Source organism: Phascolarctos cinereus, unplaced genomic scaffold, assembly GCF_003287225.1.
Source record: "Phascolarctos cinereus isolate Bilbo 61053 unplaced genomic scaffold, phaCin_HiC Scaffold_726;HRSCAF=1367, whole genome shotgun sequence".
Taxonomy (NCBI): domain Eukaryota; kingdom Metazoa; phylum Chordata; class Mammalia; order Diprotodontia; family Phascolarctidae; genus Phascolarctos; species Phascolarctos cinereus.
Genome location: NW_027556098.1, coordinates 405,406,008 through 405,549,165, shown reverse-complemented (window position 1 = coordinate 405,549,165; position 143,158 = coordinate 405,406,008). Strand labels below are relative to the sequence as shown.

General features: G+C 46.4%; 3 protein-coding genes and 1 long non-coding RNA gene across 6 annotated transcripts; 3 read left to right on the top strand and 1 right to left on the bottom strand.

Moving 5' to 3' along the window:
* The first annotated feature begins 46,099 nt into the window (after positions 1–46,099).
* Positions 46,100–76,320, top strand: TTLL10 (tubulin tyrosine ligase like 10). Of its 2 annotated transcripts, XM_020976643.1 has the most exons (12): positions 46,100–46,230; positions 50,733–50,784; positions 55,072–55,237; positions 55,713–55,831; positions 57,631–57,760; positions 58,476–58,561; positions 58,808–58,979; positions 60,336–60,507; positions 63,807–63,947; positions 67,237–67,353; positions 73,149–73,242; positions 75,485–76,320. In XM_020976643.1, exons 2-12 carry the CDS (start codon positions 50,733–50,735, stop codon positions 76,117–76,119), a joined length of 1,884 nt encoding a protein of 627 aa, XP_020832302.1. In that variant the 5' UTR covers positions 46,100–46,230; the 3' UTR covers positions 76,120–76,320. The 2 variants fall into 2 exon arrangements, with proteins under 2 accessions (XP_020832302.1, XP_020832306.1); XM_020976647.1 differs by lacking the exon at positions 50,733–50,784.
* Positions 76,321–81,301: 4,981 nt separating this feature from the next.
* LOC110201106 (putative pleckstrin homology domain-containing family N member 1) lies at positions 81,302–105,751 on the top strand. Of its 2 annotated transcripts, none has more exons than XM_020976635.2 (12): positions 81,302–81,506; positions 89,680–89,752; positions 89,929–89,988; positions 94,169–94,315; positions 95,878–95,964; positions 96,909–96,978; positions 98,039–98,175; positions 102,780–102,926; positions 103,371–103,457; positions 104,350–104,425; positions 104,543–104,619; positions 105,288–105,751. In XM_020976635.2, exons 1-12 carry the CDS (start codon positions 81,364–81,366, stop codon positions 105,354–105,356), a joined length of 1,173 nt encoding a protein of 390 aa, XP_020832294.1. In that variant the 5' UTR covers positions 81,302–81,363; the 3' UTR covers positions 105,357–105,751. The 2 variants fall into 2 exon arrangements, with proteins under 2 accessions (XP_020832294.1, XP_020832285.1); XM_020976626.2 differs by having other exon boundaries at positions 95,875–95,964.
* Positions 105,752–106,475: 724 nt separating this feature from the next.
* LOC144454245 (uncharacterized) lies at positions 106,476–108,483 on the top strand. Its single transcript, XR_013482572.1, has 2 exons — positions 106,476–106,834; positions 107,142–108,483. It is a non-coding gene; the product is annotated as an uncharacterized LOC144454245 (long non-coding RNA).
* A 19,216-nt stretch (positions 108,484–127,699) lies between these two features.
* TNFRSF18 (TNF receptor superfamily member 18) lies at positions 127,700–140,983 on the bottom strand. Its single transcript, XM_020976597.2, has 6 exons — positions 140,754–140,983; positions 139,028–139,156; positions 133,100–133,187; positions 132,217–132,302; positions 131,081–131,212; positions 127,700–130,751 (listed from the first exon to the last, which is right to left on the bottom strand). Exons 1-6 carry the CDS (start codon positions 140,938–140,940, stop codon positions 130,630–130,632), a joined length of 744 nt encoding a protein of 247 aa, XP_020832256.1. The 5' UTR covers positions 140,941–140,983; the 3' UTR covers positions 127,700–130,629.
* Between the last annotated feature and the right edge of the window lie 2,175 nt (positions 140,984–143,158).

The window sequence follows — 143,158 nt, the reverse complement described above, 5'->3', positions numbered from 1 at the left end:
GAAGCGCAGTTTACAAATATAGCTAAGATCTACAACTTTAATTTTTCTAATTTTTTGCTAAGAAAATTAAGAGGTGGTGTGATATAATAGATGATTTTCAGGACTCAGAAATTGAAAAGACCTGATTTCAAATCCTGATTCTTGTGTTTACTAGCTCTGTGACCTTGGGCAAGCACTGCATCTCTCCAAACTTCAGTTTCTTCATCTGTGAAATGGGCACAATAATACCAGTAGCAAACATCTCAGGGTTATTGTGAGGCTGCACTAAGAGAACACATGAAGATACTTTGTAAACCTTAAAGTGCTACATAAATGTCAATATCTGTGGTTATTAAGTTACAGAACTATTCCTATCTATGATAATTTAGGAAATAGACTATACATTGTGTATCCTTCCCTCCCACCCCCAGTAGAATGAAAACTCCTTGAGGACAAGGTCAGTTTCTTTTTTGTCTTTGCATATTCAGCACCTAGCCTAGAGCCTAACACATTTTGGGGGTGACAGATGGGGATATGGTTTATGATTTCGTTAGTGTAGACCCTATGTTGCTGGGGAACTCCCAGTGTGTAAACTCTCTCCACAGTTACAATCAGCAGTCTGTCTCGGAGAAGTATTTTGAGGGCTGAGAGACAAAGTGATTTGCTTATGGTCACACAATCAAGAGTCAATTAATTTCATAGGGTCATAGATTCAGAGCTGGAAGACATCCTGGACATCATCCTCAGATCTTATCGGACAGATTAAGTCCCAGACAAATACAATTACTTGTCCGAGGTCACACAGTTAATAAGGGACAGAGCTGGGTTTTGAACTTAGATGGTGGACTTTTAAACCATTGTCCTTCACGCTGCTTTTGTCTTCCATAATTCAACAATTATTTATTTCTAAAGCCCCAGCTTGTTGCCAGGAGCCATACTAGGCTCTTCAAGGGGCTTACATTCTATTGTATCTTGGAGGCAGGTTTTTTTAAATTTATTTTGATTTATCAACAATCACTTCCATATGCTTTTGAGCTTAGAATTTTTCTCTTCTTCCCCACCAGCCTCCCTAAGGCAGTGCACAATCTGATATAGGCTATACATTTACATGGCTATTAACCGTATTTTCACATTAGTGATGTTTTAAGTAAGAATTAGAACCATTAGGAGGAAGCATCAGAAAGAGGAAACAAAACTCAACGGAAGAGAAAAAAATAGCAAATAGTCTGCTTCGATCTGGATTCAAATCCCATAGCTCTTTCTTTGGATGTGGATAGCATTTTCCATCACGAAGTCTTTGGAGATGTCTTAGATCCTTGTATTGCTGGGAAGGGTTAAGTTTATCAATATTAGTCATCGCACAATGTAGCTGTTACTGCGTACAATATTCTCTTGGTTCTGCTCACTTCACTCAGCATTAGTTCATATAAGTCTTTCCAGGTTGTTCTGAAGTCAGCCTGGTCATCATTTCTCATAGTACAATAGTATTCCATTACCTTCATATACCACAACTTGCTCAGCCATTCCCCCATTGATGGGCATCCTCTCAATTTCCAATTCTTTGCCACCACAAAAAGAGCTGCTACAAATATTTTTGTACATGTGGGTCCTTTTCCCATTTGTATGATTTCTTTGGGATATAGCCCTAGAAGTGCTATTGCTGGGTCAAAGGGTATGAACATTTTTATAGTCCTTCGGGTATAGTTCCAAATTGCTCCTGGAGGCAGGTTTTGAACCCAAGTCTTCCTGGCTCTGACATGCCTTCCACTATACCTCACTGCCTTGCTCCCTACACATCAGGGGTCTTAAATAAATGCCTGTGAAAATGAATTGAGTGAGGCAGCTCTGAAGAGGGGTCTAGGTCTAGGAATGGGGCATGGAGTTCCTGCCACAAGCCAAGGTCATCCAATGGCCCCCTCCCTCTATAAGTCTGTGCCTGACTTCTCCCCAGAGAAGCACTCAGGGGCTATGGGTCTCCTGGCTCAGCCTGGCAGGGCCTGGGAGAGGCTGTGCAAACATCCCGGCTCCTGAAGTCTGTTTGTACACCCAACGGTCAACCCGACTCAGTCATTTCTGGGGCAAGTCCATCTATTTCCCATTGTCTGGGGCTGCCAGGGAGAGAGGAACCTTTGTGTTCCTTTAAACAGAAGACAAACAGACTCAAAACTCAATCGATCCTTGGGCTGGAGGCCAGGGAGGGCCCTGTGGGCGCTGGGGCAAGTTCGGGCCTTTGTGCTGTCCAGCAGCAGCTCTGTGGTTGCTAAGAGAATTTCCTGCTTTTGTGAGAACTCATCTACCTAACTCTTCCCTACACTTACCTCATCCCTGCCTCACCCTAGACCTGCCCAGCTACAGGCAACATCACCCCATTTTATAGAGGAAGAAACTGAGGCTTAAAAAGGCAAGGTCTTAACCAGCACAGGGCAATGGGGACTCTGCCCCAGGGTCCCCCAGTTTTGAAGGTAGTGATAGCATTTGCAGTCGCTTAGTAGCAGAGAAACAGTTATCAGCCCATCCAGCCCTTCTGATCAATCACTGAGCTCAAATTCAGATAGAACTGGACCCCTGCTGCTGTGAATTGACTTAGGAAACCACAAATTAACATTATCTATGTTGTATTGTATTTTTATTTATTTTGCTGAACATTTCCCACTTACATTTGAATTGGTTCAGTCCTACTTGGGAGGTTGTGAGTTCCATGCACCTGTTGGGGGACATAACAAACAGCTACGTATCAGTACACAGAATTCAGATAGAAATGGTACTGAAAGTCATTCTCATGCAATAAACCTTTCATATGTATTTTAATATATTTACATTTAACTATATAACATATTTTATATTTAATATTTATGTAACATATTTTATATTTAATTATTATTTTTGCTACTGTTCTACCAGTCTCTCTTTTTTTTTTTTTGGCCAATGAGGTTTGGGTAGAAAGGATCCCGGGACAAGTCAACATCTTGCAATGTTTCTTTTAATAGTAATCCTTTAAGGTTTACAAAACATTTTATAAGTATTATCTCAAGTTGGTCCTTACAACAACCCCGGGAGGTAAGAGCTATTTTTATCTCCATTTTACAAATGAGGAAACTGAGACAGACAGAGCGTAAGTGACTTGGGAACTTGTTAAACTCAGAATATTCTCAGATAGCAAGAATACTGAGAACTTGCTGAACAGTATCTGAGACCAGATTCAAACTCAAGTCTTCCTGACTCCAAGCCCAGCACCCTATCTGCATCATCAACTATTCTATGATCCTCCCTCCTAGTTGGAGAAGAGATATTTCCAAGGCAGCACTGTCTTAGAATCTAAGGAAGACCTGAATTTGAATCCACTGAGCCACCTACCTGCCTTGTATTGCACAGGTACAGAAAATAATGGCTGATTTAAGTAAAAATACGAGGAAGTCAGTGCATTCTCTGTAGACACACTAAAAATATCCTTGGTATGACTCCAGTCACAAATGGTACCATGGGGATGTCATGAATATTCTCTGTGATTTCAACCTCCTCCACTAGGTCTCTGTGTTTTGAAAGCTTTTTGTTCCATAGAGCTTGGAGATTCTGAGTATTGGGGATAACAACACCAATTGAAAACATCGCATCCAAAAGAATTCTATCTGATGCCTGTGGGCAGCAGCTGGATCTCTGACTGAGCTCCAATGCTAGTAATTTTTTTGCCTGAGATCTCTGGGATGGTTTAAAGTGTATATGGGAGGGGCATCTAGGTGGCACAGTGGATAGAGTACCGGCCCTGAAGTCAGTAGAACTTGAGTTCAAGGCTGGCCTCAGACACTTGACACTAGCTGTGTGACCCTGGGCAAGTCACTTAACCCTATTGCCTCCCACCTCTCCCCAAAAAAGGCATCAGTAAAGTGTATATGGGATTTGTGGTTATTCTTATATTATTATAAAGAAGTTATAATGTGGTTAAAGAAACTGTCCCTGTTCTCAAGAAATTTTCATTCTACTGGGGGTGGGAGGGAGGGAGGGATCTACAATGCATAACAAGCTTCTGACTTTTCATTCTAGCCTTCAGGTCAGGGCTTGTGTTATTATTTTTCTTTGTTTGTTTTTGGGTTTTTTTGGCAATCAGAGTTAAGTGACTTGCCCAGGGTCACACAGCTAGCGTCAAGTGTTTGGTCTGAGGCCAGATTTGAACTCAGTTCCTCCTGACTTCAGGGCCAGTGCTCTATCCACTGCACCCCCTTGCTGCCCTTTGTTTTTTATTTTTTTTTTAAAGTATTATTTTTTGTTGTGGTGGTAGTGATGGTGGTTGTATGGTGGTTCCTAGCCCACTGTCCTTTCTCCCTACTCAGGCTTAACCCAGTTCTCTACAAGTCAGTCAGTCTCTCCTTCCCTTCCATCCCCTCGGGCCAGGAGAAGGAAGGCCATGGGGAAACCAAAGGGGCTACCCTGGAGTTGCCAAGGTCAGCTGAATCATTCTCTGAGCCAGAGGTAGCAGATTCCATCCTTAAGGTCTCTCATGGCCATGATTGGGGGTAGAGGCCTGCCCTGCTGGCTTCATCTAGAGAGGGAAGGAACCCAAGAAACCTCAAAGACCAGTTCTTCTGGTTTGGGTTAGGAGTGTCACAAGGTCCCACTCTTCTGGGAGCCCCCCGGTCTCTCTCCCCCTCATCAGGATCCTAGAGAAACCAGTCTGGGCCTTGGCAGAAGGAAGGGGACATCCCAGCTCCCTTCTGGAAGGGGCCTCCTCCTGAGGCAGTTCTATGGGAGCAGAGCCTTAGGGAGGGAGCTATCCCTGAAGTTTTTAATGTGGCAAAGGTGAAAGAGGTCTGGTTTGGAGGCAGGAGAGCTGGGGTCCCGTCCAGCTTTGTCACTGGCTCTTTGTACTTCCTCTTATCTGAGCCTCCAATTCATCTGTATCTATGTTATATTTACTTGGAGGGGGAGGGGATGTTCTCCTCCTGTAGAATATTAGCTCTTTGAGGACAAGAACTTTCTTTCTTTGGTCTTTGTATTTTCAGAGCCTGGAATGGTCTCTCCGTGCCCACCCCAGCACAGAGCTGGGATGTCCCCAACTCCTGGCCAGGGATCAGACTGACTGGAGAGAAGGCAGGGGAAGGGAGAAGAGAATGGGCTCCTGGGGGCTCCAGGAAGAGGAAGACTGTTTATTTTGAAGATACTTATGTTTGCCCATAGGGCAGCTAGGTGGTGCAGTGAATAGAGCACTAGGCCTGGAGTCAGAATAGAACTGTGTTCAAATCCAGCCTCAGACACTTACTAGCTGTGTGACCCTGGGCAAGTCACTCCACTCTATTGGCCCCAATTTCTCCATCTGTAAAATGAGCTGGACAAGGCAATGGCAAACCACTCCAGTGTCTCTGGCAGGAAAACCCCAAATGGGGTCACAGAGAGTTGTAACTCAAATGACTGAACAACAAAAATGTTTGTCCCCATTGTCTCCTCCTACCATATGTGAATTCCTTCAGAGCGAGGATAGTTTCATTTTTTGTCTACCCATACCCCCAAAGTGCCTGGCACACAACAAGTGCCTAATAAATGCTTATCAGTGCATTGCAAGACTCCTACCTGAAGCCAGAAAACTCTAGAACCTGGCACTTAATAAATTCTTATTGAATTAAATGGAAAGGAATTACTAGAGCTGGGGAAAGACCACTAGCTCTGGAGTCAGAGGCCCTGGGTTTGAATTCCACCTCTGTCACTTATTACCTGTGACCTTGGGTCAGTCACTTGGGCTCTATTGGCCTTCATTTTCTCATCTCTCAGATGAAGAGGTTGGACTCAGCAGCCTCCAAAGCCCCTCCCTGATGGACATCTGTGATCCCGGGGACCTCATGACCTTGGACAAGGCACTTGTCCTCTGGGCTTCAGTCTTTTCCTCTATAAAATGAAGAATTGGGCTCTCTCTCTCTCTCTGTCCCCTCCCAACCCCATCTCTCTCTCTCTGTCCTTGTCTCTCTCAGTCTCTCTGTCTCTGCTCTCCTCTTTCTGTGTCTCTCCTCTCTCTCTCTCTTTCTTTTTTTGATATAAATTTATTTATATTTAGTTTTCAACATTTACTTCCACAAGATTTTGAGCTCCAAATTTTCACCCCGTCTCGCCCCTCCACCAACCCCAAGATGGCATGCACTCTGAATACTCCTTCCCCTAGTCTTCCCTGTCTTCTGTCTCTCCCCCCCTTCTCTTATCCCCTTCCCCTTCTATTTTCCTGTAGGGCAGGATACACTTCTGTACCCCATTTCCTGTATTTCTTATTTCCTGGTTGCATGTGAAAGCTTTTTTTTAAACATGTGTTTTAAAACTTTGGGTTCCAAATTTTCTCCCTTCCTCCCTCCCCACCCACCCTCATTGAAAAGGCAAGCAACTCAATATAGGTTATACATGTGCAGTTATGCAAAACACTTCCATAGTAGACATGTTGTGAAAAACTAACTCTATTTCCCTTAATCCTATCCTGCCCTCCCCATTTATTCTATTCTTTCTTTTGACCCTGTCCTTCCTCAGAAGTATTTGCTTCTGATTACCCTCTTTCCCAATCTGCCCTCCTCTCTATCATCCCCCTTCTCTCTTGTCCCCTTCTTCCCCTATTTTCCTGTAGGGTAAGACAGATTTCCATACCCAATTGAATGTGTATGTTATTCCCTCCTTAAGCCAAATCCTATGAGAATAAGATTCACTCATTCCCTCTCACCTTCCCCTTTCCCCTCCACTGTAAGAGCCTTTTCTTTTCTGTTTTTTTTTGTGAGATAGTTTACCCTGTTCTACCTCTCCCTTTCTTCTTCTCCTCGTATAATCTCTCATCCCTTGATTTTATTCTCTAGATATGACTTTTAATCTTCAATTCACCTGTGCCCTCTATCTATCTATCTATCTATCTATCTATCTATCTATCTATCTATCTATCTATCTACATACATACATATAATTTTCCCCCCCTCCAACTACCCTAATACTGACAAAGGTCTCATGAGTTAAAAGTATCATCTTTCCATGCAGGAATATAAACAGTTCAACCGTAATAGGTCTCTTATGATTTCTCTTTCCTGTTTACCTCTTCATGTTCCACTTGAGTCCTGTATTTGAAAGTCAAATTTTCTATTCAGCTCTGGTCTTTTCATCAGGAATGCTCAAAAGTCCTCTATTTCACTGAATGACCACTTTTCCCCTGAAGGATTATACTCAGTTTTGCTGGGTAGGTGATTCTTGGTTGTAATTCTATCTCCTTTGCCCTCTGGAATATTGTATTCCATGCCCTGCAGTCCCTTATTGTAGAAGCTGCTAAATCTTGTGTTATCCTGATTGTACTTGAAACACAATCAGGATAATACAAGTCTTGGGCTGGAAATGTGCTTCACTCTGTCTTTTGGTGGGTTCTGCTGCTTTAGAATTTGTTTAGAGCCATTTTTTATAGGTATTTGGAGGGGTTTGGGGGAGAGCTCAAGCAAGTCACTGCTTTCACTCTGCCATCTTGGCTCCGCCTCCTCTCTTTCTCTCTTTCTCTCTCCCCACCCCATCTCTCTCTCTGTTTTTGTCTCTCCCAGTCTGTCTCTGTCTCTCCTCCCTCTGTGTTTCTTCCTCTCTGTTCCTCTCTGTCTCTCTCTGTCTCCGCCTCTTTCTCCTCTCTTCTCTCTATGTCCCTCTCTTTCTTTCTCTCTCACACACATACATATATATACAAGAAGATAGAGAATACAGACGATGCTCACATAGCCACCTCCCCTGCATGCCAGGGTTCAAGAGCCTGACTGGTCACTAGGGCAAAGTGGACACAAGAGGCCAGGCTCCTCTTGTTTGACTCATCTTGAACAATTTCCAAGGGCTAGGGAGACAGAGCTAGGAACCAGTGGCCATCTGAGGACACTGTGTGGGGCTGGGTATGTTCCAGGGAGGTGAATACACTCTGTCTAACCCTAAGCCCTGGCATGGGGCCTCGGGCCTAGGTCCCTGATAACAGTGTCTGTGGTGCTTAGGGTAGGGGTACGTGTGTAGTTATAGACGGAGCCTGAGACCATAGGGTAGTCTCCATAAAGAGAAAAGCTAGGAATGTCCCTTGGTATCCCTGCCCCAGCATTTGTGCTCATTTTGACTCAGCAAGGCCTGGGAGGCAGCTGGGCTTGGATGGATCCACCCGACCCATTAGTGAGAACAGAGGCAGCACTGACCATCCACACCCAGGCAGCCTGGGCCAGGGCCAGGGTCAGAGGCCCAGACAAGGCTGAGGAGGAAACTTTGTGCAACTGTCCACTCACCAGGGCTGGGGTCGATATGGTCATCTGACCCCAGGCACAGCCTCCCCTCCGTCCTGTTGTTATCATGTCTCCTCTCCTGCTGCCCCTCAACTTTTCATCCTTCCTTCCTTCCTTCCTTCCTTCCTTCCTTCCTTCCTTCCTTCCTTCCTTCCTTCCTCCTCCTCCTTCTTCCTTCTTCTATCTGTCTTCTCTCTCTCTCTCTCTCTCTCTCTCTCCCTCTCTCTCTCTCTCTCTCTCTCTCTCTCTCTCTCTCTCTCTCTCTCTCTCTTTCTCTCTCTCTTTTGTTTTTGCTTTTTGGTGAGGCAATCAGGGTTAAGTGACTTGCCCAAGGTCACACAGCTAGTAAGTGTCAGGTGTCTGAATCTGAATTTGAACTCAGGTCCTCCTGACTCCAAGGCCAGAGCTCTATCCACTGTGCCACCTAACTGCCCTTCTTCTTCTTCTTCTTCTTCTTCTTCTTCTTCTTCTTCTTCTTCTTCTTCTTCTTCTTCTTCTTCTTCTTCTTCTTCTTCTTCTTCTTCTTCTTCTTCTTCTCTCCTCCTCCTCCTCCTTTTCCTCCTCCTTTTCCTTCTTCTTCTCCTCTCTCTTTTTTCTCTCTCTTTCTCTTCTCTTCTCCTCTCTTCCCTATGAACCCCTATCACACACACAGTTGGGGAACAGTTCCCATTTTTCCTAGGCTTGCTTCTTCTTGCCTGAGCAGAGACTTGGAAGTATTACTCTGGGCAAGTCACTTAACCCTGTTTGCCTCAGTTTTTTCATCTGTAAAATGAGCTGGAGAAGGAAATGGCAAACCACTCCAGAATCTTTGCCAAGAAAACCCCAAATAGGGTCACACAGAGTCAGATGTGACTGAAACAACTGAACAACGGCTGTTTCTCACTTCCATTGCCTTGCCTGAGCACAGATTTGGGGATATCACATCTCTTAATGCCTTCTTTCATGATCACCAAAATCCTCCCTCTCCCCATGCTTGGGCCACAGGTCAGAGCAGAGAGCATAGCCCAGGTCTATCAATCAATAAGAGGCAGCTAGGTGGTGCAGCAGATGGGAACTTGAAGGAATTTGAATCCTAAATCAGACTAGCTACTGACTAGTTTACTACCCGTGTCATTCCAGACAAGTCAGTTATTGCCTCAGTTTCTTTATTTGTAAAAAAGAGTGGAAGGGCCCCCAAGGTCCCTTCCAGCTTTAAACCTGTGATCCTAAAGGCTGACGTTTCTAGGACATTTTAAGATTTGCAAAGTGCTTCACACACATTCTGAGGCTCACAATTACCCTGTAACGTGGATACTGTGGGATTTATCACCCCCATTTTATAGATGAGAAAAGTGAAGGTCAAAGAGTTGAGACAATTTCTGTGTGGTATGCTGGAAAGGGCCTTAGAGTGGGGAAGTCAGAGGGCTCAGCTTAGGGCCATAGATTTAGAGCGGGAATGGACCTCAGAGGCCCTTCCAAAGCCTTACTTTACAGATGGGGAAGCTGGGGCCAGAGAAGTTATGAGGCTCATCCAAAGTCACACAGACCCCAAGGTCACACAGCTAATAAACACCAGAGAAGGGGTATGAATGCAGGTCTTCCTGATTCCAAGTCCAGGGTTCTACCCACTAGGCCTCTCATTTGGGTCCATGATCTATGTTTATAGTAAGTACTTTCCTGAAATCATCAGCACCACCATCACTGTCCTCCCAAGGACTCTACCATATAAGTAGGTGACTCCTTTGACACCCCATCTTCCCAGCTCTGAACCTTGATGACTTTCATCCGTACTCCAGCATCAGTCACCCACTGGCATGCTTGGGGTCCTCTCCATCCATCAAGGCAGCTCCCCCTCTCTCCCACCTTCCTGCAGCCACAGGCCCAGGGCCTTTTCTCTCTCCTTCCTCACACCTCCCAGATTGGCTCTCTGCCCTTCCCCCACCTCTAGCGTCCAACCCATCAGTCCCCCTTGGTAAACATTTGATTCCTTGCCCAGGACGCCATGGTCAGCTACCTCCTGGCTCCCTTTACTTCTGCCTCCCCCAGCCCCTTGGGCTCCTGCCAGGCTTCTCCTGGAGATAACCCAACCTCCTGTTCTGAGGGTGCTGACGTTCTCACTCAGTGTAGCCCATTTTTCAAAGCTGTGACTTTGAGGGACTGGTTTTTTTTTTTGGTGGGGGTGCCTTTCTTTATGCCCTCAGTGCTTAGCACTGTTCCTGGAGTTAATAAGTGCTTATCAGAGTGATTTTCTGAATTCTCACTCTGTCATCTAATGAATTAGCTATATCTCCAAACTCTGTCACCTTCAGATTCATCGAGCATGGCCTCTATGCTGGACTGGGATTCAGGAAGACCTGAGTTCAAATCCTGTCACAGACAATCACTAACTACATGACCCTGGGCAAGTCACTTCACCCTGTTTGCCTCAGTTTCCTCATCTGTAAAATGAGCTGGAGAAGGAAATGGCAAACTGCTCTAGTGTCTCTGCCAAGAAAACCCCAAATGGGGTCACAAAGAGTGAGACAACTGGGGGAAAAAAGACTGCACAACAATCCCATCAGAAGGAGAGGGCAGAGGGTAATTCCAAGGTGTGAATACCAGGGCTCAAAGGAGCTTCCAGGATGAAGAGTTTAGTGGAGTGCAGTAGAGAAATTTCTCTTCTCCACCTCAGTTTCTTCACCTGTGAACAGGGACAGCAATAACACTTATTTCAGTGTTTCTATGAAGAGTGAATGAGATAATATATGGAGAACACTTTGCAGACATGAGAGCTTTTTTGGAAAGTTGGGATATTTGCTCCCCATCCCGTTCCTGTGATGCCTCTCCAGCCTCGAGAGATAGTGTCCCCAAAGTCTTAGGGCAGTTTGCAGATGTAAGCTATTAAAACTTCAAACTGCCCTAAGACTTCTGGGGACATCATGTGTTTCCAAGGTAACTGAGCCCAGTCAGAGCTGCAGGAAATAGCCCATCCAGGCTTGGGTTCATTCTCTTCAGTTATCTTCCGTTGCCACTCCCTGCCAATCACTTTGGTTTCTCTCCTTCCCAGTCCAAAGGCCATTCATCTTGGAAGAGAAAACAGAAGCACATAATTGTCTATTCTCATCAGCCTGCCCACTCCCCAAGCAGCAGTTTCAACCCTCATTATCTCGGGAGGCCACAGATCTGGGTTCAAATCCTGCCTCTGACATTATGTAGAACCTTGGACAGGTCACTTGGAAGTCAGGTGGCACCTTCCTTAGAGTGAGGATCCTCTGATTTTCTTGTTCCTTTTTTTGCTGTCCTTAGCATTCCCCATTCACCCTCCCCTTACTCATTCTAGATGCTAATGCTCCTTTTTCTGTTTCAATTAAATTTTTTTTTCAATGAGCAAAAATCTATTTCCCTCCCAGTTTAAAAAAAAGGGGGAGGGCGAATAGTGTTAACAGAATAACACCAGCTAACATTTATATAGCACGTGCTACGTGCCAGGCACTGTGCCAAGCTCTTCACAAATACCATCTCATTGATCCTCACAACAACCCTGGGAGATAGGTGCTACTATTTTCCTTATTTTACAGATGAGGAAACTGAGGCAGGCAGATGGTAAGTGACTTGCTCAGGGTCACACAGGTAGTAAATGCCTGAGGGAGGACTTGAACTCAGGTCTTGCTGACTCAAGGTCCAAGTGATCTCTCTCTGCTTGAGCCACCTAGCATCTAGCATCTGATTCAGGCTAGAACCAGATCTCTTCACAGACTCTTCAAATTCTATGGAAACAAACACCTATCTAGGCACAACATATTCAGTAGTCTCAATCCCTGGCAGGTTCCTCTCCACCCTTTACCCTAACCCTGACTTTCATTGCTATAAACTCAACCTGAATCTCTTTCCTGCAATCCAAGTCTTCCTGGGACTTGAGCATAGCTTGATACCTTTGGACAGTTTTGCTCTAGAAAGCAGTCTTCTCCATCTGCAAACACCCTCCCTTCCCCCTTTGCCCCCCCACCTTCCTCTCCATGATCCCTGCTTCTCCCTAGAACAAATTTCTGCCCCTTGCATGGCAAAGTCAACCATTGTATCATGGGTCATATTTTCCCCTGAATAATGTCACCAGTTAGGAGTTCCTGGCTATGAACATCAGATAAATCATTGAAACAGCCAATAGTGGACCACAAAAGCCAAGATAAAACAATGATTCTCCTCTATGATAATTTTAAACAGTGAAATTATGCTCCAAGTCCCATAAAGCAAATGTACTTTATACGCTGGTTATACAAGGGGACCAGTGTACCATAAAGTGTGTACAGAAAAAAAAACACAGCCCCATTGTGTTACAAATTTGACCAAAAACTAATAGTCTTAACTGTGGTCAAGCCTTCATTAAACAGTCAATAAACAGTAACTACTTTCATTTGGAAGGGCTTTCTTAGAAATCATTTCAATGGCTCTTAAGGAAGTGACCCAAGGGAGATGGGGCCAAGGACACCTTTCTCCCTCAGACATTTTCCTTGTAAGGAGCAGAGAGGTACTCCAAATCATCCTGCTGGCCTTTGAGCTATGTGCATGAATTTGCAATTGCGTAGTAACTATTGGTTATTGATGATGGTCAAGTCAAGTCGACAAGCATTTATTAGGCACCTACTGTGTGCCAGGCACCATGCTAAACTCTGGATGTAAAAAAAGCCTCTCCACCCAAAAAACCCCACTGTCCCTGTCCTCAAGGAACTTACAATCTAATGGGGGGAGACAAGATGCAACTGACTTGATTTAGACTGAATAATTTAGAGGGAGTCTCACAGGAAAGGCATTAAGAGTAAGGAGGACTGAGAAAGGCTTTTTGCAGGTGGGACTTTAGCTGAGATTGAGAGGAACCCAAGAGGTGGAGGTTAGGAGGGTGAACCTCTTGAGGGCAAGAACTGTCTTTTCCTCTTTTGTATTCTGGACATTTAGCATAATGCCTGACAGAGCCTACTGGTCTTCGAAGGTCCAACAATATTGCCTGGTACACAGTAGATGCTAACATAAATGTTGATTGATTAACTAATTGAAAAGGATTTTCCAAAGGCAGGGGCAACCAGATTTCCCAGAATCCCTCATAATCTCATAAGGGACCTCAGAGTCCATCAACCTATAACATTGCCAAGAATCGCCTCTATGTTGGACCCAGCAAAGGGTCATCCATCCTTCCCTTGAAGTCTTCCAGAGACCATTGCACTTTGGGGACAGGGCTAGTTGTCAGGGAGTTTTCCCTAACATCCAGCCTGAATGGGCCCCTCTGTTCCCCCCTACCCAGTACGCTGAAAAGAAATCAAATTCCTTCTCCACATGACAGTCCTTCAGACAGCTATCATGGCCCCTGAATCTTCTCTTCTCCAGGACAAACATTCCCAGCTCCTTCTAACGGTCTTAGTTTGACCTGGTCTTTTACTTCCCTCCCTGGCTACCATCCTGTGGAAGCCCTCCTTTGTCAATGCCCTTCTTAACTGAATCCAACACTCCAGATTCAATCTGAGTACAGTACTGTTCACCCCTTATTCCTGAACACCGCCCCTCTCGGAATGCATTCAAACCACATTCAGATTTCATAGCTGCCCTATTAGGCTTTTGCTTCCCCCTGTGCTTGCAGTCCACTGAAACCTCCAGCTCCTTTTCTAATGAGTAGCTATACAACTACCCCTCCCCACCCTGTCTTATCTACTGACAAAAAGTTGGACTCCTGGTCTTTCCTCACCTGCATCATTCCCTTTCAATTTGTCTGTTTCCGTCAACAATCGCTATTCTCCAGGTGCTACACCTTGGTATCTGGAGGCCCCTAGGTGCAGAGATGCTATTTTATCTAAGCTCTGAATCTCTCCAGAGTGCAGAGCATGGATTCTGTAAAGTCAGTCACCAGTGACTCCTTCCATGCCTCCCCCGAAGGAGTCCCCAAGTCTGTCTGGTTCATCCTTATTTGTCCTTTTCCTTCCATCCCCACAGCCCTTTCCCCTCCCACAGCCTCCAAGCTCTCATTACTGTGTTCCCAGGCTATGACAATAACCTCCCCCTCTCCTGTAGACCACCCAGCAAAGGGTCCTTGGTAAAAATTTCTTAAAACTCAGCCTTCATTGCCTCCCTCCCTCCCCACCCCTACCACAACCTCAGAGGCTTGCTGTAGGAGCCTGGGGGGTTGGGGAGTACCTGGGGGCGGGGCTGCTTGTGTCTAGAGTCACACATTAATTTCCTTTGCCCCTACTGTGTGCATTGGTCTGGGTGGGGCTCAGGAGGAGATATTAGGGAGACTCTCTGTCCTCCCAGCCTCAAGCCAGCAGCTGGTGCTTAAGTGGATAGAGGTCCAGGCCTGGAGTCAGGAAGACCCAAATTCAAATACTGTCTCAGGCTCTAAGGAGCTGTGTGAGTTATTCAACCTCTGTTTGCCTCAGTTTCCTGGAAAATACGGATAATAACGGCACTGACCTCTCAGCGTTGTTGTGAGGATCAAATGCTTAGCACTGTGCCTGGCACATAGTAGGAGCTTAATAAATGCTTATTCCCTTCCACCTATCCCCTCCCCCAGCCAAGCAGAGGAGAAAAGTCATGGGAAAATACAGGAATCATCACATAAGCCTGAATCTGATAAAAGCTATGAGAAACCTCAAACAGGTGCACGCATGCACACACACATGCACACACATATACACACACACACACACACACACAGAGCCTATGCTGCCCAACTCTTTGTGTGGGCTCACACATCTTCACTGTGTGTGTTTGTGTCCTAAGAAATTGTGTGCCCTGATCTGGGAGACTGTATGTCAGAGGGGAGGGGTGCCTGTGAGTGATGGGGGTGGGATGGTAGGGAGAGTATCTGGGTGATTGTGCCATATGGTTGGTGTGTAGCCATACAGCTCTGGGATCTGTGTAGATATAGATACAATCAAAGGGATTGTGTGTGTGTGTGTGGGGGGGCTATCATGTATGTGAAGTGATTGTGTAAAGGGGAAAGAGTGTATGAGGCTGATTATAAAGGGGAGGTTATTGGGGGAAGGGTAATTGTGTATGTAAGCCAGAGCTCCAGGGTGATTGTGTAAAGAGCTATTGTGTGTGTGTGTATTCAAGGGTGTCTATAGCTGAGAGATTGCCTGTGAGAGTGGGGTCATTGTATGCATGTGTAGGGATGGTATTTGTGTATATGGGTGAAAGTGGACAGGGCGAATGCTGATCTTTGGGGGTTTCTAGGGAATTGGGATAGGGGTGTGCACCTGAGTACAATCATCCTGATAAACTTCTGAGGAAGTTCCTGCTGGAGTGAGGCCATCAGAGGGCCAGAAGCCCAGTGGATGCTGCCTCCACATTGTAGATGGACTTGGCTCCCCTTTGGAATTTCAGGATCGGAGTGGGAAGGCCATTGGGTCCAACCTCAACATTTTACAGATGAGGAGACTGAGGCACAGAAAGGCTAAATGATTTGCCTAGGGTTACATTGCTAAGTGTCTAAGGCAGGATTTAAACCCAGGTCTTTCTGATTTCAAGTCTAGTAGCCTATCAGAGACTAAGGGTCTCTTAACTTGAGGCCTAGGAACTTAAAAAAAAGTTTTTTGCTAACTATTTTGTGTGTGTGTGTGTGTGTGTGTGTGTGGTTTTTTTTGGAGGCAATTGAGGTTAAGTGACTCGAGCAAGGTCACACAACTAGGAAGTGTCTAAGGCTGGATTTGAACTCAGGTCTGCCTGACTCCAGGACCCATGCTCTATCCACCACAGCGCCACCTAGCCAACTCTTGATAACTATATTTCAATATAACTGGTTTCCCTTGTAATCCTCAGTATTTTATTCTAGGCATTTAAAAATCTGAGAAGGGGTTCATAGGTTTCACCAGATTGCCAAGAAGTCCACAATCCCCCAAAAGGGTAAGGTACTCTGGCCTAGGTGGTGGGTCTCTCCCCCCCCCCACTCCCCATAGCCAGGGGTTCCTCTGATTTTGACAGGGTGAGTGGGAGAGGCCAAGAGTCGGGACTGTGTGCCCCTGGATCTCCAGCTGTTCCTGGCCCCGTATCCTGAGCTCAGGGCCCTCTCTTACCTCTGCTGAACCAGGGAAGGGGACAAGGCCCCTAGGCAGGGAATAGGCTCCCAGCTAAGCTTCCTCAGGCCAAGCCAACTTCCCTAGAGCTGTGAGGCCACAGGCTGGACAATGAGGTCAGCTCCAGAGCCCACCAGATCTTCTCGGATCTTTTCCTGGAAGCTTCCTCCCTGGGAGGGGCTGGCAACCAGATGGCTTTGAACCTTCTCAGCCTCCACCCACGCCTCTGGGTTCCAGACCAGCAGACCTGGTCAGCCTAGCCCTGCTCCCAGCCTCCATCCCCCAGCTGCTTGGCCAAGCCCGCGTGCATCTATCTGCCCAGCTCAACCTCCATGGCAAAGCTGATGGGCACTGGCAGCTGGGTGAGCCATCTCTTTGGGGGATGGAGGAAGGTGACTCAGAGCGTCCCTGGGGTGGGGGGTCCCAGGGAGCACAGCTCTGTCTGCCCATCTCCTGGGCCTCCCTGGAACTCGGGGAGCCCATTATAAGGGCAGCGTGTCAGCCCCCGCCCGTTGCCAAGCTCTCTCAGGTTCTGCCTGCCAGTCCCAGGGGCCCAGCTGCCAGGAAACGGGGTGATCCCTCCCCTCCCCCAGCCCAACCAGGTGACTCCCCCTCCCTCCCCTCCACTCCCCCTTCCATCTCCTGAGGCTACTCTCCCTTTGTGGGTTGTTTTGTTCCTTTCAAACCATCCCAGCCAGAAACTTGAGTCGGGGTAGGCCCCCAGGGAACTGCAGCCACTCTCTCCCTCTCCCTTTTTCCCTTTCCCTCTCTCCCTGGCTCCCTTGAGGTCTCCGCCTTTGTCTCTATTTATCCTTTTGCTTCTCTCCCAGGGTTTTCTGTCCTCAGTCTTCATTTCTCCCCATTTGTCCCTCTCTGGGCCATTGCAGTATGTCTGTCCAGCTACCCATCCACCTGTCTGTTCCTCCGTCTGTTTCTGTCTCAGTCTTTCCTGGGCTTTCTATCTATATCTCTTCGTCTTTGTCCCTTTTCCTCTTTTTTTCTTTCTCTTCTCTCTGCTCCTTTCTGTTTCTTTTCACCTCTTTTTTCCTCAGAGATCATTTTCTTTTCATTTTTGCTTCTTTGTCCCTATCACTTTGTGTGTCTGTGTAAATCTCTCTCCTTGGTCCCCCCTCCTCCTAAGAGCAGCCCTTGTGGGGTTTTTTTGGGGGGAGGGAGGGCAGGGGGTGTTGTTCCCCTACCGGAAAGGGCTGTGTATCAATCTGGGACTTAGTCCATTTCTGGCAAATGAATACGTATGAAACAACTCTCTCTCTCTCTCTCTCCTCTCTCTCTCTCTCTCTCTCTCTAAATCACTAACCACCTGCTGAAGACTTCAGCTCTTTTGAGGTACAGGGTACAAAAGGGTAGCATAAAGATTCCCAGAGACCCAGGCCCACTGGAACACAGTTTGGGGGGGGGCAGGGAAGGGTAGGTGGAAATATTCTTTTGTATTCTTGACTCACCTGTGGGGACAAGGAAGTGGGGAGTCAAAACTTGGGGCCAATTGGGAATGGGGCAAGGTGGGGGTGAGTTAAGGAGGAAGAAAGGGAGGAGCCTAGCTAGGGGGAGTCCAGCTCAGAGCCAGGCAGAGCTGGGTCAGATCGCCCACAGGGTGGGGCAGGAATTGTCTCAGGTAGTTTTGTTCCCAGAGAGGACAGTATGTTACCCCTTTCCTCCCAGGAAGCTGGTGCCAGCGTTGCTGAGTGGACCCAGCGCCCACAGGGCAGATGCACAGGCCCTGTGGAGGAGTGGAGATTTGAGGCAGGTATGGGCCAAGCAGACCAGAGTCCAGACAGGTCAGTCCCTTCCTCCAGCCTCTGAATAGAGCCACAGGAGATACTTGGTGGTCTTCTTGAGCCCCTGACAAGGGATTTCTGCTGGAGCCCTTCAGGGGCAGGGATGGGTCCAGGGCCACTGCCCTCCTCCCGGCTCACACCACCTCTGCTGTCCTGTAGTGATTTCAAGTTCTCACAGCATGAGAAAGGACAGTAACAAGTGGGGACCTGTCTAGGTTCTTTCTCCTAGTTTCTCTGCTATCTTCCTAACCTGGCATCGAGTCCTCCCAACCTAGTGACACATGATTGTTTTCTGGAATGACTCTTTCCATAGAAGATAAGAAAGTCCAATCCTGGAATTTTACAGTGAAGGAAGCTGGGACCCAGAAGGCTTCCATAACTCACCCACGCTGACTCAGCTCATAAACAGGATCAGAGATAGATACAGAGCTAGAAGGAACTTCAGAGTCCATAGTCCAACCCCTTCATTTTGAAGTAAACCAAGGCCCAGGAAAGCTGATTTGTCCAAGGTCAAACAGTAAGCAAGCACCAGAGACAGGATTTGAACTCAGGTCCTCTGATCCTAATTCCAGATTCCCTTACCAGTACAGGTTGGACTAGATATGCCCTTCCTGCTCTGAGACTCTACGATCTTGGAGGTCCAAAGGAAGGCAGAAGGCCAGGCTCTTCTGTTCTTGACCCCCTCCGCGACCCCCCAGGAGTCCAGCATCCCGCTTTGGGGCTGTACCGTGACCTTGAGTCACTCTCCGGTGGATGGAGGAGGGGGTTGATGTCAGAGAAGCCTCAGGCTCCTCTCCAGGGGTCTGCAGTGAGGATGGGCCATTGTCCCTAGAGACACAAAGGCAGAGCTTGCTCCCGGGACCAGGTGGAGCCTCTGGTCCCTGGAAAGAGAACCTGGACCTCAGTTTCCTAAGTGCCATGGGAGCCTGGAGTCTAACTCAGAGCTCACAGCCTGGTCTTTCCATCTGTCTAACTTCCCTAGCAACAAGAATGTCTTCAAACCCAGACCCTGAAGACCCCTCCCCCTTTTCTCAGCTGCGGGGTGTGGGGCTGGCTCTGAAAGTTCTTCTTCCTCAGGAAACGGAATCATCCCCACAGCTGGGTTGTGAGGACCTTGGTGACCACCTAGGTCTTTCACATAAGCGAGAATTTGAGGCTGATTCTCAGGAACAGGTAGCTGAGATGGCCGGTCTGAGAGAGTCAGCTGGAGCTTGGGCTGCCACCTGCTGGGCTGGGCTGGGATAGCACTTGAAGAAATGTCCTGAGCCTCAGGAGAGGCGTGGGGAGGGAGGGTAGCCCCAGCCTTCAACAGGCCTGGACCTGCCCTTCCAAAGCTTTTCCCGTGCCTTTTCTCTTTGGGGTCTCTCAGCAAGGCAGGGATCGTTATTGGCACTTTAGAGAAGATGCTAAAGTTGAAGGAAGCCACGGGGACAGAGAGACTGGGGCCCTGGGCTCTTGAGACTCAGTCCTATGGGAGAGACATGGAGTCAGAATCTAGTGCCTTCCTGTTTGGGTTGGAGTACAAGAATGGGCTTGGCCATCGTGGTGGGCAGAGTGGCCCAGTGAGAACTGCCACAAAGACTTGGATCCAAATCCCTCGAGGATGTTTTGCTATCCTTTCCGACCCTCAATTTTTCCATCAGTAGTATGGGTTCGATAACCTCTAAATCAATGATCTTACAATACTATCAGGAATAACTAGGACAAGGTGATCAGCACATTGTCCTAGGGTGCAAAAATTTAGAGGTTGCAACCAGCATCAACTCAGGGTTCACTTCCTTGCCCCTCCCCAACAACTGCCAGTTCTCCAATAGTAGAGAGACCTCAAGGTGTCCCAAGACATGCCTTCTCACCGCCACTACTCCCAGACTGTATCCCAGGTAAGTTAGTCAGTCAATAAGAATTGAGAGCCTGCTATGTGTCAGGTGGGCAGCTAGGTGGCACCATAGTGCATAGAATGCTGGGTTTGGAATCAGAGCCACTTTCATGAGTTCGAATCCAGCCTCAGACACTTACTACTTGTGTGATCCTAGGCAAGTCACTTTACCCTGTTTGCCTCAGTTTCCTCATCTGTAAAATGAACTGAAGAAGGAAATGGCACACCACTCCAGTATCTTTGTTGAGAAAACCCCAAATGGGGTCACAAAGAGTCAAACATGACTGAAACATTCAACAGCAAATGTGCCAAGGTGCTCTGATAAGCTGGGGATATGAAGAAAGGCAAAAGACAGTCCCTGCCTTCCAGGAGCTCCCAATCTAGTGGTGATTAATTAGCTCCCTTCCAGGCCCAGTCCTGCCCTTCCCCACCCTGATCAAGGCCCAGCTCACCCTTCTCTGCTCCTGGCACAAAAATGCCTGCTCAGAACTGTGGGATCTCTGCCCCTCATTTGTTCACTCCCATTAAAGGTTAAGGTAGCCGCTTCCCGGATAGGTAACTGAGGCATTTATACCAAGACCTTGGGGGCTCCGCCTGAATCAGCTGCAAAGCGGTGAGGCCCAGGCTTGCCTGGCTGCAGGAGCTGAGAGGCTTCAGGATTCTCCCCAGGCTTCTCTGCCAGTGAGCCAGATGGACTCTCATTAATTCACCAAACATTAATCAAGCCCCCGTTTGGGCGAGCAGCCCACACAGCCCACTACTTTGGCTGCATTCTTTGCTTTTCTGCCTTCTAGTCTAACAGGGGAGAGGGGGAGAGGTAGGATAAATATAATGCATGTTAGAATGACCAGTACATAGAGTAATATAAAGTATAGTGAGATCAGATTGGGGGTCATGAAAAAAGCCCAGGGGGTTAGAGGAGTCTTGGTTTCAAATCCCTACCTCCTCTACTTACTAGATGTATAGATCCCTGGCAAGTCACTTTTTAACCTCCCTACACCTCAGTCTCTTTATCTGTTAAATGGAAACAATAATAGTGCCTACCTCACAGGCTTCTTGTAATACTCAAATGAGAAAAAAGGGTTTGCTAGCTTGAAGCTCTCTAGAAATGTCAGCTTTGATATTATTATTATTGCACTGGGGGAGAGGGTTTCCTCCCCTGGGAGCTCTCTGTATCAATGAAATCCCAGGTCCTGTCTCTCTCCATACTCCCTACTGTGCTAGACAAAAATGAAGAGTCTGTCCCCTCAAGGGGCTTACATTCTGATGAGCAGAACTCAATGGAGAAGTGCATTCTGGGCACAGGAACCACAGGATATAAACTTTGAGTGATCTAGCTTGTCTGAGGCTCAGGGTAAGTGAGGAAGTAGCTCAAGGGCTAAAGCTGAAAAGTGAAGTTGGGTCTTTGAATGCCAGGACCAGGAGTTTAGCCATTTTTCTCTAGACAATGGATCTAAGGTCGTTGAAAGAGACCTTAAAGATCAACTAAGTCCATCTGTCTTGCTTTACAGATGAGGAAACTGAGGCCTGGATGGGCTAAATAACTTGCCTTAAGTCACACAGGAACTAAGTGTCAGGGCCAGGAGATGAAGACAGGTCTCCTGAGTTGAAATCCACTTTCCACTGTATTAAGGCTTTTAGAATTGGGAGTAACGTTTCTAGATCTGAACTTTAGGAAAAATTCAACCGGCAGCTATGTGCAGCATGGATCGGAGGAGAGGGAGGATGGAACCTTAGAAGGCTGGATGGGTGATGAGAGGCTACAGAGGGATTAGAGAGAAGGGCTCAGATGTGCCGGAAATTGGGAGGTCAGATTAGCTGGGCTTGGTGACTCATCGGATGAGGTAGATGGGGGGAGGAGATGACTCATGGGTTTCAGGTCTGGGTGACTGGGAGGATGGTAGGGCCACAGAGACATCAGGATGAGTATCAAGGCGGAAAGAGAGGGAAGGGGAAGGGAATAGGCATTTATTAAATTCCAAATGATGCTTAGAAGGCAGGTGCTGTTACTATCCCCATTTTACAGTTGAGGAAACTGAGAGAGAACTTAAATGACTTGTCCAGGGTCATAGAGCTAGGAAGTATCTGAGGCTTGGATTTGAACTCAGATCTTCCTAACTCTGAGCTCTACCCACTGAACCACCCTGCTGCTTCTAGTTAGAGGAAAGATGATCAATTCTGTTTCAGAAACACTGAACTTGAAGTAAGTGCCATTGACCCACCAGCCCTCAGTGACCCTTCCAGTGTCCAGCAATGCAGTGGGAAAGATGCTGGCAAGCCCAAGTGCCATCATAGCCATGGGGCCTATTCTCACAGCCAGGCAACTGGGAGAACTTGGCCCAACAACACAGTCACAACCTACTCTTCCAGACTCTCCTGTAGCAGCCAACCAGACTTCCTCCAAAGCCCTCAGGTCCCCCTAGTCTTGGGTTCAGGTCCTAGAAGCCATTCAAATTCATGTTGTTTCTCCTATTAAAACGTAAGCTCCCTGAGGGCAGGGATTTCTTCTTCTTCTTCTTCTTTGCTTTTTTTCTTCATCTCCCCAGTACAAAGCACATAGCGTGTGCTTAATAAATGCTGTTGTCGGATCCAGAATTGGAGGGAGGGATTTTAATCCAAATCCAATGGCATCATTTTACAGATGAGGAAACTGAAGCCCAGAGGGGTTAAGTGATTTGCTTCAAGCCACACCGCTACCACATGGCAGATGCGGGCCTCGAGTTCAGATCCTGTGACTCCAACATCAGCCCCCTTTTCTATTCCACCATGCTCTCCCCACCCCCATCACGTGCTTCCTGTAACTTCCATTTCTGTGGAATGTAAACCTCCTCCTCTCCTTGCAAGGATTAGCTCAAATGCTACTTCCCATAGGGAGACTCTCCCAATTCCCTAATTGTCACAGCCCTATCCCCAATTACTTCTCATTTATTTTGCATTCATATTTCCAGCTAGCATTAGAATTGGGGGCAGGGACTGCTCGATTTTTATCTTTGGGTCCTCAGTACCCATTGTAATGCCTGGTATTCAGTAAATGCTTAATGAATGCTGGTCAAATTATAAATAGGGGATCCCCAGGGGCATAGTGAGACACCTTGGTTCAAATCCTAAATTTTGCCTCTGACATTACCTGACAGGCCTTGGTCAAATGAAAAGGCTTCTGCTTCCTCCTCTGTAAATTGGAGATAATCATACCCCATGCCTAGAACACACTCTCTCCTTACTTCTGTTTCTCAGAATCCTTGTCTTTCTGCAAAGATCAGCTCCATGAAGACTTTCCTGAGCCCCCTAACTTTTCCTGCTTTCTCCTTCCTCTTTCCTTCTACAGCACCTGATCTCTGCCAACTCCCCAGCAGACTAGATATTCCAGAGAGAAGGAACCATTTTAGTCTTCATGTTCCCAGGATCCCACAACAGTGCTTTGCAATTCGCATCAATGCACATTTATTAAGGTCCTACAATGTGCCAGGAACAATGCCAGCACACACTAGTAGGCACTTGACAAGCATTTGTCGAACTGACTGGATTCCCACTCCCATGGAGAGCCCAGATTCCAGAAAGAAGAAAAGATGTGGCCCCAGGCCCCATAGAAAGCAATCACAGAACCACAGACTTAGAGCTAGAGGGGCCTTAGAAGCTATTCATCCCAACATCCTCATTTTACATATGAGAAAACTGAGGTACAGGTTAAGTAACTTACGCAGGGTCACCCAGCTAGTAAGTGTTTGGAGTGGGATTTAAACTATATCATGTCCCTTAGGGAATTTGCCAGGTCACACAGGTATGGAGGGGCCCCCCAAGTCCCTCACCACAGAGAGCAATAGATAAGGGCCCAGATTCCATGGAGAGGCATGGACATGTCTCCCAGGCCTTTGCTGTGGAGTTGGGGACTCTCCAGCCCATGCTGACACTGTCTCCAGAAGCCATGATTAGCATTCAGGTTACTTAGCACTGTGGCTGCCCCAGTCTCACAGCTCCCACCTGACCTTTCTCTGATGTCTGGCCCACAAGGCGGGGGAAGGGGGATGAGAAAGCCGGATTCTGAGTCTGAGGCAGCTCTGACTTCAAAAGCTCTGACTGATGTTGAGACACACAATTCAGCTGTCACTGCCCAACCAACAGAGATGATAAATAAAGATCTGAAAAATCCACTGAAGTTCATTCCGAAATCCCTGGGCCTTGTAACAGCACAGGTCCCAACCAAGAGCCTTTCAAAGCTGAATTGAGAGACAGAGATTTGATCTGTTATTTTCAAAGATGATTGAGAGTGTTAGGAGAGGGGGCTATAGAAGGCTAGGCAATGGTGGATGAGAGGATGGGAGTAGGAGGGGTATAGAGGGATTAGAGAATGGGAGAATGGTATGATAGGGGAATAGAAGAATGGATATATATATAGGAATATAGAATGATGAAGGATGAAGGGAATGGATAAAGTAAGATGGAAAGATGGAAGAATAGGGAGATAAGTGGATAGGGGTATAGGAAAGTGAGGGACAAAGAAGATAAGCAATGGAGGATGGGAGGACGGTGAGCTAGAGGAATAGGAGGCGGAAGGATGGGAAGATGGAAGAGTAAGGGAATGGGTAGATGGTACTACAGAAAGATGAGGAATGAAGGGGATGGCAAAAGGATGGATGGAAGGATGAGAGAATGGGAGGATGAGTGAATAGAAAGATGTATATATGGGAGTATGGGAGAATGATGAAGATAGAAAATAAGAGATGGGGTGGGGATTGAGGGATGGGGAATAAGCAGATAAAAATGGAAGAGGAAGGGAAAATGGAGACCAGAAGATGAGTGAATGAGACAATGCATGAATGATTGCATGAATGGATACCTTCATTAAGCACTCACTACATGTCAAGCACCATGCTAAGTGCTGGGGATACAGATACCAAGGTACAAAACCCTCTGCCCTCAGGGAGGTTTATATTCTAAAATTATACTCTATTCTAGATATTCTGTTCTATAATATCCTGTTATATTCTAATAAGAGAGCTGTACATACAGGGGACTAGTGACCAGTCCAGGGAGTTCTTGTCTGGGAAGTCACAAGATGGTGCATGGAGCAAGGGCAGTTAATGGCCATGTTCTTCCCAAAGACAATGGTGTTGATCTAGTTACAGTTCTCAGGCAAAAGATGGAAAGGGTGGCAGGGATAGGAAGTGCTTTCTATGTGTATCAGGAACTGTATTAAGTGCTGAGCACACGAAGAAAAGGCAAAAAAGCCTTATGTTCTAACTGGGGTAAATCAAAGATATCAAACACAGCTCACAACACTCCTGAGGCTGCCTCAATTAGATTAAAATGTAATTAGTGGAACCAATATAATAAAAATGACAATGCTACCTAAATTAATCTAGTTATTTAGTGCCATACCAATCAAACTGTCAAAAATTATTTTATAGAGCTAGAAAAAATAATAACAAAATCCATCTGGGAAAACAAAAGCTTAAGGTTATCAAGGGAATCGGCTCAAAAATAGGTGAAAAAAGGTAGTCTAGCTATATCAGATCTCAAGCAATTATCAAAACAATCTGGTACTGGCTAAGAAATAGAGTGGTGGATCAGTGGAATAGATTAGGTACAAATTACATTATAGTAAATGACCATAGTAATGTAGTATATGATAAACCCAAAGATCCAAGCTTTTGGAACAAAAAGTCATTATTTGACAAAAACTGTTGGGAAAACTGGAAAATGGTATGGCAGAAACTAGGCATAGACCAACATCTCACACCATATACCAAGATAAGGTCAAAATGGGTACATGATTTAAAGGATGATGCCATAAGCAAATTAAGAGAGCATGGAATAGTTTATCTGTCAGATTTGTGGATAAGGAAGAATTTAGGACCAAAGAAGATATATAGAGCATTACAAAATTTAAAATAGATAATTTTGCTTATATAAAATTAAAAGTTTTGGCACAGACAAAACCCAAGCAAACAAAATTATAAGGAAAGCAGAAAATTGGGGGGAAATTTTTGCAATAAGTGTCTCTGGTAAAGGCTTCATTTCTCAAATATATAGAGGACTGAGTCAAATTGATAAAAATACATACAGGTCATTCCCCAACTGATAAATGGTTCAAGGCAGTTTTCAGATGAAGAAATCAAAGCTAATTATTGTCACATGGAAAAATGCTCTGAATCACTATGATCAGAGAAATACAAATTAAAACAATTCTGAAGTACCTCACATCCATCAGAGTGACTAATATGACAAAAAAAAGAGAAAATGTTGGATATTGGATGGGATATGGGAAAACTGGGACACTAATGCACTGTTGGTGGAGTTGTGAACTGATTCAACCATTGTGGAGAGCAATGCGGAAGTATGCCCAAAGGGCTATAAAACTGTGCATACCCTTTAATTCTGCAGTACCACTGCTAGGTCCATATCCCAAAGACATCCAAAAAAGAAGAAAAGGTCCTATTTATATGAAAATATTTGTGGCACCTCTTTTTGTGGTGGCTAAGAATTGGAAATCAAAAGAATGCCCATCAATTGGAGAATGGCTAAACCAGCTGTGGTATATGATTGTAATGGAATATGATTGCACTATAAGAAATGACAAGCAAGATGATTTCAGAAAACCTGGAAAGACTTACATGAACTGATGCATAGTGAAGTGAACAGAACCAGGAGAATGTTGTACATAGTAAGAGCAATATTGTTCAACAAGAAACTGTGAATGACTTAGCTCTTCTCAGCAATACAATGATCCAAGACAATCCCAAGGGACTAATGATGAGGCATGCTATCCACCTCCAGAGGAAGAACTGATATTGGCTGAATTCAGACTGAAGTGTGCTATTTTCACTTTCTTTCATTTTTTTCTTTTAATTGAATCTTGTACAAAATGACTAATATGGAAATGTTTACATAATTGCACAGGTATAACCTACATCTGATTGTTTACTGTCTAGGGGAAGGAGGAGGGACAGAATTTGAAACTCAAAACTTTAAATAAAAATGTTTTAAAAATTTAAAAATATATAATTGGGGAATTAAATGTTTCTCAATTACATATATGCAAAAAATTTTAACATTTTTTTTTAAATTTTGAGTTCCAAATTCTCTTCTTCCCTTTTTCCCCTGGCCCGTCCTTGAGAAGACAAGAAATATAATGTATACATGTGTAGTCATGCAAAACATTTCCACGTTAGCCATGTTGTGAAAGAAAACACAGACCAAAAAAACCCCCAAGAATAATGAAATAAAAAAGTATGTTTCAATCTGCATTCAGACTCCATCAGTTCTCCCTCTGGAGGTGGATGGCATTTTTCATCATGAGTCCTTTGAAATTGTCTTGGATTATTGTTTCGCTGAGAAGAGCTAAGTCATTCATGGCTAGCTGATCACCATACACTATTGTTATTGCTGTGTACAATGATCTCCTGATTCTGCTCACTTCACTATGCATCAGTTCATATAAATCTTCAATTGGGAAATACTTAACAAATTAAAATACAAAAAAATTAAATGCCAAAACTAAGTAAATATGTGGCCTCTAGGGATCCTTATGTATGAGTCAATGGTTCCTCTTTTCTATTTGAGTTTGACACCACTGAGGTAGACAACACCTTGGGAGAGCTGGGTGCAAGGCTGTACACAGTGGGATGTAGTGGAGGTGACTGAGAGATAGGCATGAGAAGGCAAAAAACTTGGTTTTGAATGTTGGGGACTGGGTGGGAAGGGGAACATGAAGATGCTGCTGGTGAATGGGTTGCATGGTATGGAGAGAGCCTGGAAGTGGTGGATGGAATAGAGGGAGAATGATGAATGGAGGGTAGAGGAGAGAAGATGAAGGATTGAGGGTGCTAGGAAAAGATAAGCAGATGAGAGGATAGAAGGAATAACAATCCCTTAATAACATGTAAACAAACAATTTTAACACTCATTTTTTAAAAATTTGAATTACAAGTTCTCTCCCTCCCTTCCTTCCCTTCCCCCTCCTTGAGAAGGCAAGCAGTTTGATATGGATGATACATGTGCAGTCACGCAAAACATTTTCACATTAGCCATGTTTTGAAAGAAAACACAGACCCAAAAAACCCAAGAATAATAAAGAACATAAAAACATATGATTCAATCTGCATTCAGGCTCAGTCATGTTAGCATTTCTATAGCCCTTTAAGGTTTGCCAAGTCCTTTTCTCTTTTGATGCTCACAATAATACTGGGAGGTAGGAGCTGCATCCCCATTTTACAGATGAACAAACTGAGATTAAGTGATTTGCCCAGAGTGACACAGTGTCTGAGGGAGGATTGTATGAGTGTTTCCCTCAGTGTCTGAGGGAGGATTCCAACTCGGGTCTTCCTGACTCCAGGTTGCACTGCATCACCCAGATTCCCAGGGATGAGGGATTAGGGATAGGAGAAATTAGATTGAGAGGGGCTAGTTAGAAGTTGCTGAATGGGAAGATGAGAAGAAGGCAAATGGAGGACTAGAGATTAAGGGCTGGGGAGATGGCAAATGGGGTGAGGGAGCGCCATTTATAGGGAAGTTATACCTTAATTGTTAGCTTCACACTTCTCAAACGATTGATCAACAAGCATCTATTAAGCACCTACTGCATGTCAGGCCCCGGGAACATAAAAACAAACAAACAAATACAATAATCCCTCCTCTTAAGGAGTTTACATTTTATATCTAGGTCAATTCAATCAATAAGCATTCATTAAGCACTCCACTCTATCCCAAGCCCTGTGTTAAACTGAAGAATTCCAAGAAAAACAAAAACCAGTTCCTGTCTTCAAGGAGATTACCTTTTAATGGTGGAGACACCATGTCCATAATTAGGCACCTATGAGATGCCTACAGAGTAGACAGGAAGTCATCTGAGAGGGAGGCTGGGAAAGACCTCCTGCAGAAGATGGTGCTGCACATGAGCCTTGCCTAGCTCAGGTTCCATCCAAGAGCCTTTCAAAGCTGAGTTCAGAGACAGAGGTCTGATTTACTATTCTCTTTCTTTCTTTTTTTTTTCTTCTTGGTGAGGCAATCAGAGTTAAGTGACTTGCCCAGGGTCACACAGCTAGTAAGTGTCAGGTGTCTGAATCTGAATTTGAACTCAGGTCCTCCTGACTCCAAGGCCAGAGCTCTATCCACTGTGCCATTTAGCTGCTCTCTGATTTACTATTTTCAAAAACAATTGAGGGTGAGGGCTTTAGATGGATGGGGGATGGGGAATAGAAAGATGGGATAATGGGAGGTGGGAGAGTATGGAGGGGCAGTAAAAGGAGTGTATGGGAAGATGGGTCAATAAGAGAGTGAAGATGAGGATGAAGGGGATGGGGGATGGGAGATGAGTGGATGGGAAGATGAGGGGTATAGTAAGATGGGATTGGGGGGCAGCTAGATGACTCAGTGGATAGAACACTAGCCCTGGAGTCAGGAGGACCTGAGTTCAAATCTGGCTTCAGACACTTACTAGCTGTGTGACCCTGGACAAGTCACTTAACCCCAATTGCCTCAAAAAAAAAAGATGAGATGGAAGAATATGGAATTAGAAGGACATGTAGACAGGGATATAGCAAGATTAGGGATAAAGGGGTACCTCCTGGGGGAATCTGTTGATTCTGATTGTTAGGAGATTTTCCTTATATCCAGCTAAAATCTGCCTCTCTGTAAGTCCCCCTACTCCCTAGAGCTAATGCTTCTAGCACAGGACAGTCCTTCAAAGGGTAACCCTGGTACTGTCCACACAGCCATAGCATCTTTCCTCCAGACCAAACACCCCCACGTTCCTCTGGCCAACGATGTCACCACATAGTCCCCCAGCCCCCCCCAGCCCCCTTCCTTCAGAACACTCTCCAGCTTGTCATTGTCATCCCTACAAAATGGTCCCTGGAACTGAACCCAGAACTCCAGATGGAGGTTCCACCCTTTCTCTTGGCAGCTACGTCGACTGCTGATTCACATTGAGCTGGCAGTCCACCAGAACCCCAAACCTTTCATTCATTGCCTCCATTGCTTCTCCCTGAACACATGTGATGGTCATTCTCCCAATCACGTACCATCCTTCTCTCCCAGGGTGGACAACATCTGTCTAGAGCCCACGCTGGTCTGGGCTTTCCATGGCAACAGTGGCTAAGTCTTTGAGGTACTCTGAGCTATGGGCATCCGGGGAGGGTGGCGGGCTTCAGTGAATCCAGGGCTTATGGGAGGCAGAGCAGGAAGAGAAGACAAAAGGACTTCCCATCTGCTGGTCAGTCATGGGTGTGGTGCCCTGTACAATATTTTTAAAAATCTGTTTTAAAAAGGCGATTCCATGAAAAGAGGTTTCAAATATCAAAGGGGGAGGGGAATGCCGTCAGTTGTAGAGTTTGGGTGCCTTTAAAAGTGCCCCAGAGCCAGGGTTCTGGGTCCTCACACACACCATCATACACACCCACACACTTTCCCACATGCCTGTAGATGCTAACCATGACACCGAGCATCTAGGCCCCCCCTCCCCTGCCACCCACATCTGGCCACCGTGGGAGTGTTTGGCCCCACTGCAGCAGTCAATGGAGACTAGTGCTGTTGCTAGGCTACCACACGCTGTTTTCTCTCAACCTTGCTAGGCAAGCACAGGGAGCCCGTTTTGTGGCTGCCGGAGGATTCAGGATCCCAATTTCAGCCCTAGTGAAGACACCTGTCTCAGGGAAGCCAGCTCACCAGGGAGCAGCCGGTGCCTTTTGACTCTGGGACAGGAGGGTCAGGTCTCTCCCTGCCCAACAGCCTTTAGTGAGCCAGCTTCCAGCTGAAGGAACCGGGGTGGAAATGGGTGTCGGCCCATGCTGAATTGCTTCCCACTTTGATATTAGAGCCCCCCAGAGAAGGTTAGCTGTCCCCCAAGCTCTGACCCAGCTCCCCATTCTATCTAGCCAGTGGAAGGAGGCTTTCCCAGAAGGAGTGGGGAGTGGTGAAGAGGTTAGAAAGGGAAGAACTGGGTGGTCCTGGAGGAACCAGGATGCTGAGACACTGAGGTGAGATCTTAAGGCAGGGAGACTGAGGCAGAATCCTGACAAGCCCTCGTGTCTTCCATCTGACAAATAAGCTTGTTGAGGATTCTGAGCCTCTGTTTGCTGTTCAGAAAAGAATGTTCTCTCAGTGGTCGGAGGCTCTGAAAATAGAAGGGACCTTTGTGACTGTCTGGGTCAACTCCCTCATTTTACGGAAGATAAAACTGAGTGAGGAGTCTTGCCCAGGGTTATATAATTAGTGAAATAGATTTGAGGGGTTGTGTGTGTGTGTGTGTTTATATTTTTGGACGGAACCTGTGGATATCCCTGCAGCTCCTGGGAGGTGGTGAGGACTTTCTCTTCCAGGGTAGGTCACCACCTTCTATGCACCTGATAGCTTTAGATACCTGCCTAGGGGTGCCAAGAGGGTATGTGACTAGCTGCAGGGTCACACAGCCTTCAGGTCAGAAGCTGGGCTTGAAACTGAGGTCTTCCTGAGTTCAGGGCCAGCCCTTGAATTTGAGAAATAGGGACAATCCGGATGGAAGGCATTGTGTCCCAAGGAGCTGCACTTTGGGCAGGCTACATCAGAAGGGCTAGGTCTAGTTTGGGGGTGATGTATTAGCAGCCATATTCAGGATCACAACCTTGGACAGAGGGAGGCCAACCAGGATGGTGAGAGGGCTAGACACTGTGTAAAAAAACAAAAAGACACTGGAGACGACGGAACGAGGGAGTGCAGGAGGTGGGGAGCATGACAGAGATCCATAAGCAGTGGATAAGTTGACATGGGCACCATGTCATAGACTTGGGCTTCTCAGCCCTACGAAGGCTTGGCTTCAGATTCCCCTTTGTTCTCTCTGTCCCTATGGATGCAACAGGGATGAATGACTAGAAATTACAGAGGATTAGGGCCCAGCTTGATTTAAGGAAGACCTCACTTACCCGCAGAACTGTCTCAGGAGGTCAGAAGGAACCCGTAGCTCTTCCCATCCCCAGAGGTGTCCAGGGAGAGCACTAGATCCTGGCCAATCCGGGCGTATCTGTGCAGGGGATGTCTGCACTGGCTGGGAGGTCAGAACCAACAGGATGACCTCTTAAGGTCCCTTTCACCTCTGAGGTCCCATGACTTCAGAATAGATTGTATTAATCACCAAAGACCATCGAAGTACAAGCCATCTTTCCTGGAAACGTGGGCTACTCGGAAGGAAACGAGACGTTTTGTTCATCTCATGAAGCCTGAGAAGTGGACGTCCTGCTCCCTTCCACAGCCCAGCAGGCCATTATGACCTCCCTCCCCAGAAGCTGGCCTGCCCCTCCCCAAGGGGCAGGCTCTGTGCTGCAGGTCACTGCTGTTCTTCCTTTGCTTCCATCCCAGAAAAAAGCTCCCCCTGTGGGGAGCCCACCAGCCCTGGACTGGTGGGATTTCCAGGCCCCAGCAGGCCTGCGTGTGCCTCCCCTCCCTGGCCCCAAATTCACTAGCAGTTCAGAACCACAAGAGCATTTGCAAATTCTCGCCTCAGTAGTCAGGCTCTGGTCCCCTCCTCAGGATAGACCAGCAGGCAGGACCGACCACTTGAGTGGCCCACCCCGCTCTCTGAAGGCCCTAGCTGGGGAGAAAGGGGACCGTCCCTGCCTACCCCTTGATACTCTTCCCCCTCTCCCTGGGCTGCGGAGGTTCTCCAGAAATTCCCCAGCACCGGCCGGGGATGTCCCGATCCAGGAGTACCCTGCTCTGTCTTTGCTCCAAATCCAGCCTTGTCGACTGACCAGGGTCCCCAGACCTTCCAAATGTTCCTCACCTCCTCGTAGCTCTCCCAACACTAAATCGCAATTTTCCACTTCGGGAACGACATCTCAGGTGGGTCTTGTTTGGAACCGAACCCAGTGCCCTCTCAGAGACCAGGGTCCCAGCTTTCTCCAAATCTCAGCTGCCTCTGCAGGTTACCCCTTGCCTTTGGCCCAGGGGCTGGCCCCATAGCCCAGCCAGCCAATCGGCTTCCACTGCCTGGCTGGGGGGTGGGGGTGGGGTGTTTGTGAGGGGTTGGGGGCCTAGCCCCAGGCTCAACAGCCTCTGCGTCTGTCAGTCTCTTCTTCAACCCCAAGCATGCTGCTTGTCATAGCTCTCACCCCTTCACCAGTTTCTCTTTCCTCCCCTACCACTAGATCCCCATCATACCTGATTCTGTCCCATGTTGCCTCACCTGCCAGGTCCAGGTCCAGGTCCAGGTCCAGGTCCAGGTCCAGGTCCAGGTCCAGGTCCAGGCCAGGTCAGGTGGCCCCAGTCTGGGAGCAGGGCTCCTCTTTTGAGCTGGAGCAATGTGTGGTCTAGACATGCAGCAGCGACTGATTCTTAGGAACCCAAACTCGACCTTCATCTATTTCACTTGCATTGGAGGATCCTGGACCTTCCTCTGCCCAAGTCCCCAGGGTGAGACAGGTCTGCAAAGCCTCAGGCCTGAAGGACTTGGCTCCCAAATGCTTTCTTTCTTACCTGGGTGACTTTGGTTTCCTCATCTGTAAAATGAGGGACTCTGAGGTCCCTTTTACCTCTGTATCTATAATTCTAGAAACCTTTTAGGCCTCAGTTTCCTTACCTGTAAAATGAAGGGGTGGGACTGAAAGGTCTCTGAGGTTCTTTCTAGCCCTCTATGAGCTATGATCCAGGATTTGCTTCCTGGCTTGGAAGACCCCTGGTCTTTACCTACCCAGCCTGGGGCATCCCAATGTCACTGTGAATCCACCAGAAGAATACTCCCAGTCACATTAACAGCCGGCTGCGGAGTTTCTGCCCCACTTGGTAGATTCTCCCATTTGATGCTTGTGGCTTAGCAGAGCTGGGGCTGGAGCCTGGGACACCCCCTCCAAGCATCTGTTGGATTTCTTCTCTCTTCTCTCTCCAGGCTCTGCCCAGCCTCCATGGGAATCAGCCCAAGATCTTCCCTGGTGAGATCGCATTGTCCTTCCCAGCCCCTCGGCACTGGGGTTACTTTTCAGACAACACCAGTGGTCCCTCAGGAACAGGCCGTTGGCCCAGCAGGATGCAGCTAAGACATGAAGAAGTGGTCCTTCCTCCCTCGAGCAACTCATTGGCAGAGATGAACTGCCCATCAAGGACTCCGCTCTGGCCACCTGTCCTCGGTGAGGCAGGAGACATTGTAAAGAGCATGGCCTGGAGTGGAAAGGGGCCCTTTATAGAAAGTATGCCCTTCCAGTGGGAACCAGAAGAGAGTGTCCCTCATGTGGACAACTTGAACATGACTAAAAGTGACATCCAGGCCTCTGGACCGAAGAAAGGAGGCAACGCTCTGGCCAAACCCAGCCAAATTCACTTTGGCAAGGCTCGACCCAGTGGACCTGGGGGTGGAAGTGGCAGTAATACTGCAAAGCTTTCTCTATCAGAGGTCCAAGGGATTGCCATCAAGCCTCAAACCATCAGCAAGGTGGTCCTGGCCACTGTCAAGAGATCCCGATCCCGGGCCAGCAAAGTCACATCTCAAGGACGATCCAAGCAGCTGGGAATAAGGGTGGGGCCCAGCTCTCAAGACACAGGTGAATCTCCCAGTCCAAACCCAAGGGCAAAACCCCCACCCAGCTCCAGGACGGCTAGGGACAGGCTGGGCTCTGAGTATGGTTGGAAGTGTGGAGGGGGCACATTTAGTATTCAAGAAATTCAGAGAGGGGCTGATCTCTTCTATCGCTACCTTCCATTCTCCTATATTAGTAATAATAACCATAACTAGCATTTACATAGCACTTTAAGGTTTGCAAACCACTTTTCCAACATCTCCTTTTATTGTCACAGTAACCATGAGAGGTAGATGCTGTTATTATCCCCATTTTGCAGATGAGAAAACTGAGGCACAGAGAGATTAAATGACTTGCCCCGGAGTCATAAAGCTAGGAAGTATACAAGGCTGGATTTGAACACAGGACTCCCTGACTTCAAATCTGGCATCTTGGCCCCTGATGCCTATTCCCCAGATCAGAGGTGTGGCATTTGGGGACCATATTCTGAGAGAACCCTCATGTTCAAGGTTTGCCTGGTGAGGAGTGGGTGGTGGGCTCAGATGGTTGAGCTCCCTGTACTAGCCTCAGGAATTTCTTCCCAGCTGGTTTCTGGGATGAGAGAGGCAGCTGAGCTGGTCCCAAGACCAAAGCAAGGCCCTACTTCCCTGTTCAGCATCCCGCCCTGCCCATCTATCAGGAAGTCAGGGCTCACCATGTACTCCAGCTGCCTCAAACCAAATCTCGCTAGTGTGACCTTTCCACTCACCCTGCCCCCCTCCCAACCCCCTGGCCTTCTCTTCAGCTCTGTCCCCTTGTCCTCATAAAAAAATTTTTTTTTAAAGCCCTTCCCCTTATTATAACTGACCTCAAACAGCAGGAAAGCATACCTCCTTGACTGTGTTACATCACTCTAAGCTGTGAGTAATTGTTTTACTCCTAGTAGAAAGATCCTAGGATTTTGGAGCTCAAAGGGATCTTTGAGAATATCTAAGAGTCAACTTGATAGAGCAGTGCCCCTGGACAGGAAGACAAGAGTTCAAACCTAGTCTTAGCCACATCCTAGCTGTGAGAGTCCTGGGCAAGTCAATTAAACTTGGTCTTTCTCAGTTTCCTCAGCTAAAAAATGAGAATAATAACAGCACCTACCTCTTAGGGTTACCGTGAGGATAAAATGAGACGTTTGTGAGGCACTTAGCACAGAGCTTGGCATACAGTAGGTGCTTAATAAATGCTTATTTCTCTCTAAGATAAGGAAACTGAAACACAGAAGTGGAATGAGTTGCCCGTGATCACACAGGGGGTAAATTTCTGAGTCAGGATCCAAATTCAGGTTTTTGTGTCTAAATAATAGTTTCGTGACACCACTGCTTAGCCCTCTGGAGAGTATCTGAAGGCAGCTGGTTTGGGAGGGGGCTGGGGCAGAGCAAGGCTGGGCTGATCATGGAGCCAGGACTCTTGAGCAGCCATCAGGCCCCTGTCAACCTCCCACCCCAGAAACCGTCTCCCCTTTCAGCATTGATCTGCCCTCCTCCTCCCTGCCTCGCAAACAGGGGACACACTAAGGGTACAAATAGCGTGGAACTGGGTGTAAATGTGCGAGACTGGATACAAGGGGTTGTGTGTGGAGACATGGGAAACTGAGGCCACACAGCCCTGAGTAAACATGGGTGGTAGGAGGTTGTGAGAGACCAGTGGGAACATGTCTGTGTGACCCTGGGTGATTAGGTGAGGAAGTTGTGGGGGTAATTTGTGATACTTTTCAAAAATTCAATCTAGCAAGCATTTATTAAGCACCTACTATGTGTCAGACCCAGAGGATACAGAGACAATTGGGTAACAGTCCTTGCCAGGGAGGACCTTACATTCTTGGGGGAGGTGAGGAGAAGGGTCAGAATGACTCATGAATAGATAAGTATCTGATGAGAGTAACAAGATGGCAGAGGGGAGACCCAGGTCCTGCCTGTGGCAACCATTGGCTGAGTGACCTTGGATAAGTCACTTAAACCTCTGAGGACTCTAGGCAGCTCATTAGACTAGAGAGCAAAACGAACCATGTGTTTGTGAGCATGCATGTCTGTGTACACGCATGTGAGTATCTTGTGTACACACACATGCATAGGTGTGTTGGGTACGTATTGCATGAATATAGTGTTTATATGTATCTACATACATGTGTATACATGCATGTGTAAGTACATGGTGTGCACACTGCATATGGGTGTATATATGCAATGCAGGTCTATGCATAGATGTGTATGTTTGTGTGTATGCTTGCATTTATATGCATGTTTGTATTTGTACATGTGTGCAGATGTGTATGTCTATGTGCACGTGTATTTGTATGTGTATAGGGATACAAGGTGCATATTTTAAATGTGCATAAGGATGTATATGTATATGCATGTGTATATGGTACATATTTATGTGTGTATGAGTCTACAGCCCATCTATGTGTATAGCCTATTTTATAAGCATACATGTACATATGCATAATGCATGGTATGTATACACACACAGTATATGTGCGTGCATATACGGACACATGTGTGACATGCATATAAACATGTGCAATATATCACATGCATATGCACAGTGTATCATGTGGTATTGTACGTACATGTATATTATGTGTGCATTGTACACACGTGCATACTAATAGGTATACACGTATACATGTGCATAAGCGTTTGTATGTGTATAGCTGTATTGTGGAATATATCTAGAGTTGTATGTTGTGTGCATATATGTATATGCTTGTGCAGACCTGAGTGCACGTATATGTACGTGTGTGCATCACGTGTGTGCGCACATGTATGAGCACATCTGCGTATATGGGCACACACACGTATGCACATGTATATGTAGGTGCAGTGTATGTGCACACACACAGACCTGTGTGTACATGCATGCTGCAACATGCATGTACATTGTGTTGTGCATGTTTGCATACACGTGTGCATGTGCACATGCATATTCTTGTCTTGTACATGCATGCATATGTGCATTGTGTATTCATGTATAGTTACTGTATATATGTGATTGTTATAAAACACAGAACATATACACATACATATATGCACATGCAGCTGCATATTTGTATACTGTATGCGCATGTATTTATGCAAGCAAATATGTTGCAATGAACACTCATGTGATACATGCATGTAGTTTTATGTAATACAAGCATCACTGCATATGTGAACTGCTTACATGCATGTCCATATGTGTTACGAGTGTGCATGTATAAGTGAGTACTATATAAATGTGTATGTGGTGTGTGCATTTGTACTATGCAATACATATGTGCCTATAAGTGCACATACTATATACATATATATGTATGTATGTATACACACACACCCTATACAAATACACACACGCACATACACACATGCACATGTGAGATTTTAGAAGGGACCCCTAAAGGGATCAGCAATGGCTTCTTGTAGGAGGTGAGGCACAGACTGAGCCCCTTGGCTTCCGCGGGAGCTCTGAGCGGTAGGTCAAACCAGCCAAGTCACAGGCCTGTACTAGGTTATTCCTCTGTGCACACCAAGACAAAACCCAAATGGTCCCTCCCCTCGAGGAGCTTCCATTCTATCAGGGAGCTGGAAGGGAGATACTCTGAGAGGCAGGGGCGAGGAGGGAGGGCATTTCAGGCCAAGAGCAGTACTCAGAGGAGGATGTGGATGGGGGTGGAAGATGGAACCTTGGGTTTGGCCATGGGGCGCCCAAGAAGGACACCCAGGAAGGACACCCGTGGAAATATGAGCAGAAAGCTGGCCTGGGGCCGCTTGGCGCAGGGCCTCAGAGGCTGAGCTGAAGAGGCCGTGCTGATGGCTGGCGATGGGGAGCCAATGACGTTCCCTGAGCCTCAGAGCCTGCCAGGCACAAGGTCGTGTGGAGGGCTGTGCTGTGATACTGCGTGCATTGTGAGGAAGCGATGTATTTGTGACTGTGGGTCAGTAAGGACAGCTGGAGCGTCTGACACGCAGGGTGGGCTCTGTAGGCACGAGCAGCCCTGGGCCTTCCTAGAGAGATCCTAGGATCCTAGAAGCGTAGACTTGGGCCCAGAAGAGGCCTCTGAGACCATCAAGTCCCCCACCCTATTTTACACATGAGGAAACTGAAGCCCAGAGAAGTTACATGATTTGCCTAGAGTCACACAGCAAGTAAGAATGTGAGGTGGAATTTGAACCAGGTCTTCTTAACTCCAAGTCCGATGCCCTATGCTACAGAAGGAAGGTCACATCTCTACTCATGTCGGTGAGCAGCCTCCAAGCTGCACATGTGCAGATGGGGAGAAATGGGTATTTTGTCTTCTGTGCTTTTTAGTGGCCAAAAATCTTCTCATCCATTTATTTAGTGTAGCAGAGCCAGAGTGTATACCCAGGTCCAAGGAACGTACCCTCCACCCATCCCCAAGACATCAACGCAGTCACTGAGGTCAATCCCATTTGACCACGTGCTTGGCCTTTGTCCGGCCTTGTCCTGCTCCTGGGCTCAGTTCTGCTTTTCCCTGTGCTTGGCCCTCCTCCGTCCCAGCCCTCTGAGCTGGCTTGGCTCAGTCTGACCTCTTCCCCACCCCCACCAAGAACAGCCAGCCAGCCACCATACTGTCTTGGGTACAAGCTGTGCTAAATCAGAGTTTCACCCCCTCTCTTCTCCAGTGCCTCACCACAGCCTGGAGTCGACCCTGAGTCCCCCAGGCTATACCAGCACAAAAGACCATTCTGGGCCTGGCCTGCCTTGAGCCAGTCCAGTGATTCAGGATCAGGATTACATCGAAATGAGATACTCGTAGCCAAAGGAACCCTAATGGGCACCACGTGGCAAGGGAAGGAGACCCAGCAATAATACAACATTGGTCCAGTGAGTAGCTCTCCTGGGTCTGCATTTATTGTGGTGCTGGGTGCCAAGGAGCGGTTCTCCTTCTCACACACTGAGTGACCTTCTACTCAGGTAGTCAAGAAGCTGTGTCAGTGGTCTGAGCCTTAGTGAGCCTTAGGCCTCCGAACCAACCGGGTCTCAAAGATGGTTTCCTTGTCTTTTAGGGAGAAAACTAGACTCGTCTGCATAGTGGAGACTTTGACAGATGTTGCTCCTGTCAGGAAGGGCCAACTACTACACTGGAGAGGCTTAGTACAAGCCCAGTGAGGGTGTGTGTGTGTGTGTGTGTGTGTGTGTGTGTGTGTGTGTGTTATAGGAGGCCCCACCGATGGAACTAACACCAGAAGGGGGTTGGACACCGGCCAAATGGGTCAATGGACCTTTGTTCCTTAAGTCTGTATTTTATTTTTTAACTTAATTTTTATTTTCAGTTGTAAATCCTCTCCCTCCCTCTGCCACTTCCCCCATGTCTATATTTATTTTTTAATTTAAAGGCATTTTACATGGACCTGGGCATATACTCTGGTTTTTATTTTTAGTCTCAAATTCTCTCCCTCTACTCCTTTCCCCACCTATTGAGAGGCAAGAAATATGATATCCATTATACACATACAGTTGTGCAAAACATGTGTATGCATTGGTCATGTTCCAAATAGATATGCACACACACATAAATATATGTATATAGGCATATATACACGTGCATATGCACATATACATACATGTAAATATAGGTAGGCACATACAAACCCACACATATGCATACATATAAACACACACGTGTACACATATGTGCATGCAAATAGACATGTATACATAAATATGAGCGCATACATGTAAATCCACACATACCTGTATACACACATGTATACATACACACATGCATATGCATACATATAGGTGTATGCATATATGCATATAAACACATGTGTGCATAGACATCCACATAGATCTATATACATATATATAAAACACACGTATAGATGTGTATATATATACATATGTATACACACATATATACATATATGTATGTGTGTGAGAGAGAGAGACAGAGAGAGAGAAAATATACTTCAATCTTCATGGACTCTGAGTCCATCAGTTCTCCATCTAGAGGTAGATGGCATTTTGCATTACGGGTCCTTTGGAGTTTTTATGGACCACTGAACTTACCAGAGTGACCAAGTCTTTCAGGGTTGGCCACAGAATTTGCTAGAGTTTGGAAAGGACCTCACTGGCCATCTAACAAAGAAATCTAAGGAATCCCCACTATGTCATACCTAATACATAGCGGCCCAGGCTCTGCTAGAAGACCTACAGGGAGGGGGAGCCCACTTCCCCCTCCCACTCCACTTTGGGACATTGATGATCATTGTCAGGAAGTTTTTGGTTTTGTTTTTTAAATAAATTTGCCTTATTTGTACCTTTCACCCATTTCTCCTAGTTCTCCCTGAGGCCAGGTAGAATGAGGCTAAACCACCTTCTGGGTAACATTCCTTCAGATACTTGAAGACAATTGTCATGAACCCCCTCCTCCCACCCCATGGCTTCTCTTTTCCAGGTTAAACATTCCCAGGTCCTTTAATGATGCCTCATCTGGCATAGATTCAAGATCCATGCCTTGCTCTCCTCTGGACACTCCCTAGAATATCAGTTACCTTTTTAAACTTCTCACTTGCAGGTTATTCTATGAGTAAAAAATATTGAGCTTTATCATGGATTTGGATAACAAGTACGTATAAGGGCCACACAGCCGACTAGGAGAGAATGTGTAGGTGATGGACGTTTAGCGTTTACTGATAACATACCACTATTTAATTATGCCACCAGAGTTACACGAGTCTGGCAAAGGTAACAGGCCAATGTTTTGCTGTTTACAGAAGCAAGCCTGAGGAGAAGAAAGGGATTTAGGGCACGAAGGGAAACCTAACAGAATTCGGAATGTGAAGACAAGGGCATAATCTGACATTTTCAAGTCAAATGTGATAATTGTTCATTCGTGATTGACAAAAGTAGAAATTAGCTCACATAGAGATAAAGAAAATGTCAGTGGAGGGGGTGGAATCTGTCAAAAGTTGGTTAAAAAGGCTTTATCCTCACCTCCTTCCCACTCAGTTCTGGGGAACATATCTTACCTGGAACCAAGCCTACCTGCCTCACTTCTTTGCCACCAGTTTCAAACCACTCGTTCCAACCTCTCCCCACCCCCATCTTTCTTTATAGGTTATCTTCTCCTACTAGAATGTAAACTCCTTGGGGGCAGGAACTTGGGCTTGTTTGCTTATATTCATATCCCCGGAATTCAATATGGTACCTTATACATACTAAGTGCTTAATAAATACTGTCTATCTATCTACTTATCTGTCTTATTTGTCCATTTATCTATTGGGACATCCATCCAACTCTCTGTTCATCCATCTATCTGTCTGCCTGACCATCAATTCACCCATCTGAGTGTCTACCAATCATCTATCTGTCTATCTATCTGTCTGTCTGTCTATCTGCCTTTCTATCTGTCTGTCTGTCTATCTATCTATCTATCTATCTATCTATCTATCTATCTATCTTTTGACATAATCTGTCTCTGTCCATTTCTCTCTCTCTAGCTATCCATTTGCCTCTCCAACAGTCTGTCCATTTGTTCTTTCATTTCTCTATCTCTCTATCCATTCATTTGTATCTATCTATCTATCTATCTATCTATCTATCTATCTATCTGTCTGTCTGTCTGTCTGTCTGTCTGTCTCTGTCTATCTATCTATCTATCTATCTATCTATCTATCTATCTATCTATCTTTTGACATAATCTGTCTCTGTCCATGTCTCTCTCTCTATCCATCCATTTGCCTCTCCATTGTTCTGTCCATTTGGCCTTCCATCTCTCTGTTCATTTTTACATCCATTTCTCTATTCTTTTGCTTTTCCATCTCTCTGTCCATCTCTCTATCCATCTGTCTATCTATCTATCTATCTATCTATCTATCTATCTATCTATCTATCTATCTATCTATCTATCTATCTACCTGTCTGTCTGTCTATCTCTCTGTCTCTCTAGCTAGCTAGCTAGCTATCCTTCCATCTGTCTGTCTATCTGCCCCTCTGTCCATCTATCTATTATCTAGCTAGCTGTCTGTCTTTCTAGGGTTCCTGGTGAGAAACTCCCATTACTAATGCTCATTAGTAAATAACTAGAAACTTATAGTTGGTGGCAGCTGGTGGTGCAGTGAATAGAATGCTAGATATGGAGTCCTGAAGACCTGAGTTCAAATTCAACTTTAGGCACTTCCTAGCTGTATGAAGTTAGGCAGGTCACTTGGCCTCTATTTACATCTGTTTCCACAACTGCAAAATCGGGATGATAATAGCACCTGAGACCTCCCAGGTTTGTTGTGAGGAGCAAATGGGATAAATTTGTGATAGCACTTAGCGCAGTGCCTGGCCCGCAGTAGGTACTATACCAATGATGGCTATTATAGTCTTTGAGAGTTTCCTAGGATACAAAAGGCTAATTGACTTGCTCAAGGTGTATGTCGGAGAAACGACTCAAAGTCAGCTCTTCCTGGCTCCTGGGACAACTCTCTCTCCTCACTAGTCACATACTGGGCCCTTACCAAATGCTTTTGGATTGGATTGGACCAGCAGATGTGGGAAGAGAGGGAGTGGCATTCCATGAAAAGCAGTAATCATAATAGCTCACATTTATAGGGCATTTTCTAATAAGACAGCATTTTAAATGTTTAATTAAGTGAAGTTATGAAGGTGGGGTGAGTGGAGTGAGCAGGTCTGGCTGTCGAAGATGATGAGTGAAGGAAGGAGGGATTGGAAAGGGAGATGAGAAGGTAGATTGGAGATAGATTGTAGGGGGTCTCAAATTTTGGGAGCTGGCTCTTTATGCTATAGATCAGGGGTGGGGAAGCTGTGGACTTGAGGCTACGTATGGCCCTCTAGGTCCTCAAGTGTGGCCCTTTGACTGAATCCAAACTTGTTCCCTACCCCTGCTATAGACAGTATATAGGAGCCAGGGAAATTTGGGGCAGGGTTGGAGAATGAGGAGATCAGAGCTGTTCATTGTTCATTCCATGTGCACAGGATGGATTAGGGAGGGGAGACACGAAGGCAAGGAAAACTTAATTATGAAGAGGCTCGTTATGTGATAATCCAGGGGAGAGGTGAGGAAGGTCTGGACTAGGATGGCGGCTATACGAGTAGAACGTTAGAACCTCAGAGCTGGAAAAGATGGTGGAGGTCAGCCAGCCTAACCCTCCCATCTCCTGAAGGAATCCCCTTCTACAGCACGCCTGATGGGGCCCATCCCTACTTCTGCTTGAACACTTTCAGTGATAAGAATCTCATCACTACCTCCTGAGACAGCCCTTCTCACTTATGGATGGCTCTAATTTTTGGAAACTTTTTCCATCCAATGAGCCAAAATCTGCCTCCCTGGACCAATGAGACATACCACAAAGGAAGAATCCTCAGGACTTGGTGAGTGATCATCTCTTCCCAATTGCTATATGTCAATTTAGCAGGACATCTTCTTCCTCATCATAGGCAGCTAGGAGACCCAGTGGATTCAGTCACTTACAAGATGTGTGACCCTGGGAAATCACTTAACCTCTGTTTGCCTCAGTTTCCTCAACTGTAAAATAGGGATAATAATAGTACCTACCTCCCAGGGTTGTTGTGCAGATGAGTTAACATATGCAAAGCAGTTTGCAAGCCTTAAAGCACCATATAAATGTTAGCTGCTATTAACATTATTATTATCATCACAGCTCTCAAAATATAGAGGCCAGGTGGACAAAATCAAGTCATGTGGGAATAGGAGGAAGGCCATGTTGTCCTCATCATCCTGTCTCCTCCTGGAGTTTTTTCCAGAGGTGCTTCCAAAGCCTACAGAAGATGGGGTCAGTATTTTTATTCAGTTACAAAAGCCATTTTATCTATCTGAGATATTAGTCTGAAGAACATGAAATATAAAATTCAAGTGGATTACTATATGTAATTTAATATAGCTAATCATTCAATCTAGTATAACAAAATACAAGTAATAATTTAATATCTAATATAGAAATCCTAGCTGGTTAGTGACTTTTTCCCACAAACAGTTTCTATCTGAAACCCATAAAATGAGAATGAAATAATAATCATAATTACTACTAATCCATAAAAGTTTGAGAATAGTTTGAATAGATATCACCATCCCAAACACACCCAGTCTCCAAACTAGGTGGAAGAAAAAGGCTTTCAAAATATAGAGGCTTAGCAGAAGAGCTAAGCTCTTCAAATTGAACAGGACTAACCTCAGTAACAAGGCCCTTCCCCAGCTCTGCAGGACATGGGAGGCAAGGGTCTGCCTTTCTGGGGGCTGCCTCATCTCTGCCCTCCTTATATACCAAGGGCTCTGGCTCAGCAGACCCCCAGGCCTAGCTCTGAGAGCCCTGAGGTGGGGGAGGGGAGGCGATGGATGGCCAGGGCCCATCCTTTTGACACAGCAGGGAAAAGCTTAGCAAGAAATCAACCACCTATCAACCTCTTGGCAGCCCCTTCTATGGGTGGATGAGGGAACCATTTGCCTCAGTGGCAAGAAGACAGAGCCTAGGATGTGTGTGGGGATGCCCTTACTTCCAAATCCAGCACAGAGGGACAAAGATGCCCTCCTCCCTGCCTCAGAATGGTTCTTGACCTTATTTATCTCTTGCCTCAATGGCAATCATCTGCCCCAATCTAGGAAGAAAAGCCATAAAGAGTGGGGGAGGGGGATCTGTTTGGCAGATAGCACTCTCTTTCCCTTCCTCCACTCACATAACCCTGTAGCTCTCACAGAGGCCATCCCACATCATCTTTCTCATGGTGCTATGTATGGCCCTGGTACCTCCTGGGGAATGAGGGGAGGAGGGGGCCAACCCAGCCTGGAGCCCTTGGCCTCACCACTCCCACCCCAGACAATTTGCAGCTTTTCTTTTGTGATCAAAGTCCTTGTTGTTCAAAGAAAAAATCACATGGGAACAAGAGGAGATGAAAATCATCCCTGTTGTCCCATCTTCTAGTGGTTGAACCAATGATGCTTCCATCAGCATCTGGAGAGGATGGATTGCCTTTTGTTCAGCTCCAAAAAGCAGTGCTCTTATCCACCTGCACTTAACATAGTGCCTGGCACGTGGTAGATGCTTAATAAATGTCTACTGACTGTGCAATCATCCACAGAAAACAGGAAACAATAATAGCAGGAGAGCACAAATATTTATTAAGCACCAACTGTTTATAGTTGAACTCCAAAGAAAAAGATGAGAACAAGATGTGTAGGAAGCAATCGTCCTTGTCATCGTTATGGTTATTGTCCTAGATCCTAAGGTTTACAAAACGCTGTATACATTATCTTATTTGAGCCTCACACAACCCTGTGAGGTAGGTGCTATTATCTTTTTACAGATGAGGAAACTGAGGCAAAGAGAATTAAAGTGACTTGCTCAGGGTCACATAGCCAGTAAATGTCTGAGGCCAGATTTGAATAGTGGTTTCTTGGGATGGTGCCTCTTTCCGGAGATGTGCCATATGAAATGATTGCCAGGCTTCTTGCTCTAGGATTCCCAATGGTAATGGTGCTTTTCCCAGACTCCAGGTGGAAGGCAAAGGGCATTTAATAGGAGATAAAGGCTAAGAGAATAAGGGATTTTATGGAGCTGGGGTCTTGGAGAGATTATACAACTCTAAAGAGGGGAGCCCTTTAATCCTTCCCCATCTCCCTACCTCACCCCCCCCCAACACACACACACTTGACAATAGGCTGGCCAAGTAGTCATAAATGACATCATTATGGACATTGTGACTAGGCCCCTCCCCCTGCCTGCAGTGGGAGGGGAAGAGGGCAGAGGCCAAGGACCAGCAAGGAAAGAATGTTCGCTGAAAGCATAGGTCTCACACTGTAATTGACCACCATCCTCATCCACTCATGGCCTCAGAAAAAAAAATCCCCGAAGGTAAGGTCAGTAGTACCAGAAAGGACAAGGGGACTCTTGGAGATGAAAGCAGATGAGTCGGACACCCTGGCTTTGGCCAGAAGGTGCCACAGTCCCAGGGTTTTCAAAAGTCTTCCCCAGGGGGAGAAAGGTCACAGTAATCAGAACAAGAACAGGGAGGTTGGGGGGTAACCTGGGTCCTTCTGGCTAAGGGCATTGACCCCTCCTCCCACCCTTACTTTCACACTCTTGAACCTCCATCCACCTCCATATAAAAACTATTCCAGCCATAGTGAGAGGCAGTATAGGGGGCAAAGGAAGACCTGGGTTCTAATTCCACCTCTGATAGAAAGTAGCTACATGTGGCCACAGGCAAATTTTTAAAAAGAGCTCAGTCTTAGGCATTTCTCTAAGACTAAGTTATAAATAGGTTGGGATCCATGCTTATACCCCTAGATGACCATCACCCATGACATTGATTTTTGATCCAGCCATAAGTTGGGTGATGTAGGAAAGAACACCTGGGTCCTGGAGTCAGAAAGAACTGAGGTCAAGGCCCGACACTGATACTTACTTAAGATGGGGCAAATCACTGAACTACCTACTCTGACCATCAGTTTACTCTTCTGTAAAATGGACATAATCACATTTGTACTTGCTATCCCGGGGCATTATTGCATAGAAAACCCCATTAGAAGTGTTCAAACACTACAGAAATGTGAAAACTTATTATTATGTCCTGAAGTCATGTCATTAATTAGTTTTGACTCCTGCCTCTGACACTATCTGTGTGACCTTGGATAACTCCCTTCCCTTGGGATGCCATTTCCTCAACTGTAACAGGGAAGGGGTCTGCTTCTGGAGACCCTTTCAGCTTCAGAACCTGTGTCTTAGGGGCTAAGTTATCTTTGTGAGACACTGTTAGGCAGCCAAAATTCAGACTTGTAGAAGCTTCTTTATTTCTTTATTCAGAAGACAGGGTATCATTTTCCCAGAGACATAGGATGGCCATAGCAAATAAAGAGCTGGTCACAGGAAGACACATAAAGGCTGTGTGACCCTGGGCAAAATCATTTAGGCTTTCATTGTCCCCACCCCCTTCTCCTCTTCCAATCCTAGTTTGCATTGGCAGAAGGAATTTCCTCAACGGTAATTTACTGCACAAATGAAGTGACAAATCCAGGTGCCACTCTCTATCCTTTCCCCCCCCAAAATCGTCTTCACAGAGAACTAGGTGGCCCAGTGAATAGAGTTTTGTACTTGAAGTCAGGAAGACTTGAGCCTTGGTTTCCTCATCCGTAAAATTGGGATAATAATATCACCTACCTCCCAGCGTTATTGTGAGGGCTAAATGAGCTAAGAGATATGTCAGGTATTTGCAAACCTTAAAGTGTCATATAAATGCTAGTTATTATCATTATTACTGTTGTTGTTGTAATGCCAGTTTGTCCATGCTCAGGGCTCTTCCCAGGTGCAGGATTCTTAAGATCAGAAGAGAGCGAAGCCTTGGAGTCCATGATAGACCTAGGATCATGGGAGCGAAGGGGCCCAATCTCACGTGATCACACACCTGTCCCCTAGAGAAGATAGAGTTGAGCATTATCACCCACTCTCTAATCAACCAGGGCAAAGGATGCATGGCTCACCCATGAGCATGATGGTGGGTGAACATTGGTTACCCTGTTTGATTGACTAGAACTGTCCTGGGTCTGCCTAGCAATCATATTTTGATTAGCTTGAGCATTAAATGCTTCTAGGTAGGCAGCTCTTTCCACTGTCCACCTATCAAAAAAATCAGAAGGGCAGGGAAAATTGTGTGTGTGTGTGTGTGTGTGTGTGTGTGTGTGTGTGTGTTGTGAGACACAGAGACAGAAAGAGAGAATATGTGTGTTTGTGAGAGAGAGAGAGAGAGAGAGAGAGACAGAGAGAGAGACAGAGAGACAGAGACAGAGACAGAGAGAGAGAGAGAGAGAGAGAGAGAGAGACAGAGAGACAGAGACAGAGACAGAGACAGAGAGAGAGAGAGAGAGAGAGACAGAGACAGAGACAGAGAGACAGAGACAGAGAGAGAGAGAGAGAGAGAAAGGGAGGCTATAGCTTGGTTTTTAAGGTGCTGTTATATAATGGTTACTGAGAAACAGCATTCATTAGGGCTCTCTCATGGGGATAGGGTGCTGAAGTAAAGGCTTCCAAATTACAGCCCCTGACATGGTGATGCTAAGCAGGGCTAAGGATTGAAAGGGTCAGAATGGTGTACCAGTACTGGGGTCAGTGATGGAGATATCACTGTGATAAATCTAGGATCCAGGAATGAGGATGGTCCCATTATGGGTGTGTGGGGAGGGTTGTAGATAATTATAAGGCTGAAGTCAGGGGAATGAAGGTGAGCTCATGCCTGAGTGGATAAAGCACTGGACCTGGAGTCAAGAAAACCTGAGAGTTAAAACCCCTGTCTTAGAGATTTACTAGCTGTGTGACCGTGGACAAGTCACTTAACCTCTAGGTCTGCCTCAGTTTTCCCCATCTATAAAATGGATATGATAAGAACAGCACCTACCTCCAAAGGTGATTGTGAGGAACAAATGAGATCATATTTATAGAGCACTTGCAAACCTTTAATTGCTATATACATTCTAGTTATAACTCCATTATAATTCAAGAAGGTCAGAGGAAAGGACACTAAGGATATATATATATATATATATATATATATATATAATATATAATATATATATATATATATCCCTTATAATGCTTGTGTCAGAGATAGGGATAACCCTCTTAAGGCAACACCAGGAGTGAAAGTAACCAATGCTAGAGGATTAGCAGTGAACTTTATTATAATACCGAAAATAAAAATAAAGGACTCTGAGCCTGGGATCAGTGGATGGGGGTGGAATCACGCCATTATTATACTGAGGTTGAGTGAGGAGAATTACCTGAGTTTAGAGGCCCGCATTGTCATTAGAGGATAGGAAATCAGGTCTGAGAATTGCAAAGAAGCTACGAGTTTCTCTACGGCCTAGGGAGCTATCATGGGGGCCCTTCCTAACGGGGCTTGAGGGCTCTTCGTTTTAACAGAAATATTAAATCTATAAATTATAAATTTTAATGCATGTAGATATAATAACATTTACTTCTTTGTACCGTGGCCCGGGGTGGGAGAAATCACATCCCTCAACACAGTCCTGAGAAGGACCGGTTCTTTTTCTTGTTATGAATTTTGTTCAGTTTTCCTGAGCCCCGTGTTGAAGCCATCATAGTCATCCCTCCCCCAAGACCTCTTTAGACCTGTGCAGTTAAACTGCTGATTAGGCGTTTACTATGTGCCAGGCACTTATGCCATGCTGGAGGAGGTGTGTAACAAAGAAAAGCAAAAAGAGTCCCTTCCCTCAAGAAGCATATATGCTAGGAGGAGAAATAACATGGAAATAAGTAGATCCATAGAAGATAAATACAGAGTAGAGGGAAGGTTATTTCAGGAAGGAGAATCACACTAACAGTGCTAGGGAGATAAGGGGAAAGAAAGAATGCATGCACTAGGTGTCCAAGTCAGAGCTATTCCCAGCAAAAAGGACCCTACACAGAGAGGAAGTCGCATGAAGCATCTGGCCACCTGTAGTAAGCCCCAGTCACATTCCGGCCATATCTTTAAGGAGCAGCAGAATATTCTCTGTGCTATGCAGAGATGGGGGTTAGGGATGGCAGTCGCTTGACCATCACAATGCTAGGGATGGAAATAGAGCCCTGTCCTGACACTGGGGTCAGGGTATTATATTATAATGTCAGGGATGGTGTCTAGGATAATTTCTTTATAACACTGGGGGTGAGCAGGGGGGGATGGGGTGGACATCATTATCTCTGGTGTACTCTTTGTGGATTAGGAGATGTGGACAGCCCCATTATGATGCAAATTGGATCGGGGGATAAGGGGATGGGGTAATTGGGGAGTTTGGCAGTAGGGGGAACTGGTCTTTAACAGTTGAATGACACTCAGGAAGTGCATTCAGGAGGGCAATGAATTCTTCAGTAGGTCTGAGGGAATGTCAAGATCCAGAATGCAAAGGAGAGGGAGAGAGAAAGAAGGGTGACTTAGTATGAGAGGAGAAGGAAGCCTGGGGATTTGCATCTGTCCCTAGAGAAGGGAGGGATTCCTGTCTTGTCCTAGGGAGTGTTGGAAGGGCAAATAGACCAGATAGACCCTGGGGCCTGTGCTTCAGAAAGGCGTGGAGAGCAGCATGGAAATCCTCTCATTAGATTTGTGCTGGGGGTGGCAGGAAGGCCATTATCCTGTCTGAAAAGTGCCAATGCTGGCGAAAATGATGAGCAAGCCCAGCCATATGCAGCCCTATATCTGGGTGGCACATGTCTGAGTCTCCTGATGAGAAAAAAAGAAGACAGTTGGGGATTAGGGTGGGGGTCGGGGGAGGGAAAGAGGGATAACTTTAGCAAGTGTATTCAGATCATAGGATTTAGAGCTGAAAGGTACCTTAGAGATCGAGTCCAACCCCTTCACTGTACAGATGAGGAAACTGAGACCCAGAATACTGACCTCAGCACAGTGGAAAAGAAATGGTAAGTAGTAGAACCCTGGGTGGCATAATGGGTGGTGAAGACCTGAGTTCAGATCCTACCTCAGACACTTACTAGCTATGTAACCATGGGCAAGTTACATCATCTCTCTCAACCTCAGTTTCCTCATCTATAAAATGGGGATAATAATTGCACCTTCTTCACAGGGTTGTTATAAGAATCCAACAAGATAATATTTGTAAAAGTGCTTAAAGCATTATCTATAAATCCAAGCTCTTGTTATTTTAATTATTCTCAGACTCCAAACCCTGGCCTCATTCCAGTGCTCTGTGCTCACCTAAGGGCAGGTGTGAAATTGGTGGCAATTGTATCACTGTCAATGATCAGGCTAGTGACACTGAGCCCTAAAAGAACATTGCTGACTGGGCCCTACAACCAGGGCCAGACATGGAAGACCCTGGTAAGAAAGGGCTGGTAGGACTTCCTTCCATCTGACTGGTCACCCCCACCATAGGAGACTAGGCTATTGGCAGGCTCAGGGCTCCAACTACTAATGCTACTCTCTGTCCTGACCAAGGGGATCAGGCCATTGAGCAGAAAGAATCACAAACCTCTGAGTTAGACTGGACCTCCAGAAGACATTCCTGACAATTGCATCCCTGAATGAGAATTCCATCTACAGCATCTTGGACAAGTGGTCCTCTAGGCTCTGAATGAAGGAAAACACATCATCTCCCATTCTTCTTTGGGAGCTCGCAACTCTTAGCTATTGTTAGGAAAAATTTTCCCAATAGCCATCTGAATCAGTAGGTAACTACCTCTAGTTCCTAGCTCTGTTCTCTTGAGGCCAAGAGGAAAACAAGCAATCTCTATTCTCCATGACAGGTCATCAGCTGTTTGGACTCAGCCATGATATGTCCCTCCACTAAATCTTTTCTTCTAGATTCTTTGACTCTTCCTCAGATGGCATGGTCTTCAGTCTTCCTCCCACCCACCCTATCCTAAACACACACATAAAACATACCATGTTGGTCTCCACCTTTACTGTTCTTCCTAAAATATGTTCCCAGAACAGGACACAATACTCTGACCTGGTCAGAGGGCACAAGGACTGTTGAGAATCTTCTTGATTTTAAGGAAGCATTAATATCTCTAGCATTAGCCCAGAATAGCATAATTTTGGGGGATTTGCATGTCACACTCATTTCAGTGAGACTCCTATGCAAATATCTTTTTCATGAAAAACTTGTCTAGCTATGCCCCATCAAGTCCTAAAGTATAGAACTTCATGCTTACACACCAATTAAATTTTCCCTAACTTGATTCAGTCCATTTCTAGCCTGTTGATGGATCTGGGAGGAATCCTGAATGTCACTTAAAGGGTTAACTATTCACCCACACTTTGTAATATCTGTAAACAGAACAAACACCTTCATCCAAGATTGACAAAAATATTAACCAGCTCAGGACCAAGGACAGATCCCAGGGCCACTACCCTAGAAATCTCCCTGGAAGTCGACACATACTTTGTTTCTGATCATTCAACCAGAAAGAACACTAGCATCTGAGTCAGGGGCCTGAATTCAAATCCTACCTTTGTTATTTAGTATCTTGAGTAAGCAACCCCAGAGAGTGACCTCAGGCAGTCATTTCCCTTCTCTGGCCTTGTCTCCTCACCTGCAAAATAAGTCTAGATGGCCTCTGACCAAGGTCCTTTCCAGCTCTTTATCTACGTACCAATACATAGCTATGAACCAATGACCTCTCATTTTGACATCTAGCTTGCCATGAGAATAGTATAAGACAGACCAAAGGTTTGATTAAACTTGGGCATGCTGTCCCTACTGTTCTACCTCCATCCAAAAAAACAGGAAATGAATTTAGTCTCGTATGACTTGTTGGAGCCATGCTGGTTTGGAGTGGTTACTTCTTCCCTGTCTAAATGCTTAAAATCCATCCCTTTGATAACAGGTTCTGAAATTTTGAGAGGAATTATTTGACCTTACCTATAGCCAGCAGAATCTCCATTCTCTTTCCTTTAAAAAAAATCAGGAGAAAATTATCCTTCTGTAGTCCCTCAACACTTCTCCCATTTTCCATGATTTTCCATCAGCCAATCACACCTATTTGTAAAATACTTAGCACAAGTGCCTGGCACATAGTGTGTGCTTAATAAATACTTCTTCCTTTTCCTTTCCCTTCCCTCTTTTAGTTCCCTAGGATGTAGTTTGTTTGGGGCAGATAACTTGAACTCAGTAAGAGCCGAACTTACTCACTCTGGTCATCTTTTTTATCTTGGGTTTCAACTACTTGTTAACTTTGGGCTTATTTTGTTTCTTCTTCCCATGCCAAAGATCATTCATCTTCACCAAGAAAACTGAAATTCTCCTTCCTCTCTCTCTCTCATCCTTTATCATCACCTCACTTGTCTCTTTTTTTACTCTCCTTTTGCCCCCGAAGTAGCTAAAGAAATCCTCATTAGCCATCCTTAGCATTCGTCCCTCCCTAACTTTAACTCATTCCCAGTTTTAGTTATCCTGACACTCTTCTTGAAGGATTGTATTATTCTTTTGAATTTAGCCTCTTATTTTTGTTTTCATTTATCTTCATTAAAATCTGACTTATCCAATGAGTTCCCTATGTACCCACATCTGTCTGTGTAGATAGCTTCCCCTTCTCTTATCAGCTTGATCAATAAACATTGCTAGGCATTGTATATCAGAAGCATTTTTCTTGATGCCTCCAGAATTTCATTCTCAAGAGTTTCCCCTGCAGAAATTCAGATTGTTGGAATCCTATTATTTCTCTTAATCTTTTGAACTCCACTCTTCCGAAATCTAGGGTGCCCATCAAACCATACCACACTTTCTTCTACTTCTTTATTATGAACTCTATTATAAAGTTGTCCCTTCCTATCCACCCACTCCCCCCCCCACCAAGGTGCCCATCTTTTCTACTTCAGCAATCAAAGTTCCTTCTTGATGGTCGGATGTTTCAGGTTCAGAATTGCATTTCCCCCATCACTATACCTTTTACAGAATAAAATTATCCATTATGACCAGTCAAGAATTTGTCAGCTGCCCACGTGGTATCCCAGAAGATCATCTCTCATCCTTTAATAACCATCAGCTCTCCAGAACCTAAGCTGAAAATTCTGGTTCTATCTGTTATATATGGCTTCTGCTCTCCTCTTTTCCTGAAGGCTCCCACTGCCTCATGCCTAAAGTCCAAATCTGTTATCCTGACATTCAAGGCCCTCTATAAGCTTACTCCCTGCTCCCCTGATGCTCTTCCTCCTAAACCCTCTGTCTTCCCACTGTCTTCCCCACAGGCCAGGCTCACTCTAATCTTTAACCTTGCCCCTGCTCTACCCTCTGCTTGGAATTCTCCCTCCATACCTCTCAGGTGGTATGCAATGTTTCCAGATGCTGTTTCAGCATACTTTCTAATATCCTTGCCTCTGATCTCCAGAGATCTTGGATTGCTCCATGTATCCAAATCTCATCACCTACCTTTCCCCAGGACTGTTAGTGTGATGAGCACTTAGTTAAAAGCAGGACTTCCTTTTTTTTTTCTTTTTCTTTTTCTTTTTTCTTTTTGGTGTCCTGGACCCCCTGGGCAATCTAGTGAAGCCCACAGACCCCTTCTCACAATTATGTTTCTAAGGGCATAAATAGAATAATACATGGGATACAAAGGACCCAAATTACACTGAAATACAATTATGAATAAATATATATTTGTTAAGTTCATGCACTCCTGTTTAAGGACTCCTGCCCTGGAGTGTATATGAGTCCCTAAGTTCTGGAGGAACCCTCAAATCTCAGACTCCAAGGGTGCCTCAGAAACCATAAAGCCTGACCGCTACCCAAAGCATGAGTCAATGTCCACAATGCCTCACCCCCAGTAAGTGGCCAGCCATCTTCTCCCTCCAGGGAGTGTGATATGGGGAAAACAGCTCTAGATTTGGAATCAAAAGACCTGAGTTTGAATTCTAGCCTAGCCACTGCATGATGTTGGCAAGGTCTCTTTTTCTGTCTGTGCCTCAGTTCCCTCATGAGGAAAATGGGGGATTTGTTCTAGACAAGTTACCATGAGATCTCTTGCAGCTCTCAAGTCTTATGACCCTGTGCTTAGTATAGAGGAAAGAGTACAGGTTCTCATGTCCAAGGGTTTGGGATCAAATCTCAAAGGGCAGGGGTTCGAGTCATCCCTGAATGGATGTTGGCTCCTTGTTCCTCTCTGAACCCAGATCAGTCTGACTCCTCCACAGAGGGAGAGGAAAATCCCTGGGGTGACATTTCTTGGGGCTGGGTCATGTTTTTGCAGGTGCCCCTGCCCACCCAGAAACACAGGCTGTGACCAAAACTGAAGCCCCAGGGATTCAAGCCAACCACAGCAGCCCCCCAGAAGAGCCCAACCAGGGAGAGAAGAAGTTCCTGCCTCCCACACAGGGTCCCTTTTTCTACATCGGGGGGACCAATGGGGCCGTGCTGTAAGCAATCTCCTTGGAAGAAGGGAGATGGGGAGGGGGGGAACCAGGTGCCACTGCAGGCCTCTAGGGGAGGAGGGACTGATGCCTTAATTGGCTTCCCTGAGCCAGAGTCTGGGCACTAGGGTGATGTTGACAACCCTAAAATTGTGGCACATGTCCCAGGATACCCACCCCTACTCACTTTTTCCTGCCCTCTCCCCACAACTGCCAGGTCTGGCTTGGCATCCTCCCTCCTCAGCTGCCCAAGTGCTGGACCACAGGGTACTTGGCTCACATTTTAACTAAAAACGGGAGGAAAAGTTGTTGGCTCAGGGCCACCTTTTCCTCCTCCCATCCCCCCTTACCCCTAGGTTTAGGGCCAGCTGCAAGGCCTCGGGTGTCAGTCAGCCTTCCCAGGAGCTCCTCAGGGGAATCTGAGGCCCCAGAGCCAATTAAGGCATCGTTAACAGTCCAGTGAATCTTGTTATCCTGGCAGGATCAGTTCCTACTGCCTGAGCAAAGGCTGGCAGAGAATCCATGACAACCGTCGGGAGGATTACAAGCTGAAATGGTGCGAGACCAAGCGCAGGGACACCTATTACTCCTTTCGAGAAGGTGCAGCCCAGAGAAAAGGGGGGCCAGCAGGCCGGGGGCAGGGGTGTGGGGCAAGGGCTTTCCAGACTGGGTGCTTGGGTCCAGCCAGTCCAGATAACCAGCATCTGAAATGAATGCCCAACACATAGGAGTCATTTGGCTGGCCAAACATGCTGGGACTCTGGCTCAGGAGCCCAGAATTTCAGAGCCTGAAGTGACTTCCATAATTCTCCAGCATAAGCTCCTAGGGAAAAGAATCCCCCCTATACCTTCCCAGCCAAGTAGCTGAAAAGGACTCCAGTGAGGGGAGGGGGAGCCCCTTCCATTTCAGGGCAGCTCTCTCTGTTCTGAAGTTTTTAAGGACATCCAATCTAAATTAGCTTCTTTCTAGTTTGACCCATTAGTGCTGGTTGGGTCCTCTGGGGCCAGGCAGGATAAAGCTAATCCATTTTCCCCAAGAAAGCCCACCAGAAGGTTCCTTGGTGATTGCTGCCCTTAGACATACCACTTTCCATAGTTGCTGCCCCATCTAGAAACATTGGAGGTCCCCATCCCAACCAATGTCTTATGTCATAGAATGGCCAGGCCATCCTTCAGGTCCAGAGAGAGACTGGGATGGCTAGAACATCAGACCAAGCCATACCTGATGAAGCAAATATTAATCCCTGGCCCCTCTGGCATCTTTTGCTCACCTTGAAAGGTACAAGGGAGCAATTCAGTCCGTCCGTAGACTGTCCCCTGCCCATTGTCACTGCGACAGCTTTCTCCAAGGGGCAGCATCACCAGAACAATGGGAAGTAGGCATAAGTGACCCCATCTTGTGTCCTTTTCATGACCCTTGAATATGGGTGTCAGAGGTCTATTCCCTTCCCCACTCAAGAGAGTCTATGAACTCAGTAATGGTCAGGAAATGCCAAGTACTTTCCTCCTGAGCTGCCCCCACTCCCACTCCTTAGATTGGGCAGCTTGGGGCTCCTAATGTCCCTACCTTTTCTGTATATTCTTCCCCCTCCCCAACAGAGTGTAAGGTCCTTGAGGGCAGGGTCCATTTCATTTCTGATGTAACCCTAGCACCTAGCACAGGAGCAGCCTTGTATAATAAGTGGTATTGAGTCAATTCCTTAACTGGTGTTAATTCACCTGGGCATAATGAAGAGAGTCCTGGAGCCCTGAAGCTTACAGGCTATGAATGGGATCCAGGCATCAGGGCTGAGACTAGAAGCTGTGTCAGACTGTATATCAGCAAGGTGCCTTTGGGGACTAGATAGCAATTGTCTCTGGGCATCAAGATGTACCAATCAATCAATTGCCAAGTATTTATTAATCAAGTACCCTATGCCAGGAAATGTTTTAAGCACTGAAGATACAGAGATAAAAATGAAGCCATTTCTGCCCCCTAGGAGCTTACATTCTATTGGTAGTGTGAGGGTCATATCTTGGCACTCTACCAACCATCAGTGATTAGATGCTGTGTGCCAGGCTAACGCACTGGCAACAAAGATGAAACAGTCCCTGCCCTGAAGGAACTTACATTCTGTGGGATGTACAAACCATCATTCTTTGGAAAAGCCCTCTTCCCTCCTCCCTCTTCTCTCCTTTCCTCACTTCCTTCCCATCCATCTGTTTCTATTCACCAATCCTTCCATCTCTCCTTCTGTCCCCCTGTCTATGCATCCATCTTCTTTGCTCCTATCCACTTTCCAACCCTCTCATCCCAGAAACATGTATTTAATGTCCTACGCTATAGAATGGAATCCCCTTAAAGGCAAGTACCCATCTCCCCACTGCGCATCTCCTCATCGCAGTGTTTTGTGACACAGGCGAACAACTCCTCTACCAGATCCCTAACAACAAGCTTTTGACAACTAAGATCGGCCTCCTGAATGCCCTGCGAGAATATACCAGAGTCATGAACAAAATCAGCAGGTCACCAACTGCAGCACACATCAAGTAAGGCTTCCCATGCCCCCCACGCCCAAGCTCTGCCTGTACAGGCAGAAGCCATCTATTCCCCAAGCCAGCATCCTCCCATAAAGAGAAAGATCAGCAATTTAGACTTGGAAAGGACCTTGGGGATTCACCAGTCCAAATTCCCACTCCCATTTTAGAAAGGACAAGCCTGAGGCCCAGATCACACAGGAAGTGACAGGGCCAGGCTGTGAACCCAGGGGCTCTGACTGCAAAACCAATGGTGATGGCTTTGATTGACAATACTCCACAGGCTTTACTTGAGTGTCCTGGTCTCCACTGAGGGGAAGGGTGGCAAGCAAGCCCTAGATTTGTTTCACAAAGTAGAGGCAGCCAGGTGGTACAGTAGATAGAGCACCAGCCCTGGAGTCAGGAGGACATGTGTTCAAATCCAGTCTCACTAGCTGTGTGACCCTGGGCAAGTCACTTAACCCAGTTTGCCTCACCAAAAAAAAAAAAAGAAAGGCACTCAGTAAATGTTTCTGTGCTAGATGGAAGTTAGGGAAGGAGTGAAGGAAGGAAAGGAAGGAGGAAGAGAGGGAAGGAGGGAGGGAGGACGAAAGGGTGGATAGAAGAAGAGGTAAATGGAAAGAGATAAGATCTGGAAGGAAAGAGGGCTGGTATGAATGATTCAAGAAGGTGACTCCCTCCTTTTCCCCTCCTGTCCCTTTGTCCTTCATGCTTAACTCTCCCACAGGGTTCTGAAAATGGAAGACTTTTTTCCAGAGACCTATCGTCTAGATTTGAAAGAAGAACGGGAAAGCTTCATTACTGTGTTCCATGGTAAGCTGTCAGTCCCATTCTATGATGTGGGGGCAGAAGGGAGGGGAGCCAGGCACCTGCAGGAGCTTCCCTCCTGCCATGAGGTCTGTTAGCTCGAAGATCAGAGCATAACTGAAGGCCTAGGCCAGATCACCCCCGCCCCCTTCCAGGGCCATGTCAATGCCAGAGAGTGGCATGAGTGACATGGCAGAGTTAATGCTACCACCTACCCCTCTCCCCAACCCTTACCACTCTCTGTGCCTGCAGATGAAGAAATCTGGATCTGTAAGCCCACTGCTTCCAACCAGGGAAAAGGCATTTTCCTGATCAGGACCCAAGAGGAAGTAATTTCTCTCCAGGCCAAGATGCAGAGCATTGCGGATGATCCCACATACAAGAAGATACCTTTTAAAGCTCCCCAGGCACGAGTTATACAGAGGTGGGTGGGATCAGCTGTAGGTACTTGGGTATGGGGGAGGGCACCGGGACCTTTCTGTGTGGTTCAGAGGAAAGACCCTGCTCTGGAGTCTGAGGAGAACTGGGACTAAACCCTTCCCTCTGTTGTGTGCCACCTGTATGACCTTGGGCAGATCACTTCCTTCTCTGGCCTTCACTTTCCTACTTGGTGAAATAAGCGGTTGGATTAGAGGGCCACTGGGGTCCCTTCCAACTCTAAGCCTGGGAGCACTTTATACCCTGTATATTTATTCAATGGACTCTCTATTAGGAGTGGCTATGACATCCACCATTAATTCTGGACCCATGATGAAATAAGGGTAGCCCTCACTTCCAGCCTTGAGTAATGGTCCCATCCTTTGGACACCGCTGACCAAACATGAGAAGAGGCAAAAGGTTTAGAGCTGGAAAGGGCTCCCAAGGACATCGCATACAATCCCTTACTTTGCAGATTAATAAACTAAGGCCCAGGGAGTTCAAATGACCTGCCAACTTGGGGTCATAAACCATCCTGATGCTCATGGTAAGTAGGATCTGAACCCAGATCCCTCTGACTCCAAATGCAGTGTTCCACACTGCCTCTCCCAATACAGAAGAATTCTCATGAGGGAGAGAATGCTAACAACTTGGGGCAGGGGTGGGGGAGAGGAAGGAGGAGGAGGATTGAGGAAGGCTTCCTGTAGGAGATAGCACATGGACTGAACCTTGAAAGAAAGCTGATAATTCTAAAAGGTGGGAGAATTCCAAGCATAAAGGGGAACAGCCTGTATAAAGACAAAGAGTTTGTCTTGGAGGATGAAATGTCAGGTCTAGGGAACTTTGAGGTACAAACAGGAGAAGATCACACAGATAGTAAGCAGAAGATCCAGTAGTCTAGGAGAGAGTCTAGTAGAGAGAAGGGGATGGAAGAGGAAGAGGTTATGGATGTGGAATCAATGAGATTTGACAACTGATTGTATATATTGGAAGGAGGAAGGAAACAAGTGTGTTAAGTGTTTTACAAATACTATCTCATTATATCAATCTCATAATATTATTATCCCCACTTTACAGTTGTAGAAACTGAGACAGAGCAAGGTTAAGGACTTGACCAGTGTTGTATAGTTAGGAAGTATGTGAGGCTGTATTTGAACTCAGGTGTTCCTGATTACAGTCCCAGCGCTCTCTCCCGTGGTGACCTCTACAAGCTGTAGGTGAGAATGAGAGAAGAGTTAAGGATAATTCTAGGGGTTACATCTTGGTTGACCAGGCATCTTCAGTAAGAAAGAGAGAAGTTTGGAGAAGGGATTGAGAGAATTTTGGGGGGAAATGTAGTCAGCCTGACTCTACTTCCCCAAAGGTATATCCACAACCCACTGCTCCTGGATGGGAAGAAGTTTGATGTGCGATCCTACCTGCTTATTGCCTGCGCCATGCCTTACATGGTCTTCTTTGGTCATGGTTATGCACGGCTGACTCTGAGCCTTTACGACCCCAAGACCAAGGACCTCGCAGGACATTTGACTAATCAGGTATGGGGAGAGGTCTCTGGGGTATAATGGGGAGGGGCAAAGCATGGCGTTCCCTTCTCCTATAGCCATAGTGTAGTCCCATAGTCCCATAGACTAAAAGGTGATCTTTTTAAAAATTAATTAATTTTGGCTTATCAACAATCATTTCCATAAGCTTTTGAGTTTTAAATTTTTCTCCACCTCCCTCCCCAAGAAGACAGGCAATCTGATATAGACTATACATATACATTCCTATTAAACACATTTTCGCATTAGTCATGTTGTAAGGAAGAATTAGAACCAATAGGAGGAACCACAAGAAAGAGGAAACAAAACAAAACAGAAGGAAAAAAAGAGCAAATAGTATGCTTTGATCTGCATTCAAACTCCATAGTTCTTTCTTGGAATGTGGAGAGCATTTTCCATCGTGAGACTAACAGGTCTGACCATATCATACACACTCACACACACACACACTCAGTAAACTCCAGTGGCTCATATCTTCCTTAGGATCCAAGAGAAGAGCCTCTATTTAGCTTTTAAAGCCCTTCACAGCTTGGCCTTCCCAGTCTTCTTACACTTGCTTCCTTTCACGCACTCTCCATCTCCCAGCACCTTTGCACCAGCTGAACCTCATGCCTGCAATGCTCCCTCCTCACCCTTGCCCCCTTCCCTCTGTTACCCTCTCTATCTCCTCTCCATCTCCATCCTCTTTCCCTTCCTCTTCCTCCTAATCTCCAGATGATGTCCATTTCTGCAGGCCCAATTTCTTGGCATAGCCCAGGAAGGTCCCTGTTGGGACTTGGGCAGGCGAGGTAGGTGGCCCTCCTCCAAACTTCCCCTATTTCTGTGGAGGGCACCATCATTCTTTTTTTTTTCTTTTGGTTAGGCAGTGGGGTTAAGTGACTTGCCCAGGGTCACACAGGTAGTAAGTGTTATGTGTCTGAGGCTGGATTGAACTCAGGTCCTCCTGAATCCAAGGCCAGTGCTCTATGCACTGCACCACTTGGCTGCCCCAAGGGCGCCATCATCCTATCAGTCGCCCAGGTTCACCTCCTTGGATTCATCCTTGAATCTTCCATCTCCCTCCCCCCATATCTGATTGGCTGGGAATTCTCATTGATTCTACATCCTTCATGTCTCTCCTATCCATCACCTTCTCTCCACTCATTTCACCAGCATCCCATTTCAGACCCTCATCATGTGTTGCCTGAACTATTGCTATAACCTCCTAATTAATCTCATTTCCAAGTCTCTCCCCTTCTCTCAGTAAGTCATCCTTCACTCATTACTAAGACAGTCTTCTTAAAGACCAGGTCACTCCTCTGCTCAAGGATCTTCAATGATTCTCTATTGCCTCTAGGATAAAATACAAACTCTTCAACCTGACATTTAAGATCCCCCAAAATCTGATTTGTCTACCCTTCCAGACATATTAATACCTTTCACAAACTCTTTTTTTTTGAGAGGTGGACCTATTCTTTTTTTTTTATTATTTAATTTTAATTTATCAACAATCACTTCCATAAGCTTTTGGGCTTTAAATTTTTCTCCCCCTCCCTCCCCACCACTCTCCCCAAAACAGCATACAATCTGATATAGGCTATACATATACATTCCTATTAAGCATGTTTTCACATTAGTGATGTTGTAAGGAAGAATTAGAACCAATAGGAGGAACCACAAGAAAGAGAAAACAAAACAAAACAGAAAAAAAAATAGCAAATAGTATGTTTCGATCTGCATTCAAACTCCATAGTTCTTTCTTGGGATGTGGATAGCATTTTCCATCATGTGGCCTTTGGAGATGTCTTAAATCCTTCCATTGCACAACGTGGCTGTTACTGTGTATAACATTCTCCTGGTTTTGCTCATTTCACTCAGCATCAGTCCATACAAGTCTTTCCAGGTTTTTCTGAACCTATCCCCCTCATTATTTCTTACAGCACAATAGTATCCCATTACATTCATATACCACAACTTGTTCAGCCATTCCCCAGTTGATGGGCATCCCTTCAATTTCCAATTCTTTGCCTCCACAGAAAGAGCTGCTATAGCTATTTTTGTACATGCCTTTCACAAACTCTTAAAAGCCATCCAAACTGGCCTATTTCTTAATCCCTCTCACTGGGAGGCTGTCCCCCAAACCTGGAATGTCCTCCCTTCTCACCTCATCCTCTTAGAATTCCTAGTTTCCTTCAAAGCTCAGCTCATGTGTAAACCTTACTTAATGCCCTTAAGCATAAGTATACAAGTACTTATATAAGCATTCTTTTCCTCCTCTTAAGAAAAAAAAGACATGTTTCTTACATGTCCTCTGGTTGCATATAAGTTCGCTGGGGGCAATGAACTTATTGTTTTCACTCTGTATCTCTAGCCTCTAATATAATGCTTGACCCACAGTACATGTGTAAAAATATTTGTTGGATTAGATTGGGGGTAGGGGTCAGGGAAAGGGGTTGAAGGAGTCTTTTGAATTTGTGGGGAAGGGGCTCTAGTTAGGGTCAGCCAGTCAAATCAATCCTAAAATTACTTGTAGATACCTTCAGTCCATAAACCTGAAGGTGTCTTCCCTATATCTGCCCCTTAACACATGAAAAAGCAAAACAAAACAAAAGCCCTCTAGCCTGGTCAGGGAAGGTCTGTCAGAGGGATTTTTACAGTTATGGGTGAGGGAGTAGCTAGCCACCAGTGGTTGTTGGGGAGTTCCACATCAGGGAAGCATCTGTAATAGTGGGGAGGGTCTGCAGGAGAGTTGTCTGCGTTTATGGAAGGTTCTGTGAGACAGGTATGGGACTTCTTCAATTAATCCACACAATTAATTCAAATAATAATTAATTGCCAAGTGAGAGGCAAGTTGGTATATTTATTAAAGAGCTGGCCTTGAAGCCAGATAGATCTGGGTTCAAGTCCCACTTCTGGCACATATTGACCATGTGACCCTGGGCAAGTCACTTAACCTGTCAATTCACTAAGACCTTCTGTTGCAGAGAAGGTGCAGACCTGCTCTGGTAGAAGGAGTTTTCTCATCTGGAAATTTAGTGAAGTTGTAGATCTAGCCCTATCCTTTTGTGCTAGGAGCTAAGGAACAAAAATGGTTCCTGCCCTCTGGGAGCTTATAGTCTTCCCAGGAAGAAAATATATACCTTTAGAAATATACACATGAAATGAATGCAAAATAAATAGAAGGTAATTGGCAAGGAGGGGTCTGTGGCTTGAAGGATGCCTGTTGCTACTTCAAGGGCTGAGGGTGACTTCTGTGGCTAGGAAGCCTGGTGGAGATTCCCAGGGCCATATTTGTCTCTCTTTCTTTCTCCTAGTTCATGCAAAAGAAAAGTCCCCTGTATGTGCTACTGAAGGAAGAGACTGTGTGGAGCATGGACCGTCTCAACAAACACATCAATGAAAAGTTCCGCAGAGCAAAAGGGCTCCCCAAGGACTGGGTGCTCACCACCTTCACTGTAAGGCCCTCCTGTTTCCTGCTGCCAGGCTTGGAGGGGGCCCCCTTCTTTGGGGAAGGAGAGGAATTAGTGGGTTTGGGTCACCAAGGAGAGCAGGAGACACTCAGGTCAGGAAGAACCGGTCCTCAGGAGGATGGCGCCATGGCTTGGGAAATGAGGACAGGACAAGGCAGTGTGGGGCAGTGGACAGGGAACTACATAGGGAGTCAAAGGACCTGGGTTCAAATCCTCCTCTCTGATGATTGCTATCTATGAACCCTTGAGCAAGCCACTTAACTCCCTTAGGTCTCATTTCCTCAACTCTAAAATGATGGGGGTTGGACTAGATCACCTCTAAGACCCCTTCCAACTCTAGACTGATGATCCTGGGCCTCCCTGGGCCTCAGTTTCCTCATCTGTAAATGGAGTGTTAGACGTAATGGCCATTAAGCCTCTGAGGCTGTGAGTCTATGACTTTAGTTCATGCGGTGTATGGCCAGATGTCTGAACTTACGTGTTTCTGCCTGTCTGCTTGTCTGTGAATATGTCCATGTCCTGGCATGACTATACCACCTGGGGGTGTGCCTAAGAATCAAGCAGCAGGTGCACTCTGGAGAGGTCTTTGCTAATTAGGGTCTAGATCTTTGGGCATGTAGTCCTCTCACTGGAGGGGTCCAAGTGGGAGGGGAGGAGCCCAGTGCAGGTCCTGAACTGGCAAATGGGACCATTTGCAAGTCTACATAGGGAAAGGTCCCTCTGCAACCCACATCTCTCCATTCCTCTTGGAATTTTCCTAGTCCTGATGTGTCCTTAGGGAAAACCTGGTTTTCCCCAGTGTTTCTTGAGTGGAATGGCAGCCTCTTGGGGACAGCAAGGAAAAGAGGAGTATGGTGGGAGTACTTGGAAGCATCTTGGCTCCTCTCTTTAGGGAATCACCCTCTCATCTTGCAGAGCCCCTAGAAGAGGAGGAAAGGCGAGGTAAGGGGTCTGACTGGCATGGCAGCCACCCAGTTAGGAGAGTAGAGGAAGCCATGTTGGACTGTCATTCTTGATTCTTTGTTCTCTCTATCATCTCATCCCCCATATTCAACCAATGGTCAGGTCCAGGCATTTCTGCTTTGGAACATCTCTTGTATATACCCCCCTTCTCTCCTCTGACTCTACCCCTACCTGGTGCAGAACCTTAGCACCTCACACCTGGAGTATTGCTACAGCTGTTGGGGGATCTGCTCACCTCAAGTCTCTCTCCACTCTAATCCATGCTCTAGTCAGCTGTCAAATGGATCTTCCTAAAGCACTGATCTGACCACATCACATTCAGTAAACTTCAGTGTTTTCTCTATTACCTCCAGGATCAACTATAAAATCCATTTGGTTTTTAAACCCATCATAAGCCAATCTCCTCCTACTTTTCGGTCTTCTTACACCTTAATCCTCCATGTACTCTACAATCCAGCCAAACAGTCCACTAAGGAGGCAGTTCCATGAACAAGATGCTCTGCCTCCTGACTCTGGCTATTTTCCCTGACTGTTCCCCACATCTGAGGTGCTCTCCCTCCTTGTCTCTACCTCCTAGTTTCTCTTGACTTCCTCCAAGTCTTAGCTATGGCCTCATCTGGAAGAAGGTTTCCCCAATCCTCTGTAACGCCAGGGCCTTCTATTGATTATCTCCATTTTATCCCGTCTATACCCTGTCTGGACTTAGTCATTTGCATGCTGTGTCTCCCCTGTAAGACTGAACTCCTTGAAGGCAGGGGATTGCTTTTGCTTTATTATTTTGTATCCCAAGCACTTAGCAGTGTCTGGCAACATAGTAAGTGCTTAATAAATACTAGTTGGCTAGCTCATCCTTTAAAGTGAGAGTTATGCCCCCTTCCCCTCTTTCCCCACAGCACACAGGATAAGTAAAGGAGGGGGTGAGGAAAATAAGAGTGATGAGTCCAGGACCTTGTGTCTCCATAGGTTTTCAGGAAAGGGGACGGAGGGAGAAGAAAGAGAGGAAGAAGTATCATAATCATAGGTGACACAAAATTGAGGGGGAGATTCAGGACACTAGAGGACAGTAAGGGTCCAAAAAGTATCTCTATAGGCTAGAAGAAGGGAGCAAATCAGATCAGACAGAACGTGGCATAGAAATAAATGTAAAGTTCTCCACACTGGTTCAAAAAATCAATGTCCTAAGCACAGGATATGGATGTGTGACTTCAGAGAACTGATTACTTAACATGTCATAGAGGTAAATGTAAAGTTCTCCATGCTGGTTCAAAAAATCAATGTCCCAAGCACAGGATATGGATGTGTGACTAGAGAACTGATTATCTGAAAAAGTACTAGGGGTTTTAGTGGATTGAAAACTCCACATGACTCAATAGTATGACATTTGACTTTGAAAAAAAATTAAAGCAATCAGGCTATGTTAGGAGAAGAAAGCTGTCTACAAAAAAAAAAAAGAGTTAATTGTCCTGACACTGTCTGCCATGCTCAGACCACATGTGGAGTATTATGTTTCATTCCAAGCCCTACATTTAAAAAATATGTTGATAAGCAGCAGCATCCAGAGAAGGATGACCAGAGTCAATGAGGGGACTGGGAAGATTCATGGCCAGGAGAAGAGAGGATTCATTGGGAGAGATGTCAGCTGTTTTCAGACTGAAGGCAGGGTGGTTACATCCAAGAGGGCTCAGTTTGTTCTATGTGGCCCCACAGGCCAGAACTCAGAATGATGGGGGGTAGTAGTCACTAGGAAGCTCTAGTTTTGGTGTGAGGGGAAACTTCTTAGTTTCAAAAGCTGTCCCAAACTGCCTCCTCTCTGACATTCTTCAAGCAAAGATCTGATAAGCATCTAGCACAGCTGCAGAGTTTTTGAGCTGGAGTCAACAGAGAACATTTATTAAAAGGGCTTACTATGTGCCAGGTGCTGCAGCAAGTGCTAGGGCTTTAAAGACAAAAGTGAAATCAGTCCCTGCCATCAAGGGGCTTACATTCTCCTGGGAGAAACTGGAAAGGACCTTAGAGGTAATCTAGCCTAATGGCATCCCACCCCCTTCATTTTACAGATGAGAAAACTGAGGGCGTTTTGTCCAGTACATTGTAGGCCACACTGGACAGTCCCTTCATCCAGGGATTCTGAGAGGTAGAGAAGAGAGTGGGCAGTAGGAGGAGGGGAGGTAGTCAGAGAGGGCTGTGGGTCTTGGGCCCTTGGCCCAGAGGGGTAGGCAGAGGCACGGCTGTGAGGCTCTGACTTTGAGCAGGGTTGTGGCCAGGATGTCCTGACTCTGCCCATGTCTCCCCATCCCCTCCTCTCGCTCAGAAACGGATGCAACAGATTATGCTCCAGTGCTTCCTAGCAGTGAAGGCCAAGTTGGAGTGTAAACTAGGCTACTTCGATCTTATTGGCTGTGACTTCCTTATCGATGAAAACTTCAAGGTGGGTTTTCCCCCAAGGGGTCCCTGGGTCTTAGCCTCCCATAACGCCTTGGGGAGAGGGAGGAGGGAAGGAGAGGAGATTCCTGGGACTGTGGGGGGGGGTAGGAAGGCAGGAGGGAGGGAGGAAATGAGGGAGGGGAGGGAAGGAATGAGGAAGGAAGAGAAGGAGGAAAGTGGGAGGGAAGTAAGGAAGGAAAGAAAAGAAGCAAGAAGGAAAGAAAGAAGTAAGGAAGGGATGGAAGGAGGGAAGGAGGAAGGAAGAAAGCAAGGATGGAAGAGGAGGAAAGTTGGAGGGAAAGAAGGAAAGAAGCAAGGAAGGAGAGAAAGAAAGAAGGAAGGAAAGGATGCAGGGAAGGAGGGAAGAAGGAAGGATGGAAGGAAAGAAAGAAGGAAAAGAAGAAAGGATGGAAAGAAAGAAGGAAGGAAGAGGTGGAGGGAGGGAGGGAAGAAGGAAGGAAGGAAAAAAGGAAGAAGGAAGGAAAGAAGGAATGAGGGAGGAAGAGGAGGAAGGTGAGAGGTAAGGAAGGAAATAAGTAAGGAAAGAAAAGAAGGAATGAAGGAAAGAAAGAAAAAAGAAAGGAAGGACCCAAGAGAAGCACAAGGAAACCAGAAGATGGAAAATGGCAGTGGTTAGGGGCACCTTGGAACCCTGAGCAATCATCTAAGGTTCCCCTCCTTAGAAGCTTAACCTAGAGCAGCCTGGTGCTTCCTGACCTTTCCAAACACCACTTCTAATATAGGATCACGGATATAAAGCAAGAAAGGACACTTAGGGGTCCCCCAGTGCAGCACCATCATCTCACAGAGGCAGAAACAGGCCCACAGGAGGGAAGTAACTAGCCCACAGTCACACAGTTACTGACTAGTAGAGTCAGGATTTGAACCCAGGTCCCTGACTCCAAATGCAATACTCTTTCCACTTCATTTCTCTTTCTTCCTTGTCTCCTCCCTCCCCCATCCTCTCCAGTGTCTCCTGGGATGTGGGTGGGTGGGATTCCACCGCGGCATGGTGGTTCGTTAGCCTAGGAGAACATAGTCTGGTCAGGACAGAGAATCAGATGGACTTAGAGTCAGGAATATAGTCAAGAAGGGCTTGGATTCAAATTCTCCCCACCCCACACACGCTTAACCAGCTGAATTACTTTGGGCAAATCACTTAACCTGCCTCCATTTTGTCTCTAAAATGGGAATAATAATAACACGTCTCCCACAGGGGTGTTGTGAGGATTGAATGAGAAGGTATAAGCAGAATTTTTGCCAAACCTTAAAAGTTCTAGATAAGTGGCAGGCTTTATTATTATTATTAATAATAATTATTATCATTACAAAGGGAAAGGCCTTTCATTGAAAGCCAAATTGTAGTGGGGAGGGCAGGATGCAGAGAGGGCTGACTCCACCCCCCCCAGAGCCAGGCCCTCTCTTTCCCCCAGACAGGATGCTCCCCACGGGGAGCTTCAGAGATGAGGGGTAGGACCAAGGGGCAGCAGTCAGTCCCAGGGCTGGCTGGGGAGAGACTTTGAGCCGGCTGGCACAATACCCTGCTTTGTTGAGGCAGTGAGGGGCTGGCCGGGCTCAGGTTTCCCAGTCCATTGTGTCTGGGGTATGAGCCCACCAACCCCTCCCTCCCCTCTCTCCCTGCTACGCCTCTGGCTGGGGGAAGGAGACGATCCAGTGTCAGATATGGGGACCAGTGCAGGGGGGCTCATGAGGGTCTTAGTGAGCCTAGCAGGGGCCCTGCACCGTCTTGGGAGTTGGCTTGGCTTTCAGAACACGCCTTTCCTCTTGGCCTCCTCTAGGTTTCTTGAGAAGTCCTGTTCCCCAGCTTACTGGACCTGGGAAAGTACAGGAGAGAGGGAACCCTGCACTCAGTGGCTCTGCTTCCTTATTGACCAGTCAATCACTTCCCCGGCCTGAGCCTCAGTTTCCTGATCTGTAAAATGAAGGGGGTGGACTCAATGACCTCTAAGGTCCCTTCTAGATCTAACTGGGATTCTGTGACTGTATCTGCCCTCTCCCTTTCTCACTCCTCCCACCCTGGCTATCCTTGGAGGGGGGCTCCTAATAGGACCAGAAGCTCATAGATTGATCCCTGCAAGAGCCTTTATAGTCCTGTCCAGCCCTCTCATTCTACAGAACCTAGGATCATAGGTTTCCAGCTGGAAGTGAGCGAGTTCAGAGGCCATTCTATCTCTCCCATTTTACAGATGAGCAAACTGAGGTCCAAAGAGAGGTGATTTGCCCAGGGCCATACACAAAAGCAGAGAATAAGTGGCAGAAGGGAAGGGTAGATCTTTTCAGGCCGGCTATGTATTCCTTTAGGCTGGAGAGGATGCTGTGTAGGTAAGGTTTGTAAAAGTCTATCAGAGGCTGGAACTCTTTCTTTCTCCAAAGTTCATTCATTCCTTCAACAAGCATTTGTTAAACATCTATAATGTAACAGGAGCTGTGCTAGGCACTGTGTCTGTAAAAATAAAAAACAGAAAACAATCCCTGCCCTCAAGGACCCTGCATTTTAATTGGAGAAATGGAATGGGACAAATATACCCAAATAAGTCAAAACAAACTATGAAATTCTGTAGCTGCTGGCAAGCCAGTGGGAATCGTCCATGAGGTTGGGGTGCCCTCTGCTGGTGTCTGTGTGGTAAGACTGGATAGGAAGGAGGTCCTGGCTTGCAGCTGCACTGCAGCCTGGAGCGGGGCTCAGGACTGCTCCCCAGCTGGCCTTTGAATTTGCCTGCTATCATTCCTCCTTGGCTTGGAAAGGAGCACTGCACGTTTAGAGCACGTCCAGCTTCCCTGGTCACTTCTGACATTGGCCACTAGCAATTCTCAGAACTGGCATAAGTCACACTGGGTTAGAAAGAGTTCTGGAGCGAGGAGAGCGGAGAGGAGAATTCTAGCCTATTCCTGCCACAGACTTAGGAGTTCGAGGACATAAGTTTGGTTCCTGCTTTGGACACTTATCTACCTGTGTGGCTATGGACCTCAGTTTCCCTAACTATGAAATCAGAAGTTTGGATTAAATAACTCCTCTAGCCCTAGAGCTAGTCTAGAATTTATGATTGCCCTGTGTGATCTTCAGCAAGTCATTTTCCTCTCTTGGGCCTCAGTTTCCTCATCTGAAGTCTTGGAAGTTTCTCTTAGACCTCTCCTCACTCTGACAGTCTTTGTTTCATGTGGCACAGGTTCCAGATTTCTCAGAGCCTTGAGCCTGATCCACCCCACCCGAAGCCTCACTGGATGCTAGAGGTCAGGGCTGACTGGATATTCAGCTGCACTTTCTTCACTTGTGAAGTGAAGAGGTCAGACTAAATGATTTTCAAAACTCCCAGCCCAGGGGAGTTAGGTGTTTAGTCTGACCCACCCACCTCAGCCCCAAAGGGGAAAGATGACAGCTGCATTATTGAAAAATCAATATATCTAGGGTCAGATTGAACTAGGTCCAAATATTGACTTTGCCAATTGCTACTCTGTGAGTCTCAGTTTCCTTATCTGTAAAATCAAAAGGTTGAATTTTGGAAAACAGTTTGGAATCAGGCTAAGACAATGAGTAAAACGTCCATACTCTGACTCCAAAGAGGTCAGTGACGAGAAAGATTCCAGGTACACACACCAAAATATTTCTAACAGCGCTTTACGCAGCAGCAAAGACCTGGAAACAAGGTAGATGCCCATCGAATGGGGGATGGCTAAAAAGATGATGGCACATGAAAGTGATGGAGTATAACTGTGCTGTAAGAAATGAGGGATATGAGGAATCCAGAGCCGTGTGGGAAGAGCTCTAGAAACTGATAGTAAAGTAGGCAGAGCCAGAAAAATAGCAGACACAATGACAACCACATACAAGAAAAGAACAGAAACTCAATTGATATGGAAGGAGGTGAAAAAGTATGAGCTCTAGGAGCAGCTAGGTGGCGCTGCAGTGCATAAAGAATTGGGCTCAGAATGAGGAAGACCCATCTTCCTGACTTCAAATCTGGCTGCAGACACTTACTAGTTGTGTGACCCTGGGCAAATCATTTCACCCTGTTTGCCTCAGTTTCCTCATCTGTCAAATGAGCTGGAGAAGGAAATGGCAAACCATGCCAGTATCTTTGCTAAGAAAACCCCAAATGGGGTCAGGAAGAGTCAGACACAACTGAAAATGACTGAATAACAGCAAAGCCTTACCCTAAAGAAGAGTTATAAGAATGCCTACTCCCTCCCTTATTAGCAAGGGTGGGGGACTGCAGGTATGGAAAACGATGCATGATATCAGACTTGGTTGGTGTATTGGTTGGTTTTGCTGGATTCTTGGCAATTTTTAAAAATTATTATAAGAGATGGCTCTCTGGCAGGAAGAGAGAAGACAATCTCCCATATATTGCACAATAAAGATGATAAGAAAACAAAAGATCTCAAAGATTTTTTTTTTAAAGAAAAGCAAATGGTGGGCGTGGACTAGATAGCCTCAAAGGTCTCTTCTAGCTCTGAGTCTACGATCTTAGAGTTTGCAAAGTATTTTATAAATGATCTAATTTAATCCTCACAAGGAACCTGTAAGGCAAGGGCTATGTGTGCATGTGTATATACGCATACAACACATAATGCATATACACGCACACACATGCATGCACATGTGGGTATATAGTGTGACTATATACATGTGTGCACATATGTGTGCATAACATATAACACATACATATATATAGAATACATCGTTGTTCAGTCATTTCAGTTGTGTCTGACTCTTGGCGACCCCATTTAGGGTTTTCTTGGCAAAGATGCTGCAGTGGTTTGCTGCCATCTTCTCCAGCTCATTTGACAGATGAGGAAATTGAGGCAAACAGGGTAAAGTGGCTTGCCCAAAATCACACAGCTAATAAGTGTCTGAGGCCAGATTTGAACTCAGGAAGATGAAGCTTCCTGACTCCAGGCCTGGTACTCTATCCATTGCATCCCCTAGCTGCTGGAATATGTAGTCTAAGTGTGCAATAGGTATATGCATGTATACATATGCACAACACATACACACACACACACACACTATATATATAATATACACACACACATACACATACATATATACATATACATACATACATGTGTGTGTGTGTGTATATATATGAAGTATGCCCATTTTACAGATTTAAGTCTAAAGGAAATGACTTGTTCATGGTCACTTAGTCATTTTTTTATTTGTATCTGACTCTTCATGATCCCACTTGGGATTTTCTTGGCAAAGATACTGGAGTGGTTTGCCATTTCCTTCTCTAGCTCATTTTACAGAGGAGGAAACAGGCAAACCAGGGTTAAGTGACTTGCCCAGGGTCACACAGCTAGTAATTGTCTGAGGCCAGATTTGAACTCAGGAAGATGTCTTCCTGACTTCCGGCCAGCATTCTATCCACTGTACCTCCTAGCTGCCCATAAATATACATATATGTACACAAATATGTGTATGTGCTTATATATGAATATGAAATGAGATATACCCATTTCACAGATGTGAGGGAAGTGAAGTGATTTGCCCATGATCACATAGTAAGTATTTGAGGAGGGATTTGAGCCCAGGTCTTCCTGACTCCATGTCCATTTTTTTATTCACTATGGAATACTATGTTCAGATAATAGCCCAAAGGGGCTCTAGAGGAAGGTGACAGAATCTAGACTCCCAGTTTCAAACCCTAGGGTTAGAGTAGAGTTGGAAGTGAGGGACCTTAGTGTTCTTGAACTTCCTGCCTCTATATATCCCAGCCTGCCCTTAAGCTATTTTCAGGAGCTGTGTACACAAAAATATTCTTTTTTTTTTTCCAGGTATGGCTGCTGGAAATGAACTCCAACCCTGCCCTACATACCAATTGTGAGGTCCTTAAGGACGTTGTACCCAAAGTGGTCCATGAGACTTTGGGTAAGGAATGTCGCAGTCTAGAGATACTCAACCATCCTCAGGCCTAGCCATGAGATATTCTAGCTATGTTAGCCTTAAGTGCTTTCTGCATATCTTAGCTGAGCCCCCTTCTTACACCTTAGCTCTGAGCCCCCTCCAAAGGCCTTAACTCTGAGCCCCCTCTCCATACTTTAGCTCCAACTCCTGAAATTCCTCTGCCCATTATAGCTCCTACCTCCCTTGGCTCACCCTTCTCAGGCTTGGAACCCCTACTTTAAATCCAACCAAGGTCTTATCTCTACAAACCTTATCTCTGAGTCTTGAACTGCTCTCCCTAGGTAATCCATAAGCCCTGTCCGCCCACCCAAACCCCAGCCTTGGGTGCTGCCTTCCCTACCTAAGCCTTGAGCTTCTGACCATCTTTGCCCCCAGTTTTGATCCACTCTCTCTACCTTGATCTCAGAGCCTCTCTGTCTACCTAAGCCCTGAGTTCCCCTCTGCCCCCAAAAAACGTGAGCTCCCATCAACTCATCTTAGTACTCAGTCTTGTACTATTTCCCCCTAAGCCCCCAGCCCTGACCACCTCTGCTTATACCTTAGACCTTAGTCCCACTGTCCTCTATTTTGTTCAGATCCCGTATAGAACACTGTGTTCAGTTCAGGACCCTCAAGCCCAGCTCTGATCACCTCTGGACTGTCTTAACTCTGAGCCCCCACTCCCTTCTTGCCCTTATGAGTCCTGAGATTCTCTGCCCATCTGAATCCTCAGTTCTAGGCATCCTCTGAACATTAGCCCCAAACACTGAGTCCCTTAGCTCATCTTAGCCCCAGCCTTGAGCCCCAGTTTGTCCATCTTAGCTCCAAAGTCTGATCTACTCTCCCTCATGAACCCTAGTTCTGAGACTATGTGTCTATCTTGGCCACAAACCCTGAACCCCCTTAATCATCTTAGCTCTAGCCCTAAGCCTTCAGCCTTGAAGCCTTCTCCCCTACCTCCTTAGCCTTGAGCTGCATTTTCCTAAACCCCCAGCCTTGAGTTCCTCTGTTCCCCTCAGCCCTTAATCCTGGTCAGATCCTGCCCTGCTCTGATCAGACCTAAACCAGAATGCTGTGCTCAATTGGGGAGGGCCCTGAGACACTGGAGAGAGAGAGAGACTCAAGGAAGGCAAAGTCCATGCCGTATGAGAATAGGTCAAGGAACTGGACGTGTGCAGGCTAGAGAAGAGAAGGCTCTGCCAGCGATCTAATGGGTGCCTTCAAGGGATCAGGCTTGTTAGAACTAGGAAGGAAGAGGAGATGTTGTAAAGAGGCAGATTTAGGTTTGAAGCAAAAAAAAAACCACCAAAAACCTTTCTGACAATGAGAGCTGTCCGGAAATGGAAGGCAGAGCCTCAGGAGGACAGACCAGTTATTACAGAGGCAATGGAGAGGGTGATTTTCAGGAGCGGCTGCTGAGGTCCCTTTCAATGCTAAGTCTCTGGGATTCTGGGATGGCCTGCCTCCCTCCTAACCCTCAAGTCCCTCTGACCCTCTGCTCCTCTTTGTTCCAAGCTCAGAGCTGTTCCAGCCTTATAAGGCTCCAACCTGACTTTGGAGCCCCTATCTCCCACCTGAGCTCTCAGACCAGCAGAAATCAGTAAGGGCCTCAGGCTTCCACCTCTAGTAAATCCCCCAAACAGTTTAAGGTGGACTGTGCTCACAACAGGAAAATTGAACACACACTCACTTTAGGTTCACTCACTTCCTGCTTGGAGTTCCCCTCTTTCCCATTGCAGTTTCCAGGCTATGAGTATTTGGGAACCCTAGGCCCAAGTGCAACGGTTTGAAATTTTCTATCTCAGAGCCCAGATGTACAGCCCAGAGGCCCTCCATCTCAGATGTGCAGGCCTGTGGCCCTCCAGCCCAAATTCCTAATCTTCAGGCCTATGGGAATCTCTGTCCCAGAAGTGAAAGCCTGTGGCCCTCTGTCCCAAGGCCCAGATGTGCAGGCCTGTGGTCCTCCATCCCAGATGTGCAGGCCTGTGGCCCTCTGTCCCAGACTCCAAATCTGCAGGTCTGTGGCCTTCTGTCCCAAGGCCCAGATGTGCAGGCCTGCGGCCCTCTGTCCTAGATGTGCAGGCCTGTGGCCCTCTGTCCTGGATGTGCAGGCCTGCGGCCCTCTGTCCCGGATGTGCAGGCCTGCGGCCCTCTGAACCTGGGGCTCAGTGTAGAAGCTGGCAGACCCCTATCTGAGAGGTCCAAGCTGCCACATCTCCCGTTGCAGACCTTGCTCTGGAGACCTTCCACAAGAGCCTCCGAACAGAAAAGATGCTTCCTCTTCTGAGCCAGCGCAATTTTGTGCTTCTGCACAGCGGCGAGGATGAGCTATGGCCCCGGTCCATCCGCTTAAGAAGCCCTATACGGCCTCTGAGGCTGAGCTGTGAGCCGTCCTACCAGGCTGTGAACCTGCTGTCGTCGGCCGCAGGCTCCAGCCCAACCAAGGCTGCCGACAGGTCCTCGAAGAAGCTGGAGCCCCCCAGGGCCTCTCAGAAGCCCATGGGCCTGCTGGGGCCCCCAGGGCCCATCCACCCCAAGTCTACCTTGCATTTCCTCAACCCAAGCTCCACGGTGAAGGGCCAGCCCCAGGCCCCGAGCCAAGAGTACCTCCAGACCCAGGCCCCCCACAGCACCTTATCTGAGGAGCCTGAGGTGTGTCCCCACCCCCCAAGTCACATGCTTACCCTCCTCCAGCCGCTACCCTCAAACTCCTCCGACTTTTGGTTCCAGGGAGCTCTCGAGATGGAGCCACCCGTAATGGCTAGCAATGACCTCTTCTTGCCTCTCTATCCGTCCCGGATGCTGTCTCTGAGCTTCCCGTCAGAGCCCATTCCCCCCCTTCAGTACCCCCAGCCCTTCTGAGGCCCAAGACACCACCCTGGATTCCTTCCTGGGCCCCCCAGAGTACGAACGCAAGGATGTGGGCTACCGGGGTTCATAGCCCCGCTTGGGGGTGTTGGCATGTACAGAGTGATTCCATAAAGGCCCAGATACCCACCTCTGTGATGTATGTATCTCACCCTTTTCTAGGCTGACCAATTTATAAAAATTACTTTGCTATAAACCCACTAATCATTGACTCTCCTGCCCCACTCCCCACCCATGGCCCACCCCACCACACCTTCCCTATACCAGTTCCCCCAACCAGTGGCGGCTCTGGGCCAGACAGAGCAGGAGTGGGACTTGAGGCAGTTTGGGGGGCTATGAGGTATGGGGGGACATAAAGGGATAAAAGTGGGGAGTGAGACTGGGATTCAGCCAAGGGGGGCTCAGGGATGGAGCCATGGGATGGGCTCAGAAGGTGGGACAAGAATGAGGACAAAGATGCATTGAATTGTGGGGCTGGGGGAGTGAGAGGAGCAGGGGTATATTTGGGATCCAGGCTGGGGGAGCCAGTGAATTTGAGCTTTGGCATCAGAGGTGGTAGGGTGGGGTCAACAGTATTTGGAGCTCTGGGGTGGGAGGCAGGCATATATTGAGATGCAAAACTGGTTGAGGGGGAGAAGAGAGGAGGCCTCTGCTCCAGAATTCATCATGGGGCGGGCAGAGAAGAGATTTGGGGTGGAGAGATAGGGTGTGTGCCCATGCCTTTGGCCGATGGGGTCAGGAGCGCAGGAAGGTGGTCAGACACTTTGGGAGGTACTAGGATAGAAGCATGGGTGGGTGGAGGGGGTAGGCCAAGGTTGGGCCAGATGGGTGCAGATACTCAGGCCTGGGGCTGGAATCATGGGTAGCATGCAGTAGTCCTCACTCGGACGGAGGATTAGGGGCATGCCAAGGCCAGGGGGCTCCTGGGGGAGGTCAGCATGCCTAGGACAGGAGGAGTTCTGGGTCGGGCCCTTTGCTGAGCAGCATCCGCATCCTTATTGAAGGTCCATTTACACATTTAACACACACTGAGAGCCTACTGTGTGCCAGGCTCTGTGTTAGATGCTAGGGACAAAAAAACATCTTTACCCTAGAGTTTATACTCTCTTAGGAATAAGCAATTAGTCCATGAAAACAAAGTAACTTGGGGAGAGGAGAAGGCTAAGTTCCAGACAAGCCAGGCACTGTACAAAGACACAACAGTCCCTGCCCTCAAGGGGCTTAAACTCAACTTGGGCAGCAAAGGACATGGCAAGGTCTGGCTTATTCACAAAATAGGGATAAAGACTAGACTTGTAGTTTCATCAAATTAGGAAGGGGAAAAAAGTTTTAAGCACCTACTGTGTGCCAGGCACTGTGCTAAGCACTTTACAATTATTTGATTCTTGCAACAATGCTGAGAGGGAGGTGCTATTATTGCCATTTTTACAGATAAGGAAACTGAGGTTAAGTGACTTGAAGAGTCAGGACATGGGCCCAGGTCTTCCTGGGTCTGAGGCCAGCTGTTTTGGCTGTTTTGCCAAAATATTTGAAGTAAATTCAAAGGTTTGGGTGCATATGTGCGGGTGGTGAAAGAGGCATGGGCAATTGTGGGCAGAGTCTCCAGGGACAACTGTCAATGCGCTTCTACAATTTTGGGGTGAGGGACGGGGCAGGAAGGGCCTTGGGGGCCCCTGAGCTACATTTTGAAAGAAGCTGGGGGGTCCAAGGGAGGAGGAAATGGGGAGGGCGTTTCCAGTATGGGGAGATGCGTATGCTTTCCTATGGAGGTCAGAGAAGGAAGAATGCTCAAACTGGCCAGAATGTAGTGTGTGAGGAGAATCCATGCATAATAACAGGAGAAGATGGCACTTTCTGTGCTGGTTGGCCCCTAGAATCCTCCTCAGCTCCCCCCAGTACTGAGACAGATGCCTTTCCCCCAGCCCCTGGTTCCCTCCACTCCACCAACCACCCAGCGGTGTTCTCCCAACGTGCTTGGGTCGCACAGTAGGAGACAGGACTACCCTGTCCCATCTCATTCTAGGCTGAGCCAAAATACCAGGTGATTCAGGACCCAAAAAGCCCTGAAGAATTGGTTCTCTGGTGGGAAGGTTTCTGAGAAGGAAAGAGGGAAAGGTGTAAGTGCTTACTTGTGTGACCTTGGACAAGTGCTGAAATTCTCAGGGCCTCTGTTCATCTATAAAAGGGGGTTGGATGGATGATGACATTTCTGTGACCCTTCCAGCTCCAAATCTATATGGCTAAGATCCATCTCTTCCAGAAGGTGGGGGTCAGGGCACAGTTACCTGGGATATTGTCATGACATAAATGATTATCAATTACCAATGATTTGGGGAGATCCAGAGTTCCCCTTTTTTTCTGTAGTCATCTCAAAGTTCAGTCTCTTGAAGGACATTGAATTAACTCTCCTCAAGCTTGGTCAGATCCCACCCAACCTTTCTAGGAATCTCTAGTTTCCACTCAATCCCACTTGGATGGAGATGATCCTTTTGTCTGGATTGCCCAAGGCTGGGGGTGGTCTGAGTAGAGGGATAGTCTCTCTGGCCAATAGAGACACGATGTCACTCTCAGCCTCTCATTGGAGTGAGCTCGTTTCTCTTTGTAAAGTCCACTTCTCATTAATTGTTAAGCAATCTGAGCTGATTGCCATCTGCAGGAGCACCTCTCATCTAAGGGCATGTAAACCTCAAGAAATGGCCATGATTCCTCTTTGATCATCGAGAGCCTAATGAGCCTTTTTTGTCCATCATTTGCTAGCCATCATTGCTAAAACTGATTATGATTTACTCAAAAACTTTGTGTCTTCAAATTATTTTTATTCACCACAGTCAGCTCCAAGCATGACCTTGGGCCATACCCCAACTCCACCTGAAAAATCTCCTGATCTTAGAAGAAACCTGGAGGCAGATGGGAGAGAAAAGATTCCTCGTTATCCCAATCCCTCACCTGAGCATAGCTTCTTAAAAACAAAACTATAATAGTAATAATAATAATAATAAACTCACTGTCAGTTCCTAGTGAGTCCCCCTCCAACAGAACCCTGTCTTGTAACAAATTAGCTCAGTCAGAGAAAACAAAGTAATATGAATTGGCCAGATCTGAAAACGTGCCCCTCATTCTACACCTATAGTCAAGTTTGACTCCCAGCCCCATCATGCTGCTGACACTGCTCTGTCCAAAGTTACCAGTGATCTCATAATCTCCCAATCCGATGGCCTCCATCCTTCAGTCTGCACCCTTTTGGCTGTTTGGAGCCTTGAGCACCCGCATCATTTCTGGACATTCTTTCCTCTCCAGGTTTTCATGATGAGGTTCTCTGCAGGTCTGACCACTTCAGCACCCCCACCCCAATAAGCTCCAGCAGCTCCTTCTTAGCTTCAGAATTAAATATAAAATCCTTAGTTTGGCTTTCAAAAGCCCTTTATAACCTGACCGCTTCCTATCTTTCCAGTCTTACACTCTATTCCCCCCTACACACCTTGTTGCTGTTCAATTGTTTTCAATCTTTCCTTATTTTTCTTGACTTCATTTAGGATTTTCTTGGCAGAGATACTAGAGTGGTTTGCCCTTTCCTTCTACAGATTATTTGACAGATGAGGAAACTGAGGCAAACAGGGCAAAGTGACTTGCCCATGATCACAGAGCTAGTAAGTGTCTGAAGCCATATTTGAACTCATGAAGATTAGTCTTTTTGACTCCAAGCTCATGGTGCCACCTAGCTGCCCTTTGAGTCATAATCACACATCTTCAACTCCCTTATGGACATCCCAAACTGATGTCCCATAGGCATCTCATGTCCAAAGCAGAATTCATTACCCCTCCCCTCCTTCAGCCCTCCCCCACTTCCCAACTTTCTTGAGAGTCCCAGTCATGCAGGCTTGAGACCTCAGCATCATCCTGGCCTCCTCACTCTCACTCACCCTACATATTCAGTCTGGTGTTAATTCTCTCATTTTTACCTTCACAATATGTCTCATATATGCCTCCTCCTCCCAGTCCATACAGTCATCACCCTTTGTACCTGCCCACATCACCTCTGACCAATCCCATCACAGCCTGATCCCCTTCTACCTTTCTAATCTACTTCCACTTTATTCCATCTACATACTCTTCAATCCAATGACACTGGTCGCATGCCGTTCCTCACATACACCACTCTATCCCTCTCCTGACTCTGTCTGTCCTCCATGTCAGGAGGCTCTTCCCCCTCCTCATCTCCAGCTCCCGTCTTCAAGTCCCAGCTAAAATGCTACCTTCTTTCCTAATCACCTTTATTTCTAGTGCCTTCCCTCGGTTGGTTATCTCCAATTTACCTGGTGTGTATCTTGTATGCACATGGTTATTTGTATGTTGTACCCCCCCCATTAGACCGTGAGCATCTTGAGGGTAATGACTATCTTTTGCCTTTCTTTGTATTCTCAGGACTCAGCACAATGTTTGACACATAGTAGGCACTTCATAAATGCCTGTTCACTGACTGGCCTCTAGTCTGCTAAGAAGCAGGAGACATAGTTCCTCATGCATTCTCCAGAGTCGCCCTTGGATACTGTGTCTGGCTCTGTGTGTTGTTTTCATTTGTAATACTCAGATGTAGCCTTCTCCTGATCCTGCTTAACTCACTTTGCATCAGTTCATACAAGAGTTCCCAGTCTTCTTGGAATTCTTCCAATGGATCACGTCTTAGAGCTAAGTATCATCTCACTGCAGTCAGACACCACTATTTGCCCAGCTGTTCCCCAACTGTTGGGCACTCTCTTTCTAGAGCTTTGCTACCAAAAAAAAAAAGAGTCTTATTCTCAATATCACTAGGCTCATAGGAGCATAGATAGGCCATCTAGACCAATCACTCCATTTTGCATATGTGAAAACTGAGGCCCAGAGGGATGAAGTGATTTGCCCAAAGTCTCATAGTCAGTAGGTGACATTGGGATCTCTCCCTCTGACTTTGCCCTTCCTGGGGTATATGACCATTGATTCCAGCTCTGCTCTCTTCTGGGCCAAGTAGATGAAGTCTGATGGCCCCAGGCATATGCCTCAGGTGACTGTGCCTGAAGGAGTCTGGCAGAGATGGGCTAGCCTGGGCCCTACAGTGATGGGGGGAAGGGGGAGGAGAGGGTCCCACACTAAGAGGAAATGCAGTCTTTCATTCTGTGGGTTTCACTTGCTCTGGCCTCTGAGCTCTGACTTCCTCTTGTCTGCACTTTCTCATGCACTCCTGACCCAGTGACAAGGTTTCCCATGCACCAGGGGGCCAGGGTCCCTGGGAATCCCCGGCCTCCAGGGCAGAAGATGGGTTGCTGCAGCCTGACAGCACGGGGTGGTAAGGCTCCCTCAGGGGGAGGCCAAGAGGAGATGGAGCTGCTGAGATGTGGCAGCATCAGGTAGGTGAGCCTTCCTCACCCCTCTCAACCCCTCCTGCAGGTCCCAGGTCTCTGCAGTCCTCAGCGCCCTAGGCAGGGGAATGCAGGCTGTCTTCTTGCACCAGGCTCAAATCTGGAGCTGTCTAGCATTGCTGAGACACGTGGCCAGAGGGTCCCCAGGATAGCTCCAGATTGGGGGCAGGGTGATATTCTCTCTGCTAAATCCTCCCCTCCCCCCACCCAGAGCAGGTTCCTGGCTAGGGTTCATGCTTAGGGAGAGACCCTGGAGGACCCTGAAGGCTCAGAGACTTTCTGAGGGTCAAGAGACTGAGAAAGTTCTGGAGGCTAGATGGGTTTGGTAGGCAGGGCCTCTGTCTCTCTCTGATTAGAAGCCCACATTACAGGCTCTTTTCACAACCCCCTCTTTCATTTAGTCAGAACTGAGCAAGCTGACTCATTTTCCTCCTTAGGGCCTTAGGCCTCCCCTGCCCCCAGCCATCCCCCAGGCTTTCCATAGGCTAGTGAGGAAAGAGAGAGGGACAAGAATGGAGAGGGGATTGTCCTACCTGGGACAAATTCATCTGAAGGAGAGGTGATCCAGGAGGGAGGGCAGAGTGGGAAGGGGGAGGCACTAAGGTATGACCTCTGCTGCCCTTGGGCCAGGTGCATCAGAGACAGAAGTTTAAGGAGTGGAAGAAGTCAAGGAATTTGGAGGCCATGCTGTCTGCGGGAGAAAGTCTGGAGTGGAACTGAGTGGGGAGAAAGGAGAGTGACCTGGAGGTCCCTGAAATGAATGTTCAAGGAGCGGAGGGAGGGGCTGAAAGGGGCAACGGATGTCTACTCCTCCCGCTGGCCTATCTTGTCAGGAAAGACAGCAGCCAGCCTTGGAGAAGGGGCTGAGAGGTGTGGGTTCTTCTGGAGAAAATTGGGTTTCAATGAGCACATGGTAGGACAAGTTCTGAAACTAAGAGGGAGAGATCTAGGATTGTGGGTTTAGAGCCAGAAGGGATCCCAGAGGTCATCTACTCCAACCCCATCCCCATTTTAGAGATTAAGAAACTGAGGCACAGATAGAGGCAGTGACTAGCCCCAAATCACACACATAGTGTGTGGCAAAGCTGGGATTCAAACCCATGTCCTCTAACCCTGGATCCTTCAATCTTTCCACTGTGCTAGAATGGAAGGGTATAGTGGAAAGGGAAGGAAAAAACTGGAACTGACTCCACCATGGGTGGGGTGGGGGCTGATAGCTAATGGCCAACAATGAGCTGTCTTCAATGCTGTTCTCCCCACCCCATCCCAAGTTGATCCTGCACTGATCATGCACTTCTTGGCATGGCTCCCCAGGTTAGGCACATGGTAGGGATGAGGGAAGGAGCAGGACAGTATGCCCTGTCTCAGTGGGAAGGTACCCCATTAGAGAGACCTGGCCTTGAGTAGGTAGGAGCCCAGGGGTGGGCAGAAGAATAGGCTGCACCTAGGAATCACCAAGAAATTATACCCCCTTGGAAGTTAGTACGGGGTACATAATCTTCATTGCTGCATATTGGTTCCGTCTCTGGACAGGAGTCACCAGCCTTGAGTGACACCAGAGCTCTAGAGGACCTGGGATCAGAGCTGATCCTCAGGTGCAGGTTAAAAAGTGATGAAAGGGAGGAGGGGGAAAGATTCATGGAATCCCTGGAACTCAGAGCTGGAGAGAACAGCAGGGACCTAGTTCAACCCTCCAGCTGAACAAGACTCTCCCACTATAACATTCCCAACAAATCCAGTCAATGGGGAGCTCACTACCTCTCTAGCTGGCAGCCCATTCCATCTTTTGACATCTCTAGTTAGGGATTTTTCCCTGAGGGTAACACTGAATTTGAGGCTCTCCAGATTCCGCCCATTGTTTCTATATCAGCTCTCTGGGGCCAAGCAGAACAAGATTAATCCTTCTTCTCCAAGACCACTTCTCAAATACTTGAAGATCCACTCTCATGTTCCCCAGAGTCTTCTCTCCAGGATAACCACCCTCACCTCCTGCTACCCTCACAGTGCTTTCACCTGATTCCCGAAGCCTCCAGTTCTGGTCCCATTCAGGTGACCCCTCCCTGTCTCTCATTCTGTCTCCCTCTGCCTTTCTATGACTCTGGTTCTCTTGGTTTCTCTGCCTCTCTCTGTTTCTGTCTCTATATATCTCTCTGTCTTTCCCTTTGTGTTTCTTTCTTCTTTCTCTATCTTCCTCTCTGTCTGTTTCTGTTTCTGTTTCTCATTCTCTGTATCTGTCACACACATATAGTCCCTATCTCTCTCTCTCTCTCTCTCTCTCTCTCTCTCTCTCTCTCTCTCTCTCTCTCTCTCTCTCTCTCTCACACACACACACACACACACACACACACACACTCTTCCTAGGTCAGAGGGCAGATTTGGTTTTCCAGGACTCCTGTGTTAGAACTAAGAGGGTTTGATACTAGTGAAAATGGCGAAGGAAGGCCTTCTGGAAGATATGGGAGCTTCTTATTGAAGGCATAATTGGGTGTGGCTAAGAGGCTTCCTATGTGATTGTCTTTGAGGGGATGAAAAAGACTTAAGGTGAGGGGCATGGAAACATCAGGAACAGAGCCTCTTGGACATCTCAAACTGGTTATCCTATAATTAACATCTTAAACTCAATGTGTCCAAAACTGAACTCATTATCTTCACACACCCCACAACCCCAACTCTCCTCTCTTCCTAATTTTCCTATTACCATTAAGGGCACCACCATCCTCTCAGTCATCCAAGATGGAAACCTAGATGTCATTCTTGGCTTTTCACACTCTCATCCCCCTTATCCAATCTGTTGTCAATGCCTGTCAATTTTACCTTTGTAGCATCTCTCTCCCATATATCCCCTTCTCTCCTCTGACAGTGCCACCATCTTGGTGCAGGTCCCCATGACCTCACTCTATTAGAATAGTCAGCTGTTTGATTCCCCTGCCTCAAGCCTTTCCCCACTCAATCCATTCTCCACTCAATTGTCAAATGGATCTGCCTAAATCACAGGTCTGACCATGTCATCCCTAACCCCTCCAATTCAATAAATTCCAATGGTTCTTTATTACTTCTGGAATCAAATACAAAATCCTCTATTTGGCCTTCATAACTTGGCCCCTTCCTACCTTCCTGTCTTCTTACACCTAACTCCCTTTCACATACTCTACAATCCTGTCAAACTGGCCTCCTTGCCCTTCTCCCTCAAGAAGCTCCATTTCTTGACTCCCTCTCTGAATTTTCCTGAGCTGCCCCCCATACCCAGAATTTTCTCCCTTCTCATGTCTATCTCCTGGCTTCCTTCAAGATCCAGCTAAAATTCTGCCTTTTACACAAAGCTCCACCCAATCTCCCTTCATTTTAGTACCTTCTCTTTGGGATTATCTCCTATCCTGTATATATCTTGTCTGTATATGGTTGTTTGCATATTGTCTCCCCGACTAGACTGTGAGTTTCTTGAAAGCAGGGACTGTTTTTTCTGCCTTTCTTTGTATCTGTAGCATTTAACACAGTATCTGGTCCATAGTGGGAGCTTAGTAGATGCCTATTGACTGATTGTTGGGAGACAAATGGGTGGGGAGGGTTGTTGGGAAAGGAGGGGTGACAGGGTTGTCCAACAAGAGGGAATCCTGGGTTTGTCAGTCAAAAAACATTTACTATGCACCTACTATGTGCCAGGCACCATGATAAGCTCTGGGAATATAAAGGCAAAAGGTAGTCCCTGCCCTCAAGGAACTTACAGTCTAATGAGAGAGGCAACATGTAAACAACCATGTACAGACAAGATATATATGGAATAAATCAGAGAAAATCAGCAGAGGGAAGGCACTAGCATTCGGAAGAGTAGGGTAAAATTTCTGGCAGAAGATGGAACTTTAGCTGAGACTTGAAGGAAGCCAGGAAGCAGAGATGTGGAGGGAGAATGTTCCAGGCATGGAGGACAGCCAGGGAAAATGCCTGGATTTGGGAGATGGAATGTCATGTTTGAGGAGCAGCCAGGAAGCCAGCACCAATGGATCAAAGAGTACATGGAGGGATGTAAGGTGTAAGAAGACTGAAAAGATAAGAAAGAACCAGGCTATGAAGGGCTTTAAAAGCCAAACAGAGAAGTGTAATTTAATCCTGGAGGCAATCGGGAGTCACTGGAGTTAATTAAAGGGGGAAGGGGAGGTACATAGTCAGATCTGTGATTTAAGAAGTTTGATAGCCCAGTGCGGGATATACCAAAACAGGCAGAGACTTAGGGAAGAGAAACCAAGGAACAGGCTATTGTAATAGTCAAGGAGGTGATGAGTGTCTGCACCAAAGTGGTAGCTGTGTCAAAGGAGCAAAGGAGGTGTGTAGGAGAGATATTAAGAAGGCAGAAATGATTAGCTATGGGGATTGACAGAGAGTGAAGAGTTGAGGATAACACCTAGGTTGTTAATCTGAGTGCCTGAGAGAATGATGGTACCCTTAACAGTAATAAAGAAATTATAAAGAGGAGAGGATTTGGGGAGAAAGATTCTGAGTTCAGTTTTGGACATGTTAAGCTTAAGATGTCTAATAGGAGTTAGAGATGCAAGCCTGGAGAGCAGAAAAATGGTTAGGGCTGGATAAATACATCTGAGAATCATCAGCAAGGTGATGAATTTAAGGGAACTGATGGAATCACCTACCAAAATAGTGTAGAAGGAGAAGAGAAGAGGGTCCAGGAGAGAGTCCTAGGGAATACTCAGGGTTAGTGTGTGTGACCTGGATGAAGATCCAGCTAAGTAGACTGAAAAGGATGGGTAAAAGAGAACCAGGTGAGAGTGGTGTCACAAAAACCTAGAGCAGACATCAAAGAGAAGGGGGTGATTGACAGTATCAAAGAGAGGACAAGAAGGATGAGGATTAAAAATAGGCTTTAGATTTGGCAATTAAGAGATCATTGGTAACTTTGGATTAAGATATTTTGGTTGAATAAAGAGACTGGGACCTAGATTACAGAGAATTAAGAAGGAAGTAAGAGTATAAAAGAGGTGTGCAGGAAGAACTTTAATAGTGAAGGGGAAAATGGTGGGGGCGGGGTTGGTAGGCAATGCTCAAACCTCACTCTCATCAGAGTGGGTTCAAAGAGTGAAGAATGTATGTACATACTCAGGTGGGCATAAAAATCTATCTTACCCAATAGGGAAATAGAAAGGAAAGGGAATAAGAGATATGGGGAGATATGGATAAAAGGGAGGGCCATGGTCAGAAGCAAAACAAACTTTTGAGGAGGGACAGGATAAAAAGAGGGAGAGAATGATAAATAGAAGAAAATAAGCTGGAAGGAAATACACAGTTAGTAATCATAACTTGTGAATGTGAATGGGATGCAATATACTGTTTATATTTGAAACAGAAACACACACAGAGAGTTAAAACAAAGGGCTGGAGCAGAATCTATTATACTTCAGTTGAAGTTTTAAAAAAATGTAGAGATAGAAATCATGATCTCAGACAATGCTAAAGCAAAAATAGACCCAATTAAAAGATAATCAGGGAAACTATATTTGACTAAATGAAGTAATATTAAAAAATTTTTGCAGCAAGTTTCTCTGATAAAGGCCTCATTTTTCAAATTTATAGGGAACTGAGTCAAATTTATAAAAATAAAAGCCATTCCCAAATTGATAAATGGTCAACGGATATGAATGGGCAGTTTCAGAGGAAAAAAATCAAAACTATCTGTATTTATATGAAAAAAACCCACTCTAAATAGCTATTGATTAAAGGAATGCAAATTAAAATAATCCTGAGGTACCACCTCACACTTATCAGAAATGACAAATGCTGGAGGGGATGAGGCAAAATACATACACTAACAAACTGTTTGTGGAATTGTGAACTGGACCAATCATTCTGGAGAACAATTTGGAACTATGCTCAAAGGGCTACAAAACTGTGTATACCCTTTAACCCAGCAATACCACTACTAGATCTGTATCTCAAAGAGATGGAAGAAAAATGAAAAGGACCTATTTGTACAAAAACATTTAAAGTAGCTCTTTTTTTGGTGAGAAAGAATTGGACATTGAGGAGATACTCATCAATTGGGGTGTGGCTGAACAAGTTGGGGTGAATAATTGTGATGGAGTACTATTGTGCTATAAGAAATGATGAGAGAGATGGTTTCAAAAAAAACCCATGACAAGACCTATATGAACTGATGCAAAGTGAAGTGAGAAGAACTGGGAGATCATTGTGCACAGTAACAGTAATGTTGTAAAGAAAATTCAAGCGTGAAACATGAGAGCTGTCCAAGCGGAAGGGGCTACACACATGGTGATGAGTTTTCCCTCCACTGGGGGCTTTCAAGCAAAGACTGGACAACCATTTTGGGGGTATGCTATCGTCGGAATTCCTTTCAAGTATGGGTTGGATTACATGGCTGCTGAAGTACCTTCTTGGACTGATGCTGAGTGAAGTGAGCAGAACCAGGAGAACATTGTACACAGTAACAGCCACATTATGCAATGACTAATGTTGATAGACTTAGTTCTTCTCAGCAATACAAGGATCTAAGACATCTCCAAAGGTCTCATGATGGAAGATGCTATCCACATCCAAAGAAAGAACTATGGAATTTGAATGCAGATCGAAGCATATTGTTTGCTATTTTTTTCTTCTCTTTTGTTTTGTTTCCTCTTTCTGGTGGTTCCTCCTATTGATTCTAATTCTTCCTTACAACATCACCAAAATTAAAATATGTTTAATAGGAATGTATATGTATAGCCTATATCAGATTGTATGCCATCTTGGGGAGGGAAGGGGGGAGTGAGGGGGAGAAAAATTTAAAACTCAAAAGCTTATAGAAGCGATTGTTGATAAATCAAAATAAATTAATAAAAAAATTAAATTTGCAGTACCATCTCTCCAATCCTATGGGCAATGAGGAGCCATCGTAGGTCTTTTTAAAAAAAAACTATATAATTATTGCTTTATTTTTTCATTAATTAATTTTTAGTTTTCAATATTCATTTTAAAAGATTTTGAATTCTAAATTTTCCCCCTCCCTTCCTTCCTCCCTACCCAAGATGGCAAGCATTCTGATATAGGCTATGCACATACAATCATATTAAACATATTTCCACATTAGTAATGTTGTAAAGAAGAATTAGAACAAAAGGGAAAAACCACGAGAAAGAAAAAAAGAGAAAACAGTATACTTTGATCTGCATTTAGACTCCACAGTTCTTCCTTTGCATGTGAATAGTATTTTCCAACATAAGTCTTTTGGAATTGTCTTAGATCCTTGTATTGCTGAGAACGGTTAAGTCTATCAATATTAGTCATCGCACAATATGGTTGTTACTGTGCACAATGTTCTCCTGGTTCTGCTCACTTCACTCAGCATCAGACCATACAAGTCTTTCCAGGTTTTTCTGAAATCTGCCTGTTCATAATCTCTTATAGCAGGATAATATTCCATTGTATTCATATTCTACAACTTGTTCAGCCATTCCTCAATTGATGGGCATCGCTCAATTTCCAATTCTTGGCCACCACAAAAAGAGCTGCTATAAATAATTTTGTAAATATGGGTCCTTTTCCCTTTCTTATGATCTCTTTGGGATACAGACCTAGTAGTGGTCTTGCTGGATCAAACATTGTAGGTCTTTAAGCATGGAAGTGCCAGTCAGTTCAGGGCATTACGAAAATGACTCATGTGAAAGATAGGAGGGGAGAGACCAAGAGGGGTCCAGAAACCAGCTAGGATTCTGTTATAAGAGTCTAGGCAAGAGAGTGCAAGGGTCTGTACCAGGCTGGAGACCATGGGTGATGGAATGGAGAACTCAGATGATGGAGATGCAGGGGGAGAGGAAATGGCCAATATTTAGCAACTGCTACAGGAGAGGGAAAAGTCAAAGAAAACTGGAGGTGTCAGGCTTCAAACCTTGGAGGAAGATAGTGCCACAGAGCTGGATCATCAAGATAAGAGGAAGGTTTGGAAGTGGGGGGAATGGAGCATTTCTTGCTCTCTGAGCAGAGGAAGGATGAGAGTTGGTGGGGGGATCTTTCCCCTGAGGAAAGGAGGGGAAGAGAATTCAGTACTTCCTTCAAAGAGGATATCCAGTCCTCCAGTCCACCCCTTTCTCCCCGCTTCTGCAATTACCCTGAAGGGAACCCAAAGAAACCATGGTAATTCTGCCCATTTGCCTACCCCATGCAGGAAATGGTTGACCTCTGTAAGTAGAGAGGAAAGACCCACTCATCCCCAAGATGGCTCAGCTGACCAGGGAAATGTAAGTATAACAGAACAGTGTCCAGGGGCTTGACGAGTAGTGGGGGCACCTTGGCCAACCCTTCATCTCTGAGGAGGGAACAGGAAGGCCCATTAGGAATGAAATTCCCAATCTCCATTCCATTGGGGCTGCAGCTCCCAGTCTGGCCTCCGGGAATGACTCTCAATTCTTCACAGGGACAAGTTAGAGATATTGGACAGCTCTTCAAAGAAGCTCTTCAATCTCTGGATCCCCAGGCAAGTGTTCAGGATGGGAGGTGGGGGTGGGGAGGAGGGAGTCACTAATAAAACAGCCCCAACCTGAGTCTAACTGAGGAATCAAGGCTGGAACCAAGCCCCACCTTAATCAGACCCAACATACACAGTCACCAGAAAATGGAAATGTTGAGGGTAAAGATTCTTCTCCTGGAAGTTCTCAAAGAACTAGGATTAAGATTGGAGTGAGGGGCTTGTCTATGTACACACCCACACCCACAGTGCAATTGGAGATCCCCAGCCTTGCCCGTAAAGTATCATCCTGTCCTGGCCAGAAACTGAAAGACCTGAAAAGAGGTGCCTGAGGGCAGAAGGAGACACCAGACTTGCCCGTGCCCACTCTTGCCTGTGCATGTCAGGTATGGCACCAACTTTCCCTGCAAAGTAATCTTTATTCCTAGAGGCCCTGAGAAACTCTCTCCTCTCTTGTGCCCAAGTGCACACACGTGTGCGCACACGTGAAATCATTGCCATAAGTTTTGACAAATTAAATTCAACTTTTATTAAGCAGATACCATGCCAAGTACTATGCTAGGCTCTGAGGACACAAATACAAAAAAAGAACAGGACCTACTTGCAGGAATCTTACATCCTACCATTCCGTTCTTCCACTCCATTCTAGAGGAGGGGATGGGAGTGGGGATACAGCACATACACAGGATATATAGGAAGTAATTTCAAGGGGGTGAGGGGATTGGGAAAGGCTTCATGTAGGAGGTGGCTTTAAAGGAAGAAAGCTAGAGCTCTGAGGAGAGAAGGGGAGGCCCTATGTGACAGCCCAGGGCAAGAGATGGACTGTTATATTCAGGGAAGAACTAACAGGCCAGGTTGACTGGAACAGAGGAGAGAAATCAGAAAATAAAAGTTTGCTGAGGGCACCACCATCTTTCCAGTCAGTCTCTCACACTCCTCATTCTCCCTCCTCTCTCCCATCACATCCAATCAGTTCCTTTCCGTCTCTCTCCCAACACGTCCAATAAGTTGCCATGTCTTCTCAGTTCACCCTCTTATGTATCTCCCCCTCTCCACTTGCCCAGCCACTGCTGGCGCTCAGTCCCTCATCACCTCTCATCCAGACTATGGCAATAGCCTCTTTCTTGGTCTCCCTGCCTCTGACCTCACTGCTCTCCAGTCTACTTTCTACACAGCTGCCGGAGTGCTAAAGCAAAGGTCTGATCATTGTTACCTCCTTGCTCAAAAGGCACCAGTGACTCTCTGTTACCTCTAGGCTGTGGCTGGCACTTAATGCTCTTCACAATCCAACCACAGCTCACCTTCCCTGGCTTACTCACATCACTCCACTTCATACATGATACAATCAGGCCAAACTGTCTGACTCACTGTCTAGAGAGAGTATCAACACTATCTCCTGACTCCATGCCTTTGCAAAGGCTGGTCTCCATGCCTGGAATGCCCTCCCTTCTCATCTCCACTTAGAACCCCTAACTTCCTTTATGTTCAGCTCAAGCACCAGCTCCTACACGAGGCCTTTCCTTGTATTTTCTTTGTATATATTTTGTATCGACTTATATGTGTACATGTTTTTTAACTTGATCATTGAACTTCTTTGCATCCCTGGTACTTAACATAGTAAGCATTTAATAAATGCTGAGTGAGTGAGTGATTGGCTGGAGATCTCTAGGTCTTCTCTGATGGTCTTTTCTCAGTCCTCATCCTTGACTTCTCTGCAGTACTGACAACACTCTCCTCCTGGTTATTCTCTGCTCTCTGGGTTATCCTGACACAGCTCTCTCCTGGTCCTCCTCCTACCTGTCTGACCCCTTCCACTCTTTCTCAGTCTCTTTTGCTGGATAATCAATCATGTCCTGACCCATGACTGTGGTTGTCCCTCAAGACTCTGTCTTGGGCCTTTTTGTCTTCTCCCACTTTTCTCCTTTTCTCTCTCTCCTCTCCTCTTCTATTCTCTCTCTCCCCTCTTCTTCTCCTCCTCCTCCTTCTCCTCCTCCTTCTCCTTCTCCTCCTCCTCCTCCTCCTCCTTCTTCTTCTTCTTTTTCTTCTTCTTCTTTTTCTTCTTCTTCTTCTTCTTCTTCTTCTTCTTCTTCTTCTTCTTCTTCTTCTTCTTCTTCTCCTCTCTCCCTCTCCCTCCCTCTCTGTCTCTCTCTCTCTGTCTCTTTCTCTCTGTCTCTCTCTGTCTCTCTCTCTCCTTCCTTGGATTAATTATCATCTGTGCAAGATACCTCCTAGATCTATATATCCTGCCTTTGTCTCTCCTGAGCAATTCCTATAAGCATCTCAAATTCAATATGTTCAGAAGAGAACTCATTGGGGCAGCAAGGTGCCACAGTGAATAGAGCACCAGCCCTGGAGTCAGGAGGACCTGAGTTCAAATCCGGCCTCAGACACTTGACACTTACTAGCTGCATGACCTTGGGCAAGTCACTTAATCCCATGGCCTACAAAAAAAAAAAGAAAGAAAGAAAAAGAAGAGAACTCATTCTCTTCACTGGCTCTGGCTCCCAACCTTCTCTGTTTCTGTGGAGGGCACTGCCATCTTGACAGTTACCCAGGTTTGTAACTTCAAAGAAATCCTTAGCCCCTGCCTGTCCCACACCCTACACATCCAATGAGCTGCCAAATCTTGTCGAGGCTACAGATAATAATAACTAATGTTTATGAAAGGGAGGATGGCATAGTGGATAGGGAAGTGGCCTCAGAACCAAGAAAACAGGTCCAAGCCCCATCTCTGATACATCCGGGCTGTGTGAACTCTCAATGCTGTTGGTAGCTAAGACTCATAAGCCTTATAAGGTTCTCCCAGCTTCCTTTAACTCCCAACTAAAATCCCACCTCCTACGGGAAGCTTTCCCTAATTCCTCTTAATTCCAAGATTTTCCCTCTGTTAATTATTTCCTATTTATCCTGTATATAGCTTGCTTTGTATGTATTTGTTTGCTTGTTGTCTCCCCTGTTAGATTGCAAGCTTCTTGAAGGCAGGGACTATCTTTTGCTTTTTTTTGTACCTCCAGCCCTAGCACCATTCCCGGCACATAGTAGGTCCTTGTTGTTGTTCAGTCTTTCAGTCATGTCCTATATTACGTGACAAAAGTCTGTGATTTGGGCTTGGCAAAGATACTGGAATTGTTTGCCATTTCCTTCTCCAGTGTGTCCCCATTTTACAGATGAGAAATTGAGGTAAATAGAGGCTAAATGACTTGCTCTCTGTGTGACAGGTTCACACAGCTAATAAGTATCTAAGGACAGATTTGAACTTAGATATCCTGACCCAAAGTCCAGCGCTCTATCCACTGCACCACCTAGCTGCCGCTAGTAGGTGCTTAATAAATGTTGATTGATTGATTGATCATACAGAAGGTGCCAATCTGCATGGGTAGGGGGAGTCTCCTTCTTAAGACTATATATAGTGGATGAGGGGCCAAACTGTATTAGTAGAGTGAATTTCTTCTTCTAAAGTTCCCCCAATGGGGGCAGCTAGGTGGCACAGTGGATAGAGCACCGGCCCTGGATTCAGGAGGACCTAAGTTCAAATCCAGCCTTGGATGCATAACACTTACTAGCTATGTGATCCTGGGCAAATCACTTAACCCCATTGCCTAGCCAAAAAACAAATAAAATTCCCCCAATGACATCATGCATAGTCCCTATCTCTGAGCCTGAAAGATTGCAAAATACTTCACATCTTTTGTTCCCATCTGTGTCTCTCACGTATGTCCTATTTTTTTCACTCAAACACCCACCACCAGAGCTCAGGTTCTTATCCCCAGACCAGTGGATCTCAAAGTGTGGTTCAAGAGTCCCTGGGGGGTAAATTGCTTAACCTCTGTTTGCCTCAGTTTCCTCAGCTATAAAATGGAGATTAGAAAAGGACCTGCCCCCCAAGGTTGTTGTGAGAATCAAATGAAATGATATATTTATAAAGCATTTATGCCAGTGCCTAGCACATAGTAGGCGTTCAGATATTACCTTCTGTGATCTCCATGCCCCTGCCACCAATTGTTATTGCCTCCTCTCCACCCTCACCTTTGAAATCACTTTGTACTTCTTTTGTGAATACTTAGATGTGTCCATAATGGAATGTAAGCTCCCTGAGAGCAGGGACTGGTTCATAAGTGGCCATCACAGTGTCTGACACATAATAAGGGCTTAATAAATACATATGTGTTGATTGGTTGTTTGATTTCAGGAGGAGGTGCTGTGGGGTAAGACCCGAAAGGAGTTGGAGGCATTTCTGTTTTCAGAACCAATCCTGAAGTGGAAGCAGGGCAGAATACATTCTCTGGGGGAAGTCTTGTGGTCCTCCATGGTCCAGTTCCACAGCTGCCACAAGGAGGTAATAATGCCCTGGCCCTGACACCACCATATAGATATCGTCCACTCGAACCCAGGTCAATCTCTGGACTTCTGGCCAGGGAGAAAATTTTCTCATTTAGGGTCTGTTGTTCTTTGGTGTATTTCAGAGTATCCATCTGTAAAATGGGTATAAAACTATAGATTCCCAACCAAAGTTGGAGACTATGAGGAATAGTGGAAAGAGTGTTAGCTTTAGAATCAGAGGACCTGAGCTCAAAATCAACTTCTGACTCTTACTACCTGTGTGTCCTCAGGTAAGTCACTTCACTGTCTTGTGCCTCAGTTTCCTCATCTGTAAAATGAGGAAATGCATCTATGTAGAGTGCAAGGCTTAGAGTCAAGAGGACCTGAGTTCAAATCTGGCCTCAGACACCAGCTGTGTGACCCTGAGCAAGTCACTTCACCCTTTTGTCTCAGTTTCCTCATCTGTAAAATGAGCTGGAGAAGGCAATGGCAAACTATTGCAGTATCTTTGCCAAGAAAACCCCAAATAGTGTCATGGAGAGTCAGACATGACTGAAAAATGACTGAAAAGGCTAAAAAAAAATGAGGGTATTGGAGGAGATGGCTTCTGAACTCTGTCCGAGCTCAGAATCTATTACCCCATGCCCACTGGCTGACGTGTCATCCCCAAAGGAGGCAAACTGAGGTTTGACTGAGGAAGAGCTTTCTAACAATGAGAGCTGTCCCAAAGCAGAGTGAGCTACCTGGGGATGCTGCAGAATCTTTAAGCAGAGCTTGGATGCCTGCTTGCTGGGCATGGGATGGTGGGGATTCCTTGGGTGGGTGGTTCAGACTGGATAGACAGAGGGGCACTGAGGTCCCTACAGCTCTCAAATTCTGTGATTCAGTGAAGTCAACACATGCTTAGAGACGAAGCTTGCACACACACATGTGTGTGCATGCACACATGCATGTGCACATACATACATGCACGCACACACACACACACACACACACACACACACACACACACGGAAAAGCTCCTGGAGGGATAGGAAGAGAAGCCTCCTCAGGAAAAGGATAAAAGGCCCCAAGGTAACAGAAGAAGGCCGGAAAGGGAGGTCCTAGACCAGGAGGGTAAAGGAAGATACCCTCCCACTCCCCCAGAGAGGCAGGGAAGCCAAAGGGGTTGTTGTTGTTCAGTCATGTCCAACTCTCTATGACCCCATTTGGGGTTTTCTTGGCAAAGATACTGGTCTAGTTTGCCATTTCCTTCCTTAGCTCATTTTACAGATGAGGAAACCAAGGCAAACAGGGTGAAGTGACTTGCCCAGGGTCACACAGCTAGTAAATGTCTGAGGCTGGATTTGAACTCAGGGAGATGAGTCTTCCAGGCCTGACACTCTATCCACTATGGCGCCACCTAGCTGCCCAGGCCAAATGAAAGCCATTGTGGCCAGAGAGCTTTTCTATCCCCAACTCACCAGGGAGAGTTTTGAGAGAAAGATGTTGTACCACATCTGGGATTCACCTGACAGATTCTGCCAGCATATATAGACATAGTGCCCAGTGTGAACAGAACTCAACGTCTCCCAGCAGGAGGCACCTGAGAGGTACCTGGTGCTCTTTCCCTCCCACGTTCTGGTTCTGTCGCTGGCCCCGGGGCATCAAGCTTTTGTTTACCAGGTAAGCCTTCCTCCTCCCCCTCCTCCTCCTCCTGGACCCCCCCCATTCCCCTTCTCACCCTGTAGCCTTTGGCCTGTGTGTCTGGTTCTGGGGAGCAAAAGGGATGGGTGGTTTAGATCAAGGGCAGCTGCCACAGATGGGGTAAAGCACTGATGACATGAAGCAGAAGGGAAAAGATCAGAACTTTTACTCTGAGTGTCTGCTATGTGCCAGGCACTGCATTAAGTGCTTTATGAATATTATCATTTGATCCTTATAGCCACCTTGGGAGGTAAGTGCTCTTGTTACAGTTTTACAATTTTCAGTGTATTATTTTTTTACAGTACTGACCCATTTTCAGTTGAGGCAGACAAAAATTAAGTGACTTATCAGGCAGTTAGTCTTTTTCAGAGGTCAGCTTTGAACTCAGGGCTTTCTGCCTCCAGACCTAGTGCTCTATCCACTGAACCAACCTACCCACCTCAACTAGCATTTCTATGAATAAGTAAGCTAACATAGGGCCCACAAGTCCCTCCCTTTACTACTTCCCCAGAGCCATAACTAAGATGAGGCAATCAGGAGTTTGTCCCAGGTACCAACACTTAGAAGGCAACCCTTGTTACACTTGAGGTTAGCACCTATTTGGCAAGAATTAGCTAAAATGAGAAGCTGACAGATGGCTTCCACTCCCAGGAATGATTGGTGTCCTGGGACACTCCTCCTGCAAGGACCTGTATCCTGAAGTTTCTGCTCCTGGCTAGGACCTGGGCCTGGAGTCTTAAAGTCATGTTTCATGCTGCCTGCCCAAGGTCCCAGAATTGTTAATTAATGCCCTGTTGCCCTAATCATTAAGAAGAGTGAGAACAGGAAGGAGAAAACTGGGGACATCCAGGGTCCCAGATGTCTAAGCCCCCGAGAGGGATTCAAGAAAAGGGGCAGAAGTCATATCTTATTCCTGCCTGCAGGGACTTCTTCCCCTCACAGGGCTGAGGGTGAGAGAGCACCACGGTGGCCAGACTGGGCTTGACATCTTTGGTAAGTCCTTTTTCTCAGAGCCTCTCAGACCATCACAGCTACCTCCTTCTTGGGGCAAACAAGAGATTCTGTACCCCTGAATGGGCCTAGAGGACAAGGAACCAGGGCCCTCTGTGCCTGGGGTGGGGAATCAGAGCCCTTTGTGGCCTAGAACAGGGATTGTTAACCTGAGGTCCATGAACTTAAAAAAAAAAAACACTTGGGTGACTATTTCAGTGTAATTGGTTTCCTTTGTAATACAAAGCATTTTGGTTTGTTCATTTAGACACTGTTCTGAGAAGGGGCCTGTAGCTGCTAGGGGTAGTACTCCAGGCCTGTGCTTACAACTCCTGGGAAGGCTGAGGCTAGTGCATTGCTTGATGGCTGTATGCTAAGCCAATCTTGTATCCGCACGAAGTCTGATGTCAGTGGGGTGAACCCCTGGGAGTAGAGGGTCACCTAGCTGCAGGAGGGGCAAATAGGCCCATGTCAGAAAAATGGAGCAAGTCAGAACTCCCATACTGATGAGCACTGGAGTCAGTCCCATGAGTGGCCACTGTACTTCTAGCCAGGGTGAGAGAGGGACTCCCAGTCACAAAAAAAAGTCGGGGGAGGGGATGGTGTGTCCTTAGACTTCACCAGCTTTTCAAAGGGGTCTATGATACACACACACACACAAAGGTTAAGATGAAGAATCAGAGCCATGGGACCAGAATTTCATAAATTTTAATCTTGAAGGGATTTTAGGAGCCATCTAGTCACCTCTTCATTCTACAGATGAGGAAATTGAGGTACACATAGGGCAAGGTCACACAGTTAGTAAGTAGAAGATCCAGGGTTCGAATCCGGGCCTTCTGATTCCATATTCAGTACTCTTTCCCTTGAAACCATATTGTTCCCAGAAGGGGTTTGAGGCCATCTGTGCCTGAGATGGTGAATCGGGGTACTCAATGTTCATAATGCCTGGGCAAATCATGAGGGTCCCCTGTAAATGAGGTGGGGAATTGGAGCTTTTTGCCAGAAATGGGGATTTGGAGGCTCTCAGGGCCTTGGACACAATAGTGGGGTGGTGCTCCCACAGGTTCCATGATTGAGACAAGGACCATCTTCTGTGGGACCCCTGACAAGTGCCGGCTCTGGTTTCTTGGGCTCCAGCATCGAATCCAAGAGCTGAAAGGCCAGAACTTGGAACCATATTCTAGCCCCCTGTCTCTGCTGGTGAGTCTCCCTTTGGAAAACTGGGGAAGCCTCCATCCCAGAGGACCACTGAGGGGGCACACTAGAAGAGGAAAGGGGAGGCCTGAGTCTCTACCAGGTAGTTGTAAAGAGGTGCCCAGATGTGTCCCACCCCCCCCCCCACACACACACACTACCACCTGTCACAGCAGGAAAGAAGTTAGAAGGGTGAACCTCAAGGAATAATCTAATTATACACCTCCCTCAACAGACTTCTATCCAATACTCTGCCTGGATTGACTCCTCAGTGATTAGCATTCTCACCTCCTTATACTCACCCCAGTCCAGTGATTCTGAACCCTGTTACAAACCCTGTTCCCCATCCCCACCTGGTCACTCCCTACTCCTATCCACTTCAACTCTCCCTCCCCCACCCCCCACCCAATGTTTTTACTCCAGATCATCCTATACCTTCTACTGAGCCCTCTGGAATGCTTACACCATAATGAATAAACCGTTCCCTTTCTCACTCCTTCCCTTTCCTGGCCTTCCCTAAGAACTGGCTCCCTCCTAATGAAGACACTTTACTCATCACCCTTTCCAGAATTGGCTATACCTTTTCTCACATACCCTGATACACTGGTTTCTGTAGCACAGTTGGGATATTCACTGTCACTTTCAGACTTTCCCCTTCCACCTTCACTAAGCAACTTTGCCCTCATACTACAGGACTTCAACATACATACTTAATACTTCTTCAAATACCTAAACTTCTCAGTTCCTCCATCTGCTTATTTCTCCTGACCTATTCCTCCATGCCACCTTAGTTATAAGCAGGCATAAATGGTCATACTCTTGATCTTATGGTTATATACCATTAATCTTGTGCCACTCATAGGTCACTCTTAAGTATTCCATTTCCATGTTCACAGACTATGAAACCCCTTTATCTGATCATAACTTTTCATTATTCATTTTCACTCTGCCCTATGACTGCTAATTCTGCTCTTTATCCTCACCATGACCTCTGTTATCCCTACCTCTCAGTTCTTTCCCAAGACATGACCCCTGTAGTGGCTACACTCTTTCCTTCCCTATCTCAACAACCCCATGGTGAACCAGCTCAACTCTACACTGTTCTCTCTCTACACTAGAATTCCCTGTCCCTTTGATGTATCATTGATCGCATCCGATCCGGACGTGGATTACTCCCACCATCTTCTCCTTCTTTCCTACTCACATGCTGCTAAATGGAGCTGAAGGAAATCATGAAACCATGTCTGGTGGTGTCAACTACAAATCTGTTTTATCTCAACTCAATTGTACCTGTACTACCCCACTCAGCATAAGGTTTGGCTGTTTCAAACCTTGTCTCTCCTCAAGCCTCCCATGGCACCTTCACCCTCTTAAATGAAGACCTTGCCTTAGATTTCCCTGAAAAAACTGAGGCCATTCTCAATGAGCTCCTTTTTCCTTTCCTCTTCACCATCATCTCCCACTATCTCTTCCTTCTAGTCTCTGAGGACATGGCTGTACTGGCCAAGTCCAATCCTTCATGCACTCTTGATCCCATCCCCTCCCCCCATCCTGAGTGGATTTTCCCCTCCATCGTCCACACTCTTTCACTTATCCTCAGTGTCTCCCTGTCCACTGGCTGTTTAGGGAGGACTAGCCTCTCTAGTGTGAGGTCTTGATGATCCCTTTTTAGGACTACTCATCCACCTTCAATATCCACCTGTTACCCAGCTTTCACCTGTGCCTCCAAAAAGCTGTAGCACGTGCAGTGGCCACGCCCTGATAAAAACTGTCTTGGCAGATGGGCTCCACCAGGTTGGGGGAACCAACAGACTTCAAACCCAGCATACGAAGACTTCCCCTGGTGGAATGGGAGGATGAGAACAATTTGTTCCAACGGCCATAAAGGCCACCGAAGCAGGTGCTGCGGAGCGCTTAGAGGTTGGTCAGGTGTCAAAGACACCAAGGTCATGCACTGCATCCTGGGCCGTTGGCAGCCTTCTTGACTTTGTCTTGCTACTGGATTTCCATGACTCTGTAAGGGAGAGTGAGGCTGGGGACTTTGCACAGTTCTGCCTCTCTTTAATCCAATTCACACACAAGTCAAGACATTACCCTTGGGTGTCATTGGTCCTCTTCAACGGATGAACAACATCAAACATGCCCAAGTCTCCCTCATTCTTAAAAACACCCTCGTCTGCTCCATCCATCTCCACTAACTCTTGTCCCACATCTCTTCTGCCTTTTGTGGCTACACTCCTTGAGAAGACCATCTATAATAGGTACGTCCATTTCCTCTTCTCTGACTCTCTTCTTAACCCTCTGCAGTCTGGCCTCTGACCTCCCCATCCCCCCAAAACTGCTTTCTCCAAAGTGACCAGAGAGCTCTTCATTGCCAGATCCAATGACCTTTTCTCAATCCTCCTTCTCCTTGCCCTCTCTGCAGCCTTTGGCCCTGCTGATCACTCTCTCCTCCTGATTACTCTCTTCTCTCTAGGTTTTCAGGTAACTCCCATCTTACTCTCTTGGTTCTCCCCCTACTTAGCTGTCCACTCCTTCTCAATCTCCTTTCCTTTGATCCAGATCATGGCCACCAACCATGAGGGTCCCGCAGGGGTCTGGGCTGGGCCCTCTTCTTTTCTCCCTTTATACCAGGGGTCAGCAAACTCCAGCAGAAGGGCAAAATCTGGACTTGCTTTTGTATGGCATGTGAGCTAAAAAAAAAATGGTTCTTACCTTCTTAAATACAATAAAAACACACCTCTGCCCTATACCATCTCCCCTGGTGATCTCACCAGCAGCCACAGGTTTAATTAGCATTTCTATGCAGATGACCACATCTATGCACTTCTGATGGCTGATCCTTTCTCTCTTCTGAGCCTTTGTGATGACTGTCTGTAAGCATCTCCACCTCAGCCCTTCCAAAACTCAACTCATCTTTTCCCCAAAACTTGCCCCTCTTCCAGACTTCCCTATTACTGTTGAGGGTACCACCCCATCACTCAGGCTGGAAACTTCAGCGCCACCCTTGACTCCTCACTCATACTCACCCCACATCTCTGGTGGGTTTCCAAATTTCACCAAATTTCATAACTTCTCTCCTATACATAGCCACTAGCCTAGTTCAGCTTCCTATAACCTCTCACCTGGGCTGTTCCAATGGCCTGCTAGCTGGTCTACCTGCTTTCAGCCTCCCCCTTCCCCAACTCTAATCCATACTCCACTCATCTGCCAAGGTGACTTCAATTCCAAAGGACTCGTCCACATTGTCCCCTACCCCCAGGGGCCTTAGCAGGTGGTACAAGGGGCCTGAGTGAATACAGGAGGGAGGCCCTCCAAGAGCTAGGAGAGGACTTTAGATATTATCAACTCTACCCTCCTCACTTTACAGACAGGGAAACATAGGCTTAGAGAGAGGACAAGGCCTGGCCAATGATATTTACAGCCCCAACTCCTGGGATTGCTGTTCTCCCTCTGCCAGCCCTCACCTCCATAGGGAAGGCCATAGAGAGAGGGTCCTTGGAGAGAGGTCCTCCAGGGACCAAGAGGTATCCTAGACCAAGCTCTTTCAGGCCTGCATGGAGGGGAAATCAAGTCTGAGCTGGGGTTGAGTGCCCTCCCCAGTCTGACATGATCCACCTATTTGTCACTAGAGGGCAGGCTTAAGCCACTTCAGGACCCATAAGACAGGGACCTGTACCAAGCCCCATTTCCCTGAAATAGCTTTAGCTTCCCTGGACCCAAGCCTGCCTCACCCAGGGACCCTTACACACACACTTCACTTCCTCCCAGGTCCTCTACTTCCTCTGCTGTTCTGAGCTGGGCTCCCATCCCACTCCCATCCCTCATCCCCACCTAAGGGCAGGAAGTGAGGATGGACTCTAGACCCCTTTCCAAGGCTGCTTCTGAGATGATTGGACTAGGTCCTGCCTGGCCTGGCCTGGCTTGAGCTGAGCTAGAGGGTCCCCATCAATAGACAAGCCTGGGTTTGGCCTTTGGGAGTGAGTCCTGGGTCACTGGTCCCAGGCTGGGCTGGGCTGGGCTGAAGGATTCCTAGTACTAAAGTGGGCTTAACTGAGCCTTAGGGGCCAGGGGATCCAAGCTTGGGGCTGGGCTAGGTTGGGGTAAGTCTGGGCTTTAGGGGCTTGATCTGGGGGTCCTTGGTCCCTGATGCATGTTAGTAAGCTGGTCAGGGCTGTGTTGAAAGGATGAGTCTGGTTTTAGATCTCAAGATATCCTGGGCTGGGTCATGGGGTCTAGGTTCTGGTTTTAAGGTTTCAGACTGGGCTGGGCCTGGGGCCTGGGAATGGGCCAGGTTGAAGAGTAGGGCCTGGATCCTGGGTCCTGGGTCTCAAGATGAGCAGGGCTAGAGGGACAGGGCTAGGGGTGCATCCTGTGTCTTAGACCCTGGTTCCCAGGCTAGATTATAGGGGCAGACCTGAACTGGAGCCTGGGGCTGGACCAGGGGTGAGGTCTTCCACCCCAGTTCCCAGGCTAGGCTTGGCTGGAGGGGCAGAGCCTGGTGGCTGCATCCTGGGTCCTTGGCCCTTGTGTCCCAGACTGGGCTGAATTGGGCTATGGGGAAAAGAAGAGAGATGGGCTCTCCAGACACTCTGATCTGGGTCCTGCAGGTTCCCTGTGATGAACCCTGGAAGAGGCAGGAGCTCCGAAGTCTCCTTCTCTGCTCTCCTATCCAGCAATGGGAGGGAAAGCCCATTCAGCACCTGGGACCAGTACAAGCTCTGGTGCCCATCCAGGTGGCCTATGCAGGGTCCAGTGTGAGTATCCTACTGGGCAGGATTGGGGGTCTGGCAAGGAAGGAGGACTTGAGTCAAAGGGACCACATTGTCTATTGAGAACTCCTCCAAATGTTCCTTCTGGGTACTTCCCTACCTCCCAGCCTCTATTACCAATGATGTCACAGAACTGATTTTTACTTTAAAAAAATATTTTTTTTCACTGCATGCCCTCCCTTATCTATTAAAAACAACAACAGTGATAACCACAAATAGCATGGTTACAGCTTACAAAGTCTTTTTCTCAGAACAGTCATGGAAGGGGAGGATTACTGGGTATTGTGACCCCCATTACATAGGTGACAAGAGGACGGTGACCTGCCCAGAGCCACCCACACAGGGAGTCGGTGTGGGAACTGAGGGCAGAGCCAGGTTCTCTGGCTCGGGGGCCTGGGCTGCAGGCCTGTCACACTGTCCTTTCTATAGGAGTTCCAAGATCGCCTCCTGCTTCTGTTTGCCGAGGACCTGGTGTTCTTGTCTCTGAGCCCTGGAGGCTCTGGCCTCATCTACCAGGTAGAGGTCCACCCCTGGCCCCTAGAAGCCCCAGGGATCAGGGTTTTCCTAATGCCCACAGGGGGAGGTCATTGGAGGGATACCAAACTGAGGAAAGAACAAGGGACTAGCAAGTAAGGCTTTCTCTGGCCCCCTGACCCCCTTGTCAGGCCATCCTTGACCTTGGCTAGGTTGGAGGAAGGAGTCAAGGACAGGGGTGGGCCCTGACAGTCCTGGAAGGAGGTGAGAGAGGAGCAGAACCTGACCCAGAGACCTCGCAGTCTGGGAGGAGAAGGAAGAGAGAGGTCTCGGCCGTGCCCTCAGGAAGCCGACTACGGGGGTTGGGGGAGCCATCAGATGATTCTTTCTGGGACCTTTGGGGGAAAGGGGATGCGTACAAAAGGCCACAAGAGTAAATGCTGTCAGGCCTCCGGAGGAAGCCATGAATGCGGGCAGGAAGAATCACGGCAGGCTTCTTGGAGGAGCGAAGGTGGTTTTTGAAGGAACCCATGGTGGTCATGGGTTGGCCTAGAGCAGAGGGGAGGTGATTCCCAGAAGTGAGGAAGGTGTGTATGGGCAGGGTTGGGGACCAGGCCCTGCAGATAATAATCACAGCTCCTATTTCTACGTCATTGTAAGGTTTGCAAAGCACTTTAAAGACATCATTTCATTTGATCCTCACAACCCTGGGGGCCAGGTCCTGTACCAAGGCACTGTGATTATCCCTATTCTATCGAAGAGGAAGCTGAAGCTCAGAGATAAATGACTTACCCAGGGTCACACATCTAGTGTATGTCAGAAGTAGATTTTGAACCCAGGTCTCCCTGACTCTAAATCCAGTGCTCTGTCTCCTGTACCAGGCTGCCCTCAGATGAGAGCCAGGAAACAAACATGTCCTTGTTCCTCTCTGCAGGGAAAGCTTCCTCGGGCAGGAATCCGGGCTCAGGAGAAGTCAGCCATTCTCGGGAGACTGGAGTTTGAAATGACAGGTACAGGGGACATAGAGAGTGGGCATGGGGTGTCCTAGGAACAGCACTGTCTTCCCAGCCTTCAGCCCACTCAGAATCCACCTGATACTGCCCCACTCTCCCCACTCTGTTCCTTAGGCAATGTGATGGAACCAATCCTGGTGACCTGCTCAGAGGCAGAGGACTATGAAATGTGTCTGTTCTACCTGCAGAAGGTATGGGAAGAGGAGGTTATCCCATTGGCTCTTAGCTCCTGGATAGCCATATCAATCTCTCCTTCTCCATCCCTGCGTGGAGACAAGGTCTTGCCCCTGACCTTCAAGCCGGGACATGGTAGATGAGGAAGGGAAGGAGGATTTGGGATGGGAAAGGGTCTGGGAGAAGAGCACAGAGCTAAACCCTCAGGAGTTTACAGTCTGAGGGAGACAGAGTAGGGGCAGACCTGGGCCCTTCCCTCAGGCTTACAGCTTGTGAGTGCCACAGAGCAGGAAAGCTGGGTCCGATCCTCCGAAACTCATGGTCTGATTTTGTTTTATTGGGTACTGTGCTTGAGTCATTTCAGTCAAGCCCAATTCTTTGTACCCCCATTTGGGGTTCTTTTGGCAGAGATACTGGAGTGGTTGGCCATTTCCTTCTCCAGTTCATTTTACAAATGAGGAAACTGAGGCAAACAGGGTGAAGTGACTTGCCCAGGGTCACACAACTAGTTAGTGTCTGAGGTCAGATTTATTGGGTATGAGGGGTAGGTATGGCCCATTAGGGAACAAGGAATGCTTAGTAGGAGCTGAGTGATGGCCTCAGATCAGGCCTAGGCTTAGGTACTGTCCAAGCTTAGGAGAGGCAGACCTGGCCTTGGGAACTGACCAATTTCCATCTCTTCCAGCCTGGCATGCAGCTGCCTTCCATGCCCAGCCAGCCACCGATTATTCCCAAGAAGCTGAAGAGGATTTAGGAGGCAGCCAGGCAGTTCCCCCCTCCAGACAGAGCCCCTCTCTCTCTTACCCCATCCCCAGCTTCACTCTACCTTCTGCTCATATAGCTGGACATTTCTCATACAGAGACTCTGGGGAAGGAACAGGAGGCCAGGGGGCCCGACATCTAGGGCTCTGAGGAAGGGCCTCCACTCCAGGGCCTGGTAACACCCAAGAAGGCTAGTTCTGTAAATAAGGGGTGAGGTGCTGCTGCCAGTACATTGGCCCAGTTCCTAGCATCTGTCCCAATGGACCGAAGGGACTCACACATCCTGTGATGTCACAGCTGATGAGGACCCAGACCTCGGGTGGCCTTGTTTGACCACATCATAGAGTGTGTGAATAGGAATAAATGTGAAATAAAGCCAGAACATTAGGCTGGGCCTAGAGGCATTTATCCTGGGGGGCATGAGAGAACCAGTGAATTCTCTTGAGGCAAGAAGAGTCCCTCAGGCCACCTAGATGGGATTTGGTAAAGGAGAAGCCACATAGGGTAAGGGAAATTCCTGGACTGGAAGCTACTAGAGACATTCCTAAGAGAGCATCCTGGGAAGGGGCAGGGCTGCTTCTGATCAGAACTGTAACTAAGGTGAGGTAATGGGGGCTTTGCACCCAGGTGCTGGATTCATTCACAGTCCTTCAGAAGGAGAATCAGAATTTAGCCTCTAGTTAGCAAGAATTAGTTAAAATAGGAGATTACCAGGTGGACTCTCTTCTCATAGATGAGCTCCTCCTGTGGTCTCTCTCAATTCCCACCTACACCCCTCCACAACTAGGCCCAGGCACAGCAAATGCTAACCACGACTCCATCTCTTCTGACCTCCAAGGACCCATGCTCAGCAAGCTAAGGTTTTAGAATTAAGGCCCCCACCCTCATATATACTCATTGCTCATGTCCCATGCCTTTACAAGGGGAAAGTGCTGAGGAGCAGAGATGGTCCCATGTGGGCTGTCAATGTTCCTATCTGTCTCATGGGGACAAATACAACTCTCTCCTGACCCCTTTCTGTGTTTGGAGAAGATAGCCTACCCACCTTTGACTACTGATTATCTGTGAGTCATCTGGATGGTGGGGGTGGGGATGGAGGTGGGGGGCAGGCAGGGGGCAGGCAGGGGAATTTAATTTCTGCCCAAGAAGTAATGGGAGTAGAACTGATTCCCTGACATCAGTCCAAGAAAGCCAGGGGCTATGGGAAGGACCAAGACGGTTTGTTCACCACAGGATACCAACCCTTCTCTGGCCTGCCTTCCCTGCAAGGAAGCCTTATAATTTCCCAATACTTTTTTTAGAAGCCAAAAAAAAGAGGGGGTAGGGGGTATCAGTCTCTTCCTCTTTAACCTGTCCCCCAGGGCTCCTTCTTTCTGCTGCCTTGGGTTGTGTTTACCAGAGTGTGGCCACTAGCATCATTGCTCCCGTGAACACAGGAAGCTGTTCTCAGAAGCCAGGGCCCTTGGCCAGGTACCCCAACCCTTATCAGCTGGGCTCTTCCTGCTGAGCTTTGCTCTTCCCGCTCCTAGAGAAGGGTGCATCTGAGCAGGGGTGACTGCAGTTGCAGGAAAAACCAGGAACCTAGGGGCTTAGGAGGGAATAAGTAGAGGGGCAAAGCCTGAGCAGAGGCTGGAAAGGGAGATGGAGGCTTCCAACTGCTTGTCAGAGCCCATCAAGGGGAGGGGACCCTGTCCTGGGCCTCCCCAGCATCCAGGAAAGGCGGGGACTCTTCCTGGACATGAGAGTCAGGCTTCTCTCTGCCTTCTTCCTCTGCAAGTCCTTCCTTCCTCTTCCTCCAATGACGTGGTGTATGTGCCATTTTCAAAAGCAAGGCTTCTCAGCATTACGAGGATCTAAGACATCTCCAGAGGCCTCAGGATGGAAAATGCTGTCCACATCCAAAGAAAGAACTATGGAAGTCGAATCGCTCTCACTTATTTTTACCTTCAGTTGAGTTTTGTTTCATCTTTCTGATGGTTCCTCCTATTGGTTTTAATTTTTACTTACAACTTCACTAATGTGAAAATATGTTTAATGGGTATATAAATGTAAAGCCTATGTCAGATTGTGTGCCGTCTTGGGGGGGGGAAGGGAGAAAAAATTTTCAACTCAAAAGCATATGGAAAAAAAAATTAAAAAAAAAAGTCCTTCAAAAGCAAGGTTTAGTCCTGACTCTGCTACTTACTCCCTGGGTGAGCTGCTTCATAGCTCTGAGCCTCAGTTTCCTCATCTGTAAAATGAGCTGGAGAAGGAAACGGCAAACCACTCCAGTATCTCTGCCAAGAAAACCCCAGATGGGGTCACGGAGAGTCAAACTGTGATTATCCAGTCTCTGCTCGCAGACCTGATATGACTGGGAACGTCAAGGCAGCCCACTCTTCTCTGGGACGTCCCACATTGCTGGGCAACTCTCTCTCCCCAAGTTCCTGAGCAAGTGTCAACCTGCACATCAATGATGCAGAGAAATTCTTCACCAGGAGAGCTCTTTAACAGTGAAAGCACAAGTCTAGTCCAAAAAAAAAAGTTTGCTTTATTTTCCTTTACGTCAGCTCTAAACTGGCTTCTTAGGAACTTCCACCCAGCCTTCCTGGCAAAGCGAATCTAATCCTCTTCCACTGTATTGTCTTTGGAGTATTTGCCCCAGTCTGCCTTCTCTTCTCCAGATTAAACATGTCTATGCCCTTTCATTGACCGTCTAAGGTCCCGGACTCCAGGCTCTTCACCCAGTTCCAAAGGAAAGACTTTAGCTTACAAAGGCCAAGGTTCCCCACCGCATTTGGGGACATCTACAGTCGTCCTGACTTACATCTCGCCACTGGACTCCGACACTGCTGGAAGAGGGTGAGGCTGGTGACTTTGCACAGCCCTGCCTCACTTCGATCCAATTCGCCTGGGAGTCAAGACATCACCCTTGCAATGTCGTTGGTCCTCTTTGAGAATGAAGGATGAACAGTAACAGATTTGTACATCTTAAAGCTAAATAATAATAAATTAAATAAAAATAAAAATTAATTAATTTTAAATAATTTTCAAATTATAAAATTATAAAATAATTTCAAAATTTTATTAATTAATTAATTAATAAAAGATTAAATAAAAGCTAAATAATAATAAATAAATGCTGGCTATTGCCACCACCACCACCACCATATTCAAATATGGCACCCCTATCAGAACAATATTCTAGCTGTGATCTGACCAGGACAGAAAACCCATATTGGGCAGCTGGGGGTATGGTAGATAGAGAGCTGGGGGGTGGAGTCAGGAGAGTTCAAATCCAGCCTCAGACTCTTCCTGGCTGTATGACCCTGGGCAAGTCATTTAACCTCTATTTGCCTCAATTTCCTCATCTGTTAAGTGGAGATGATATTTGTGAAGTGCTGAGCATAGTACCAGGCACACAGTAGGTACTGTATAAATATTGGCTATTATTATCCGATTGAGCTTGTGGTTCACTAAAACCCCCAGATCTTTTTCAGACAAAGTGTTGTGTTCTCCTTCATTTCATTTCTTTTTTTTTCTCTCCGTCGTTTCTAAAGGGGACCAGTGACATCATGGGTCATTTCTTGCCTTGCTCATGAATTGGATTTAAATGAGGCAGAGTTGCCCAGTCACTGGCTTCACCTCTTCCCCTAGAGTCATCAAAGCCCAGTGGTGGGGCAAAAGTCAGGATGATCGGTGATGGCCCAGGATGTAGTGGATGACCTCAGCATCTTCCATGTTGGACAAGCTCACGCCTCCCACTTCAACCATCTTCATGGCTGTTGGAACACATTGCTCTCCTCCGTCCATTCTACCCCATGCTTGAGGCAGACATTCCCCTAACCTGCTGATGGGTTTGAGGTCTGTTGGTTACCCTAAGCCTGGTTTAGCTCACCAAGGTGTGCCCATCGTGTATGCTACAGCTTCTTGGAGCCATGGGTGAGGGTTGAGTGAAGGTGGACACCAAAAGTGGATGAGCAGCCCTGAAAAGGATTCAGCAAGCCCTGGCACCAGAGCTGTTCCCTCAAGAGCTGGGCCTGGAGTCAGGAAGATCTGAGTTCGAATCAGGTCTCAGACACTTCCTAGGTGTGTGACCCTGGGCAAGTCACCTCACCCTGTTCACCTCAGTTTCCTCCTCTGTAAAATGAACTGGAGAAGGAAATGGCAAACTGCTCCAGTATCTCTGCCAAGAAAACCCCAAATGGGGTCATGGAGAGTCAGACACAACTGAAAAACATCTGAACATCTTATACTTGTGAAGCTGACTTCTCTAACCCAACTTTAAGATAGCTAAATAGCTAATGTTTACATGGTGCCTACTATGTTCCTCACAACAGCCCTGGGAGGTAGGTGATATTATTACCTCCATTTGACAGATAAGGACACTCAGGCAAACGGAGATTAAGTGACTTTACATTAATCCCTCCTCAATTTGATCCTAGCAGATCCAGTCTGATAGTCTGCCCTGGCAAGGTGCTGTTGGAACCTGTTGTCCAGAGTGTAAGCTACTCCTCCTGGCTTTGTACAATCAATCATTTATTGATTATTATTTACTTGTTCAAGCAAGCATTTATTAGGCACCTTCTGTATGCCAGGCACTGTGCTAGGCAATGGAGGCATTAGGTTTTCTCTTTCGGTCTAGCCATTCAACCAGTTCTGAACTCATCTAACTGTATTACCTGCTATCCCAAATCTCTCCATCTTTTCCACAAACATATAGAGCTTCTTTGTGAAGAGCTTGGCTGAAAACCTAGGTAAACCATAGATAGAGCCTTCTCCTGACCGAGCAATTTAGTGACTTTGACCTAAAAGGAAATGATCATGGTCTAGGGGGGCTAAAAGCAGTTGTTCTGTGAAGTTTGGATTCAGTCAAAGGGCTGCACTTGAGGATCTAGAGGGCCCTATGTGGCCTGAAGGCCACAGGTTCTCCACCACTGGTCTGCTGGAATGGCGTTGCCTGTTTGTGCAGGCCACTTGTGTTTCTGACTCTATTTCCTCAATAATATACTCTATAATATTCTAGGAACTGAAGTCAAGTTCACAAGCCTTATAATTTGTTTCATTCTCTTCCTTTTTTTCTCTTCTCCAGTCCTGCTGTCTCTCTCCTGCTCTCCAAGATCCTTCAAATACCCCTAACAACAGCATAGTAATCACACCTGCCAGTTCTTTGAGCCCCAGAAAACACGGTTTAGTGGGGCCGGGTGACTGGATTCATTAAGGGGCTCTCTGATGCCCTCACCACTTACCTCACATATATTCTTCCCTTTGAGCCATCACTCATAGAAGACTTTAACAAAAGGGGGGGGGGAGAGAAGAAGCATTTCAGCAAAAACAACTAATATTTCAACCATGTATGACAGAATATGTAATGTTTGACATCCATAACCACCTACCTCTTCAATAAAGGGAGGTATATTTTTCTTTTTTGAATAAATGTTATTGCTCTCTTGTTTCTTACATCATCATACTTTCCCATAGTATCTCTCCCCCTCCCAAAGAGCCACCCCATATAACAAATAGTATTTTTAATATAATGAAAAAGAAGAGGGAAAAAATCAGCACAGCTGGTCAATACATTGAAAAGTCCAGAAATATGTGTGATGTGTGACATCTGGGGACCTCCCACCTCCACAAAGGGGTAGGCGTCTTCCCAGGAATTTCTTCATTCAAGTCCCACTTGTTCTTTATCATTTTGCAACATTCATTATTTATTTTTGTATGTGATTGTTTTTTGCATCTCCTTTGTCTTATTCATTGTGTATGTTGTTTTCCTGGCTCTGCTTTCTTCACCCTGCATCAGTCCATATAGGTCTCTTGCCTTTCTGTTTCCATTGCACACATCATTTCTTATAGAGTGGAAATAATATTCCATTACATTCACAATTTGTTTAGCCACTCGCTAATTGGTGGGAATCTACTTTGTTCCCAATCCTTTGCTATCACACAAAGTGTTGCCACAAATATTCTGGCATATATGGGGACTTCCTTCTTATTAATTGACTCCTTGGTATATAATCCCAGTAATGGAATCTCTGGGTCAAAAGATGGTGACATTTTAAGTCACTTTCTTAGCATAATTCCACATTGTTTTCCAAAATGGTTTTGCCTATTTAGAACTCCACTAATAATGCATCAGTGTACATATCTTCCCACAACCCCTCCATCATTGACTATTTCCATCTTTTGTCGTCCTTGACAATTTGCAAGGTATGAAGTGAAACCTCAAGATTGGTCTCTTCTTATTAAAATTTTGAAGAATTCTTTTATGTGGTTGTTGATACTTTACAATTCTTCTTTTCAGAACTAATAATAATAATAGCTAACATTTATGAAAAGCTTGCTGTATCTCTGGCATTGTGTTAAATACTTTACATTATTATCTCATTTGATCCTTACAACAACCCTAGGAGGTAGGTGCTGTTATTATTCCCATTTTTGGATGAGGAAATGAGGCAAACAGGGTTAAGTAACTTGGCCAGGGTCACACAGCTAGGAAGTGTCTGAGGCCAGATCTGAACTCAGGTCTTGCTCACTCCAGGACTAGCTAGCCGCCTAGCTAGTCCTACCTGTATGGGACCATTCTTTCTGTCTTTGACTTTTTCCGCGAGGCATGGGATGCCTGGGTCAAAGGACATGACATTTTAGTCACTTTCTTATCATAGTTCCAAGGTGTTTTCCAGAAGAATTCACAGCTCCACCCTGGGAATATGAGTCTGCCTATCTTTCCTCAGCCCCTCCAGCATTGATTATTTACATCTTTTTTTATGTTTGTGAATTTGCTAGGTGTGAGACGAAACCTCAGAGTAATTTGGATCTTCATTTTTCTTATTAATGATTTGGAGCCAACTTTTATAAGCTATGAACAATTTGTGAGTCATATCCTTTGACTATTCTTTGAAGAATGACTCAATCTTATATACTTATATACTCAATCTTATATACTCAAATCTGTTACTTTCCTATATATCTTGGAGTGTGGCATAAAGGGTTAGGCCTGGAGAAAGGAAGACTTGAGTTCAAATGTCACCTCAGATACTAGCCTCAGTTTCTGTGCCTCAGTTTCCTCATTTGTAAAATGAGAGGCTCAGACTCAATGGCTTCTAAGATACCTATGACATTTGATGCAAAGATTCTTTTCCCCAATGAGCAGTTTCCCTTCTTATCCTAAGTGTATTAATTTTGTTCATATTTTGTTCAAAAGCCTTTTCTTTTCAATTTCGTATAACCCAAAGTACTTTTTTTATCTTGTGTGATCTCTGTCTTTTGGCTGGTTAAGTATCCTCCCTGTTGCCACAGTTGTAAAGGCTTCTTATCTCCTTATCTTCTCTCTCTTTTTTTTTTAACAATGCAAACTTTTCTACTCTACCCATCTTGAGCTTACTGTGACAGACACCATATTCTTTTTTTTAAAGTTAATTTATTTTAATTTATCAACAATCACTTCCATAAGCTTTTGAGTTTCAAATTTTTCTCCCCCTCCCTTCCCACCTCCCTCCCCAAGATGGTGCGCAGTCTGATATAGGCCACACGTATACATTCCTATTAAACATATTTTCACATAAATGATATTGTAAGGAAGAATTAGAACCAATAGGAGGAACTACCAGGAAGAGGAAACAAAACACAACAGAAGAAAAAAAAATAGCAAATAGTATGCTTCGATCTGCATTCCAACTCCATAGTTTTTCTTTGGATGTAGATAGCATTTTCCATCATGAGGCTTTTGGAGATGTCTTATATCCTTGTATTGCTGAAAAGGGTTGTCTATCAATATTAGTCATCGCACAATGTATCTGTTACTGTGTACAATATTCTCCTGGTTCTGCTCACTTCACTCAGCATCAGACCATACAAGTCTTTCCAGGTTTTTCTGAAGTCAGCCTGTTCATCATTTCTTATAGCACAATAGTATTCCATTACATGCATATACCACAACTTGCTCAGCCATTCCCCAATTGATGGGCATCCTCTCAATTTCCAATTCTTTGCCACCACGAAAAGAGCTGCTATGAATATTTTTGTACATGTGCATGCTTTTCCTATTTATGTGATCTCTTTGGGATACAGACCTAGAAGTGCTATTTCTGTGTCAAAGGGTATGCACATTTTTATAGCCCTTTAGGTATAGTTCCAAATTGCTCTCCAAAATGTCTGGATCATTTCACAACTCCACCAACAATGCATTAGTGTTCCAATTTTCCCACATCTTCTCCAGCATTTATCATTTTCCTGTTTTGTCATGTTGGCCAATCGGGTAGGTGTGATGTGGTACCTCAGGGTTGTTTTGATTTGCATTTCTCTAATCAATAATGATTTAGAGCATTTTTTTATATGACTATAGATGGCTCTAATTTCTTCATCTGAGAACTGCCTGTTCATATCCTTTGACCATTTATCAATTGGGGAATAACTTGTATTTTTATAAATTTGACTTAATTCTCTATATATTTAAAAATGAGGCCCTTATCAGAGAGACTGATTGTAAAAATTCTTTCCCAATTTTCTACTTTTCTTCTAATCTTAGTTGTATTGGCTTTGTTTGTACAAAACCTTTTTAATTTAATGTAATCAAAGTTATCCATTTTACATTTTGTAATGTTCTCTGTCCCTTGTTTGGTCATGAATTCTTCTGTTCTCCGTAAATCTGATAGGTAAACTATTCCTTGCTCCTCTCCCAGTTTGCTTACAGTATCAGCCTTTATGTCTAAATCATGGACCCATTTTGACTTTATTTTGGTACATGGTGTGAGATTTTGATCTATGCCTAGTTTCTGCCATACTCTTTTTCAGTTTTCCCAGCAGTTTTTGTCAAAGAGTGAATTTTTATTCCAGAAGCTGGGGTCTTTGGGTTTATCAAATAATAGATTACTAGAGTCATTGACTACTGTAGACACCATATTCTTTACCAACTTTCCACCTTCCAAATTAACTTTTCTCCTCTGGATCCTTTGCCTTACATGGGCAGCAGAAATGAAAACACCATCTGTGCCCCTGTGGGCTTAATTTTCCTGCCCAAGATGTTTGGGCAGTCTTTGGTGAAGTTTTTTGGGTTCCTTCTGGCAGAATCATCCAGGCCCTCTGGAAACACCAGAATTAAGTCATAGGCACCTGTTTTGACAAGCCTTTGACTTGGATCTATACTCTGGGAAGACAACAGATGACTCTCTGGTTGTTTTCAGGTCCATCAGAAATCAGATGCCTCAGTTTCCCTCTTTGGAGATTCACCAACTACCAGTATACTTCCCTCTCTTCTCCCTCCAAAGTACAAGATGATCTTTGAATATATATACTCCTCATCCCTTGGAGGGAAAGAAGTAGGTTTCTCCTCAGAGGTTCCAGCTCCCTGCTCTTCAGAAAGAACCTCAGATGTCTTCTCCCATTCCTTCTTCTTAGCCTCCCTCCCCAGCCTCCTTCCTACCTTCTGACCCCAGTCTAATTCTCTTCTACATGACAGCCCTTGGAGAGGCAGCAGGGTGTGGTGGATAGAAAACCTGGGTTCAAATCCTGACTCATATGCTTTCTAGGTATGTGATTCTGGAAAAATTCCTTAAACCCTCTGGGACTCAGTTTCCTCATCTGTAAAATGAAAAGGTTAGACCTGATAACTTCTAAGACCCCTTCTAAATCTAGATATATGATAGTATCACCTACTTCCTCCAGAATCCCACTTCCTCTTTTATTCCCCACCTCTGTCTCTCATCCTCAATATTCCTCTCTCCACTGGTTCCTTCTCCTCTGCCTTCATGCATATCCAGCTATCTCCTGCCTCCTTCTCTTCATCATCCCTTTTCTCCTTAAACTCCCTCCCTACAGGCTGTCTTTACCAGCCCCCAGGTGCTTGTGCCTCCCCCCAAACTTCTTTGTCTTTATTTTGTACATATCTCTATAGTGTGCTGTTTAATAATTGGCTCTTGGGTTAGGGGGAATGTGCCCATAGGACACATTTTAAGGTTTAGTCTGCATAGCTTACATTTTCTTCATCACTTTCTTAAGTCTGTACAATGAACAAAACAATGAATCAAGCCGTGATTTGTAACATTTGCCAATTTCTGAGGCATAAATGATCACACTGAAAAATCTAACAATCAGCTCTCCTGAGCTATTACAAGCTGGTTTCAGCATAGGCCTGCGTATATGCATCCATGTTCTCTCCCCTGAGAGAAGGTAAGCTCTATGAGGGAAGGGACTATTTCACATTTGTCTTAGTATGTTTCCAATATCCAACACAGTACTCGGCACATAGTAGGTGCTTCATAAATGTTTGATTAATTGACTGACTGAAACCAACCTCTCCAGTGGATTTCTTCAGCAGTCACCTGGCTCCTCCCAAAAAAGCCTCTGACCAGCACACCATCATGGGCAACACAGGGGCAGGGAACTTATGCCCAGCTGAATTAGTTCTGTATCTTAGCTGCCTACTCTTTCCCTGGTCAGAGTATCTTCGCAATGGTTGCAGAAAATCTCCTTCTATTAATTGTCAGATTTTCTCCAAGTTCCCATCTGAAACAAGAGCTCCTGGAATCAGTCCTGGCCTGCTCTGGAGAAGATCTTTGCTTGGGTGTGGGTGGGGCTAGGCAGCCTGTGGGGGCTCAGCTGACTCTGACATTCCACGTGTCCTTTGCCAGAGCCTTCTTTTGCACCCTGTCACGTAGGTATCCCAGCATGGCCCTCTCCTTGGCCCTCTTTGGTTCTCTGTATATTCTTTCTCATATACGCCCACAGCCCTAAGCTACCCACCTATACCAATGACTCCCAAATCCCTATCAATCTCTGGATGTCATCCCATCCCCCACACATCTAACTCAACATGTCCCAGCCCAAGCTTACAATAGTTCCCTCCACAAACCTGCCTCTTCAGATTTCCCCATCACCTCTCCATCCCTCTCCTAGGCAGCCAACCCAGAAACTCTGACTGCTTTTAATTCTCCCCTCATGATGCTCCCAAACCCATCAGTCTCCAGGTCCTACAGATTCTACCCTGACAATATCGATTGTGGCCATCCCCTCCTCTCCAGTCCCACAGCCTCCAGACCAGCCCAGATCCTCAGCAGCGCTAGTCTAGACTGGTCTACTAGCCTCCTAACTGGGCTTCCTGCCATCCAACCTTCATTTAGGAAATCAATCAACTAGCAACAAATATTTATCATACACGTATTAGGTGCCAGGAGCTGTTACAAAATCATGCATTGGAAATGAAAGTTACACACACAAAGTAAAAGCAAAAAATGGTCCCTCGGCTGGAGGAGTTCACATTCTAAAGAGGAGACAGCCTGTACATACAAGATGGATATAGACTAGATGGATGGTAGCCCTCGAGGGGAAGCCTTTAGCATCCTCTGCAGAAGGTGGGATTGAAGCTGAGTCTTGAATGAAGCCTGGCATTCTAAGAGGTGGAGGAGGAGGGCATTTCAGGTGTGGAGCACAGCCAGTACAAAGGCATGGAGATGGGATATAGTGTGTCTCAGGAACAGCAAGTGGACCAGTATGGCTAGATCATAGAGTGAGCAGAGGGACTGTTGTGGTAGTTTAGTCATTTTTAGTTCTGTCTGACTCTTTGTGACCCCATCTGGAATTTTCTTGGCAAAGACACTGAAGTGGTCTGCCATTTCCTTCTCCAGCTCATTTTATAGATGAGGAAACTGAGGCCAGCAAGGTTAAATGACTTGTCTGGGGTCACACAGCTAGCTAGTTAAGTGTCTGAGGCTGGATTTGAACTCGGATCTTCCTGACTCCAGGCACAGGGCTCTATCTACTGTGTTACCTAGCTGCCCCCAATGGAAGGGAGTAAAATATAAAAAGATTGTGAAAGTTAAAAGAGACCCAGTTATGAAGAACTTTCAATATTAAGAAGAACGGTTCATATTTGATCGTGGTGGTGATAGGGAGTCATTGGAGGTATTGATTTGGAGGCGACATGCTTAGGTTTGTCTGTTAGGAGAATCACTTGGGAGGCTATTACCACAGCCCAGGTGAGGGGCCAAGAGGGTCTGTGCTAAGGTGCTGGCTGTGGGAGAGGAAAGAAAGGTCCATACTGAGAGATAACACAGGTAGAAATAAGATTTGGTAAGAGATTGGGTCTGTGGCATGTGAGAGAGCAGATAACACACCCAGACTGTGAGAACCATGGTCCTGCCTTCCACAATAATAGTGAAACTCAGAAGAGGGGAGATTGGGGAGGGGGGGGGGAGAAGATAACCTTCATTGCCAGACAGGATTTTGTGACATCTCTATTCCTTCCTTTCCTCACTCTGAAAAGGGAGGGCTTATGATTGGAATCTTATTGGAAGAGCACTGTGGTAGCCCTCAGGGCAAAGACAAAAGAATTTCCTGCACTGATGGAGTCCCAAGTTTGAAAAAGACGAAGCCCCTGCCTTGAGGGAGCCCGATTCTGAGCTGGATACATAATGCCTGCCCCCAGGAAGCTCCTAGTCTAAGGGAGAAGCCAGATGCTGCTCTCAGGGAGCTCCTAGTCTGAGGGGGAAGACCTAGATCCTGCCCTCAGGGAGTTTCTAATCTGAGGGGAAAACCCAGATCTTGCTTCCAAAGAGTTCCTAATCTGAGGATGACCCAGATCCTGCCCTCTAGGAGCTCCTAGTCTGAAGGAGAGGCCCAGCATCTAAAAGGAGAATCTTTTAAAATTCATACTAATTAGCCCACCTACTTAGATTTCACTCCAATTCAACAAATATCTGTTAATTGCTTACTGTGTGTACGTGTCTGTACTTGGGCAGACATACTTGGCAAATCAGACAGCAGTTCTTTCCTCCAGAGTCACAGCCTCCTGGGGTAGGTCATCCACAATGCAGATAACCATAAAACAGGTTATGATGAAGACTGTGATGAAAGAGAAAGACCAAAGAAAGTAGCAGGAGAGAGCTGAGGTGGCAGAAATCCAGCTGGACAGTGGTTCCCGCTGGAGGCAGCGCCTGAGAGCTGGGCATTACTGAAGGAGGGCAAGGATTTCAACAGGTTGGAGTGAGGGGTTGAAGGCAGAGCTGTAACTAGGGAAAGGCAACTGGGGCTCTACCTCAGGGCACTAAAATTTAGAGGGTTCCAATAGCTAGAACCCTGCAAATGAACCCTTCTTCCCCTCTCTCCTCTGGGGCTCATACGCCAGTTGAGTTTTGCCCTGTTCTGCCCAAACTCCAGTACCCAGCCACTCAGTGAAGGCTGCCTTATTCCCAGGATACATTTCCTCTCCCTGACCACCACACCCTGACCCATGCCACCTCCTGAGTAGCAGCTTGAGAACCCCTTTGTGTGGCATAGCAAGTATCTTCTCCTCACTGGACACAACCCTAAGTGAGTTCCGTTACCTCCCATCCCCACTTCCACACTCCGCCATGGCCCCACATGTGAAAATTCCTTGTTACTTTGGGCTAGGGTTGGGGGTGGGGGTGGGGGTGGGGTAATACATTCCATACATGATTGACTGAGTCAATCCACAGGTGGGGAAGGGGTGGAGGAATTTGGGGAATGCGGAGTTATAGGGCATGGAGAGGGAAGATGAGTTTGTTGACAAATCTGTGGTTTCCCATATTATGAAGCCTCCGGCCAAACTGGTCTTCTTAGTATCCTCACATAAGTAAAATGTTTATTGTGTCACCACAGCACTGTCTTTGGTCTCTATAACTTTGCAAGTCAGTCAATCTCCAGGGGCTTAGGTTTCTTCATCAGCGAAGTTAGGGTGGCGGTGGATAGAGTAACAGGCCTGGAATCAGGAAGACCTGAGTTTAAATCCAGCCTTAGACACTTACTAGCTGTGTGACTCTGGACAAGTCACTTCTTTACCTCAGTTTCCTCACCTGTAAAATGAGCTGGAGGAGGAAATGGCAAACCACTCCAGCATCTCTGCCAAGAAAACCCCAAATGGGGCCACAAAGAGTCGGACATGATTGAACAACAACAAGAAAAGTTGGACCAGATGAACTCAAGGGTCCTTTCCAGTTTCCGACTGACGAGGGCCTTGGGGCCGAATGCATGGTGGCTGTTACAACTGAGTATATGATCATATGAACCACCTTCCTCACAAGGCAGAGAAGATTAAATGAGACAATACGTATAAGGAGCTTTGCAAACGGAACCTAACTGGAAGGCTGGGACTTCATTGACCCCTAGTGCTCAGTTATGCAAACTTGGAAGCTCTATAAATGTCACCCATTACCGTACTGATAATGAAGGCAAAGGGCCATGTTTTATCTAAACTTTGTCTCCTTCACCTCATCGTACAATGCTCTGCACACAGTGGGCGAAGGTTGGATGAAGGCTGGGAGGCATAACATGCACGCTGCTACCAATGATGGTGATATCCTCAAGAACGTGTGTGAATAAGGTGGGGATGACTGACAGACAGCTCAGACAGTACAGTGGAATCCACAAGACAGAGGCAGACCTCCAGAGCCTTGAACGGGCCCTCTGTGGAGCAGCTGTAGAAAGGAACAGACAGAATCAGCAGGCTTGTTTTGGCAAAGCCAAAAGGTTGACAGTGCCATGAGAGTGAAGCCTGTGAGATTTTAGGGAAAGTAGAGTCATGAACCGAGTTGAAGAACATAACACAAACACATGAAACACTCACAGGTCTAGACATCAGCATGAATACATGTCTCAAAGCTATGAAAATGGTGGTAAAAGACACAGAGTCTGTATATCTGGAAACACTGAAAGTTCCTAGAAATAATAATCAAACCATAAGAAAGAGGAAACGGTACCATGTGTACAAAAACTTTATAGCATCTCTTGGTGGTGGCATGAACTGGAAACTGGGTGCTCATCACCTGAGGAGTGGCCAAATAAGTTATGGTACGTGAATGGGATGGAATATTATTGTGCTGAGAGAAATGATGAAGAGGATGGCTTCAGAGATACCTGGGAAGATTTTTATGGACTGATGCAGGGTGAAGTGAACAGGACCAGGAGAACAATTTCTACAATAATACCACTGTAAAGACAACTCAGAAAGATGTAGGAATCTGATCAAAGACATGACCAGCCATGACTCCAGAAGACTCATGATGAAACATCCTGCCTATCTCCTGACAGAGGGAGGATGGGCCAAGATGAAAGATCAAGATAGGTTTGGGTTTTTATTTTTGGACACAGTCAATGCTATGAAATTTGTTTTCCTTGACTGTACATGTTTGTAACGGAGATGTTGTTTCTCTTTCTTTTTTCAGCTGAAGGAGGGGAGGGAAAGAAGGCAGATTTTAATTGGTTTTTAAAAATTAACTTTAAAAGAAGGAAGGAGATAAGAAGGAAGGAAGGAAAAAAGGAAGAGGGAGAGGATGAGTGGGAGAAAGGAAAGGTGGGAAGAAGAGAGGGAGGGAGGGAAAGAGGGAAGAAGAGAAGGAGGAAAGGAGAGAGGAAGAGATAAAGAATGGGAGGGAAGGCGGTAGAAAGAAATGAAAGGAGGAAGGAAGGAAAAGAGGAAGAGAGAGGGGGAAAGGGAGGGAGAAAGGAAGAAGGAAGGGAAGGAGGGAAAGAGGAAGGAAGAAAGAGGAGGAAAGGAGGGAGGAAGAGAGGTAGGAAGGGAGAAAGGAAGGCAAAAGGAAAGAAGGGAGGGAGGTAGAAAGAAAGGAAAGGAGGGAGGGAGGGAGGAAGGATATTGATAATTCATTCTATCAATCAATAAACATTTATTAAATGCCTATTAGTACCAGGCACTGTGCTAAGTTCTGAGGATACAAAGGATGCAAAAGACAATCTCTGCCCTCAAGGTGCTTACAATCTAAGCTTACCTGAGGTCACTTTACTTTCAGATATTGAACAAAAAGGGAAGCTACCACAGGAACAGGCTGTTGCAGAAAGAGATAAAGATATGGCTGCAGAGAAGTGAAGAAAGGTTCCTAGGAAATGACTCTATCCAAGGATATTGTCATAAGATGTCAGGTAATTTGGGGTTTTAGAGGTTTTTTCATATGGTCTTGTTTATGCCATGTCCTCAGGGACCCCCCCATCTGAGAAGGCCCAAATTTTTAATAAGCCCAAATGTGAGAAAGAGCTATCTGTTCAACATTTGTCAACAATTCTGATTCTGTATTCTCAGATAAACTCTTAGCATATCTTAGTATCTACTTAATACAGTAGATCCAAATATGAAAGAGCTGGACATGGCTACAAAGCTTCTTAAAGGTGCAATTTATTTGCATTCTAACTTAACTGGTCATATCCTCATTACTTTCCTTTTTTTTTGTTGTATTCTTATACATGGAAGATTTTTAAACAATATCCTCTTCCTTTTTTTTACGTTCTATGCCCATTTTACTGCTTTCTTCTTCATTGGGATCATCTATAGATGAAATAACAGGGTCAGAGAATGTGAGAGTTGGAAGGAATCTCAGAGGTCATTTGGTCCAATCCCACCTCTGACATACCCAAGAAGTGACATAAATAAGGATATCTGTTCGATAACTCAAAAGCTTAAGTCCCTTGCAATGTTGATGTCCAAAATGGATTTTTATCCTCCTGAATTTCAATCTATGGTGAAGAGGACTATGAGAGAGGTGCCAAGGTGCTGATGTTTTACAAGCTAGTTATCTTCCAAATCAAGAGTGCATTATGTTTGTTGTACTTTTTTTTTTTTGTCAGTTAGTTGCATCCAATTCTTTGTGACCCCATTTGGGGATTTCTTGGCAAAAATACTAGAGTGGTTTGCCATTTCCTTCTTCAGATCATTTTATAGATGAGGAAACTGAGACAAACAAGGTGAAGTGACTTGTCCAGGGTCACACAGCTAGTAATGTCTGAGACCAGATTTGAACTCAGGTCCTGACTCCAGGGCTTTATCCACTGTACCACCTAGCTTTCTTTGTGCTGTACTAGACAGCATTCTTTGGTAAACATTTCCTATCCAAGTTTTGTTTTGTTTTGTTTTGTTTTATCAGAGTTCTCAGCAGAAAGTATAATTTTGTATGCTACTTTTGAATTAAAGCTATAAACATATTTTCACATCCTCAGAAAGAGAAAGACATGGGTCTAGCATTATTATTTGATTTTTAATTAATCTGTCCATCAACAAACATTTGTTAAGTACCTGCGACTTGCCAGATGCTGTGATGACACAAAGACAGAAATGAATCGGTCTCCGATGGGGGAGGTGACTTGTAATCGATAGATGTATACAAAATACAAAACATGTCGAAACAAGAGAGGAGGGTGTCTTCATCTATGGTCTGGACTAGCCAGCTACTAAGGACCATCTCAATTCTCAAATTCTGCAACCTGCCTGTTGCGCTCACTGATGCTACCATAGTGACATGTTAGAAGTTTCAAAACATTAGAAGCAACATTCATGTGTAACAAGCACTGTAAACAAGGGGGCCATGGAGCTTTGCCTCTGGACTCTCCCATGTGGTTGAGGTGTACTTCCTTCCCTCTATGACCTCTCTCTACTTTGTGGTCCTCGGCCAACCTTCTTGGCTGTTGCATGGAGTCGCTCCCACCCACATGGTCCCATAGCCATGAGGTCCTTTGCCCCAGCCTAACTTCCTCCCCAGCCCCTTCTCCTGGCGTGACTGATGAGACCCATGACTGAACTGTCTGTCCTCTAGGCCACCACCACCCTCCCCACTCAATTGTTTTTGCCCTGGGTGAAAAAACTTCTACTTATATCTCCATAAATATTTGCCCTAATGTAATGTATTAATAATCTCAATTCTCTTTCTTCTTACTGGCTCCTTCTCTGCTGCCTACAAACATGTCCAACTCTCCCTTATCCTTAGAAAACCCTCACTTGGGAGACGTGGAAAAATAGGGACGCTGATGCATTGTTGGTAGAGTTGTGAGCTGGTCCAACCATTCTGGAGAGCAACTTGGAACTATGCCCAAGGGCTATAAAAGTCTGCATACCCTTTGACCCAGTAATTCCCTTGCTAGGTCTGTATCTCAAAGAGATCAAAGAAAATAATAAAGGACCTATTTGTACAAAGACGTTTATAGCAGCTCTTTTTGTAGTGGCAAAGAATTGGAAATTGAGGGGATGCCAATCATTTAGGAAATGACTGAACAAGTTGTGGTATTTGATAATGATGGAACACTTGTGTGATAAGAAATGATGAGCAGGATGGTTTCAGAAAAACTTGGGAAGACTTCGTGTGAACTGATGCAAAGTGAAGTGAGCAGAACTAGGAGAACATTGTACACAGTAACAGCAATATTGTAATAATGAATGCCATCAAGCCAGTCTTAGCTACTCATTAAAGCAGTCCCCCAAAGGGCTTCCACTCACTTACACTGACTTGGTCTCCTGCCAGTTTCTCTGTATTTAAGTTATTTTTAAAAAAACATGTATTTGTCACACTCTGGGTGATGGTAAATAGAGACACCCATCCAACCTGATCACCCTGTCTCCCTAACCTCACCGTTTCATCCCAATGGCAAGGTGGCAGGGGGAGGCAATTTCCTGAGCTGGTCTCTTTGTGAAAAACTTAGCTACTCTGATCATACAATGATCTAAGCCAATTCCAAAGGACTCATAATGAAAAATGGCATCCACCTCCAGAAAGAGAACTGATGGACTCAATGTAAATTGGGTATAATATTCTCACCTTCTTTATTTTTCTTGATTTTTGGGGACATGGTTAATATAAAAGTATGATTTGCATGATTTCACATGTATAATTGATATCACATTGCTTGTCTTCTCAATGGGGCAGGGAGGGGCAGGAGGGAGGTAGAGAATTTGGAACTCAAAAAAATGTTTTAAAGGAATACTAAAAATAAGTTGATAACTTTTTTAAAGAAAGAAGAAAAGGCTAGGATATGTAATCACCTTATACAGCTCATATGAACTGATTCAAAGTGATGTGAGAAGAACCAGAACATTGTACACAGTAACAGCAACATTGTAATGATGATCAACTGTGAAAGACTTGGTTACTCTCATCAATACAATGATCCTTGATAATTCCAAAGGACTCATGATGAAAAAATGCTATCTGTCTCCAGAGACAGAACTGATGACCTCTGAGTGCAGACCAAAGCATCCTGTTTTGCTTCCTTTATTTTTCTTGGATTTTTTGTGTGTTTTCTTTTGCAACATATGGAAATACGTTTTACATGTCTAATCAATATCATATTTCTTGCCGTCTCAAGGGGTGGGGAAAGGGCAAAAGGGAGGGAAAGAATTTGGAACTCAAAATTTAAAATAAAGTTTAATTTTTTAAAGTATAATTAGGAAATATTTAATGAAATAAAAAATTAAAAAAGAAAAAGAAAACCGTCATTTGGATCATACCATCCCTCAAGCTATTGTCTAATATCTCTTCTCTCCTGGCCAAAGTCCTATAAAAAAAAAGCCGTCTACTCTCATTGTCTTCTCTTCCTTTCTTCTAAGCCCTCCACAATCTAACTTCCAGCTTCTTCTTTAAACTAAAACTATTCTCTCCAAAGTTATCACTGATCTCTTAATTGCAAAATCCAATATTCTTTTCCCTATCTTATCCTTCCTGACCTCTTTGCAGCCTCTGACACTGAACAGTCTCCCCACCTGCTCTTGCCTGGTTTTCCACCTACCTATGTGACAGTGCCTTCTCATTCCCCATCATATTTCTCATGACTTCCTGATTACCCTGGGTGTCCCCCTCCCGCTCCAAGGCTCTGTTCTGGGCCCTCTTCTCTTCTCCCACTCTATTATTTTGCTCGATGACATCACCAGCTCCCATGGATTCAATGATCATCTCTATGTAGATGATTCTCAGCTTTCTATATCCAGCCCTAACGCCTCTCCTGAGTTTCAGTCCCACGTCTCCAGCTGTTTATTGGATGTATCAAATTGGATATCCTGCAGACATTTCAAACTCATCATATTACAAAAAAAAAAAAAAAGAAGGGGTAGCTAGTTGGCATGGTCAATAGAACACCAGCCCTGTAATCAGGAGGACCTGAGTTCCAATTCGGCCTCAGACACTGGCTGTGTGACCCTGGACAAGTCACTTAACCTCGATTGCTCCAAAAAACAAAACAAAACAAAAAAAGGAACTCGTTATCTTTCTCTCAGCCCCCCACCTTCCAAACTTCCCTGTTTCTGTCAATGACACCACCATCCTCCCACTCACCCACAACCTCAGGATCATCCTTACTCACTTCCCATTTCCAACCAGCTGCCAAAACTGTTTCTCCCTCTCCATCTCTCTTATGATTCCCTCTCCTCCATTCTGACAGCCACCACCCTAGTTCAGAAATTCATCACCTCCTACCTGGACTATTACATTAGCCTTCTCATTGGTCTCCCTGCCTTATGTCTCTCCCCTTTCCAAAGCATACTCCACAAAACTCCCAAAGTGATTTTCCTAAAGTGCAGGTCAGATTATGTCACTCCCCAGCTAAGTGAATTCCTATGGCTCCCTATTGCCTTTAGGACCAAATACCAAGTTTAGCGTTTAAGGTCCTTCCAACCTACCTGTTATGCCTTTATTCTATGTTACTCTCCACCGACTCTGCAGCCCAGTCAAAACGCCTTTTCTCCTGTTCCTCACATGTAGCATTCCTTTTCCTGCCTTTGCACACGCAGCCCCTCTTCGCCTCTGCCTCTTCCTGTCCTCATCACTCTTCAGAGGTCATTTCAAAGGCGGTTTTTCCAGGTCTCTCCTGATCTCTTTCCCTTACAATCCCTATGTATTTATTTGTAAATATTCTGCATATCCTCTCCCCTGAGAGAATGTAAGGACAGGACTTAAGGACAGGAGCTGTTTAACTTTTGGTTTCCTCTCCCCATCTCCTAGCACACAGTAGGTGCTGTAATAAACGCTTGTTAATGAATTGATGGATGGATGAATACCACCAAGCCAGTCTTAGCTACTCATTAAAGCAGTCCCCCAAAGGGCTTCCACTCACCTACACTGACTTGGTCTCCTGCCAGTTTCTCTGTATTTAAGTTATTAAAAAAAAAACATTTATTTGTCACACTCTGGGTGATGGTAAATAGAAACACCCATCCAAGCTGACCACCCTGTCTCCCTAACCTCACCATTTCATCCCAATGGCAAGGTGGTGGGGGGAGGCAGTTTCCTGAGCTGGTCTTTTTGTCCAGCCAAGGGCTCTCTGTGAGTTCCAAGAGTGGGTGATGAGGGTCCCCAGCTTTCCTGCCCCCAAATGACCATTTCTGGGTTCCATCAGACTTCCTGGAAACTTCACCACACCCATGCCCTATATGAGTTAACAGCAAAATTCCCAGGTGTCTCATCAGGAGGCCGGCCCTGACCACAGCTCGTCTGGGGAAGGAAGGGGGGCCCCCCAGGGCCTTACTCCTGGCGTCAGCACATTGAGAGCAACCACAAGAGCTTCCGCTCACCTCCTGTGGCCACCCCCCTCCCACCACCCCATCTCAGAGGCTGGGAGACTTGAAACTCAGTCTGATGTCAAGGTAAGGTTCAGGAGAAATCATCACGGGTATTTAAAAAGTCCCCAGGTACCACTGTAGATCTCTACCTCTAGCTGTGGGGCCACACCCAGGGCAAGGTCCTGCCCATGCTAGGGTGTTTCAAGTGAGGCCAGGCCTGCAGCTGAGAAGGAGATTCCCCCTCACAGGGCGTGTCTCCCAGACCAGGGACCTCCCTGCGCATCACCCCCACAAAGAAATTCTTTCTTATTACGGGAACTCCCTACACCCTGGCATTATGCTCTCCTCATCACTACCCTCTGTAAGGGCACAGCCAAGTCTCCCCACCTCTAACTAGGAGTTCCCTGGGGGCAGAGGTCACATCTACCCCTCCCTCAAACTGAGAGCTCCCTAAAGGCAGAAATTGTCTCACTCTCAATCACAAGACTCCTTCCTTCACACCAGCCTTTTTCCCATCCTCCATTCTCCTTCTAGGCCTACAGAGGTACCAACCCGGACCTGGAAAACAAATCCCTTCCCTCTTCAAGCAAGTTCCTGCTTGCCACCACCCACCTCAATTCCACCCCTCCCCAGTGATATCATACATTCGTGCCCCCGGTCTTTGGCTCAAATTCTTCCAAATGGTGTCATGGGGAGCTGTCCCTCAGGTGGAAGAAATATAGAGCCTGGAGTGGGGGACTTCAAAGCAGGACTTGGGTCCTGGGCTCCAGGGCACAGTAACTCTGGGTCTCTGTGTTCTCTTCCCACCCCTTGGGTTGGGAAGAGAGAAGAATGAGGGCTCAGGGCCTGGACCCAGGTTCTGGGAACCCCCAAGGCCAGAGGCCAGAGGACCCTAGACCTATAGCTGGAAGGGAGCTCAGAGACCAACATCAGGTCCGATCCCTTAATTTTACCTACAGTGGGGGAAACTGAGGCCTGGGGAGTAGAAGCAAATGGCCCGAGATCACACCCAGTGGCAGAGCCGAGATTCTACTCTATCAGGCAGTAAGGAAGACAATATGGCAAGTGCCAGAGAGAAGTTTATCAATCAGTTAGACAACGAGCATTTATTATTTACACTGGCTTTGGTGCTAGGGATACAGGTACAAAAACGAATTCATGCTTGGCCTCAAGGAGGTTCTATTCTATCTGAGAGACAAAAAACACACCTAGAAATATAAACAAAATAAATACAAGATCATTTGGATGGGGGCCACTAGGAACTGAAGGGATCAGGAAGGGGTTCCTGTACAAGGCAGCGCTTGAGTGAAATTTTGAAAGAAATGAGGGGTTGGAAGAGGCAGAGAGGAGGAGGAGGGAGTGCACTATAGGCAGAGGGTACTGTCAGTGTAAACACCTGGAGAGGGGAGATGAGGTGTGACGTGGGAGGAAGAGCAGATGGGTCAATTTGGCCTCACCATACAGTGTGAGAAGGGGGGTTAGGGCCACGTCATGGGGCCGTTAAAAGCCCAAAAGAGTGATTGATCTATGATCCTAATGACAATGGGAAACCCCGGGAGTTTACTGACCAGGAAAGTGAGTAGCACAGTCAGACCTTTGGCAACTGTGGCCAATCCCCTAGTCCAATCCCCTCTTTTTACAGATGGGGAAACTGAGGCCCAAAGAGGCCAAGTAACTTGCTGATGGTGACAGGGGTAGTAAGAAACAGAAGCAGGATTCAAAACCCAGGTGTTTTGACTCCAAACCCAACATTCTTTCCCATGCATCAGCTAGCCCATTCTACAGGTAGGAACCTGAGGCTCAGAGAAGTGCCCAAAGTCACCTATTGTAAATAGAAGAGTCAGGATTTGCACCAAAGCCTTTGACTCCAAAGACAGCATTCTTTCTATTCTCCCAAATTGCCTTTCTTGAGGCTTGAAGCAAGAAATACAAGTTGTTCTGGCCATGTTGGTTTTGATGGACCTATGGGCCATCATGGTAGTCCCATGAAGGGTAGTGAGGGTCTGAATACGAGGCATGTCCACGTGAGTGGGGGGAGACTCCTGAGAGGAATGTTAGGGAGGCAGAAACAACAAAGAACTGTCAGCTCTCTAGGGGCTCAGAACCCCAAGTGGAGCCTGGCTAGTCCGACTGATGACAGATAAGTTTCCGTGGAGGACCTGTCACCTGAGCAGTGAGGGCTTGGAAGAAGTAAAGATTCCAAATGGAACAAAGAAGAACAGAAAAGCGATCCTATCAAGTTGCGGAAAGAGTGCAGGGCTTCAAGTTGGGCAGGATCTGTGTTTGAATGCTGCTTCCGCAACACTCGCTAGGCACCTTCCCCCTTCCTTGCTGAAACTCAGGCTCCTTAGCTATAAAATTCGGTAAGCATGCCTGCAGAGGCAGCACGGCACAGGGCACAATAACCCAGCCTTGGAGCCAAGAAGATTAGGGTTTGAGTCTCACCCCTGACAAATCTTGGCTGTGTAACCCGACCATAAGTGGCAGAGGTCACAACCTACCTTGGCAGAGGGAGTTTCCTCACTCTGGGAGGCCCCTACATTGAGGAAATCAGGCCCAATGGAGGAAAGGGGGGGCAGAAAGCCAACCCCAAACTACCAGCGCTAAGAGGACGAGAGGAGAAAGCACAAACTGTCAAGTGCTCTATGAATGAATGAATATTATTCTAAGCGAAGGAGCTCAGAGGAAGGGGAGGACAGCTAAGGGTTGGGTTCAGGGGCTCTTCTCCCTTGTCAAAGGGAAGTTTGCCCATGACGTAAAAGAGAGAAAGGGAGCAGCCTGGGGGCACTCCAGGCACCCACAGAGCAGCCCTGGGGAAGAGATTTCCCTTACCTGAAGGGAAGCTTGTGCTGCTGAAACTGACAAAGGAGAAACTGAACATCGTGATAACAGGACACCTACTGATAATAACTATATAAGCATATATACAGCTATTCATGGTCTGCAGCATCTTTGTACATAGATCATCTCATCCAATCCTCACAATAACCTTGCGAGGTAGGTGTTATTATCTGCATTTTACAGATGGGAAAACTAAGCCTGAAAAAGGTGAAATGACTTGTTCAGGGTCATACAACAAGTGTCAGAGACAGGATTTGAACTTAGATCTCTCGGACTATCCCACTTAGCTGCCTGGCCACAGGTCCACAAATATTCCAAATTCAACTGCTCCTCAGGCAAGTGGAAATTTAACTCAGCTACATGCCAAGGCCAACGAAAAGATGAAGAACTGGGGCTAGAGATCATTCAATTTCTTAATAGAACGCCCGGACAACCTCCTCCTCGCTCCCGTGGTCCAATGCTCTGTGTTTTGAAGGCAAGTAGGTGGCCACCCTGGAGTCAGGGGGACCTGAGTACAAATCTGGCCTCAGACACTTACTAGCTGTGTGACCCTAGGCAAGCCATTTAACCCTGAATGCCTCAGTTTCCTCATCTGTAAAAAGAGCTGGAGAAGGAAATGGCAAATCACTCCAGTATCTTTGCCAAGAAACGCCCCTCCCCATGGGATCACAAAGATTTGGACGTGACTAATTGATTAAAAACAACAATAAAAGGGATTCTAAAAGGTGGAAGAACATTCCAGGCATGGGGGAACAGCCTAGACAAAGGTCCAGAGGTAGGAAAAGAAATATCAGTGGATATATTCACAGTCTAAGTTGCCAGAGGGCTGGCTCTCCCCTTCCTCCTCCTCCTTCTCCTCTTCTTGAGTACCAGGGTCTGAATTGGAGTGTTATCCCCCCGATCCTGATGCTGCCTTTGTGAAGCTCCAGGCTTGGGCCCAGATCTGGGGTAATGGCTTGGTTTCCACTTGGCCTTTCAACCATCTCACATTCTAAGGGATCTTAGTTGGGGTGCTCTGACTCAGTCCTCAGGCAGAACAAGCTGCAGCTTCAGGTAGGAGGGAAGAAGGGACCGAGATACAGGAAGCTGGCCTCTCTACTTGTGTCTCTGGGGTATCCCCTTCAAAGTTCCAGGTACCGTGGCAGGCTTGAGAGTCAGGGGAGCTCCTTTATACCCACGGATGACCCATCTGGGCCTTGTCCTCTGCTGTCTTCTCCCCCCACTCCTCCTCTGGGAAAGGGCAGTTGCAAATATCATCAGGGGGTCCAGGCCCCAGGGGCAAGATGGCCTCTGGAGAAAGCAGGAAAGGTGAGTTCTGGGGTCAGTGCTGCTGTGAGGCTTGCCCTGACCAGGGATGAACTGGTGGGGGGGAGCACTTTACCTCCTGGAGGTCAGGGGAAGGAAAAGGCCTGGAATGATTATCCAAATTCCAGGCTGTTGGGGTTTCTGGGTAGGGTGGGGGGAGGCACTGGCCTCTGGGGCTTCTCCCTAGGCCCACAGCCCAGCCCACAATTGAGGTGGGAATTGGGAAGGGACTTGGCTGAAGGGCAGTACCCTCCCCTGGCAGTTTGGGGGACAGTTGAGGCACCACCCTTCTCCCCATCTCCAGTAGAACTGACCTCTGTCCTTGGTGAAGGGTTCCTTTTTCACCCACAAGATGTGGAGGGCCAGCTGGATAATGACAAGCACAAAGGTAATCGTAGCTAAGCCTGTCAGGATGGCCAAGGGCATGCTGTAGGAATTGGAGAGGCCTGCAGGAACAGTGCTCATGAGACTCTCTAAGTTTTGGGGGGGAGGGGTACAACAGAAAGAGACACCCGAGATTGAGTGCCCACCCTCCCCTGCACCCAGATTAGGCACAAGGACTGAACTTGAGACTTCACTGATTTAGGAAACTCCCAGGTGAGGAAACGCTATCTACCAGTGCAGGTCAACACCTCTGCTACTCAGTCTTAGAGAATTAATTGCCTAGGTCGCTGAGAGGTTAAGCAATTGGCCCAGAGTCTCAAAGCCAATATGTATCGTTGGCTGTACTTGAACCCAGACCTTCTTGGCCCTGGGTTGGCCCTTGGCCAGCTGTCTATCTATTACACCAATAATGTTGCTAGTTGCGAAAGTGTCATTCTCCTATTAAACAACAACAAAAAATTGCTCTTCTGCCTCAGGATAAAAGCCAGCCTCTCTCAACCTGACATTGAAAACCCTCCCCAATCTGGCTCCCATCTGCCTTTCGCGGGACTCCCCTCCACTCTCTCTGTTCCAATCAAACTGGCTTGCTGGCTCCGCCTCCGTGCCTTTGGTACTGACGGTTCCCCACGCCCAGAATGCTCACCCTCCTCACCCTGCCTTTTGATAGAATACTCAGCGTCTTTCATTGCACAACTCAGGTGCAGCATCCTACAGAAAGCCTTCCATGCCTCCCCAAGGTAGTTGGCACCCTTCTGAAGTGACTTTATAGATACTTTGTGTTTATTTCTCTGTAAGCAACTGTATCTCCCCCCATTCCCACACCCCAGCCCCAGGAGAATGTAAGCTCCTTGAGGGCAGAGCCCATTTCATTTTGTGTCTCTAGCGCCCAGCTTGGTCGCCTGGCACGTAGTAGGTGCTTAAAAACTGCTAGTTGGATTGAGTTACTCAAACCCAGGGGACCACAGGTCAGAGCACGAGTGAGACCAGAGAGGCTGCAGTCCTGATATGTGCACATGGGGAGATGGGCCTGCGGCAGTGAGGGGTGAAAGGGGAAGAAGAAAAATACCTGTTCCTGGAAGTGGAGCCATGCCACACAGCACATTATGGGTTCTGTTTCCCGGACGGACAGTGAGAAATCCCTCCCTGGCACAACTGTGTAACCCAAACACACAGAGACAGAAGACAAGTTTGTTTAGACTACGGCCTTGGTGAGATCAGGTTGGGGGTTTCTATCCCTGATTTCCACAGGGAAGCATTGTTTTCTACAAAGCTGCAGGGCTACCCCTCAGCCTCTGCCCTGGGCTGGACCCCCTCTGCCCCAGCCCACACGAATCCTAATATGCTGTCTATCACAGGAGGAGGAGACTAAGTGGATGTTGGGGGGTTAAACCCCAAGCCATCCCACTCCTGGAAACCCTGGTTCTGTTGGTGGGTCAGGAGCTGTTACCTAGGTGACTCCCCACCTCCTCCTCTAGGACTCCAGCTTCCTCAGCCTCTGAGCCCCCCCCCCAATAGCCTCAGCCAGCAGAACCTGGGCTCTGAGCCAGAGCTGCCTGGAGCCCCAGTCCCCTTTTTGGGGGTCAGTACAAGAGAGGCTGGGGCAAGAGCCAGAGAGTCTCTGATGCCTCAGCCTCCCTGCCCTGGCTAGACAGGTCAAGTGGGTCGGTGTTGTCTCCCCCATTAGACTGGGTGCTTCCGTAGGGCAGGGACCATATTTTTGTCTTTCTGATCTCCTCAGTGCTCAGCACGTGCCTGGCACATAGTAGGCACTTAATAAATGCTTGCTGACTTCCAGAGGGAGTTTGCAGAAGGCCGCTAGGGACACTCAGTCCAGCCAGTTACCCTCAGCTTTTCTCTAGTATGTGCTAGGCCTGATCTGGACAGCCCCGAGCCATTACAACTCACAGTGCCTTCTTGAGATCTTCTACCATCTCTCACCCCCAACTTACTCAGTCCAGGGCAGACATTTGCCATCAATGCCATCCGAATAGGTGCCATCTTCACAGTCCTCGCAAGTGAAGCCAAAAACAAACTTCCCTGGGGACAGAACCAGGAATAGATGGTTGGGAAGGATGGCACAGCCAGAGTCAGAGACTCTGGAGGAGAGGACACATCCCCTCTGTCCAGGCAAGCCTGTCCAAGGGAATGGAAGACATGCCTCTACGGCCATGACCACCACGGGAAAGCAGGACACAGTAGCCATGATATAACAGATATTGTGGTACATATGTGTGTAGGTGTATGCAAACATGTGTGTCTATATGTGTGTACACATGTTTGCACACATGTGGACACATAAGGGTACATATGTGTATGTGTGTGTTTGAATGTACATGCATGCATACATATCTCTATCTGTATTTATACTTGTATACAAACACGTCTGGTTATACTGCCCCAACCACGGCCACCTTGCCATCTACCCATGTTAGCGGCCTCGTGGTATTGTCCAAAGCAGATCAGGTCCGTGATCTCTGACTTGCCCCTCCCCCCTCTTGCCTGGACTACTGGACGAGCCCACCTGTTGGACTCCCTGTCTCTAGCCTCTCTCCTCTCCTGCTCAGCCTCCTTTCAGCTGCCAAAGGGCAGGTCTGACGGAGTCACTCTCCTATTCACAAAATGTCAGTAACTCCCCATTTCTCCAAGGACAAAGCACAAAACTTCTGTTGGGTATTTAAGGCCCCGACAGTCTGGCTCCCACCCAGTTTTCCAGGCTTGTGATCCATGACTTCTCACGCACTCTACATTCCAATCAAACCGTTTACTTGCTGTTTCCCATCTCCCACCTTCGCACTGGCTCTCTGCCATGCCTAGAGTGGATTCCTTTCCTATCTTTGCCTCTTAGACTATCTAGCCTCCAAAGCTCAGCTCACACACCACCAGAAGCCCATCTGATCCCCTTAGCTGCTAGTGGCTTATCCCTTCCCTTTCTCCACATGCCCACTCCCCCCGAAAAAAAAATCCCACATCATATTGAATTTGCTTTGTATATAGTTTGGTTTCTTCCTACCTTTACATCAATGTCTCTCCAGTTGGAACATAAACTTCTTAATGTCTGGAAATGCTTTGGTTTTTGCCCTTGTATCCTTGGCCTCCTAGCACAGTGCTATTATACAGTAGCTGCTTAATAAATACTTATTGCTGGATTGTTTCTGCCTGGCTTATACTCCTAAGTAGTTGAAGGACCTTCAAGAACATCCTAATGCTACGAGGTCAGCTACAAGTTAATGCTATCTACCTTCATCCGAGCCTTCATCACCGCAGGATTCACCATTGCTTTTATTTACCTCTGACTGATTGTTTCCCATACATCCCACAATCCAATTTGATAAACACTAAGTAATTATGCCATACCAGACACTATGCTAGCTGCCAGAGATACAAAGTCAGCCAACTCCTGCCCTTAAGGAACTTCCATTCTACTTGGGAGAATCACTATGTACAGATAAATGAATAAAAAATATTATCAGGATGAACAGGCTGACTTCAGAAAAACCTGGAAAGACTTGTATGGTCTGATGCTGAGTGAAGTGAGCAGAACCAGGAGAACACTGTACACAGTAACAGCCACATTGTGCCATGACTAATATTGATAGACTGAGCCCTTCCCAGCAATACAAGGATCTAAGACATCTCCAAAGGCCTCACGATGGAAAATGCTATCCGCATCCAAAGAAAGGACTATGGAGTTTGAATGCAGGTCGAAGCACACTATTTGCTACTTTTTTTTCTTCTGCTGTGTTTTGTTTCCTCTTTCTGATGGTTCCTCCTATTGGTTTTAATGTTCACTTACAATACCACTATAATGTGAAAATATGTTTAATAGGAATGTAAATGTAGAGCCTACATCAGATTGTGTGCCGTCTTCGGGATGGTGGTGAAGAGGGAGGGGGAGAAAAATTTTAAACTCAAAAGCATATGGAAGTGATTGCTGATAAATCAAAATAAATTAATTAAAAATATTATCAGGAGAGAAAGAGGATTGAGAATGAACCACATAGGAGGTGTCATTTGAATTGGATCACGACGGAAGCTGGGGATTCTAAGAGAGAGAGGGGAGGAAAGAAGGCTTTTCAGGTGAGGGGGTGCAGCTAATGCAAAGGCCCTGAGATGGGAGTTGGCACAATGATTTGTGAGACTAGCTACTGTGGCAGAAACAAAGACTGTGTGAAGGGAAACAATGCAGGATTCTGGGAAAGGAGGCGGAAGCCAAATTGTGGTAGGATGAAAATGACAGAGTGAGGAGTCTCCACTGAAGATTTCTGAATAGAGAAGTGACATGGTCAGGTCTGCTTCTTAGAAATAGTCATTTGGCAGCTGCGTGGGAGACAGGCTGGTGAGGGAAATTACCCAAAGATGGTGATTTGGAAGGTATTTCCACAGTCTGGGAGAAGAGGGGTGAGGACAAGAACTAGGGAAGAGGCCAAGTGAGCAGAAAGCAGGGGATGGAAACAAAAGGTGCTGAGGTAGGAGAACTGACCCGATTTGGCAGCTAATCAGCAGGAGGCTGAACAAGGGAGAACAAGGGACTGACTGAAAGGAGGTGGGGCCACCAGCCAGTCAGCCAGTCAGTCAGTCAGTCAATGAGCATTTACCAAGTGCACTTACGATGTGCCACACAACAAAAGAAGGAATCTGGTGGAGGAATGGATCCAGAGTGAACTATAATGAGTTCTCCTTTGGACATATTGAGCTTGATAACTGAATTCAGTAAGCATTCATGAAGTGTCATGTGTCAGGCACTGGGGAGGCAAGGACAGAAAGGAATACGCCTCGGGAACATCCAAGTGGCTAATGATGGGGAATTCCAAGGGGACACAGGAGAGAGATCAGATCAGATTGATATGGAATATTAGAATGTATAGAATATGGGACATAGAATGTTAGAATAGATCAATATAAAATACTAGACTATGTGATATACAGACTATCAGAATAGATTGTTATCAATCATTAGAATATATGATATAGACCATTAGAATAGCTTGATATAGAATATAAGATATTAGAACGGGTTGATATAGATTATTACAATATATGATATAGACTATTAGAATAATGATATAGAATATTAGAATATAAGACACTAGAATAGATTGATATAGAATATAAGATTAGAATAGGTTGATATAGCTTATTAGAATACATAGAATATATGATACAGACTATTAGAATAGCTTGAAATAGAATATGACATAAGAATAGATTGATATAGATTATTAGACTATATAGAATATAGATACAGACTATTAGAATGGATTATACACAATATTAGGATAGAATACATTATGGAATATTAAAACAGATTTGTGTATAACATTAAAATAAATAGAATATATAATGTCACTACTAGCATATATACAATATTAGAATATATAGGATATAGAATATCAGCATAGATTGATATAGGATATTAGCATATATAGAATATAGTATATGGACTATTTTAAAAGATAAATAGAATATTATATGCTATTATAGAAGAAAATATTGATGTTAGAAAATATTGCTATGGAATATTAGAATACATTGCTATATAATATATAGAATGTGCTCTAGAATATTAGAAAATACTGATATTCAAGGTTAGAGTATATTATAAGGAACATGAGAATAGGTTGATGGAGAACATTAGAATGGAGAGAGTACGTGACATGGAACATTTAAATCGGTTGACATGGGAGCCATCTGCGTAGAGGTGCTCTAGAGTCCCCTGGAGCTGATGAGATGCCCCAGGGCAGCATCTCCCCCTGACCTCTCCAGCTGCTTCTGCTCAGTCCCCCAGGATGGTCTTCCTACCTCTGGTCTTGCCCCAGCCCAGCCCGCTCTCTGTGCTGTGCCCACAGAACCCTCTCAACCCCCAGTTCTGACTACGTGTCTGCTCTGCTCACAGTCTTTTTGTGGCTCCCTATTGCCTTGCAAATAATGCGCATCTTCCTGACCTTGGCATTCAAGGCTTCCACAATCTGACTTCAACCAAAGAGTCAAACCTCATCACACTCCTCCCCCCTGAATTAGTCCAAGTTCCAGCCCTTCTGGACCACTCCCTTCACCACCTCTCCTTCACCAGCCTTCTCCCATCCCCATATTTTATTCTCAGCATCCTCCTGAGCTGAAACCGTCTCCTCTCTCCCCTCTCCCCCCACCCCCATGGTCACTCCTTTAAATCTTAACTCAGCTGCCACCTCCTCCAAGAGGTCTTCCTAGATCCCTCTCCCCACCCTCAGAAAAAAAGCATGTATCTTCTTTATCCCATCCTCCCACCCCCCAAACCCCATTAGATTGTCAGCCTCTTGAGGCCAGCACCTGGGCTCTTTTTCTATCTTCATGTCCCTGGGGCCCATCCTAGTGCCTCTGTCAACAACCATTTGTGAAGTCCCCTCTGTGAGATGTCCCTGTTCTTTGGGGGAGGAAACGTGTATAATGGAGTGTAGTATATTGGAAGAGCAAGCACTGAATTGAGAGTCAGGAGTCTAGCCACTTACTCCTTTGCCCCTCATTCGGCTTACCCTCCACTGGAGACAGAAAACCCACCCAGACTGAAGGCTTATGGGTGAACATACTCTGGTTGTGCTTACAGAGCAAGGGACTTGCTTCAAAGGACCTGGGCTTCATTTTCCTCATATGTCAAATTAAGGGGTAGGACTAGAAAGCCTCACACTCTCTAGATTCCAGATAAACTGGCCCATTTGTTGTTCCCTGAATTCAGCATTACATCCCCTGCCACTGTACTTTTGCAAAGGCTGTCCCTCCTGCCTGGATTATACTCCCTCCCTTTACTTCCACTTCTTAAATCCATTCATGTCAGGGTCTCCCTCCTGTTGGAAGCCTTAGCCAAGCCCCCTAGTTGTTCTGTCTTCTTGCTCCTCAAATTGGAGTCATGTCCTCCCAGTAGAATGTGAGCCCCTTAAAGTCAGGCACTATTTGCATGGTACCTTGCACATAGAAGGAGCTTAATAAATGTCTGTAGAATTGAATCTAAGGTCTCTTCCAACTCTAAATCAAAGAATCTATAACCTTAAGGCTCTAAATCTATGCTCCTAAGTATAGGCAAGGTAATCTGAGGAAGAAGAGGAGGGTGATGATGGGGAGGCTGAAGAATCGAGGAAAACTTCCAAGAAGTGGCTTCACCTGAACTGAGCTTGAGAGGTAGAGATCAGGAGACAAAGTAGACCAGAATCAAGGATCAGACACTTAGAGCCAGACGGGACCTGAGAAACCACCTACCCCAACCTCCTCATTTTACAGAAGGGGAAACTGAGGCACGGGAGTGTGCCTAAGGTAATACGTCAGATGCAAGATTAGAACCCTGGCCCTGTGACTCCAGAGACAGTGCCCTTTCTGTTGTACCATACTGCCTCCTTAATGGAAGAGAGCATGTGCGGATACAACCTAGGGGATGGAGTTTTGAGTTAAACTGGTTTGTCTGGAATGGAGGGAATGGGGCAGAGCATAATAAGAAACACAGGTAGAGAGGTTGGTTGGAGCCAGGTTGTAAAGGGCCTTTATATGCTTTCCCCACAGTAGGTGCTTAATAATTGCTCAAATGTAAACTCCTTGAGGATTTCACTTCTGTCTTTATATCCCTAGTGCTTGGCATAGTGCCAGTATACAGCAGGTACTTCCTAAATGCTCACAGAACACTTGGGTTAAACTGGCTTGGGTATCCATTCTTAGCTGGCTTCTTTCCAAAAGTTTTGCCCATCACCTCTTGCCCAGCTCCAGCATCCCCTGAGCTCCCACGCATGGGTGTGGGCAGAAGCTGCTGGCCCAGCACACATAAGCCCAAAGCAGAAAATGGGAGCAGAGTGCAAATTGAGCTGCATGGGACCAGAGCTGGGTCCTCGAGAGGGGTGTGGCCATGCTCTGGCGCTCACCGTGGATGAGGACCTGCTGACCGGGGGAGCACGTATGCTTCATGCAGCTTTTACATTCAGAATCCTCGCAGAACTCTCCAGGCATGGCACAGGTGCAGGCCCTCAGCTGATGAGATGGGCATGCCTTACCTGGGAACAAGAGTACAGGGTGTTAGGGAGCATCTCCAGGAGCAGGGGCAGGGGATCAGCAGCCTTGGAGACAGCTGTGATCCAGGTCAGACAGACTCACAAAGTGATAAGTCATTGGGTCATGGGGTTGTAGATTGAGAAGCAGAAGGGGCCTCCGAAGCCCAACCCCTTCATTTGAGAGATGGGGAAGCTGAGGCTTAGAAGGAGAAAGTGTCTTGCTTAGAGCCACACAGCTGGCGTCTGAGGTGAGATTTGAGTCCAGGTCTAACACTGTCCACTCTAGCATGTTGCCTCTCATCAGGGCTGAGTCTAACCCTGTACAAGTCTCTTCTCCGTTCCCCTTTCCCCCACTGCGCCTGGTTCTGTCCTCAGGGGTCATGCTGAACAAGCTTAACCCCTCCTCTATGTGACGATCTTTCAAATATGTGAACTCAGCTCTCATTTCTCCTCCTCCTTCTCTTCTCGGTTTCCTCATTTCCAGTCTAGGCGATCCTCGTAGGCAGTTGGGATGGTGGAGAGAGGAAGAGACCTGAGCCAAGAGGTCCTAGGTTCAATGTTGTCTCTGACACATCTTAAACTGGCCTACGTGAGCCTAGGCAAGTCATTCACCTCTTGGTGCCCCCATGAAATGCTCTAAAACCTTAAGTCAGAGATGAGCTGTCTATCTACGCTGAGTTTACCCACCCTAATGAACTGCCATTTCTAGACCTCTCCCCTTTGCCAGCACACACATTCCTCATATGGTAAGATAAAAGTCATCCCCAACCTGACTTTACCACCCACCCACCCACTCACCCCACCAGCCACCTTTCCCCCTGAGCAAAGGAATGGCTTCTCCCTACACAACCCACACCCTGGGTAAATGCCACCACCTTCCCATAGTCAGAGTGGGGGCCCACCTTAGGGCATTGCCACACCCAGCCTGGTGATATCCAATGCAGCTGGGGCCAGTGAGCAGTCCAGGTGACCTCCAGCCCAAGCCCTGATTAAGGGCAATGCATCCCTGACTCTGACCCTCGGGAAAGGCTTCTTGTAAGAAGAGGCATCCCTGGCACTGCCCTGACAATTCAATTCAACAAGCATATATTAAGCACCTACTACATACATGGCAGGCACCAAACAGTGTCAGGGAAATGAAGCCAAGAATGAAAACAGTCCCTGCCTTCCAGAGCATTCCATTCCAATCCCAGCCCCTACTCCAATACAAGGAGCAATACAATGAAGTCCAGCTCTAGAGCTGTGGGTGGAGGAGAACTGGACGCCAGGGTACATCTTGAGTGTGGCCAAGGAGAAAGGCCAATAAGAACTGGGGAGGAAAGAGGGCATGGGCCGAGGGGAACGATACGAAGCTCAGTGCAGCTTTCTCCCCAGACCACCTCACCCGACCCCAAGAGCCTAGACCCGTTGTCTCCTCCGAATGCCTGAAATGGAGAGATGACCCCCGCCCGACCTTCCACTATCAAGTAACAGAGTCCCTGCCCCAGGGCCCTCCTTAGCCCGGTCCGAGGGTGGGGCACACCAGGTCAGCCTCAGAGTCGCTGGCCCGGGGACCTCTCTCCTTCTTTCCCTCCCTCTCCCCATAACCTTCCTCTCTTACTCGAGTTGCACAGGCTACAGCAGCGTAAGACGTTGGCCTCCTGGTGCAGGAATTCTCCTGGCCCGCAGTGGGCAGAGGTTGAGCGATCCAGCCCCGGGACCTGGTCCTCACCCTGGCCCCGACGGCAGAGGAGGAAAACACCCCACCAAGCACCCACAACCCAAGCGACTCCAGCTGCCATCACCATCCACGCCTGCCTGACAGCTAGCGCGAGGAGCACCACCGACTTGCGGGGTATTTGAGAAGCCAGGGTCCCGCCCTCTTCTGGCCCCACCCGCTGTGAACCCAGTCCAGGCTAAGCCGGCAGGGGCGGGGGGGGGGGATTGGGAGGGGAGAGGAAGAGGGGAGGGGCGGGAGACCCGGGACGAGGATCGTAGGATCAAGGTCAGCAGGAGACTGAGAATCCTAGAATAAATGAGTGTCCCTCTGCTCGTGTTTTCTGAGCAAAAATCCCTGTAAACTGCCTAGTTCTTCCACGTGAACTAGACGTGGCTCCTCCTTTTCAACACACATACAACCATACACAAACACACACATATGCCCGTGCGCATACACACACCCTTACACAAACATACACACACCCCCGTACACAAACATACATATACGAGCACGCATGCACACGCACGTATACATATACACACACCACAGAGGGGAGGCCGGGAGCGCGAATCTGTCTGAACACGCATCCACAAGCATTTATTAAATACTCTCACAGTTCTGGGCTTGGAGTATCCTGGGGGCAGGTGAAATACATTTATGTATAAGCACGTATTTTGATGTTCCAGGCATTGGGCTAGGTGCTGGAGACCCCGTGCCAGGGAGCTGTCTCACCTACTCTGCGAACCGGTAACGCTGACTTCCTTCCTGTTGCTGACAGAAGACCCTCTATCTCCGGACTCTGAGCTCGTTCTCTGGCTGTCCCCCATGCCTAGAATGCGCTCCCTCCTCATCTTTGCCTCTTGGCTTCCTTCAAGTCCCAGCTAAAGTCCCATCGCCTCCAAGAAGCCTTGTCCAAACCCCCCAATGCTAGTGCCTTCTCCCTGCTGCTCAGTTCCAATTTATCCTACCTCTGTCTTGGTTATGCAGAGTTCTTTGTGGGGTGTCTCCCTATTAGACTGTGAGCTCCTTTGAGCATAGTAATCGCGCTTTTGCCTTCATTTGTATCCCTTGAACGTAGTAGGTGCTTAATAAATGCTTATTGACTGGGGGTAGGAAGTCAAAACTGAGACAATTGCTACCCTCAAGGACCTTGCAGTGTACCTGCAGAAACCATCTGCAAGCCGTTATTAGCCATCTAGTATGTTTGGGGGCCTTGTGTTAGACATTGAATAACCTTCTTTGCTCGATGGTTACCATATCCCAGCCCTTAGCTGTGACGTGCTCCTGGTCCCTCTTCTCTTCCATCTCTACACTGAGTGACCTCAGCAGCTCTCAAGGGTTCAATGATCTCTCTGCAGATGATTCCCAGTCCATACAGCCAGTCTCTATTCTGAGCTTCAGGCCCACACAACCAGCTGCCTGATGGAAATCTCCAGCTGGGAGCATCTCAAGTTCACCAGGTCCCAAACAAAACTCAGTCACTCCCTTGCCCTTCTCTGCAACTGCTTATTGTTGGTGGAGGGCTCTTATCATCCTTCCACACACCCAGACTCATATCTTTATGTCATCAACCCCACATCTTACCCATTTAGATGTCAAATTCTTGTCATTTCCATCTTTCAAATCCTCCTCTGCATTCTCACAGCCACTCCACTGGTACAGGTGCTCATCACCTTCCACCCTGGCCTATTGAAATAGCCTGGGGGTGGGGGTGTCTCCCCGATTCAAGTCTCTGTTTCCCCTCTCTGATCCATCGTCCACTCATCTACCAGAGGGACCCTCCGAAAGCACAGGTCTGACGATGCCATCCTCTTTTACTTCTAGGAACCAACATAAGCTCCTCTGGTTGATATTTAACACCCTTCACAATCTGAATATACCACAACATACGAAGGGGAGGAAAAAGTAGAAGGCTGGAGAGGTCGGATGGGGCCCCAGCCTCCCCTGATTATGTCTGTTACCTGTACAAGCTATTGTCCCTGGCTAGAGTGTAAGGTCCTTGAAGGCAGGGAATGTGAAGACTTATCTTCACTTCTCCCGTACCTAGCCCTGGGTGTGTCAAACAGCCACAGCAACTATAACAATAACAATAGAAAGCATTTGTATAGCACTTTAAGGTTTACCAAGAGCTTTACCTATTATCTCATTATAACAACCTGGGAGATAGATGCTATTATTCCCCTCATTTCGCAGATGAGAAGACTGAGGATAAAAGGATCTAAGTAACTTGTCCAGGGTCATAGGATTTAGGTTTCTCTGGCAAGAACCAAATTCCAGGCACACAGGGGACTCTTAATAAATGTTGG

Coding starts and splice junctions, on each gene's coding strand:
- LOC110201106 (XM_020976626.2), top strand. CDS start 81,364: ATGCACCAGGGGGCCAGGGTCCCTGGGAATCCCCGGCCTCCAGGGCAG. Junction 81,507..89,679: donor CTGAGATGTGGCAGCATCAG/GTAGGTGAGCCT, acceptor TACCCCATGCAG/GAAATGGTTGACCTCTGTAA. Junction 104,426..104,542: donor ACTGGAGTTTGAAATGACAG/GTACAGGGGACA, acceptor TCTGTTCCTTAG/GCAATGTGATGGAACCAATC.
- TTLL10 (XM_020976643.1), top strand. CDS start 50,733: ATGAGGAAACTGAGACCCAGAATACTGACCTCAGCACAGTGGAAAAGA. Junction 50,785..55,071: donor AGCACAGTGGAAAAGAAATG/GTAAGTAGTAGA, acceptor ATGTTTTTGCAG/GTGCCCCTGCCCACCCAGAA. Junction 55,832..57,630: donor CTATTACTCCTTTCGAGAAG/GTGCAGCCCAGA, acceptor TTTGTGACACAG/GCGAACAACTCCTCTACCAG.
- TNFRSF18 (XM_020976597.2), bottom strand. CDS start 140,940: ATGGTGATGGCAGCTGGAGTCGCTTGGGTTGTGGGTGCTTGGTGGGGT. Junction 139,157..140,753: donor CTGTAGCCTGTGCAACTCGA/GTAAGAGAGGAA, acceptor TCTTGTTCCCAG/GTAAGGCATGCCCATCTCAT. Junction 131,213..132,216: donor GGCTCCACTTCCAGGAACAG/GTATTTTTCTTC, acceptor CTGTTCCTGCAG/GCCTCTCCAATTCCTACAGC.